Below are 121,896 nucleotides of genomic sequence, written 5' to 3'. Positions count from 1 at the left end.
AAAATGGGAGGGGCAGGAGGGCCACACACGATTAGAGCACCCTCCCTGCCTCCTGGTTTCCTCTAGGCATTGCCAGAGACGAGGGAAGCAGGCAGAGCAGAAACCCCCTTGATTTCCTATAACTGTCTTGCATATGACATTACTTGTCCTCAAAAAAACATGGAGCATTTATACATTTTTCTCTAAGGGTGCCCCTAGATTGGGTGCTAAGTTGCTTCAGTTGTGTCCAGTTCTTTGTGAGCCTGTGGACCAACAGCCCATCAGGCTCCTCTGTCCATGGGATTCTCCAGGCAAGAATACTGGAGTCGGTTGCCATATCCTCCTCCAGGGGATCTTCCCGACCCAGGGCTCAAACCCACATCTCTTAGGTCTCCTGTATCGATAGGCAGGTTCTTTACCACTAGCGCCTCCTGGGAAGCCCCAGAGATTACCCAGTAACATGTCTACCATTGTCTCAAGTGGTTCAGGAAACAATATTCTGCCAAGAAGTTGGCTAAGAGAGCGCCCTAGCAACTTTCTGCCTGAACATATATAATCGTGTGAAGCTGGACCTTAACTTTAGGGGGTCCAGTCAGCTACGGAGACAGGTCCCTGTTAAATATGCAACTTATGCTTATGCAGGACTCCAAGTTCTTGAAAAGAATGTTCATTTGCCTTTTTAAGAAATGTAAATAAATAAAAGCATTTCCTCACACTAAAACTGAACACACTGGAGGGCAGGATGGGAAATATTCTTCCCAAGCCATAGAATTTCTTAGCCAAATGCTAAGAAACGATCCTGATATAAAACCAAAAGTCTAATTTTTCTGGTTCAGATGGCAAACTGAGAAGTAAGTTCAGGCAGAATGAAGGCTCCTGGGGTTGACAGCCCCACGGAAGCTAGGCAGATCCCAGGACACCAGTTTCCCCCAGCAGGCCGCTGTAGTGCCCGGTAGAAAACACCACACTGTCTCAGTTAGTCTTATGTGTTTGTATGTAACAAGTTTCTTCTACAGATATATACCTTAGTGTAAGGGCTAAGGGCTTCTACATCTTAGTCTATGTTGCAGTATAGGTAACCTTCATAAGTATTTGAAAACCTAGTGAGACAAGTTACAGGATGCTGCCGCTGCTAAGTCACTTCAGTCGTGTCTGACTCTGTGCGACCCCATAGACGGCAGCCCACCAGGCTCCCCTGTCCCTGGGATTCTCCAGGCAAAAACACTGGAGTGTGTTGCCATTTCCTTCTCCAATGCATGAGTGAAAAGTGAAAGTGAAGTCACTCAGTCATGTCCGACTCCTAGTGACCCCATGGACTGCAGCCTACCAGGCTCCTCTGTCCATGGGATTTTCCAGGCAAGAGTAGAGGAGTGGGGTGCCATTGCTTTCTCAGGTTACAGGATGATGTCTTTATAAAGCAAAAGTTATTTTTAAAGGGATTTACTTCAGGTAGCAAAATCTCTAGAGCTCTTAAATTGCGAATTTGAATCACAAATTGAGGATCTTCATTATGGAAACCAAAATAATTTCAATTTTACTACAAACTATATACAGTATTTGAAAAAGTTATATAGTATGTCTATAATAAAATATTAAGTAGAAGAAGGAGGAAGGAAAAAATGACTTTAAAAAATGAGAATATCAATTTATTTCTGATGTATCTCTTTAATAAAAGAAGAATAAAAGATATACAAAGATGCTAATAGAAAACCTTTTAAAAACTGAGGAATGGGACTTCCCTGGACAGTGGTTAAAAATCCATCTGCCTTGCAGTGCAAGGGATGTGGGTTCAATCCCTAGTAGGGAAAGGAACTAAGATCCCACATGTCATGGAGCAACTAAGCCTCTGAGACACAATGAAAAGTCCTGCACGATGCAATGAGGGCCTGGCCTGTGGCAACTAAGACTGGATGCAGCCAAATAAGTAATTAAAAACAACACGGTAAAAGCCCTATAAAACAATCATTAATAAAAATATTTTAACATCGCAGAATGAACTTCTGGACGTAGAAACTGAAGGTATTAAGAAGTTACCCTTTATTTCTTGAACTCTGGTTTTGAAAAATTATTCAATATTTTTTTTCAAGAAAGAAAAATGGTGGAAGTTCAAATCAATGAAGTGCCACAACATAACCTGCATTTCATAGGAAAGATGGGCAGAGACAGAGAAGAGAAGTGAGTCAGTAGTAGTTACTCACCTAAATGAAAGCAATCTAATGCCCTTATACCCAGGATCACAGATGTTAGAATTACTAGGGATCTTTTAAAGGTCTTCCCTGATGGCTCAGAGAGTAAAGAATCCACCTACCATGCAGGAGACCTGGGTTCAAATCCCTGAGCTGGGAAGATTCCTCTGGAGAAGGTACTGGCTACCCACTCCAGTATTCTCTCCTAGAGAATTCCATGGACACAGGAATGGTCGCAAAGAGTCGAACACGACTGTATGACTAACACTTTTACTTAGACGCCCGGAGTCTAGCCCTTTATATGGTCGATCAGTATGCATATATCTTATATAAGTTGATGATTTTGGAGGACACACGCTGGCAGTTCTTAATCTTTCCAATGTCAGAAGCTTGCTATGAAAGAAGCTAAATCAAGAATCAGTGGGCAAGTTATTACCTGTGCAAGTTCATATCTGCTTCATTTCTAGCTCGTCCTGGATGTCCGCATGCTACACTGAATTTAATGGCGACTTCCTCACTGGATTACAGTATAGTGGTGCCACCTGATTCTCATGTTTTCTTTTCCTTCTAGTTGAAGGGGGATAAACTGTGCTTTTGTTTATCAAGGATTGGTGGTAGTTTAGTCGCTCAGTCATGTCTGATTCTGTATTACCCCAAGGACTGTAGACCGCTAGGCTCTTCCATCCATGGGATTCTCCAGGCAAGAATACTGGAGTGGGTTGCCATGTCCTTCCCCAGGGGATCTTCCTGACACAGGGATCTAACCTGGGTCTCCTGCACTGCAGGCAGATTCTTTACTGACGGAACCACCAGGGAAGCCCAAGGTCTGGCTGAGCTGAATCACATAAACATGTGCTCCATTTCAGCTGTGTTTGAAATTGGGCTTAATGCCCTCTGGCATTTCTCTAAGGACTTCTAGGTTTCTTTTTCTGCACACTTCTTGAGACTGGTGCTCTGCTAACTTTCAGGTTCCTTTCCTGCACTCAGGTTGCTGGCTTCAGTTACACCGAGGACAGATTACCACATTAAAAAACTCTCTCCTTGGAACTGATCTGCATTTGAAAAAGGTGGGGCTTGAAGTCATCTGAAAGAGTACTTTTCATTCTCATCCTTGTGCATCTTATCTACCTCAGTGGAAAACATTTTTTTCCCCCTGTATCTTTCAAGGTGACCCAAAAGCATACAAAACTGGGTCTCCAAGAATTATAGGTGTGTTGTCTAATGAACTACCCAAATTCACTCTCCTTAAAATTATCAGGACTATGGAGGCATTAAAAAGAATGAGCTCTAAGTATTCTAAGGTTTGATGTTTCTGATGAGTGGAAAAGCAATTTTGTAACAGTAAGTATGTGATTCTATTTAAAATATTTACATATATTTGCCTGTAAAAGGCATGGGATGACTGCACACAGTGGCTGATTGGAGAGTGGAATTGTGGTGTGTAGACAGGGTGAGGAAGGGGATTTACACTTTAAAAAAGATCATTTCTGAATTGTCTGGGTTTTTCACTGTGTAGTTAAGTTAGATTCTTAAACGTTAATTAGGTGACATCACACACCGTTCACCAAGAATCCTTATCAGTCTTCACTGCATTTGGAAACTGTTACATTGTTGGTTTGACTGTGTTCATGCAGAGTTCAATTTCTTCACCAGACATTCCTTCATTCCTTGAATATCAGGTTCTTCGCTGGGTACCAAGATGAATAATACCTGCTCTGCGACAGGAAGGAAATGTGCCCCAGAATGCAGATAAGAGGAATAGTGAATTTGGTAAAAATGGGCACCGTCATCACTAGGGATCCATCAGCTCCCTCACTTGGTTCATAATTGGCCTTCCGAAGGCTTCATCTTTTGGCAGCACAATTAGCAGACATCATCCTCTCATTCTTAAAAGTCACATTTAGGATTAAGACTCCAGTTAACACCACTGAGCTGGAGGTGTCCTCGGGGAAAGAGAAGTCCCCTGAATATATCCACGGTGGAACCCAGAATAGATTTTGCAGCTGCACATAGATCCTGTCTTGTCTGTTGTCTCTGCTGAGTAATGTAGATTCTGGGACAGCCAAGGGGGCAGGCAGCTGGTGACTTTGAGCCAAATTTTACCTTTCAGCTGAATCCAGGGAAAAATAGGCAACAAAGTGGCAGACGATGCAAAGTGCTATGTTGAACGCTAGATTGTGCTTTATTTTTTTCCTCCCAACTTCACGTTTCCATGCACCAAAATGTTGATGCTACAAATATTGGATACCACGCTTACCTGACAGGCTTCTTCCATCCCACCTGGGCGCGGGGGCTCACAGAGAGTGCGCGAACCGCTGCTGCAGCCCGCCTCTCGTGGCTGGAGCGGGCTCGACCGGCCGCGGGATCCCCTACTGGCCCGGGTGCCCGAGCCGCTCCGCAGCCAGGGCTCCCGCAGTCAGCCCCCGGCGCGCACGCGCGCTCCCCTCCGGCGGCCTCGGCGCCTCTGGTTTTTGGCAGGGCGGCGAGTGGAAGGCTCCGACGGGCGGGGCGGGGCGGGGCGAGGTGCGAGAGTTTGGGGCCACGTGACCGACGCCAACATGGCGGCGCACAGCGGCTTGCACCTGTTCGTCCGAAGAGGTAAGTTCCTAGAGGTGCGCGAGGGTTCTCATCGTTGCTCACTTGCTACGCAGTCGGGTTCAAAGGGATACACGTCCGCGATCAGACATCTCGGCGTACCAGATTGTGCTTTCAGTCCTGCGGACATATGCAGGCGCACGTTACCACTTGTCACAGAAACAGATCCGCGTGTGTTCGTCACTTGCTTAGATCACGTCACTGCGTGGCATCTATTTGCAGTCCCTCATTGAGATTTATGGGACATTATCTGAAGTTTTCTTCGGCCACGTCAGCTGTGTGATTGGTGCAGCAAACTTATTTATTCCGGCGGCAGAGCGATGAACCTACAGTAACGGAAATGCTCCTCGACACCTAGTTGCCGCAGAGAAAGCAACTTGTATCTATTGGCATTGTCCAACACGTCTTTGGGGCAACTTGAAAAATGTGATTATTCTCTTCCACTGTCTTAAGAAGAGGAGAAATTATGTCTGGTTAGCTTTCAATAGGTGTCATTCTATTATTCTTGTGTGGTGCTTTAGTCGCTCAGTCATGTCCGACTCTGTGAGACCCCATTGACTTAAGTGCGCCAGGCTCTTCTGTTCAAGGGATTCTCCAGGCAAGAACACTGGATTGCGTTGCCATGCCCTTCTCCAGGGGATCTTTCTGATTCAGGGATCGAACCTGGGTCTCCTGCACTGTGGGCGGATACTTTACCGAGTGAGCCCCCAGGGAAGCCCTTGTGTAAGTGGTGAAATTTTAGTAAATGTGCAAATAGTTTTACAGATGAATCTTTGTTGGATTTGAACTGGTTTCTGAATCTTTGTTGGAAAGAATTGGAAAGTTTTTTCAAAACTGGGGGAGGAAGGGAATTAAAATATTTTGAAGAACACTTTAGGTGTCAGGTATGTAGGGACAACAGTCTTGTGAGGCAAATATTACTTTCATGGCAAATAGCTACCATTTTAAAGTGCCTTTTATGTATTAATACCTGATACCGTGTTAAGCATCTTACATGTGCTAACTACTTTTTTGGGGGGAGGGGGGCGGGGTGCTGCATGTGGTATATTAGTTTCTGGACCTGCGGAGAGGAGGGGAACTCCAGTCCCTGGCATTGGGAGTCTTAACTACTGAACCACCAGGGAAGTCATGCTAATTGCCTTTTAAAACTCAATGAGTTAGGTGTTATTATGTTTGCTGATGAGAAAAGTGAGACAAAGAGGTTAAGTAATAAGACCATGATTGCAGATTGTAGGAGGCAAAACGGGCATTTGAATATGACTCTGATTTTTTTTTTAAGGGTTCATTCCTCTGCCCTGCATGGCATGGTTTCTTCACAGAAATTAGTGTGCAAAGTAGAAAATCAGAGACAGGACAAACATGATGAGTGTATGTGAAAAGTAAAGAGAAAGATGTTTTTAGAGAAGAAGGAGGTTGGTAGGAGGATATACCTGTCTTTTTTGTGTGTTAGTGAAGTGAGGAACCACGGGGAGATTTGAGGTGAGAGATGTGTAAAGGGACGGTGATGTAGGTAGTGATTTGGAGTGGTTGGATGGGAGAGTGGAAACCTATGTGAAAGTACAGCCTTGTGAAAAGAGCACCAATTTATACCTCTTAAGATCTGGGCTGCAATCCAAACTCTATTTACTAATCAAGTTACTTTTTGTTTCCTCTTTTGACAAGAACTAATGGTGTCCAGACCTTTTTTAGGAACTGCAGGTAATGGTGAAGAGGATCTTGGCAGATAGTCAAGGTAGAGGAAGAGCCAGGACACACACATGCACATGCATGTATTATATACACACATATATGTATGCATGTGTATAGAATCTTTGCGGGTTATAGAAATAAGATATTCATCGTTTTTCTCACTTATGATTTTGACAAATGATGGTTCAGACAATCTTGGAAAAAGCTCTTACAGAAAAAGCTGTAGTAATGCTTCCCACTACACCCTAAGGAAGTGGGGGATCTTCTGATTAGAAGAGGGAGGGAAAATGTGTCAGCAGGAAGAAGTCTGGTGATGGGGAAAGGCCCCTTTATGGACTGTTCATAACTAGTTTTGTATTGCAGACAGGTTGTCCTGTATCACCTACTTTCCACCCCTCAGGGTTGAAAATGAAGGATAAATTTATTGAGTCCTCTCTCCTCTTTCTCCTTTTCACCCCTTAGATTGATGTAAATTAATCCACTCTAAGTCTTTGTGCCAGAATTTATTATCTGCATCTGTGTGCACATTTCCCTCCTGGAAAATGGGAAGAAAAGACTTTTTAACTGCTTAAGACGGTCATAAGGGCCTCAAGCCCCGAGGCACGGCCATACTTGTTCTCTTCTGTCATGAGCTAAGGGATGGATTAAAACTATGAGTAGTGACATTGGAAAGGGGAAAGGACATATTAGTCTCTTGAAACAGAGAGAGAAGGTAACAAGCCCTTTAGGGATGAAACTATTCCTGGTATTAACACTGTCAATAAATCCCAGATCACAGTGCAGAATCCCTAACTGGGTCCCAGGAACTTTCTGTTTAATCTCACTCCCACCTCCCACTTATTAGAATCTTTGTTCCAGCTCCCAAAGCTTCGTAAGATTCTTACGTTGCACAGTGAGTATGGGAAGGAAAAGTGTGGGGCAGGCAAAGAAGGAGGCATATTTTCTCTTTTACAGTCATGTTTCTTTTATGAGCCAGTCTCTCCTGGCTTGCCCCTGTTTCTCTGATTTTCCTGGACTTTCACTAGGCTTTTCTTCTACTTCTAGGTTTATAAATATTAGTGTTCTCTAAGATTCTGTTCTAAGCCCTCATCCCTGTTTCCTCTCTTGGTTGTCAGCAATCATGTTTACCCACCTCAAATGACTGCCAAATCTATACAATTTTTTTTTTAAATCAGCGGAATATCCCTAGAACCGAACACCGGGCCTTAATGCCCACTCTCTGTTAGGCATCTTTTCCTGATGTCTCACAGATCCCTTAAGTTCAACAGGTTCAACATGGAAGTGAATATTTTTCCCCACGTCTTCTGCTCCTCCATATATATACTCTATCTCCATTAATGGCATCACCATCCAGGCACTACCTAAGTATAAGCATTTAAGTTCTTTTGGTCCTTGCCACCGCCTTCAGCATCTGTGTTCAGTGAGTCAGTAAATCCCATTTCTTGGATGCCTCCAGCTTTTTGCATGGTCTGGGTACAAGTCTTTACCATCCCTTGTAATTAGTTTTCACCTTAGTCTGTCTTCTTCCCTACAACTGTCTTTCTAGAATTCAGGTCTGATTATGATGCTTCCCTACTTAAAAAAACAAAAACAAACAAACAAACCCTGAGAGCTCTTCATTGCTAAAGTCTGAATCTCTTAGGATCAAAGGATAACTCCATCTCAGCCTGGCCTCAATTTATCTCTTCAGCCTCATCTCCTGCCAGTTTCCCAAAATCATATCTGCTAAGGTTTGCCATTGTGTACCTCCTTAATTGCTTTACCTGCAGTGTCCTTTATTCACCCAGCAAATCATTCATCCTTCAAGGCCACACTTAAATGTCATCTCTCCTTTGAAGCTGTCTTTGCTTCTACCCAGGCTGAACTAACCCAGTCTGCTTTAATAGCACTCAGGGCATGCCTTTATCACAACACTTATTACCCTGAATCAGAGTATATACACTTATCTGAAAAGTATTTTATACCTCCATCTCTCCTGCTAGAATGGGAGCTTCTTAGAGACAAGAATCTTATCTTCTTCATCTCTGTCTTCCCAAAATGTGGCATACAATATATGTACATAGTAAGTACTCACTTTCATAACTGAACGAAAGACCTTTCAGAATGCAACCTCCTGTAGAAATATTTGTGCGCAAAAGTTATTTAGTAGGCCTAAAGAATAATTTATCTCAAAATGTCAGTTTTTGTCATATGACTGGCATAGATAGTGACTTTGTTCCCTGCCCACCCCTTTTATGTTCCATCTCCCTCCAAGATTATTTTAAGGCAGTTTTACTTTTGTATATCTTTTTGGGCAACTGTGAGAATTTTGTTCCATGGAATTTGAGTTGTGATTCAGACTTATTAGAGATAATTAGAAAAAAGAGGCTGGGAAAGGGGAAGGGAAGACATCTGAAAGAGAAGTGCTTGAGGTGTAAGCAATGTAGTCAGAGGAGAGATGAAGAAAGCTTATGGAAGTAACCCTGGGGAGCGAACTGAAGCCAGCGAGAGGAGCGGGGACAGACTGTAAGTCCAGCAGAAAGTCTGAGAAAGGCACAGTTGGTGGGTATGTGAAATAGTTTGGCCTTTCCAGAGGGCTGTGTGGCAATGTGTATCAAGGTGTAAGGTATATATACTTTTTAGCTGACAGTTCTGCTTTTAGGAATTTATCTTGAGAGAACAATAGGATGAGTGTACCAAGATGGATGAATAAGAATGTAACTTTACAATAATAGTGATTGGGAAATATTCACCGGAATCTGAATCTGAAATGGCTTGGTAAGAGAATGACCACATAAATTATGGTTCATCCATGCAATGGGGTGCTTATGTAGTCATTAAAAGGGATGATGTAGATGTACTGTAGACTGAAGTATTCATGGGTATACATGGAGCAGAAAATCCTGGGTATAGAACAGTAAATCCTACTTACATCACGTTTGTATTTTTGCTTCCTTATATGTATACATGCCCAAAGAGATATCTAGGATGATGTTCACCCAAGTGTTCATAGCAGGTATTTCCAAATGGTGACATTGGACTGGTTTTTACTTTATGCTTGATGTGTTTGAATTTCATACATTGAAAAGATGACATTTTTATTTTCCAAAGCTTTTGTTTAAACTGTATAAAAACTGTATAAAAGAAAAAACAAACAAACAAATACAGAAGATAGCAAATGTTTGAATGGGACCAGATTCAAGGGGAAAATATCTTTTACTGTGCATATTCTCTGTAACAAAGCAAAGTGTCTATGTAAATTATAATATAGAAAAGGAACACCTTTACAATTTCCATGATCAAAGAATGGTAACTGGAAATTACTTATATATACTATAGTTTAAGATACATTTAAAGCTATTAGTATTTTATCATTCTTTTTTAAACAAATATGCAAAATAGTTACAAGTGCTTTTGTTTATTTGTGACTCTAAGGCCATAGATTTCTTTCATTGAGAATTTTCTTATGATAGTGGTTTTTCAAAAATTTAGCCTCCAGATGGCAGAGGGGTATTTTACCTCAGAAATTAGGTGCTTTAAACTTTTGTCGACGACCTGAGATCCTTGGGAAACAGTGGAAACAGTGGCTGACTTTATTTTTCTGGGCTCCAAAATCACTGCAGATGGTGATTGCAGCAATGAAATTAAAAGACATTTACTCCTTGGAAGGAAAGTTATGACCAACCTAGACAGCATATTCAAGCAGAGACATTACTTTGCCATCAAAGGTCCGTCTAGTCAAGGCTATGGTTTTTCCAGTGGTCATGTATGGATGTGAGAGTTGGACTATAAAGAAAGCTGAGCATCGAAGAATTGATGCTTTTGAACTGTGGTGTTGGAGAAGACTCTTGAGAGTTCTTTGGATTGCAAGGAGATCCAACCAGTCCATTCTGAAGGAGATCAGCCCTGAGTGTTCTTTGGAAGGAATGATGCTAAAGCTGAAACTCCAGTACTTTGGCCACCTGATACGAAGAGCTGAGTCGTTTGAAAAGACTCTGATGCTGGGAAAGATTGAGGGCAGAAGGAGAAGGGGACAACCGAGGATGAGATGGTTGGATGGCATCACCAACTCAATGGACATGGGTTTGAGTGAACTCCGGGAGTTGGTGATGGACAGGGAGGCCTGGCATGCTGCGGTTCATAGGGCCGTAAAGAGTCGGACACGACTGAGCAACTGAACTGAACTGGATGCAGCCCGTGGGTGATTTGGAAAATACTGTTAATAAGGAGCTTCCTGTGACTTAAACTCTATGTGGATAACCAGAGAATGGAGATGGATTTTTGCTATATGATGTTTTTTAACAAATAGCTTTCAACTCTGTTATGGCTTGTTACTATATAAATTAAAGCATGCTTAATTAACAATCAAATCATGGCCCCGAAGTCCCTAAAGTCAGACTTGTCCCTCAAGTCATATATGCTCTTATGTCTTCCCTCTGCCTGAGATAGCTTTCTTTCACAAAGTTCCTGTCTCCTGTTGAAACTATGAATTAAAATGCACAGTACAGGACATGTCGACTCTCAGTGATACTTACTGTGAAGTCATTAACCAGAAAAAAGATGTTGGCCTGTATTGTAGACAATAATGATGTTCATAACATATGTTATTTGGAAAATACAAGTTATAGGGTATTTTAATGCAATCTCATTTTGTGAAATCAAATACTGATATTCCTGTGTGTCAAAGTGTGTAACAGAGAGAGAGAGAGGTGGGGTGAGGGAAATGGAATTCACCTAAATAAATATTCACAGTTTTATGAAATGCTCACTTTCCCCAAGCATTGGGAGTCTTTGAAAATGCAGAGTGGATGCTATATACCTCCAGGAATTTGGCAAAGATGGGAGAAGAGTAATATATATGCAGAGTTTCATTTGAACATCATCTTTTCTGCAGTTAAAACAGTTTTTTTCTTGTAAAGATTGGTTTTCTTTTTTAGCTTTTGAATGTGCAGAATTTTAAACATACAGAAAAGTAGAAAAAGCCGTACATACCCGTCACCTAGTTACAATAGTCATCAGTTTATAGCAGCTTGTTTCATCTTTTTCCCCAACCACTTCTCTTCCCCAAGCTGGGTTGTTTTGAAGCACATTTCAGATATAAAATTTCATCTGTAGATTCTTCATTATGTAAGTCTAAAAGCCAGGAGCCTTTAGAATTTTCTTCGTATATTGTGCTTAACAGTTCTAGAATTTGCATTTGGTTCTTTGCGTATACATTTCTCTGTTGAGGTTTCCCAGCTGTTTACTCATGTCTGTCTTTTCCTTTAAGTACTTGTACATGCATATTTATAATGGCTGTTTTAAAGTCCTTATCTGTCAATCTGTCATCTGGACAAAATCAGGATCTGTTCTGTTTTATTGACTGCTTTTTTTCCTTGGCCGTGGGTCACATTTTTCTATTCTTCATGTGTTATCTAGTATATAATTATATATATGACATAATGAATAATAACCTTGTGGAGATTATGTTGCTCTTCCAGGCTTGGTTTTCTTCTTTGGTTGAGTGGATCTGTTTTGTTTTCCTCCAAGTTCTAGAGTGTGGCCCTTACTCTAGGACTTTGCAGAGTTCCACAGAGTTTTTCTATAAAGGGCCAGGTAGTAAATATCTTAGACTTTTGTGGACCCTGTGGTCTCTTATTGCAACAACTCAGGTCTGCTAATATAGTACAAAGGCAGCCTAGACAGTGTGTAAACAAATGAGCATAGCTTATGTTCCATTAAAATTTACTTACAAAAAAAGACAGTGAGTTGGGTTGGCTCACAGGTCTTAATTCACTCACATTTGCTCTGCTTCTGCGTGGTTCTTACTCCCGAGGTCTCAGCTGATCTTTCTGGTTCCAGTTGAATGCCTGTGGGCCTTAGTGAGGTCTTTCTACTCTGGTTGGGCTAAGATTTCAACTTCTTCCAGCCCTGCAACCTCGAACCTCTATTCGGCTCTCAGCCTTGCAGCAGCCTTACTGTCTGGTAGACCCTTAGTCTCTCTGTTTTCCAGAACCCTCAGTACCCTGCCTCACAAATCCCAGCTGCTTCACAACCAACCCTCTGCTCTCTAATGAAATAGCAAGGTGCTGTGCTTGGCTTGGGCTCCATCTCCCAATGAAAACTTTGGGATGGTTTCCCCAGGCAGAACACTGCAACCCAGCTGGACTCACCTTGTGCATTTGCTTACCCTCAAGGTTCTCTGTCTTACATTGATCAACAGCCAGTGCCAAAAAAATAGCTCCTTCACATTTTGTCTAGTTGTTTCAGGCAGGAAGGGATTCTAGTACCAGTTATGCCGCATGGCTTGAAGAGGATGTCAATTTGTTTTATTCAGTAAGTTTATTTTCCCTTTTTTTTTTTTTCAGGAAATTTATTTGTTGAAGCAGCTGGTTCATCTGTGTGCCCTAATGGGGCTTTCCACATTCTGTATTTTGCTGATTGTAGGAATAAATCCAGTAGGGTCATTTAAAATGTTCCTCTAGGGACTTCCCTGGTGGTCCAGTGGTTAAGACGCCACACTCGCAATGCAGAGGGCATTGGTTCAACTCCTGGTCAGGGAACTAAGATCCTGCATGCCTTGCTGTGCAGCCAAAACCAGACTGTTTCACTCAGAGTAAAAGCCACAGTCCTTATAATGTCCTGTAAGGCCCTACTCATACTGCTTAACACTTTCTAACACACTGTATGACTTACTTATTTGTCATGTTATTTTTTGCCTACCTCCTCAACTAGAACATAAGTTCAGTCAAGAGTTTTTGTTTTGAAAAAAAAAAAAAAAGAGTTTTTGTTTTGTTCTTGGTGTAGCCCAAGTACCTAGAACAATGCCTGACACATGATAAGCATTCAGGAAAGATTTATTGAATGAATCAGAGAAAAGTGGCTGATTAATAATGATACAATAAAATTATTAATAATGAATATTTGAGTCAAATAACATGTTAAAATACATAAAGCAAGAGCTGTTAAAATAAAAGGAAAAATAGATAAAAACCACAATCATAATAGGAAACTTTAGCTACTTAAATTTGACAGTTTAAGTAGACATAATAAGGTTGGATTTCAGAATGTTATTATTAGTAAATTTGATTTAATATTAAATTTGATACTTTGATTAGGATTCTTTTTACAAATATTCATGAAATAGGGCAAAGGATAGTAAGTTATGCCACTAAAAACCTTCACAAGTGCTAGAAAGAAAAATTGTACATTCTGCATTCTCTCATCATGAAGCAGTAACGCACAGACTAACGAAGAAAGAGGAGATTTGCTGCAGGTGTTGTGGAGATAGAGAAGGAGCCTAGATAGCGGGGGATATGTCATTTACAGTGTACTGGCCTTGGAATACACAGTTCTTGTCCTCCATGAGTTCACAGTCCTTGGTGGAATCAGACATGTAAATAAATTTTGCTATAGAGTAAGAAGGATACACAGATAGAGGTGAGCAAATGGTGCAATGGAGTCATCCAGCAGTGACTAAGGAACCTTCACCTTCTCAGAGGAGGCAAAGACTAGGCTGAGTCCTGCTGTGCCGGGAGGGCCTAGTCAGAGGAAGGAGCCAAGAAACAGGGAGGCCCCTGGTCCCAAGGCAGAGGTGGAGTGAGGGCCTATTTAATTATCTGGGAGCTCTGCTGCTCTAATACAGCAGGCAGGCAGGGTGAGAGCTAGCGAGCAGCCAGTTGGAGATGCTCCTTGTGATAGTAGCGTGTACAGGACTGGAGGGCCATCTGAACAGGACAGCTGAGGCATGTGTGTGAAAAGGGAGAGAGAAACCAGACTCCTGCTCCCTTAGTGTTGGAAGGATGATGGATGAACATGTAGATAGATTTTCATCTGGAAGAGGGGACAGAAAGTTGAAGAAGCTCCTTGTCCCTCAATTGCTTTAGTTTCTTTCTGTACATTTTTGCCGAGGTTAGAGATGAAATGAGGTAGGGGACTGGGAAATAGGAGGGAAAAAATGACAAGAGATAATAGAAGGATTGCCCAGCAATGTTGAGATCCAAGTGAAATTAGAGACCGTGTATCTGCAGTGGCCCCATTCATTGTCACTGTGTGATTTTCTTCAAACGGGCATCATCCTGTGTGTATAAAAGAGTGAAAGTAGATGGTTGGATTGATGGAATTTTCCAGATGGATGCACTAGAAGGAGTAGGGAATAACAGAAAAAGAGAATGGAGCATTAGCAAGAGGGGGATTGAATTAGTGAATCCTAGACTCCAGTACTCTTGCCTGGAAAATCTCATAGACGGAGGAGCCTGGTAGGCTGCAGTCCATGGGGTCTCGAAGAGTTGGACACGACTGAGCGACTTCACTTTCACTTTTCACTTTTCACTTTCATGCATTGGAGAAGGAAATGGCGACCTACTCCAGTGTTCTTGCCTGGAGAATCCCAGGGATGGGGGAGCCTGATGGGCTTCCGTCTCTGGGGTCGCACAGAGTCAGACACGACTGAAGCAACTTAGCAGCAGCAGCAGCAGCAGCAGCAGCAGCAGCAGAGTCTAGTCTAAGCTAGATATTTCCCAAGGGCAAGGACCTTGTCTGTTTTGTTTGTTTTGGGGCTCATTATTATACACTGAATAATAGAGTATAGAAGTAAAAAGGAAAGAGACTGATAACTGGGGGGGAAAGGAGTTGTCCTAAGATGAGAATTTCCTGCAAGAGCAAGGATCAGATATAGTAGGATGAGAAGTGAGGGAAAGAGAAAGTTCAGTGGCAGTGGTCTTCTGAACTGGGTCAGATAGTTTTTGATTTAATTGGAGAAGGAAGCCTAATACGTATGACAACCAAAACAGTATGATAGTTCTATTTTTCCAGTCTTTAAAAAAATTCTCTCAGTGGAAAAGATTTCAGCTCCCTGGAGTATTGTAAAGGACACCTGGAAAAGATTGCTCAAAAAGATAAAAAATCTAGGGAAGATAGAATTATGAAGTTGCCTATAAAATGGCAGAAGATAGTGGAACAAAACAGTGAATTTGTTGTTGAATGAAGTTCTTGATGAAAAAAAAAACAACGTACAAACCAATATGTTAATGCTCTGGGAATAAGAGAGAAGAAAGATAATTAAGGGCTGGAATGATCTCTTCACAGAACTGGGCCTTGAAGGGTGAGTAAGGTGGTTGGCAGAAAGGTGGAATGGTGGGAGAGGATCATTCCTACGGGGGTAAGGCAGAGCAGTGATGGAGAAAGCGTGTGAATACAGGAAAGTCAAGACCTATTCAGAGGGTTCTGGAATGGAGGGTTTGGCTGGAGCTGAGAATTTGCGTAAGAGAGTTATAGGAGAGGCAGATTAATAATGAAGTTAGGGCCAGATGATGGAGAGCCTGAAGGCCCTTGCTGCTGCTGCTGCTAAGTCGCTTCAGTCGTGTCCAACTCTGTGCGACTCCACAGATGGCAGCCCACCAGGCTCCACCATCCCTGGGATTCTTCAGGCAAGAACACTGGAGTGGGTTGCCATTGCCTTCTCCGTCTGAAGGCCAGCTTAGGGTTTATCTTACAGGCAGCAGAGACTAATGAAAGGTTTGGACAAATAAGTGAAATGGTGTCTCTGTTTTAACCTGACAGTGTTTAATCCTGTTTAACACTGTTTAATTTAAACTGACCTGTTTAATTCAGGTGGTGCCCTGAATGCACTGATGAGTGAAAACTATCACATCAGTTGGGAGATATTGGCAGAAACAAAGTGACGGGGCCTGAATTAGTGCATTGACTGCAGGCTGGAAAGGAAGAAATGGATGCCAGGGAAATGGTACAGAGAAGGAGGAATAAGGACCTGGTGGTTGGAAAGGGGACCTGAAGGAGAGGAGCTGTCAAAGCATTAAAGGAGCTGGCGCAGAGAACCTAGTGAGGGAAGGAAGCTCAGGAGCAAATTTCAGGATGACTCAGTAAGCGTCAATGAAATTGACCACTTGGAAGTCATAGTGACTTAGACCAAAATTTTAGCAGTGGAAAGATAGATGAAAAGTGATGGAAGTGGCTGCAGAGAAAGGTGGGGATTCTTGGGCTCTTTTTTAAAATAACATCTTTATCAAGGTATAATTCACAGATTTTGAAATTAAAAGACACTTGCTCCTTGGAAGGAAAGTTATGACCAACCTAGACAGCATATTCAAAAGCAGAGACATTACTTTGCCAACAAAGGTCTGTCTAGTCAAAGCTATGATTCTTCCAGTAGTCATGTATAGATGTGAGAGTTGGACTATAAGGAAAGCTGAGCACTGAAGAATTGATGCTTTTGAACTGTGGTGTTGGAGAAGACTCTTGAGAGTCCCTTGGACTGCAAGGAGATCCAACCAGTCTATCCTAAAGGAGATCAGTCCTGAATATTCATTGGAAGGACTGATGCTGAAGCTGAAACTCCAATACTCTGGCCACTTGATGCAAAGAACTGACTCATTGGGAAAGACCCTGATGCTGGGAAAGATTGAAGGCAGGAGAAGGGGATGACAGAGGATGAGATGGTTGGATGGCATCACTGACTCAATGGACATGAGTTTGAGTAAACTCTGAGAGTTGGTGATGGACAGGGAGGCTTGGCATGCTACAGTCCATGGCATGGCAAAGAGTCAGACATGACTGAGTGACTGAACTGAACTGAACTGAATTCACAGATTATACAGTTCACACCTACTTAAAGTGTACAATTCAGTGGTATTTAGTGTACTCAAAGAGTTGTGCAACCACTACCACCATCAATTTTACGTTTTCATCACCGCTGAAACAAACCTTTTGCGTGCCTGCTAAGTCGCTTCAGTTGTGTCCAACTCTTTGTGACCCTGCAGACTGTAGCCCACCAGGCTCCTCTATCTGGGATTCTCCAGGCAAGAATACCAGAGTGGGTTGCCTTGCCCTGCTCCAGGGGATCTTCCTGACCCAAGGGACCCAGGATGTCTCTGACATCTCCTGCATTGGCAGATGAGTTCTTTTCCACTAGCAACCACCTGGGCAGCCATGAAACAAACCTCTTACCCATGAACAGTTACTCCCCAGGCCCCCTGTCTTCACCAGCCCTAGGTAATGACTCATCTGCTTTCTAGCTCTATAGGTTTTCTATTCTGGACATTTCAAATAAGTGGAACCACACAATGTGTGGTCTTCTGTGACTGGCTTCTTTCACTTAGGATGATGTTTTCAAGGTTTATCCATGTTAATGTATGTATCAGTACTTCATCCCTTTTTTATTGCCAAATAATATCCCATTGAGTAGGGTATCACATTTCCTTTACTTGCTGGACATCTGGGTTACATCCGTTTTTTGACTCTTGCAAATAATGCTGCTGTGGACATCGGTGTGCAAGTTTTGTGTGGACATACATTTTGTTTTTGACATAGAAGCCCTGGCTATGTTTAGAAGCAGAGGGAAGGGCGGCAAATGGTAAGGAATAAGGACCACTGGAAATCCTGGAGAGCAGGGGGCTTCCTAGAGAGAGAGAGGACCTGAAAGAGGTGGAAAGGAATGGAAAGAAGAGAAGGGGGAAATGTCCCCTTGGAAGTGGCGAGAGTGTCTCTATTTCCACAACAGGAGTGAGGAACACATGGGGAGTGCTTTTTCTAGGAATAAAAAGACTTTGAAAATATACTTTCTGATTATAAAAGTAATACAAAGAAGGCTGTATAAACAGAGGCTAAGAACGTGGGGTGTCAAATCAGGCTCCTTAGGTTCGAATCCTGCTGCTGCTATTTACTAGTTAGCAACCATCTTGGCTACCACACAGTTCTTAATAATAAGCCCTTCATAACTACAGTTGGCTCTTGAACCACACAGATTTGAACTGCACAAGTCCACTTATACATGCATTTTGTTTTTATAGTAGGTGCCGCAGAGCTACACAGTTCGCAGATAATATTTATTCATAGATGTTCTCCTGGGAGGAGGACCAGCACCCTTAAAACCAGGTTGTTCAATGGTCAGCTGTATTCATAGTGGAAGTATTAAGCTACTATAAAAATATATAAAGAAGAGGGAATTCCCTGGCAGTTCAGTGGGGAGGACTCAGTATTTTCCCCTCAGTGGCCTGGAGTCAATCCCTGGTTGGGGAAAGATCTCACAAGCTATGTGGCATGGCCAAAACCTAAAAAGTATAAAGAAGAAAGTGAAAAGTCAATCCAGTCCACTGTTTAGTTAGAATTGGCATTTCTAAAGTGTTTTTCCCCCCTAAGGAGGGCGACTAGTAATAGAACCATGATTTCTAAAAATTCCTTCCACATCCAAGAGAAAGCTTATTAATTACTGAAATATTAATTTAGGAAAATTAACTTTTGAGGTCCTTTTGTCTCTCACATTTGGATTCTATTTATTACACTTGCTTATCCTTCTGCTCAGCCTTGTGATGATTCTGAATTTGCGGCATCACATACTCCGTCTCTGTCATCAGTAAGATTATGATTTTCCTATAAGACCAAGTAGAAGTAGGTCACGGATGAAAAGAACACCCTCGCCGCACTCCCCGCCAACTGGCTGGTGCATGCAGCTGAAAACCAGCCCCTCTAAGAATTGATGTTACAAAAGGCAGCTCCTCTCTCTCGTCTTCTGCCATTTCTCCCTGACTTTATGCTCTGTGAATAGCAGCTGTTCAGGGCATTGCCAGGCGAGCGCAGGGGTGCTGCAATCAGAAATGCGAGTGAGGGACACAGCAGGAGAAGGCTAGGGCGGAGGGAGGTGCGATCTGCTGATACAGCGAGTAAGTGGGAGACACGACAGACAGACAGCAGTACGATGGCCCATGGGGAAGCATGTGAAGGATGATCAGTTACCTTGATTTAAAAAAAAGGAAGTCTCTTTCACCGGTAGAGAAAAATCACAGCTGCCGAGGAGAGTCTTGTAAAGTCTCTTAGGTGGATTGGTACCTTGTGCTAGCTTCTTTTAGGGTCAGATTAACTTTCTAATATTGTCTTCTACTTTAATGTTATTGCTTTAATCATTAGACTACCACCAATTCCTTCAGGCAATAGGAAGTGATTGAAGATTTAATGAGATTCATATTGCTTGTCCTTAAATGTTGATGACTTCCTGCATCCATATTAATCATTGCTGACCTTGATCTTCAATTCCTTCCCAGCACAGATTCTCATCAAGCATACCTAGTGGATCCCACAGTGTTCACCAGACACCTGGTTTGTTTCCAAAAGTACGTTAACTCTGATGTTCAGTGTACATCAGATTTTTTCAGTGCCCTTGTCTGCTTTGTCTTCTAATTCTTACTATTAATATGATGATAAATCTGGAAAATTTAGGGGCAGAAAAATCAGCAACTCTGAACAGGGGATTTAGCCTAGTTTAGAAGATTGTTCTGTTCAGCAGACCTTGAACATGCCTTAATTGGTTGTCTAGGTCAGGATGTCCAACTGGCAACTCTCAGACCCCATCCAGGCCACAGAGCGTTTCTGGGTGTCTGAAGTGTGTGTGCTCCGGCTGGCGAGCAGCAGGACCCAGCCTTTGTCCCCTGTTCTGGCGGCCCCAGCCTTTAGTTCAGGCCCACCCCCTCCTGCCACGGGGGCCTGGGAAACCCTGGCTGGCCACCTGGTCTCCTCACGCCCAGCATCCGTGCGTCTGCACCCCCACCCTCGCCCCAATTATCCCCCCAGCCACCTTGGCAGATTTTCTGACCAACAGTCCTTCCCTGAACAAGGACCCAGGACAGGAGCTTGTGAGAGAGGGGAGGGCTGAGGATTCCGGCGAGAGATGCAAGTGAGCAGAGGGGTGTGGGAGAGAGGGAGAGAGGATCAGATCAACCGAGGAGAAAGTAAATATGCCAGACCTAGAGCGTGAGGTGGGTCTGTATATGCGACAATGAGCAGGAAGGAGTAGGTAAGAAGGTGAAAGCCTGAGTGTCTCCACGCCAGTCGCTGAGATGAGGAACAAAAGAGGTAAATTTGCGTGTGAAAGAGGCCACCTGTGAGAGGTTGGAAGAGAAAATGGAGAGAGCGAAACAGCTCTGCTCCGTTGAATGTGACCAGCCGCATCACTGGGAAACACAGTCTGACAAAGCATTTTTTTTCCAGCTTTGTGAATATATTTATAACAAAAATACTGTTATAAAAAAGCTAAATCTCAAATAGATGGACCCTTAGAAGCTTAGATTACATTGAGCTTCTTTTAGGATGTCCCAAATTCTGGCTGTGATGATTGTTTTAAATGTGGCTCACCCCAACCGAGAAGTTGAATAGTATCGATTTTGATGACGTGCTTACCATTTTGTAGAAACAAATAATTGGAGTACTTTTTACATACAAATGGAAGTTTTTCATCTTTTAAAATAATCTTCTGTTGATATCATTTAACTGGATGAGTAGGAAGATATCCTTTTTGTGAAGTAGGTTTTCATATTTAATGGTCAAAATCTTTATCCCTTAAAAAAACTTTTAAAAAATAGTCAGAAATTTTCATACCTATTTTTAAAAATTAAAAAAAGATTTAAAAAAATTTTTTGACTGTGCCATGTAGCACGTGGAATCTTAGTTCCCCGACCAGGAATTAAACCAGAAGCACACGGTCTTAACCACTGGTCCACCAGGGAAGTCCCTCAAATTTCATACTCAATTATTGAACTCCACTCAATTATTCAATTCCACTTTGAGAAGTCTGTATTCAGAAAATAACTAGAGATGTTGGCAAAGATTTTGTTTCAGGGATATCTAGTACGGTGTTAACCTATATTAGCAAAGTACTAGAAATTCCTTAAATGTCTAGTAAAATAGATGATTAAATTATGATACATCCATAAGATGAGAGAGACTACTATATAGTCATTAAATTACTTCTTCCATTTTATCTCCATGCTATACTCAGGTGGCATTTTAAATAGCACATCGAATCAGTTCACTCCCCCTTAAAACCTTTCCTTGGCTTTCCATTGCACTAACCATGAAAATCCTAACCTCCAAGGCTTAGTACCCAACTCTCCAGTCCTTCCACTCCTGTCTACTGGCCTTTCTTTCAGGGGCTCTCATTCCCTCAGCCCGTTCCTCCTCAGGACCTTTGCACAGGAACTGCTCCTTCCCAGTTCTTATCTGGCTAAGTCCTGCTTGTCCTTGAGGCCTTAGCTTCATCAAAGGGATTTACTGACCCTCTCTACTACCCCTGAGCATGCAGGGACAATATCCAGGACAGTTCCTCTGTACTGGCCCCCAGGGGAGTTAAGCTGTCACCACCTCCAACTGCTTCTGGACACTCACAAAGCCAATGCAGGAAGCCAACGGAGGACGCTGCTCAGAAAACCCTAGCATTTCCACATCGTGCTCACTAGCCAAAGAAAGAAAGACAGACTCAGCCGAAATGACGCCTCAGTCCATTCCCTGCTTCACATCTCCCGCGAATGTTTCCAGTTGGTAGGGTGAGATTCAGATGTAGAACCTCCATGCAGGGGAGTCTGGGAAACAGAGTTCTTAGTTCTTGAGTCTCTGCTGTACAGAAGATGAGTGAGGAGGTTGGAATGGATGCTGAGACGGTCATTTTTTCCACGATCACTTACTGTGAGCCGTGGGCTGTTACCTTGGTAATAGTTTTCACACTAACCTTGTCACGTCAGTGGATTACCAAGTCTTCTAAGGCAGGAGTATGAGTAATTCCTATACCCTGCCACAGTAAATACACAAGATTCTGTAGAGGGTAAGAACTAAATACCTATATGAGTGAAATGTAGTCATCTTGCCCAGAGTAGCATCATTATTTGGATGTAAGGGAAAACCTTTTAACCCAAAATGAGACAAGGTAGTAATTAAAAGAAAGTCTTTAAAACTCCAGGGAAAATTTCAGTTTGTTTATGTGAAAAATGGAAGTTTAATTGAGATTGTAGCTACAAATAACTTCTTTTTTCTAATGTTGAAAGGAGCATCTACACGTCTACATGATGCTAACGTCGTTGAATAATAACAGCCCCATCAGAGAGGTGCAACTGCCACTGATGTTTGAAATGAGAAAACTCAGGGTAGTCGATGGAATTGAGTCCTGTAAACTTGTGTCTGCTTATTAAGAACAGAGATAGATAACTTACTGTAATGATTAAAATAAAAAGGCAGGGAAGTTAAAAAAAAAAGTTACTGGAAAATAGATGCGTCTGGAAAATAAAGAGGACTTTCCTGCCATGAATCACTAAGGTGATCAACTTGACTTCATGGCCATTGACAAATTAATGAGAAAGTAAGGACTCTAATAAATTGCAGTCGAGATTTGAAGGATAACTTATTCTGTGGGATATAACAAATAAGATAAAACATAATTAGAAATGGTTTCTTTATCTGTGATAAGAGGCTTACTTAAGAGATATTTCCATAAGTAGTACAGAAGTTGAAACACAAGACTGAATGAGGAGTGGTAACTTCAGCTCTGGGTGTAACTTGCCATGTGACCTCAGACAGGTCCCTTAGTTGGCAGCCTGTGGCTTCAGCTGCCACTCCTTTGCTGACCCATCTATCTATTCATTCTCCAGCGCTAACTGTCCTCTAGAGTTAGATATAGGCTATCCCAGTTCTAAACTGTATTATGCATTTAGAATCACAAGTCTTTAATGTCTTCCCACAGTTTTTTACGCTCCTTATTTTAGAACACAAAGCTGTCTGTATTTTGACCCTCAGCCTGCATCTCTGTTCTTGTGATGGGCACTCTTCTCGCAAACCATGACACCTAGAGGTTTTACAAAGACTATTCTCTGTGTGAAATGCATATATCACCGCTAGTTTTCATCAGGTATTATGTTTATGCTCATTTTTTACAACCCGGTGCAAATGCACTTTGATCGAGAGTACACCATCTCTTGGTCCCAGCAGCGTGCTTTCGGTACCTCTAGTGCTATCTTGTAACTGTGGGTTGCAGGCATGTGTGTGTGCTCAGTTGCTCAGTCATGCTGGACTCTTTGTGACCGCAGTGGCTCAGTGGTAGAGAATCTGTCTGCAATGCAGGAGACTTGGGTTTGGAGCCGCATGTTCCATACCTGGGTCTGGACAGGAAGATCCCCTGGCGAAGGAAATGGCAACCCACTCCAGTGTTCTTGCCCAGAAAATCCCATGGACAGAGGAGCCTGGTGGGCTACAGTCCTTAGGATCTCAAAGAATCTGATACTGAGCAACTAAACAACCACCACCATGGGTTAATTGATTTATCTTTTTTTCCCTTCTGGGCAATAAATTGCCTGAACATTGGGATTCTGTAATCGATATGGAGCAGGGCCTGGAACTTTGTACGTTCAACAAGCTTCTTGGAGAATTCTGAGGACTCAGACCTCAGTTTTAGTTGGTTTCTAAGATCTTTCAATTCAAATGTCAAGACTTTTCCTCCTTGCATTTTAACTGGCATTGCAGAGGGGGGAAAGGCCTTTGGGTAGTTGATTAAAGACAAAGAAAAGCATTGGCAGTCTTCTTCCATGCCCACCTTTCCTTTGCTTAATCTGTTCAACTTTTTATTAATTCCAAGACTGTTTATTGAGGGCTTGCTATGAACTGCTTTTCTGGTCATTTGAAGCACATCAATGAACAAAACAAACAAAAATCCCTACACTAAAGGAGCTTACTCTGATAGGCAATAAATATATTAAATAAATTAAGGAGTATTTTAGAAGGTGATAAAAATTGAGGGGATAATGGAATAGAGAGGGATAAGTTTCTTTAATTTTGTCAAGACTTAATAATAAATTACTGGAAAGAATAGCTTATTTAATTTGAGTTGTTTAAATAAGCCATACTTTAAAAGGCAGAATTTAACCTGCACCTAGTCAGAAGAGAACCTGGGATTTGCAAAATTCAAGTCTGGTTTCCTTTTATAGAATTGACAATAACTGTCTTTCCCATTATGTTATTACATGTTAGTAGAGAAATAATTTAAGGAATTGCTCTCAAGGAGTCCTAGTAAATTATATGATATAAATTTTTTACCACTATAAAGAAAAAGGAAACAGAATTAAGCCACAAAGCAGTAAAAAGAAGTTTGTATTTTATACTGATCTGCAAAGGCTGATTTATTAATTAAAAAAACAAAAACAAAAAAACACTTCATTCCAAAGCCTCTTTCCTTCTCTCTCCACTTCCCCTTTTTAATTTTTAGTTTGGATTTTCATGTTTAGGTAAAAAGTTTGGGTCCTTTTAGAATTTATAAGGAAGCCTCATTGTATGGGTGAGAAGCATGGGCCTTTAGCTTTACCTCTTTGGGTGCCCAGGAGGAAGCTGGTTATGTGGAGAAAATCCCGTGTCCATCTTTGCTTTCAAGTAACTTCATCAAAAGATCAAATATTTCACTATAAACAGTCTTAAAAGTCAAACTGATGTTGCCTGCAGAGTCAGCTAAAAGAGTGATGAGTATTGTTTTGCACAGCAGTTGAAACTGTTTTCCGAGTCCTTCCACAATGAGGTAGAAAATGACTTTTCTCGCACTCCTTAAAAAACTACAACTCTGTGGCAGTTCTGATGACTGTCAGTTCCTGTGGGGTATTTACACAAAGATACTTTTAAATGAAGAGTCATTTTTAGAGCAATTAGAGACAGAGGCTAGACAGAGACTAGCCCAGCTCCGGGCCTGGCAGGTCGGGGTTAAGGTTTATTGACAGGACAGGGTCAGGCGTCTGCTCCGCCGCTCCTGCCCCTGGTACCTGCCCTCCGGATACACCCAAGACCCCAGCCAGCCAGCCAGCCGGCCTGGGCTCCCTGCCATAAGCACCCCCCAACCCCCACCCCCCAACCCCGTACAATGCGGGGAGGAAAGAAGAAAGGAGGAAGAATGGGCGAAGTTCTGCCGAAACAGTACAGGTCAGTCGTGAGATACAAATTTGAAAACATTCGTTTCTGTTTTTTCTGGCAGACACTGTGTCACATTAGGAAGAAAGAAATTTTAAAACATACAAAGAATCATCTGTCCCTTCAGCTTTGTAGTTTGCAGTTATTGCATCCTGTAGAAAGAAATTGCCTGGCCAAAGTAGCCTTTTAATTTCATTTTTCAGTTTTGAGTTACAGGGTTCTGGCAAGCTCTCTGACCACTACTGTTACCTGGCGGTGCCTATATTTCATTGAATTTAGAAGTACAGACTACCTGGATCCAGGCCCAAAGGAACTGTTTGCGACTGATAAACATGATACGCCCTGCCCCCATGCAGGCTCTTGCTTTTCCCTTTAAGGGAATCTAAGACTGAGTCCCAGGGTCCCCAAGGGAGTTAAAGAAAAATGTGTTCCGGTATTCTGCTCGGATAGTGAGCTTGCTCTGTGGTTTTCTGTGCTGCATCTCTGCTTGCCCAGAGGCTGGTGAACATCCCAGCCGTGCCTCTGCTTCTCCAGTGTTGGTAATTAATGCAGGGAAAAATTTTTTGTTTTTAATAAAAACAAGCAGAGACATCTATCAGTACCCACAGTCAAGGCAGAATTTGTTTGACATCTTGTGATTGCTGCTTACAAAAAGAATGACAGCAGTTATTAAACAAATAAGAAAAAAGCTGCTGTTTATGGGTCATTTGCAGATACCCTAAGAATATCCTGGGAACATTACTGCTTTTGCTTGCATGAGTAGAAAATAGTAGAAGGAACAGAATCATTAATTTTTTCGATCTGGGTTGTATGAGATTTAGAATAATAATAAAAATTCAAATATTAAGGAAATGTATTATTTTTAGCTGCGTAATATATGAGGGGCTTTTCCTTTCCTTAGAGTATATTTCAAACGTTTGTTTTTATGATTGCAGGGGGAGTATTAGCATTCAATGTAATTAAACTTAATTGCATTTCCTATGTGAATTATTTTTAGTCTCTTTTTAAAATGCATTTATGATTCTTTTCCTCTATACTAACTATTCCTGGAGGTTTGCTGTGATAAAACATTATAGACAAATTGTCTATTTTCTTGGAAATAGTCAGAAGTCACAAATCAGATTTGAATTCAATTTAGAATTTTTAAAGTGAAATTTGGAGATATAATCAAGTACAAAAAGCATAAAACTCTTCAGGGTTTGAGGGTTTGGTTCTCATGTCATGTTCATGTGATCTGAGAAAAGATTAGCCCTCGGCTGTTATTCTGTTTGAGAAGTGTTGATAATAATTTCAGTCCCTGACGGTGTGGATTTCCATTGGTACTGGGTAAGCATGGGGTTTGCTGGAAAGAGGAGAGAAAGAGCTTCTACAATGTTGGAGATAGTCTGTATCTTAATAGGTATTTGGTTACACAGGTGTATACATTTGTCAGAACTCATCAAATGATCCACTTAAGATTCGAAGTTTTGTGCATATGTATGCTTTACCTCAAAATCCAGAGAAAAAGGAACTCTGAATACATACTCCAGTTTGATTTTATACATGTTGAAATATGGGGGAGAAGGTGACTGTCTTTGAAACTTTACTTTGAAAGTTGGTAGTGGAATATTTAGAAATATGACAAAGAGCAAATAGAGTGTTCATTGTAGAATCTAGGTAATGTGTTTACTGTAAAATTCTTTGAACATTTTTTGTATGTTTGAAAATGTTCATAAAATGTTGGAGAAAAGGTGAAGGTACTGATTATGCTTATTAGAGGATTTGTGTACCTCCATTTTTAATTCTATCCCCTGTTAATTTGAAATTAAGCCACTTGGATTAATATCAGAAGTGGGGAGTGATGTGAATGTGAGCCCTTTGGGTAAATAGAAAAATGTACCCACCTCATACTCTAGTATCTTTTGAAAGGCCATTACCAAGCATGGAAGCCAAGAGTGTCTTTACAAACAAGAAGAGCTCCAAGAAACCCACATCATGCCCTCAACCAATGACCTCTCTGGGCAGATAAAAGTTGCCTCTACACCCCTACCCATGGAAAAGGACGTGACCCCTTGACACACAATCTTCACTAATGGTAAGCAGGTAAACTGCCTGCTGTATACCTTACACTAAGGCCCTATCAAATGAAAAGGGGCTTTCAGTTTTCAGCCGTATCTCAGGGGTTTGGCCACAAACACCTCTACTTTTATCCGAATGCCAAGCTATCTCTTATATCCTGATAGAGGTCTCTTTTTAAAGATATATGGTGACGCAGGATGCAGCATGCTTGGGGCTGGTGCATGGGGATGACCCAGAAAGATGTTCTGGGGAGGGAGGTGGGAGGGGGGTTCATGTTTGGGAATGCATGTAAGAATTAAAGATTTTAAAATTTAAAAAATAAAAAACTAAAAATTAAAAAAAAAAAGAAAGAAAAAAAAATAAAATAAAAAAAAATAAAATAAATAAATAAATAAATAAATAAAGATATATGGGACCCCTGTGATACTTATGTTGTATGTGTTTTAATCTCAAAGGGTTAAAAGGGTAAATTGCTTGTGGTGGAATTTGAACCAAACTTTTAAAAGCAAATGATAATGTATTTTAAATGAGGCCATGTTGCTCGGTAGCTTAAAGATAAACTGGAAAGTCACGATTTGAAAGCCTCAAAGATCTCAACTCCTTCAGCATCTCAAAGTGAACTCTGGCCAGTTAATTTATCTCTCTCCTTTGATTTTCTTACTTGGAAAATGAGAAGTGAAGCCTGACACAAAATGACCATCTGACTTTATTGTTTATAAGAATCATTTCTGTAAGAAACTTCAGTGTGTATAAAAATCATTTAGTTTGTTAAAGTAGAGATCCCAGCTTCCAACATTGAGTTTTCTGAATTAGTAGGTCTGGGGCAGAGCTCAGAAATCTGCATTTTAATAAATGGCTGGTGTGATACGGATATAATTATTGGACCACATGAGAACTGGTGTAGGTGTGTTTTGATGGTGCTATGTTAACTGATAGATTATTTTAGCTTTTTCTTAGGGAAAATCTTAAACATATGCTAATGTAGAGGGAATGGCACAATAGTCATTCCATGGACCTATCACCCAACTTGAACAATCTTGGTTCAGTCACCTCTACCCCTGTCTACTCCCTATACCCTTCTCCACAGATCATTTGCAAAACAAATCTTGGACATATTTAGTATGCAACTTTAAATGTTGAAAGTACTGTAAACAAAATACCATATTAAACATTACAAAATTTGAGCATAATTCCCTAGTATCAAATATATCTTGTGTCTAGATTTCTTTGATTCTCTCTCTCTATTTTCCAAGGTTGATTTGTTGGAATCAGGAACTAAACACAGTTTCCACATTGCATTAGATTGATGTATCCCTTTAATATTTTAGTCTAGAGGTTTCCCTTCCCTTCCTTTTTTTTTTTCCCCCTTGTGATTTATTTGTTGAAGAAACTAGGTCATTTATTCCGTAGGTTTTCTCAGTCTAGATTTTCTGATTTTATCCCCATGATGTCATTTATCATTTTTCTTTCCCCTGTGTATCCTATAAATTCCACCACTTCCATCCTGAAGTTTAATCAGATTAAAGTTCAATTTGGGGACTAAAATGCACCATTGGTAATGTCATATCCTTCCATCAGAAGGCACATGTCTGTTTATCTCTCTTTATGTCATGTTAGCAGCTGAGAGCTATTCTTACCTAGGGAGAGCCCTGTATTTTGACTTAGTAAGTAGTTCATGGAAGAACTTTCTCCTTCTCATCATGGATTTTTCCTTTTCTAGGTTAGGCTTTTAAAGCTTTCACAGTGAATCCATAGCTGCCTACTTAGACATTGTGTTTGCTACAGAAACCAGAAAAGCCTTCTTGCTTTTATGCTTAGTCTCATTTTCACAATATAGTAATCTGTAAAATTTTTCCTAGTGCCTTCAACATTTTTTTCAATTTCTGAAACATCTTAAGATGAATGAATGACCACACAATTGGGCAGAAATCGGGGGCCCTATAATGAAACTGCAGTTGCAGGCAAAGTGACCTGGCAGAAGTACTAGTGAGTCAGAGCATCCCATCCTGAGGGGAAGACGATGAGTTTTTAATACCTGTATTTATTTATTTTCTCCTAAAAGCAAACAGGCGGTTTCTGAATCGGGGGCAGACAATTCTTACTTACAGCACTAACCGCATTGGTTCTCTAGACCCCAGTTTTCTCCTTCAGTGCTGTGTGAAGGGGTCTAGAAGAATGATGCTGGATATGCCAAGATCGCTCTAGTTACCAGGAATGAATGGGTTCATTTCTTCATTCATCGGCCACATACTGCTGGTTACATGTATGTGGACAGTGAGTCCACACTGGGGAGGATGATAAATACTAGAGTACTCCCAACCTAACACATGAAACCGTAGACCTCTCTGTCTAGAACTAGCCATTGTGTCATCTTATAGGTAATCAAATTATATGTTTATATATTTATGTGTGTGTATTTGATTTTATACATGTGTGTATAATTATATGTATATATGTATAGGCACATATGTGTGTATTTACTTTTATATATGTGTATATAATTTTGTACACATATAAGCACATATAGAGGTGTTATTTGATTTTCCCCTCTGGTACATTGTAATTTCAGAAGTCATTTTCTTAAATTATATGGTGGCTCTACTTGTCTTTAGTTCTCAGCCATTTCTGCTTGAGCTATGAGAGCCACATAATCCAGCCCAGAAACTTTCTAAAGTGTGTTCTTAAGTCTTTGTTCTATCCTGAATTGTGTACTACCTGGAATTAAACCAACTCACTTGAAGTTGCAAAGAAAAAAAATACTAATTTTCCTCACTTTTAATTTATCTACAAATGTCATTTGCACTGACATTTGCATGAAGTTTTCTCATCTCTAGCTTTTCAGGTAGCAACTTACTTTATACCCACTGCAGAGTTTGCTCATGTGACTAGTTCTTTTGATAAGAAAGTGAAATCCAAATTGTGAAAATTAGACTTTGAGAAGAAAATTCCAATGCAGAGTACTAAAGATTTCCTACAGCAGGAGAGGGTAGGTGCTATGGGTTAGGCCTGGTGGAGCTGGTATCCTGCGAGGGGAGACGAGAAGACACAATTAGACACGATAACTCTGCAATGGGAAAGTGCTTGGAAGGAAATAAACAAAGTTAAGAGGGAGTGAGTAACTGGGGAGACCACTTTAGAGAGAGTGGTCCCAGAAGGCCTCTCTGATGAAGCGACATTTGAGCTGAGGCCTGAAGGATGTGAATGAGCCAGTGACGTGAGGAGCTGGTGAAAGAGCAGATGCAGAGACGAGAAAGGACTTAGTGTGTCTGAGAAGCGGAAAGGGGGCCTGGTGGCTGGCTGGCTGTGAGTGACAGGGAGAGAAGCAGGCAGGGCCAAACCACGCAGGACCTCATCAACTCTGAGAAACAAATTCTGTTCTAAAAGCAGTTGATGAACATTGAAGAATTTTAAGCAGGAAAACTTAGTCATTATCTTCACCTAGGCTTTGTTTTTCTATGCATGTGCAAACCTCTATGCATGTGTGTTTCTACTGGTAGCATGCTGTACGTGATCTTCAACTTAGTTTTTCGTTTACTAGTAACATCATTGGCATTATGAAAGGAAGATTTATAAGGAAAAATAAGTTTAATTTGCTATGATCAACATGACAAATATAGATATGTAAGAACTTGAAGCTATGACTAAAAATCAGTTTCTTAGGGGTAATAAATGAAGGACAGTGCTTGTTTTTAGTGTCCATTGTAGATATAAATTCACTTAAATAATTTAAGAACATTAGAAACATGTTCTAACTTGGTCCTTGGTTTTCTCATCAGCTTATCATGATTAGTATGCTACTTTAACCATGTATTTATTGTTAAAGCAGCCTTATACTAGTGAAAGTCACTTAGTCGTGTCCAACTCTTTGCAACCTCATGGACTATGCAATTCATGGAATTCTCCAGGCCAGAATACTAGAGTGGGTAGCCTTTCCCTTCTCCAGGGGATCTTTCCAACCCAGGGATCGAACCCAGGTCCCCCACATTGCAGGCGGATTCTTTACCAGCTGAGCCACAAGGGAAGCCCAGCCTTACCTTATAGTCTATGTAAATGTTATAGGCTTATAGGCCGTTTTTAGTCTTCTTGATATGACACAATTTGAATAAAGAAGGAAAACAGAAGAATAAGAATTCAGCAAGAAGTATGTGGTAAAACCATAACAAATGAAGAAATGATCAATAAACTCTGCAGAGAATGTGTCACCTTTCAAAGTACAGTTTACTTTTGTTAATAATTATAAATGTACTTATTTATTCACTTTTAGAATATCTCATTTTTGTGAAAAATAGACCTAAAACTCCTTGAACTGTAGAAACTCCAGCATTGTTTAGTTCTTGCCCATTTGTAAAATCTAAGCAAAAGCTTGAATAGAGGAAACTGTCTATATTACAGTGAAGCAAAAACAGGGATTATGTTTCCTGGTCTTCGAGTCCATGGTAGTATGAGCTTCATGGCAAACATTTTCCAAAATAGCAGGTGGATGAACAATTATAGTCTACAAAAGTAACTGCCTCAAACTCATGCAACCTGACTTAGCTCATTTTTAAGCCTACATTACAAAACAAAAAACAGAAAACCATATTGCAGAGGTGGAAATGAACTGAAGCAGGCAAGAAATAAGGGGGCTGAGGATGTGTGATGCAACATTGCTGTCACATTACAGGAGAGATATCCTGGACAGACCTCTGTCTGCATTCTTAACCCATGAACCCTGGCCCCAACCTTCAGTATCTGAAAGTATCTTTTAAAATTCAAAGTCTTGGTATGCTAAAGTCACAAGCAATAGTAATGCAGTCATCTGTTACCTTTCTGCCTTTTATGTCAAGTTGGAGACCCTGGAACAACATCAATTAGTTTCTTAATAAAATCTTTCATGTAATTTTCTTCTCTACTTAAAAATGGAAATATATTTAACTTCTCCAAATATTTAATTGAATGTGATGCATTTTCTAAAAGATGTCTTAATTCTATAATCTAACACTCCTACATATGTATATATGTATGAATGATACATCAAGAAATATTTCTGTTGCTTAGTTTTAAGAATTTGTTTTATGTAGTAAATACTAAATATAATTTAGAAGTATTTCATTGTAAGAGCTTCTCATTTTTAAAAACTCATAATTCAGAAATATTTCACTGTAAAGGGAGGCTAAAGACATTTATAGTTTTTTTCCCCTCACAGCTTCATGTTTATGAAACAGCTTATTAACAATTGTTAACTGAAAACATTGGAAGGGTCTGCTGGCTTCCAAACATCTCCAGTCTACAGCCTGTAAAACCAGAACTTTCCAACAGTTAGAATCATTCCTTTGGGTTAAGGGAATATCCACACAAAACCTTTGTTTAATAGGTGTTATCATTCCTGGGTTTGGCTAAGACTGGATTAGAAGAAATGAGTTGGTGTGTTTTTAATAGTCTTAGCGAAGAGGTAGAGAGGAGGATGGGCATTCTTGGACGGAGAGAAGGGAGATACTCCAGTACCAAGGGCTCCAAAAGAGGCCTTCAGGGTGTGGGAAAGGCAGAGCCTCTACTTGCTAATTATGAAATGACTGCTCATGCTGGAGCTGTGTTTATAACTGATTGTACTGTACTCATCTGAGTTGTAGAATGGGTATAAGCAGATGGACCGTGTCACTCACAAACGCTTCTGTCTCATTTTTGAGCAGAATGCCACAGGGTGTGCAGAATAACTTGGCACCTTCACTGGTTGGGGGAGAGTCTGGGGGAGAGTCCAGAAAACAGTCTAGTTGAATTGTTAGATGGGCTTTTGGCAGGCACACAAGGTTGCTTTATACAGCCTGTCTCCGATGTTTTTCCCCAAGTGTCTGAAAGAAAAGGGAGGATTTGTGGACCTGATTAAAACAAGGAAGTAACCCAGTGACTTAGAGAGGCACGCTGTGGAATTTGAATCCTAAAATACAGCCCTCCCTCGTTGACTTTTCAGCCATGGGAATAACCAGTTGCTTCATTGTGTGTTTTGTCAAAGTGCCTCGGCCATTTGGCCAGCCTGATGGTTACCTGCTGCCTCTTTTTATAGCCTCCATGTCCTTTGTTGTTGCCTGGCTGGTCAAACATATGTAACGGTGCCCTAGGGCACCAAGTGTGCCCTCGGGGAGCTAAGTGCTGCCAGATGTGGGGAGAAAGGGTTGATTCACATGGCCATAATTTCCAATAGCTAATTTTACCTGTTTTCTTTTGGTTTTGGATTTCTTTCTTAAAGAAAAATCCATTTGGAGCTGGGTTCCCCCCTCCTTTAAATTGCAGTCTTGTCTTTTTACCTCTAATCTTCTAGCCCCACCCACCTCCCCCACAAGTGAAAGTGTGAGAAGAAAAGGATGGAGAAGATATATGATATATTAAGCCCAAGTGACTAATGTTTTTACTTTATGATAAAAATTAACGAAATGTTTCTGAGTCTGACCAGTATTTTTACTTCCCAAGTGCAATTAAATTTCACTGACTCAGTCTTTCATATAGAAATCATTTACATAGAAATAAATGATATTTTAGATTAGCATCTTTTAGATACAAGTTTTATCTAATCTCTGATTAGGAACACTGAATTTGTTGTTCAAAGCTCTGCGTTTTTAACTAGGTATCCTGAAAACTGGTGAAGTAGGGAGAAAGGATCAAGGCTTTAGCTTGATTCTCTGTATGAACTGAACCTCAGGCCGACCAGACAGTAATCTGGGAAAAGAAAGAATTTCTTTACAGAGATATTCCTGCCATCAAATTAAGAAGGACTAATGAAATATTACCACTTGGCAAACCCCTAAGGAATCAATGGATCTAGGCACTGTCAGGGGCTGCTAGTATCTCAATAAGAGAGACAACTGTCAGAGCACCACCACCCCTTAAATATTCTTGCCAATAAAATAAAAGAAAAAGAACTTGAATCAGAACAAGTCACTGGGTTTAATATTAGTCCATAGGAAATATATGGAAAGGAGACACCACTAGATATAACTAGTGAATTCCAGTATAAGGGAGATGCTAAGGACAAAGAAATGCATTTCTTTAACAAATAAATTACATGGAAGAAAAAAGGAGAAGCATTGATTAAGCAGGCATAAGAGACATGTCAATCAAATGCAATGTGTAGCTCTTCTTTGGATCCTGTTTTTAAAAACCATTTGTTTAATAAATAATGTATATAATTATATATACATTGTCATATATATATTTAACAAAAGGAGAGTACCTAAAGACTACAGCTATTTGATATATTAAGGAATTACTATTAATTTTTTAGATATAATAAGGTTAGATTGTTTATTCTTTATAAAGTGTCCTTATCTTTTAGATATACATACTGAAATATTGACAGATATGGTGTCTAGGATTGGTTTCCAAATAGTTCAGTGGGAAGGGAAGATGGTTGTAGGTTAAACAAGATCAGCATGAGTGGATAATTGTTAAAGCTAGATGACGGGTACATGGGAGTTTGTTATAGTAATCTGTCTATCCTTACATATGTTTCTAATTTTCTATTTTTTAAAAGTTAAAAAAAAAATAGGTTTAGGTTGGAAACTCAGATCTGCCACGTGTAACTTTTGTGATCTTGGGGAAATCCCTTAACCCCCTTGAGTCTCAGGGGTTTTTTGCTTGTAGAACACATGCAGGAATATCTTTGCAGTTTACTTTGCACAGGTTGTTGGACCAAATTAAATAATCTGTATGAAACTGTTTTTAAAATTTCTACAAACATGTCAGTTGTTTTACCATAGTTACTATAAAGTTTCTGAAAGAATACGGTTTTCCCGCTAAGAAAGTTTGGTAGCTTTTTCTGCTTCTGCAAGCAATATCGTTGTTCCATGCATATCACAGTAGCCAAAAAGTCCTAGAATAAGAGTAGTTACATGGCCATCAAGTATATTTATTAACTAGTTTGTAGTAATAGAGTAATTATGAGAATTCATTTTAATTTTTTTCTAATACAAATTTCTCATAGCTTAGTTGATTAATTATAACATAGACTGTATGAAGGTCCCTTAGTCACGTCCAACTCTTTGCATCCCCATGGACTGTAGCCCGCCAGGCTCCTCTGTCCTTGCAATTCTCCGGGCCAGAATACTGGAGTGGGTAGCTGTTCCCTTCTCCAGGAGATCTTCCCAGCCCAGGGATAGAACCCAGGAATCCCTCATTGCAGGCAGATTCTTTACCATATGAACCATTAAGGAAGCATAATATAGATAACTATGCTAGTAATATTTTCACTGTATAGTAAGAATTGTGAATTATTTGATTTCCTATTTCCCTTGATTTTTAAAAACTGCTTGAATTTAACATATTAAGAAATATTTTGAATTACTTGCTCATTATAGTACACAGAAACCAAGTTGTTAGACTCTTTCTCATATTGTTTTGGCTTATTTTGTTTTCTAGTTCTGGCTTTATCCCTCCCTCCCTCCTTCTGTCCTTTCTTCTTTTCTTGCCTTCTCTTTCCCTCTAGCACTTTATTGTGATGTATAATATACAAAGAGAACCGGATGCAAAACAAATGAGTAATTTATATTTTTTTTCAAGTGAGTAATTTAATGAGTGATTATAAAACACATATATTCTACTGTGCCAGTTAAAAAAAAAATCAGAACATTGCCTGCACCTCAGAAGAGCGCTCATTGTCTTTCCCAGTCTACATCTCTTTATCATCTTCCAGCTAATCACAGTCTTGACTTTAATAGTATTCACTTTCTTGCTATTGTCTATAGTTTTACTCCCATGTATAGATTCCTAAAGAGTATGATGCAATTTTGCTTGTGTTTTTCCTTTTTATAAATAAAATCACAGATTCTCTTTTTCTGTTTCTGACTGATGATTTTATATTTTGAAGATCCATCCATATTATTGTCCGTAGCCACATTTGTTTTGATTCCTGTATCAGTCAGTTCCGTTCAGTCGCTCAGTCGTGTTGGACTCTTTGCGACCCCATGAATCGCAGCACACCAGGCCTCCCTGTCCATCACCAGCTCCCGGAGTTCACTCAAACTCACGTCCATCGAGTCGGTGATGCCATCCAGCAATCTCATCCTCTGTCGTCCCCTTCTCCTCCTGCCCCCAATCCCTCCCAGCATCAGGGTCTTTTCCAATGAGTCAACTCTTCGCATGAGGTGGCCAAAGTACTGGAGTTTCAGCTTTAGCATCATTCCTTCCAAAGAAATCCCAGGGCTGATCTCCTTCAGAATGGACTGGTTGGATCTCCTTGCAGTCCAAGGGACTCTCAAGAGTCTTCTCCAACACCACAGTTCAAAAGCATCAATTCTTCGGTGCTCAGCCTTCTTCACAGTCCAACTCTCACATCCACACATGACTACTGGAAAAACCATAGTCTTCCATTTTATGAATTTATCATAATTTACCCATGCTATTGTTGATGGGCATTTGGGTTATTTCCACTGTTTTCTACTACAGACATTCTTGTAGATGGCTTTTGGTGCTTCTCTGTAACCTCTATGCATGTTTGTTATCTGTATTTCTAGGAGTGAACTAGTGACTTCATTCTGACAATTTTGCAATGTGGTTGAACCAATCAACACTCTCTCCAGCAGTATCTGAGTGCCAGCTGCCATGCTAAGTACTTAATACATATGAACTTATTTTAATCCTCATAATTTTTTTATTTCCCCTTTTTTAACAGATGAGGAAACTGAGGCACAGAATGTTTATGTAACTTGCTGAAGGTTGGTAGCTAGTAAATCTTAGAGTCAGAACTGAAGTTAGACGCTCCAGCCCCACTGGCTCCACCTAAGTTATAAATGGACCTCCGACCCGTATTGGTGAACTCTGGGCAGAGTGACAGTAATCAGGGAGAACCACCATGTTTCTGTCCGGGTGGCTGTACTGGGGCTTGAAATGTTCATTCCAGTGCTAAGGGTCGGGGAGGGGGTATTGCTTGAACTTCAAAGTGGACTTGCTTCTTTTCATTTGTTCTACAAGTTGGAATAAGCTGAAGCAACATGAGGATCCTGCCTCTGGGGCTGGTACAGCTCTTAGGAGAAGGAATGAAACTTGGCTTTCTTTCCTCTGTAGTATTTTCAGGACCACTCAGCCTGCATCCCCTTTCGAGTGGGAGCTGGAGAGGAAGAGGCCATAGAGTGGACATTTCACTGTCCCTCACTGTCCAGATAGAACATCTTTTCCTCTAGAAACCACACTGTAAATGGGAGCAACATTCCCAGGCTAGCCCAGAAAACCCATAATGTAGCTGAAATATTAGGAGTTTGCAGCTGAATTGTTTCCTAGCTTTTTGTTTTCATTGCAAACATGTAGTATTTTAGTTACATTTTGGGCAAATAGGTTAGCCTAGAACGTAGCCACAGTGTTTATGTCGAAAAATGTTTTCCAGCAGCTCTGTTTTCCAGAGTCCCTTCTACTGCAAGGAGATCCAACCAGTCCATTCTAAAGGAGATCAGCCCCACATATTTACCTTGGTGTAGAACTAACTTTATCCATAGTATGGATCACTGACTACCTGAGTATTCTGCTCCAAGCAAACTGTACAGGATACATTTATTTGATAGTAAGATGAAAAACATCTCTAATAAGATAGGGAATCATTTTCTGTGGACATACTCTGACAGGGACCGAGCTTTAATTAGCTAAGATATTTAAAATTTTAGCAATACAAAAATCTATCTGCTTTTCATTTGTCATATAAGGGCTTTTATTTACCAGTCTATGTGGGACATTGAAACATTGATGTCGCCACCTGAACCACTTAAAGATCGTCAGATCTGTGTGGGAAAAGGAACAATAATTATAATCTGCTTCAGGCTAGAATAATTCAAAAGGAAATGTGCATTACTAATATGGCAGAGCTCATAAAATTTCAGTGTCAGTTTGCCACTTGTGGTTGAAAATTGGAGTCAGGCTGGTTGGCTAGAGGCAAAAAGACTAGAGTTACATAATATTTATGAGGTCTGAAGTTAGCAGTCACCAAACCCAAATATTGCCAGCTTTCAGACTGGTCAGTGAGGTCAGTATCATCTAGTCATGGCAATGTAGTTCAGAGCTGAGTAGATTTGGGAATGATGAAACATTACTTCTAAGTATAAATTCTGTCTATGTCAGTCCACCGCTATCTCCTTCATAGGGTTTATAGCCTTCCAATTTTATATATTATCCCCAAGATACTTTCCTGAGGGGCCCCACACGTTTGTGCAAAAAATCTGCTTGCTGCCTAAGGTTTTATGACACAAAGGTGGAAGTAGAACCTTCCTCGCTGCAGTATTATTTCTGCAGCACTTCCAGTGTTGAACTTCTGTGAAGACTTCCTGCCTCTCTGTACATCATCAGAGTGGTCAAGGCCCAGCCAGCACCTTATATCATCCTGTGCTCAGAAACAGTTTGATGTCCAAATCTGTTACTTACATAGTATATGTGAGTAACTCATATACTCATAGTCTATGTAAATAAGCAGCTAAAACTCAACCCCAGGATGACTCCCAAGAAGCACATGTCGTTGTGAACTGAAGATTCAAAATGTGTGGATAACTGTACAGTTTCTGCCATCAAGAAGCAATCAGCCCTGGGGCTGTTCCTAACAGGAGCAACTGCAAGTTGATGCTCATTTTAAATGCTTTGTTTTCTCACGTGTAAACAGCATCCTAGATTTAAAGTAATCTTTTGATTTCCTATACTTCTTTGAATTCATAAAAAAATTATGCTTTTCAGTGCTAAATCAAATGCTCTTTGAATGTTTTATTATTGGAAATTTCAAATGTAGGTAAAAGTAGAGAAAAGGGTGTAAGCCCCCATGCTATTACCTGTGGAAAAGATATTTATAATGGAAAAAATTAGTCTTTTTTTTTCCTGCCAAGAGTATGTCATAGGGATTTCACATACTTGCAGGTGGAGTTGGAATTAGAATTCTAAAATGCATGGAAGAGAATACATCAGGAAGGCATTTGCTCTGAGGAGAGCAAATCCTCAAAAGAGAGGATTTGGCCCCACACACCCTGGCTCCCTTTTTTACAACTTCAAGACATACTTGTCTTCCCAGGGGAAAGTCAAACTGAATACAAAAGGTTCCCGGAAACTAAAGCTATGCAGTGACCTTGTTCAGAAATCTGGCAGATTACTTTAAATTTATTTTTAATTAAAGTTCTGGATCTGCAACTTCCCTGGTGTTCCAGTGGCTAAGACTCCATGCGCCTAATGCCCAGGCCCCTGGTCGGGAAACAGGATCCCACCACAGCTAAGAGTTTGCGTTCTACAACTAAAGATCCCGTGAGCCACAGTTACAGCTGCAGAATGCAGAAGGGCTCAATGGAGACCGGAACCCAACCACTGAAAAGATTAGAGTTGTCCCAACCTACCCCAGACACATAACTCAACACAAAAGCAAGACTAAGGTGTAAAATTAGGTTCAGTTCAGTTCAGTTGCTCAGTCGTGTCTGGCGCTTTGTGACCCCATGAATCGCAGCACGCCAGGCCTCCCTGTCCATCACCATCTCCCGGAGTTCACTCAGACTCAAGTCCATCGAGTCCGTGATGCCATCCAGCCATCTCATCCTCGGTCATCCCCTTCTCCTCCTGCCCCCAATCCCTCCAGCATCAGAGTCTTTTCCAGTGAGTCAGCTCTTCTCATGAGGTGGCCAAAGTACTGGAGTTTCAGCTTTAGCATCATTCCCTCCAAAGAAATCCCAGGGCTGATCTCATTGAGAATGGACTGGTTGGATCTCCTTGCAGTCCAAGGGACCCTCAGAGTCTTCTCCAACACCACAGTTCAAAAGCATCAATTCTTCGGTGCTCAGCCTTCTTCACAGTCCAACTCTCACATCCATACATGACCAGAGGAAAAACCATAGCCTTGGCTAGACGGACCTTAGTCGGCAAAGTAATGTCACTGCTTTTGAATATACTATCTAGGTTGGTCATAACTTTCCTTCCAAGGAGTAAGCGTCTTTTAATTTCATGGCTGCAGTCACCATCTGCAGTGATTTTGGAGCCCCCCAAAATAAAGTCTGACACTGTTTCCGCTGTTTCCCCATCTATTTCCCATGAAGTGATGGGACCAGATGCCATGATCTTCGTTTTCTGAATGTTGAGCTTTAAGCCAACTTTTCACTCTCCTCTTTCACTTTCATCAAGAGGCTCCTCTTCACTTTCTGCCATAAGGGTGGTGTCATCTGCATATCTGAGGTTATTGATATTTCTCCTGGCAATCTTGATTCCAGCTTGTGTTTATCCCAGCCCGGCCTTTCTCATGATGTACTCTGCATAGAAGTTAAATAAGCAGGGTGACAATATACAGCCTTGACACACTCCTTTTCCTATTTGGAACCAGTCTGTTGTTCCAGGTCCAGTTCTAACTGTTGCTTCCTGACCTGCATGCAGATTTCTCAAGGGGCAGGTCAGGTGGTCTGGTATTCCCATCTCTTTCAGAATTTTCCACAGTTTCTTGTGATCCACACAGTCAAAGGCTTTGGCATAGTCAATAAAGCAGAAATATATGTTTTTCTGGAACTCTCTTGCTTTTTCCATGATCCAGCGGATGTTGGCAATTTGACCTCTGGTTCCTCTGCCTTTTCTAAAACCAGCTTGAACATCAGGGAGTTCACGGTTCACGTATTGCTGAAGCCTGGCTTGGAGAATTTGAGCATTACTTTCCTAGCATGTGAGATGAGTGCAATTGTGCGATAGTTTGAGCATTCTTTTGCATTGCCTTTCTTTGGGATTGGAATGAAAACTGACCTTTTCCAGTCCTGTGGCCACTGCTGAGTTTTCCAAATTTGCTGGCATATTGAGTGTAGCGCTTTCACAGCATAGGTAACTGTAGAACAATAATAAGTGTTAAAAAGTTTTAATGTCCCCCCTCAACCCCTCATAATTAGGTCATTGCTTTTGAGGGCTAATAATCTTTTAAAGTATTTTTATTTTTTAAAAATATTCTAATTTATTTAGTGGTCTGCATCAGTTTCTAGTTGCAGCAGGCAAACTCTTAGTTGTGATGTGTGATCTAGTTCTCTGACCAGGGATCAAACCCAGGCCCCCTGCATTGAGACCACAGAGTCTTAACCACTGGGCCGCTAGGAAAGTCCCAAGGGAAAATATTTTAAATATCAAACCTTTCCAAAAAATCTGTCCTTTTTTGGTGCTTTTAATTTACCGGCACTTTTAGCACCTGTTAAACCTATCGAGTTCAACACTTCATATATGAGAAGAAGGAGGGTAACACTGCGGAAAGACGAGGTAAGGGGGTAAGTTGGCAGTGATGGAAAGCAAAGTCCAATGAACCCCACTCAGCCCCAACACACTTCTTTCCATTGGAAAAAGTATGCGAGTCTGATATTAAGGCACATAAATATATGACACTGGAGTATTAAATCAACTTTTAAACTTAAGGTTTTTTGTTTTTTTCTTTTTTAAGTTATTGCCCTATGTACTGTGCTGTGCTTAGTCACTCAGTCATGACCGACTATTTAGGCAGAAGAGATAATGGAAAAATTCCATTTATAATAGCAACCCAAAGTATCAAATATCCTGGAGTAGACAAATAATAAAGAATACACAGGTCTGTGTGAAGGCATTAGATGTCTACCAAGATATATTTAAGAAGACTGCAGTAAAGAACCCACCTGCCAGTGTAGGAGATATAAGAGATGTGGGTTCAGTCCCTGGGTTGGGAAGATCCCCTGGAGAGGGACATGGCAACCTACTCCAGTATTTTTGCCCAGAGAATCCCACGGACAGAGGAGCCTGGTGGGCTACAGTCCATAGGGTCGCAAAGAGTTGGACATCACTGAAGCAACTTAGCACGCATGCGTGCAGTAAGCACAAAGACAACTCTTAAATAAAACAACTGAATATTTTAGAGAGTCATAGTCTCCCTGAGTGAGTGAAGTGAGTGAGCGAGTAAAGTCATTCAGGCGTGTCCGACTCTTTGCGACCCCATGGACTGTAGCCTAACCAGTTTCCTCTGTTCATGGGATTTTCCAGGCAAGAATACTGGAGTGGGGTGCCATTTCCTTCTCCAGGAGATCTTCCTGACCCAGGGATTGAACCCAGGTCTCCTGCATTGTAGGCAGACGCTTTACCATCTAAGTCACCAGGGAAGATCCATAGTCTCCCTAGATTAATCTATAAATTCAATATAAACCTAGTTGTATGGCTGAACACACTTTAAAACAAGGTTGAAATGCAAATGGAAAACTGAAAAAAAAATTGAAACAATATACTACACAAACATTTAATGTTTCTATTTTACAGAGCACACTTAAAAGTAAATCCAGTAAAAATCAACCTATAAGAGGCCTAAATGGGGAATTCATAAAAGTATATCAGTATATAAAGAAATCTTCAATCTCAGGAGTATCTGAAAAAAATAAGTAAAAGCGATATGCCATTTTTCATTTATCAGACTGACAAAGATTTCATCACTAATAATATTGGTGAGGGTGTAGGGAAGTTGACACCTTTGGGAATATAAATTTCTCTTTTGTGGAGAGCAGTTGTGCAGATATGTCAGAATTTTGTGTATTTTTTAGCTCAAGAATTCTACTTCTGGGAATTTAAGCTAAAGAGAATAATTACAAATACATATATTTGTATAAAGTGTATTTTGCAGGGCAAAAAACAAAAGAGCTCACCTAAATGCTCATCACTGGTTCGGTAAAGGGCTATTTTACTCATCCATATAAAGGAATACTGTGAAACCAGTAACCCAAGAGGATAAAAAGTTTCATGTAGACTGAAGCGACTTAACAGACACACACATAGAGAAATGGTCTAAAGTATGTTTGCTGAATGTTGCTGCTGCTGCTGCTAAGTCGCTTCAGTCATGTCCAACTCTGTGCAACCCCATGGACGGCAGCCCACCAGGCTCCCCCATCCCTGGGATTCTCCAGGCAAGAACACTGGAGTGGGTTGCCGTTTCCTTCTCCAATGCATGAAAGTGAAAAGTGAAAGTGAAGTCACTGAGTCATGTCCAACTCTCAGCGACCCCATGGACTGCAGCCCACCAGGCTCCTCCGTCCATGGGATTTTCCAGGCAAGAGTACTGGAGTGGGGTGCCATTGCTGAATGTTAACAGTGGTCATTTGAGGAAGCTCTTTACCCTTTTTTTCTTTATATTGTTTATGCTTTCTCAATGTTGTTATGTGTGTGTGCGTGCTAAATCGCTTCAGTCATGTCTGACTCTGCGATCCCATGGACTGTAGCCCAATAGGCTCCTCTGTCCATGGGATTTTCCCTGCAATATTACTGGAGTGGGTTGCCATTTCCTCCTCCAGGGGATCTTCCCGATCCAAGGATCAAACTCTCATCTCCTGCACTGCAGGCAGATTATTACCTGCTGAGCCATTGGGAAGTCCCCAGTATTGTCATTAAAGTGTTCAATATCATCCATATACCATTTCATAATCAGGGGGAAAAAAAGTAAGTTTCCTATGAACTCTGGCTCGTTCTGTGTGGTTTCAGGCGAGGACAGAGTGCATCTACTCAGGAAAATGACCCTTGAGAAGTGGATTCAGAAAGAAAAAGTTAATGTCAGACACTGGCTTCTTCACAGCTGCCAATGCTCAGGAGTTTCCGGTGGGCGGAAAGTGATGCGTGTGGCATCCATCCATTTATTGGAAAGGGCCTAATTCATGTAGAACAAAGTGGTGGGATGGTTCTGCAGAATCGTCTTCCAGCATGCCTAGCTGTGTAGACCAGAGCTGCATTTCTTGGTCAGGCTCGGTGCAGAGGTCAGTCATGACGAGGAAGGGGGCAGGAAAGTGGAGTTGCTGTTCAGAGCGTCACATCTGTTGATCTCCATGTTCCTTACCAGATTCTTTTTATGCAGAGCTGGAGTGAGGTGATTCGTAGCTGTATCTAAAGGCCAGTTCTGCTTTCCCTTGTTCTTCCTTTCACTTCTTAGGAGCCTTCAGTGTGTGAGGACATAATGCTGTATCCTCATCGATGGGTGCTGTCGTTTTCATCATGTCTAACTCTTGGCAGCCTTGTGGACTGTAGCCCACCAGGCTCCTCTGTCCACGGGAATCTCCAAGTGAGAATACTAGAGTGGATTGCCATGCCCTCCTCTACGGAATCTTCCCAACCTGGGGTCAAACCCGCGTCTCTTTTGTGTCCTGCATTGGCGGGCGGGTTCTTTTACCACTAGCACAACCTGGGAAGCCCGTGTCCTCATCTGTACTGCTGTATATTTGTATAATATGGGTCTGATTGTGTCCTTGGGGCCTCGGCCCGTTTGCAGCTGGCTTCCGCAAATTTTTTTCTTTCTTCTCTAATGGAAAACTTTTCATAGATTTCCATCTGATGCTTTTTTTTTTTTAAACTACAGTTTGGTATCTCAGAAATCTGTCCCTGTGGGTGTTCACTTGTATTCTGAAAATAGAGCTAGGGTCTTGAAATGGTTTCTGAACAAATAATGAAACATGTGTTCAAAGTCTGTACCTCTTCCTTCTCCTTAACCACATCCTAGATAACCTGCCATGGTAAGTGTCATTTGTGTGAATAGATTCTCTAGTTTTAGTTTTCAAGGCCTTCTTTTTTAATTCTAGCTGTCTGGATGATTAATGTGACTAGGAAAATACTGTTGACCCATTTAAATCATGTCAAACAACATCTATTGCTCATCTACATAATGAAATACACACTGAACATTACATCTTAAGTGTAGGAACCAGTGAACTACAAAATAATGTTTTACTCCTGTAGCTTATGAAATAAAATAAAAGACATTAGGACTAACTGTAGCATTAAATATTAAACCATTCAAATGGTAATTGTCAGTGAAAATCACCTGTAAACTGAAACAGCTAATGCCATTTCTGCTTTAGTAGCTAATTAGAAGAAGTGGGGTGGTTACATGCAACAGGGTGAGTTTTAGATAAATCTTTATGTCAAAGCATGTTTTAATATTACTTGACTACTATGGGATTTATTGTATATAGTTGAATTTTTTTCAGTTGTTAATCAGTGGTTGTGAAAATAACAGTTCACTGAAAAATTAGAAAAAATTGTTAGACATTTTTATCATGGTTTCATTAAATTGGTCCCTGAATACCTTTAAAGACACTGATTTATAGTTGAAACTATTTTGATCTGTGATCAGTTAACAAGGATAAGCTTTGACTACTTTTGAAATATTTAAATTTTATAAAGACATCAGTTGGCATAGTATTTAAATAAATGCAAATGTTAAAGGCACTCAATTTAGGCTATCAGGTTACCATGGTTACACCTTTCCATGTTATTTTGTGTATCTCGTGTAAATAGATCTGTGAGTCACTGATAATTATTTGTTTTTTTGTTTGTTCTGTTGGTAATTCTGTGTTTAGCTGAATTTAATACAGTTCACACAGCTTGCTTCGGTTTATGTATATTTTAGTGTTTGTGATTGACAGTGATTGGGCATTTCTTATGGAGTGCTTGCCTTTTTTGTCGTAAATGATGTATGTTGGTAGTGCTTGAAATGTAAATAAGTTCTTCTTGTATTACTGTTTAATAAACAGGAATTTTTATGCAAAGAAGACTTTTTTAGTACGTTTAAACAATAAGGTTCGGTGAGCTCTAGAATATTTCTATTAAATAGTCTCATGCCAAAAAAAAATATGTTTAAGCTCTTGCAGACTTTGAGGTACTGAAGTTACCAAGGACAACGTAACAGTTTATGGGTAAGCAAAACATTGACTAAACATCAATTAGTAACAGACTAAAAATAGCAACATTCTGATATCTCAAAATTATTTGTGATAGGCAACTTTACAGAAAATGTCTTCATAACTGAGTAGAATATTTCTAGAACACAATTTCTTTCAGTCCACCCCTTGCACAAATATAAAGTCTATTCAATATGCTAATGTGTTTGGAAGGATATGATTCTTGAAAAAGCTAGAATCTTTTATGCTTCTAAATGGAAGAAGATATTTTCCTGAGACTTTACTATCAGCTTTCTAGCAAGGCCCCACCAAGAACTCTCAGAAAAACATCAAAATTAGGAAAACTAGGCTGTGCATAATTCATCCTCCTGAGTTTAAGTGTTCTCTTAATATGCTGCAGTCAGAGGCTGTCCAGTTTGTATTTATACATCTGCAGTCTCATTTGATGGTCAGAGTATTCCTGTGATAAAGGCAGGAGAGGACCAGTGCTTTGGGTAGAGTGGTTTTTAAGTGGCAGTTCTGGAACCCAACCTAGGATCTCCTGACTGTTTTGTGAGTCACTTACTTTATAGTTATCCAAAACACATTTCAGCATTCAGTCTGGTTTCTGCCTACTGATTAATTCATTATAGAGTGGCCTTCTCCCACAGCCAGGGAGCCAGTGATCATGATGACCTTTTATGTGCTTATCTTGTGCCCCTTCCACACCTTGTGTCATACAGTTGTCAAAGCAACCCTGTGAGGAAGGTATTACTATTCCTGTTAACATTTGAGCAAACTAAGGCTTAGGAGAACTTGCCGAAGTAAACCAACTAATGCTTGGGGAAGAGAAACCAACTTAAACAGCGACTCAAGTAAGTATAATTAGGAAGGCACACCTTTGGGGGGGGAGGGGAATCTGTGTCGCACTCACAAACAAAATGTAAAGTGTTTGAAATTCCATTGTTTCTTCCTTTTTACCTCCAATTGGACTATATTTTATTGAGGCATTTTGGGGGTTGGTATCTCTTTCGTAACACTCTCATGGAAATATAGTTAAAAAAATGTTCACATTAGACAATAGCATGCTTCAAATATTGTATCCATTAAATATTTCAGAACTGTGGCTCTATTGAAGACTTTAATCTAAAAATGAGATGATGAGTTTGTCGTTCTATCAAGTGTGAATGATCTCTGTCAGCTAAGGTTTTTAAGTAATATTATATTTTCAAATATGAGAGGCAGTCTGCTTTATACAGATAAAGAGAACACATTTGGGTAGTGGTGATGGTTTTCATTTTTAATCTTTCTGTACAGAAAATAATGATTTTATAGCTGAGCATCTATATCTGAAAAAGAAAAAAAAATGAGAGAGTTTATAAGCAATCTTTTAAACATGTTGTAGTTTAATACATTGTACTTTTTGCATTAATTCTGAAAGCAATGGAGTGGTTATTTAGTCATATGGTCAACTAAACCTACACAGTTGAATTGAATATAAAGTTATTTGCGGCAACATAACTATATAACTTCAAAAAGCTGCCTTCAGATAATTTGGAACCTTTTCTTTTGCTAAAAGGGTGGCTGTGTATTTTCTCTCTCTGTCTCTCTCTTTTTTTTTTCATGAAAAGGACTCCTTGATGAGTGATCTTGGCTTCTATTGTCTTGAATCTGTGCAGTCTCAACTGCAGAAGGCTGAAAATACATTGTTTTCCTAGAGTTTAGCTTTCTCATTTTCAGTTGTGATTATTGACCTACCTACCTACCTACCTACCACTTCTATTGCCTGGTTACAGGGCAGAGACAAAGCTCCCATAATTGTCAAAATACCGCTGTAGTATCTATATTCAAATGGTTTCTTTTTATTTCATGCCTTTCACTTGTAGTTGTACATTGAAAACATTCTCAGGAAAATATTAAGATGTAGTTTTATGGGGTTTTGGGGGGGGTCACTCAGTCGTGTCTAACTCTTTGTGACCCCGTGGACTGTAGCCTGCCGGGTTCTTCTGTCCATGGGGATTCTCCAGGCAAGAATACTGGAGTGGATTGCCATGCCCTCCTCCAGGGGATCTTCCCAACCCAGGGTTCAAACCCAGGTCTCCTGCATTGCAGGCAGATTCTTTACTGTCTGCGCCACCAGGGAAGCTAATGATACTGAAGTCTGGGTGAAAGCTCTGAACTATTTTATATCAGTTGCTTGCATAAGTAACTTTAAAGGGCTCATAGAAAGAAAGAAAGGAAAAGAGGAAAAGAAATGCATCCAACAATATAACTATATCATGTTGCATGTAGAATTCAGTTGACCTTGTGAGAGACTAAAATTGTACTTTTCAATGCTTTAATACAATTGAAAATATTCATACTAAAGCTGTACCTTTGATCATAAAAGTTCCAGTGTCTTCTGTTACTTGATATTTTTATCCAAATAGCTAATATTTTGAGCAGTATTTTACATGACAGTAGTACTTAAGAACAGTCTTTTTTAAAGAATTAAAGAACTTGCTTAGTATGTGAATTCTTAAGCTGATTATATTTTTTATATAGACTTTCTCTAAAATTGAATTCCATGTGTCATTTCTGTGAAATTGCTCTTTCTAATGCTTTCTTGTGTTCTCTAATATAATTTTTTTTTTTATTTTTTCCTCTGCTTTAACCCAAGTATGTGAGGTAACAGGAATTTTTTTTTTGAGAGACGTTGGAAAGTTGAAGCTTGCCAGATGTTCTGTGCTAACCTAGAAGTGTGCATTTTCTGGGTCTCAGGACTGTGTGAAATTCTTTCCTGTTACTTTGACAGAATGAATGTTTGCTTTTGGGTCATTTTGGTGTCGTACTTCTACTCTGATCAGAGCTTGTCTTTTATTCTGTATTTAAATGATATCACGGCATGCAGAAAATCTGGCAAAGAAAATGATATTTTGATGACATTTTTCACAGGGCTCAACTAGAATGAATTATTACATTTTAACCACAGCCCTAATAAACAGCTCCTTTATTTCCCATGAAAGGATACAATATTTCTTTGTCCAAGAAGTTGCCTGAGTATATGTATTGTTGAAGTGTTAAAAAGCTGCTTTTCTCTAAACTTTAGCTGAGACACAATGGGATTTTCTAAGCATATACTATTTCAGTGTGACTCAATGTTTTATGATTATAAAAATGAATTTAAATTCAAATTTTAAACTAAATGTTTTTCACCTTAAATGGAGAAATTTCATATAATAGCCTTAGTTCCTTTTACAGATCAATCATTTCTATGTAACTTCCACTTATCCACTTAAATGATCTGATTTTAGTTTTAGATTTTGTATTTTACTATAATCTTTGACATTCTTCCCCAGGCTAGAGTTGGGCCGGCCTAAAGGAACTTTTTTCTAGTTTCACAAATATGACTCTACTTTATTAAATAGGTGTACTTATTGATCTGTGTTTCCAGAATAGGTTGGGTTGTTTTTGTGGCCCCAAAAGAGAGGAATGCTTTTTGTTTAAATAACAGATCCCTAGTTGCTGGTGGTGTAAATTAATGAATAATCACATATTACCCAGTTTGCTCTTGTCAAGAAACAAAAAATATTTTTCCTCTACGCATTTCTGAACTTGTCATTGACATTATACTCTATCAGTTAGTACTGATACATTTTTTAAAAGGAAAAGGGCCAACTTCCTGATGGAGCTGCCGGGAAGGTCACGTTTTGCCTTGACCCAGGCATCTTTCCTGAATGTTTTTATTATTGGTGGAGGGTGCCCTTAGGCGCTGCCCGTTCCTCTTCCCAGAAGTGCTCTGTGGCTGACTTTCCAGCTCATCTTCTCTAGAACCAGGATTCCCAGGCTTTGGTTTGGGGGCTTGATGATGAGTTCTGACTTCCATAGCCTCGTATGTGTGATAAGGACTACTATCTCACCTTCATTTGACTATTTAGTTGGTTTTTTATTACTATTATATTTATTTGTGTATAGCTGCTCTGAGTCTTTGTGGCTGCGCAGGCTTTGCTCTAGTTGTGGCCGGCGGGGGCTACTCTTCATTGCAGCGTGTGGGCTTCTAATTGCAGTCACCTCTCTTGTTGTGCAGTTTGGGCTCTCGGGCGTGAGGGCTTCAGCAGTTGCAGCACATGGGGTCAGTAGTTGTGGCTCCAGGCTCTAGAGCACAGACTCAATAGTTGTGGTACACGGGCTTAGTTGCTCCCCAGCATGTGGGATCTTCCTGGGTCAGGGATCGAACCTATGTCTCCTGCATAGACAGGCAGGTTCTTTACCACTGAGCCACCAGGGAAGCCCTGGCTAGTTAGTTTTATTTGTTGTAGTGGCTCAATTCTATTTTAATATGAGAATGATAAAGTCTCATAAAATTTGCAAACTTAGACCTTTAAGCAACTAGGACAAATTTTTATGTTTTAGCATAAAAGTGACTTGTGACTTTTTTTTCCATCACTTGAAATACTTTGCATATTTCTTTTTTTATTTCCGTGGAATCTTTGTTGCTGTTTTAGCAGTCTTAGCTATAAATAACTTCAAGGACAACACTGTTGGATATCAAGCAGAACCTTTATTTCAGACAAGTATTTATGCTAGTATACTCTAGACTGTGTGCTTTATTTTGAGCATTAAAGAAAGTGATCTGTTTTCCAGTACCTGCATAACAATTGGCCTGTATCCTCTTGAGAAATGTTGTTTAATAAACACTGGAGCTTTATCGTCCAGAGGCTGTTGCCAAATGCTGTTAATTAAGCAAAAAAAAAAAAAAAAAATTTTTTTTTTACAGGTTTGTGAAACAGATCCACTCTTCTCCTTGTGATGGCATCTTAGGTTGAAATCCAGGAAGTAATGGTGTATGGTGTCCATATCCATGATTTCCTGAGTTGAAGAAAAAGTGTGGAACGCATCTGGGGAAAAGGAGGCTCTTTACCAGCTTGTTTCCTGTAAGCTCAATTGGAAGACCTTGTCTGTGCAAATAGATTTCAAAATAGAGCCTGCCCTTTGACTGTCTCCGTAATTACATGGCTTGCTCTGTATTTTATTTGGCAGCCAGAGCAGTTAACCCCTGGAAGGAAGGGGCTGATAGTATGGCCAGCTTAGCTCTCCAGACATGTCCATGGGAATGAATAAAGCACTGTTTGGAGAAGGCCATGGCTAAAAACACACTAGAACTCAACTGAAACTTTTAAAAAACAAGTTTAATAATGTTTGCTATGATTAGGTTAAAACTGTACTTTATCCTTATTGTGTAGATTGTAGAGAGGTATTAATTGTTTTAAAAAAAAATTATGAGTTGGGGGGAGTTCCTTGTTGCTTTGATGTAATCAACATCTGTCAACAGAATGAATTTGCTTTTGTTTAGTTCCAAGGGCCCTTGTCCTTTAGCTTTGCCCAATCAGTATCTGCTTCAGCCTGGGGCATTCCCCTAGCTGTTTGGATTCCCGCTCCCCCCCTCCACCCGGCCACCAGCTTCTTCTTCTTCAACAGATGCACAGGTTATTTCTTGTGAAATGTGAGCTTCTCTCCTCTGTAGTCTCCTTGAAATGGGAAGAAACTTTCAATCTTTCTCATTTACTTTTGAAGCATGTACCTCTTAGTACTGGATTATAAAAATCAATGGGAGCTACAGCGAGTGAGACAGACTATTTAATTTTCCTTTCACGACTTTTGTGCAAGTTATCAAACCCATCAAGTGGACAATCAGTATTTTAGGTCAGGAAATATGCATGGCTGAGTTCCCCGTGCTATGAGAGCCTGCGCTTCTTCCCTGGGTAATTGGTTGGTGTTCATGAAGTGCGATCTTTCTGTGGTTCTAAATCAGCACCTTGAAAATGTCTTTCTGTGGGACATTCCCTCCTGAGCCTACTGTAGTAACCAACATTTCTAAACAGTTCAAAATATCTCAGATTGCTGTCACAAAGTTGCTTTTTTTTAAACATTAATATATTATTTTAGGAAATAATTTGATTTAAAATTAAAATCATCAGTGAGTGTAAGAGCCATATTTGAAAATGAATTAGTGAAACATTGTTGTTTTTTCTCTTAGTAATCATAAATCATTTAAATCTGGCAGGCATTCCTCCCTCCATCCAAAATAATTGCCTCCATTTGTAAAATCAATTAGATGTTGATACGATATAAATAATAGTTTTGTTACTAGACTTTGGCATTTGCTCATCATTATGAACAAATACATTCAGCAAGACATTTTACAGGGTGTCTTTTAAATTGCATATTATCTCTGGTTGACATTGTTGGCTAGTGTAAAGTTACACAGGCCACTTAATTGTGTTGTTTTCTGCCCAGATCCTTGAAGCCTCTGAAATATCCCGTAACTTCGAATTGATGGCACTGTGCAGGGTAAAAGTGCTGTCCTGGAAATGTATAATGAAACAGAGGTATTGGTAGCCCACACTTGAGTACAATGTACTTTGTTCAGTTTTACAACCGCTTAAGATAATAAGCATTTTAAATGTCTCTTTGAAAGTTCATTCAGAACGCTCCCTTAAAAATACTTGTTGAGCAAAAGAAAACTTGCATTTCCAAGAGTAAAATCGGTTTAATTAAGGGTCATTAGTAGAGGTGCAGATAAAAACCCAGGGCTCAGTGGGTGAAATGGAAGCATTTCATTATGTGGTACAGAATGCATGCGCAGATAACAATTAAAACAGACCCTGAGTAAGAGGCCAGTGAATATAGGGCATGTAGTGTGCAGCAATGTTAGTTATTTTGAATGCATTCCTCCCCCATCATACTTGAATTCAGCGGTCTCACCTTTCAGACTTAATTGGTAAAGGGAAATAAAATGCAGCTTTTAGAAATTGATGTTATTACTGAACATGAAAATATTTAAAACCATAATGTAGATTTACATTGCAAATGCAAATTTAGGATATGAAAAATGTGCCGCAGGATCCAAAGGACATACAGCAATTTCAGGAGACATTCAGGCCACACTGTATGTTCCTCTGTGGAGGGAAAGAGGCCTGTTGTTTTCAACATTCAGCTTAAACTCAGAGCTGATAGAGTTTTTATGACACTGAGAATAAATTCTTATTATTACCTGTGATAACTAAATATTCTAGTATTCATAACAAATAACGTATAGATTTACTGCCTGAGGAAACTATATAGAGTTTCTGTTACATAATTGATAGTGACAACACTCACTATGATCATGTGTTTTAAGATCAAATTAGTCCAAAGCAGCTCCTTGCTGATCAGGGCTCTCTTCTCCTGCGGTTTCTGATGATTTCCTACTAGCGTGTCCTAAACTTCAGATTAGTCAATGTGCCTCTTCTTTCCTGAAAATAACTTTTAACAAAAGAGGATTTGCTGTGTGTCTTGAGTGAATGATGGTTTCCAGAAGACCAAGGAGCCAGTGCTGTGGCTGATGGAAAACCTACTTGGTGTTCCTGCCTCTGATGATGGACCTCCATGCATCAAATTGACTGTAACATTGACAGTAGCAAGTTGGAAATTAGATATAGTTATAAAAAGTTCTTCTTATAACTGTATCTGTTCTTCTTATATTGTATTGTTCTTCCAATATTGTATTATTCTTACATTGTTCTTCTTATAACTGTATTAGCTGTTCTTCTATTTAATTATCTTTTAAAATTGACATATAGCGGACGTGTCTCATATGTATTCATTTTGGATGTACGAAGCAGTGCTTTTTCAAAGAAAGGAAATATATAGGAAATTCGACAAACCTTTTCTAGAATAATCTCTAATAGATAGTGTAGTTTGTGACCCTGAATGTAATTGGGATAGGAGATTTTAATGTTGGTCACTCTGCATTTAGAAAACTGGCTAATTGCTGTTTATGTACTTTTTAAAATTTATGGCTGTGCTGTATCTTTGTTGCAGTGTGGGGTTTTCTCCAGATGCGGCGAGTGGGGGTTACTCTCTAGTTGTGGCGCCAGGGCTTTTCGTCGTGGTGGCTTCCCCTGCAGCAGAGCACAGACTCAAGGGCAAGCAGGCTTCAGCAGTTGTGGCCCAAGGGCTTCCTCGCTCCCCGGCCTGTGGGATCTTCCCGGATCAGGGATTGAACCTGCGCCTCCTGCATTGGCAGGTGGATTCTTTACCGCTGAGTCACCAGGGAAGCCCAGTTGCCATTTATTAATTACACTATAATAAGCAAAGTTAAGGATCTCCCCCCCACCTCATTTTTATGCCACATTAATTGGAGAGCCATTATCTTCTAAAGGCACATATTGATGTAAGACCATTTCTTCATTTCACCTGTAAAAACACTAAATTGGTATTTTTTCTGGTTTGTAATGAATAGTTAGTGGAATAAACACAGTATGGTACCTTATTATCCTGTTACTTTGTGACAACATTTATAGGGTATCTTTTATCAGATTGAAAGAAGAGATTTTGCTTCCAATAAAAAATATCTTATGAAAGTAGAGTTGCTGAGTACTTTGCAAAACCGTAATTGTCAACAGATTGGATATGTTCAGGCTATGTTCCCAATGTTTAAGTCATTTGTGTATGTGTGTGTGGGGGGGGTGCCTGCCTCTTATTTGGCAGCGAGCTCATTATTTAGCAGAACAGGTATGTTGGCAACGCTGTTCATTTTAGAAATGAATGTCTCAAAAGCCTCATTCAGATATCCTAGTAGAGGCCTGATGACTTCATGCCTTCAGTTTAAGGACACAGGAAAGATTCCCCCTATAATGACTGTCTACTTGAACTTGATAATACTGATACAGGTGCTCCCTCTTTCATGTTATCACCTGCATTAAAAAAAAACCTTCATGAGTCACAAAATTGATCAGATTCCACATCATCCCACGGCCTGGGATGTAGCATGACAGAAGTCAGTAGCCGCCGAATGAAGGCACGACTGTCAGAGCTGAAAGAGACCGCAAAGATTATGCAGTTCAGCTCCCTCCCTGTAATGTCTTCTGCGCATGCATGCTCAATGCTCAGTCATGTTCGCCTTTTTGCGACTGTGTGGACTGTAGCCTGCCAGGCTCGTCTATCCATGGGATTTCCCAAGCAAGAGTACTGGAGTGGGTTGCCATTTCTTTCTCCAGGGGATCTTGTCCACCCAGAGATCAAACTGCGTCTCTGACGTCTCCTGCATTGGCAGGCAGATTCTTTACCGATGAGCTATCTGGGAAGCTCGAGTCTTCTGTAGCAGTGGGTAGTGTCTGTGAAGTGCTCAGCACAGAGCTTGGCATGAGCTCTCAGCCAGTGTCCCCTGTGGTTGCTGCTCAAGGTCACACACTTAGTTCCTGGCAGGTCCGGGAGCAGAATCTCTAGCTCCAATGCTGTGTCACTTGGGCCGATTTTTCATCAAGAATATCACCATCTGATGCAATTGAACGTCTTGCCCGTGTCTCACCACGGAATGTGAGCACCCAGAGAGGGACTTTGTCACTTCCTTTACCTCCTGTCTAAAGCATGACATATAGGAGGAGCTCAGTAGTGAAAGCCGCTTAGTCGTGTCTGACCCTTTGCGACCCCCATGGACTATATAGTCCATGGAATTCTCCAGCCCAGAATACTGGAGTGGGAAGCCTTTCCCTTCTCCAGGGGATCTTCCCAACCCAGGGATGGAAGCCAAGTCTCCCTCACTATAGGCAGATTCTTTACCAGCTGAGCCACCAGGGAAGCCCAGAAGAAGCTCAATAAGTAATTGTCAAATAAAAGAATAAACACATTTTGAGGCCCGAGGTAAACATGTTGAATGTTGAGAGGGGAAAGGAAGAGACATAAACATTTATGGAGCACCTCCTTTTTTTTTTTTTTTTGGCCATGCTATATGGCTTGTGGGATCTCAGTTCCCCGACCAGGGGTTGAACCCAGGCCACAGCAGTGAAAGCCTAGAATTCTAACTACTACATCATCAGGGAATTCCCCCACAGAGCACCTACTTTTTAAAGATGGTTTGAGGATAATGTTATTTCTGCTAATTCTCACAACAGCCTTGTGGTGAGGAAAGCACTACTGTTCCCATTTAGTGGTGAAGAAAGTGAGGCTTAGAAGTTTTGGTAACTCAAGATCTGTCTGACTTCAAAGCTCGTATTATTCTCACTCCTGCAGTGCCTCCCGGTTAGATTAATTCTAAGACTTTTCATGAAAAATACATTCTTTCTGAATGTTGGCTGGTCTCATGATGTTTATTTTTTTCATGATTAAAAAAAATATTTCTTTGAAATTGAATCCCTGAAAAAACACACTTTCTAGCCAAGCATGCCAGCTATTAGAACCTGTGCACACTGTTGAAAGGCAGCTTGGAGCAGCAGAGCCAGCCCTGGATTGGGACTTCCAGGACTCTAGCTGGGGGCGCCAGAGGTGTGTCTTGGTTCCTCATCCATAAAGTAGTGACATCAACAGCTGTCCCCCTCTCTAACAGCATTGGCAAGACCTAGTGTGTGTGGAGCACCCAGCTAAGTCACTTCAGTCGTGTCCGACTCTGTGTGACCCCATGGACGGCAGCCCACCAGGCTACCCCATCCCTGGGATTCTCCAGACAAGAACACTGGAGTGGGTTGCCATTTCCTTCTCAGAACTCTGCTTAATTACAGAAACTGGCTATGAAGTGTTAACCACTATCACTGTTACTATTTTTATTAGTCTTACCACCATTAATAGTCATCATAATACATGCTTTTCTCAGAAGGGAAACATTTGGGAGCTTAACTTTGGTCCTACCTAGGGATGCAGTTAGGGAGCCCAGAATCATGGATCGATTCCACCTGAGCCTTTCCTTGGTGATAGCTGGGATCCAGATTTTCCATTCTGTATCCACAGACTAAAGAGCCTTTTGATGAAAGTGAAAGAAGAGAGTGACAAAAATGGCTTAAAGCTCAACATCAAAAAACAAAGATCTTGGCATCTGGTCCCATCACTTCATGGCAAATAGATGGGGAAACAATAGAAATAGTGACAGACTTTGTTTTCTTGGGCTCCAGAATCACTGCAGATGGTGACTGCAGCCATGAAATTAAGACGCTTGCTCCTTGGAAGAAAAGCTATGACCAACCTAGACAGCATATTAAAAAGCAGAGACATTACTTTGCTGGCAAAGATCAGTATAGTCAAACTATTTTTTTTCAGTAGTCATGTACTGATGTGAGAGTTGGACCATAAAGAAGGCCGAGTGCTGAAGAACTGATGCTTTTGAACTGTGGTGTTGGAGAAGACTCTTGAGAGTCCGTTGGACTGCAAGGAGATCCAACCAGTCAATCCTAAAAGAAATCAACCCTGAATATTCATTAGAAGGACTGATGCTGAAGCTGAAGCTGCAATACTTTGGCCACCTGATGGGAAGAGCTGACTCACTGGAAAAGACCCTGATGCTGGGAAAGATTGAAGGCAGGAGGAGAAGCAGATGACAGAGGATGAGATGGTTGGATGGCATCACTGACTCAATGCACATGAGTTTGAATAAGTTCTGGGAGATGGCAAAGGACAGGGAAGCCTGGGATGCTGCAGTCCATGGGGTTGCAAAAATCGGACATGATTGAGCAATTGAACAACAACAGCAGTTCACAGACTGTCCAGCCAAACCTCTGTCAGTCACCTCCCTGCAGCATGTATCTAGTCAACAAAGGGAGTTTGGCTTGAGAAAGACAATGGATTAGACCAACCCATCGCCACTTTTGGAAAAAAAAATAGTAACTTTTAATAGTTTTCAGATGACTTTTACATTTTCAGAGTGTTCCCTTGTGTGTTGTTAGCTCATGTCTCTTATGTGTGGAAGAGGAATATACTTTATGAAGGCAAATTGACCTGGGTCCCCTCAGCTTTGCACTCTGGGGGGAGTTATTTACCTTTGTGTACCTCCGCATCTTCAACTATGGAGCGCAGTGATAACAGGTCACAACTTGCATGGTTCTCATGAAGGTTAATGAGCTAACATATGTAAAGGGCCTAGTGCAGTAATTGATGCATAAGAAGTTCTCAGTGAAAAAGCTATGACAAACCTAGACGGCATGTTAAAAAGCACAGACATCTCTTTGCTCTCAAAGGTCCGTCTAGTCAAAGCTATGGTTTTTCCAGTAGTCATGTATGGATGTAAGAATTGGACCATAAAGAAAGCTGAGCACCGAAGAATTGATACTTTTGAACTGTGGTGTTGGAGAAGACTCTTACAGCAAAGAGATCAAACCAGTCCATCCTAAAGGAAATCAACCCTGAATATTCTTTAGAAAGACTGATAGTGAAGCTGAAGCTCCAATACTTTGGCCACCTGATGTGAAGAGCATTGGAGGGGACCCCGATGCTGGGAATGATTGAGGAAGCATATGAGGGTGGCAGAGGGTGAGATGGTTGGATGGCATCGCTGACTCAATGGATATGAATTTGAGCCAACTCTGGGAATAGTGAAGTACAGGGAAGCCTGGCATGCTGTGGTTCGTGGGGTCGAAAACACTCATTTCAGACACCACTTAGCAACTGAACAACAACCATTAAGTTCTCAGTACCGGAAGCTATAGTGAAGCCCATAGTTTCTTTCTCATTTTGCTTTTTAAGTATTCTTGAAGGAACTACTGTTTTTTGAGCATCTACTAAATGTAAGGCACTTTCACATACTTTATTCCAGTTAATTCTCACTTGAGACTGAAAACAAGATTCTTGCTCAAGGCCCACACAGCTGAGAAGTAGTAGAGCTGAGACAAAAGTCCAGGCTTCTGATTTCTAGCTATCTGCTTTTACTAGGAAACTGCCCTGCCCGCTCTTAGACCAGTTAACACCTCTGGGGATGATGTGGTATCTTGAGGGAAATATTGTACTTCACAAACTTTAGGGAATATGTATCTGCCTCTATCAAACAAAGGTGATATTCCTGGCAGTATTTTGTCTGGTATTTGGAATTGTTTAAAATATTGTTTAAAATATACCTGAAACAGCTCTGTAAGTTTTATTCAACAATATTTTATTCAGCTTTCTGGAAGAACATAATTGAGTGAAACTTACGGCACTGACAGTCTTGCCTGGTGGCTCAGATGATGGTAGAGAATCTTCCTGCAATACAGGAGACCTGGGTTCAATCCCTGGGTGGGGAAGACCCCCTAGAGAAGGAAATGGCTACCCATTCCAGTAATCTTCCCTAGAGAACTCCATGGACAGAGGAGCCTGGTGGGCTGCAGTTCAAGGGGTCACAAAAGAGTGAGACATCACTGAGTGACTAACTTTCTACTCTGATACTGAATCAATGACCACTGGAGTCTGTTTGCATCTGTGCCTTTTTTTCCAATTCACTTAGAGATCTTGAGTTTTGGGGCCAATACTCACCTGCAATTTGTGTTTCCATTACTCTAGGCCAGTAATTCTGAAACTTTAGTGTGCATCAGAATCACCCTGGGTGAGAGTTTGTTAAACACAGATTGCTGAATTCATCCCATAGTTTGGGTCAGTAAATTGAGGAGGGGCCCAAGAATTTGCATCTTTTCCCCATGTGATACTCAGATGCTGGTCTGGGTATCACATTTTGAGAACCAGTTCTCCAGATCAGGAGTTGACAAACTTCTTCTCTAAGGGGCAGGTAGTAAAAATGTTAGGCTTTGTGAACCACTTGTTCTGTGTCACAGCTATTCAACTCTGCTGCTGTTGTGCAAAAGCAGTCATGATTAATTATAAGCGAATGAGTATAACTATGTTCCAATAAATCTTTATTTATGGATTTATGGGCACTGAAGTTTGAATTTTGCATAACTTCATGTTATAAAATGGGATTTTTCTTATGATTTTTTTCAACCATTCATAAACATAAAAATCATTTTCAAGTTGTTGGCTCTATGAAAACAGGAAGCAGGCTGGATTCACCCTTTGGGTTGTAGTTTGCCAGCCCCTGACATGCAATTATGGCATGTAAGGGAGATTTAAATAACTGTTTTAATTATAAAAATAATACAAGTGAATGTTCCTGAAAGTCTATTGGTTTAGAGAAAATAGAATGAATCAGGAAGTCTTCCTTCCCACCCCAGCCCCAATCAGATGCCCCAGAAATAACCACTATTGATGAATATCAATCTTCAGAAATTTTATAGGCATATGCAAACTTATATAAATGCATAAGCTCTTTTTACCTTAGTGAGTTTTTCATACGTACTGCTCAGCATTTCCGAGCAATATATTGTGACCTCTTCCCATATCAATATGCAGAGATGAGTTAGCGTTTTCTCTTTAATACCTCTCTACTTTTCTGTCTTCTGTTGTGTAGATTTACCATAATATATTTAACCAGTCCCCTGTGGATGGACATCTGGATTATTGCTCATTTTTTTCCTACCACAAACAGTGCTGCAGTTCATCGCCACACTTCCATCACTGCATACGGCAGAGCCCTAGGAGAGGAGACACGGAGTCAGAGGATATGTGCATTTGAAATTTTGATAGATGTTTCTAAATTCCTATCGTGGGTACTTTTGGAGCCTACATTCATTTTCTTTCAGGGTTGCACCCTACATTTTTACTATTTAGTCTTTATCTGACTTGAGCATTCATTACAATGAATTTCAGTATAATGCCTCGCTGCACATGAACTTAACACAGAGTAGTAATCCTATCGAGGGCAAAAAAGTGCAGCTGGCAATTTGTCCAGGATTCGTGAAAGGAAAACGACCTTAAAGAATATAAAGCCACCCAAACAGTGCCCTGAATCTAGGGTCATCCTGGACATGGCTGCATTTAAGGTACCACAACACAAATTGCTCTTTTTATAGACCTGGTGTTTAGCAGATGTTTCTATATGTTTGTTTCCCACTAGGATAGAGTTTTCCATTGTCAAACATTTAAGTAAACATAGCATTAGCTAATAAATATGCTGTACTACTATTGTAGTAGAACTCAGAATGTCACTGCTGTCCTTTCTGTTTGGAGCTTTTCCGTTTTTGAACCAATAAAGGATTATTATAATGATTTAATAGACAACGACGCAACAACTGAAAATGTAGCACTAAGTTGGTTTTTTTTTTTTTTTGACTTAACATACGTCTATTTCTGCTCCCAGGTTGTCATAGGATTTTCTCGTCACCACTCAATCATATCTACTTACACACGCAGTCAACCAGTCAACAAAGAAGAAATTTCTTTTTCCGGAGACAAAGAGAGATTTCCCACAGTATAGTTTTGCCGGCTGCAGTTTCTTCAGCTCATCCAGTCCCTAAGGTACTGCATTGCCTATTATCTGTTGCTTTTTCCAGCCAAGATAAAGGTTAACTGCAGAAGCGATGGAGTGTTTTTGCACCTTTGATTTCTGGGCCGTCTGAATTATAATTTTTAAACTTGGTCTGTGATATAAAACTGTGATTTGGGAAGTGTTAACATCCTGCAGTTCTATAATATTCACTTTTTAAGGCACTGAGCTTCTAACTGCTTAATTCTTTAGAATTTAAATTTCTATCATGAAATTTTCCATATTAAATTTCTACCATGAAGATAAGATTCTATGTATGTAGTTTCTTAACTTAAAAAAAATTTTTCTTTGACAACAGTTGGAATCACTTAAGAAAGATTCCTTGAAACCAATACACTAGGCGTTTTTTTCCTAAAGCTTGCTGTTACATTTTCCGTGTTACTATTAATGCTGTCTTTCAATTGCCCTTTAGAGTAAATTAAATAAAACATCTTGTCTCAAAGCATTCTTGATTTTTTTCAGAGAGTATAATTCTGTGAAAGACAATCTATCCATTTTTCCAGATGCAATGTAAAGGAAGTGTGGGGATCATTTAGGAAGAGCGAGAATAGCTGAAAGAAATAAAGATTTGCCACGAAAATCACCTGCTTTCCCTCTTTCTATGACTCTTTTTGTGGGGTTGCAAATCCACATTAAGTATATCATACTCCCTGAAGGCGAGTGGCCCATTTTTGTGACAAGGGCTGACAAGACAGGCCACCAGAGCCCAGAGTATGTTTCTGGTATTTCCTTAGTGGAAAACAAAAAAGAAGTCTCCAGAGAGGTGAATGTATTGTTTTAGAATTTCAGTGACAAGCCAACAGCCCTTCTGCCTGTGGTTGTAACCTGGCCAGATTGCAAAGCCGGGAGGAGGCGGGGCCGTGGAGACGGGATGCTTCGTGGGCACTGGCACCAAAGCCGTAGGAGGGAAGATGCTCACCCCACGCTTGGCTGTGGCAGCCCAAGCGGTGGTGTTACCTGTGTCAGAAAGGCCCATCTGAACACAGGAATAAGTGAAGGTCCTTAAAGCCTGTGTGATGCAGTTCACAAAGCACGGTGCCCTAACCCTAGCCCTTCCAGAGTTGCTGTGATGTTCACTGAATAGTGTTATCTCCCTCAGCTTCCTGTCCCCAAAGTCTGTGTAGCCCTGCTGGGTGCTGTTCAGCAAAACTCATGTAGCAGTTGCCATAAATAGTTGGTAAAGAGCTGTGCAAAACCTGGGTCTGAAAGGAGCTCTATGTGTGAGACAGTATTTATTTGCTGAATGCTGCCCATGGATTTAAGTTAGTGGGGGAGAAGGTTCTCCAAGGGTGGTCAGAGTTGAACATTTTGAGTTTCAGAGGAGGGAGGAGTTTGTTTTTGACAAATTATGAAAGTGTCCAAAAGTATTTTTCACATACTTGGGGGAAAAGAACGGAAAAGGCAAAAGAGCTGTTTTGTTTTGTCCTCTAGTCCCTTCTTAGTTTGGGTACAATGGCAACATGTAGGGGAAGTGTGTATTTGATAGGCATCCGTGAACTTGACAGTCTGCCTTTTACATACATTCCTTGGGAGAGGGTGTTGTGGGCTACCCTTTGCATAAATTTTATCTTTGTGTTGAGGAGATGAAAGCACTCTTAATTAACCATTTGGCGGTTGGGGAACTGGGTGCTATTTGTCATCAATAGCAATTCTAACAGGGTTGGAGGAGAAGAAAAGAAAACTCCTGTTTGTTTTGACCCGAAGTCTCCTTCAGTCCAGTGTGACTCAAAGCACCAGTAAGGTTAACAGACCATCCAGAGGCAGCACTAACAGGCCACGTTAAGTTCAAAAGGGCAGGGGAAGGAACCGGGGGCAGCCTGGAGGGTCTGTTGTGCTGGCTTCGGAGGTCGGTGCTCCGGCAGGAAGGGCAGAGCTCCATGAAGCAGGAGGCTGTGTGCGAAAAAATGATCCCATTGTCGTGCGCTGGGTTCTGATCTTCGTTTTCAATCCTTTTTCCTCAAGCACATAAAGAAGCCAGACTATGTGACGACAGGAATTGTACCCGACTGGGGAGACAGCATAGAAGTTAAGAATGAAGATCAGATTCAAGGGCTTCGCCAGGCTTGTCAGCTGGCCCGACATGTCCTCCTCTTGGCCGGGAAGAGTTTAAAGGTGGCGTCTCATGAAGCCTCTCAAGACTTGCATAAAGGGCAGCAGACCTTCCCTGCTTTTCCCTATTTCCTCTAACTCTTCTTTTTGTACACATCTAATTTGTTAAAAATTAAGTAAAACCTTGGGATAGGGGACAGGAATTGTATATTTTCTGTTTATTCAAAAGATAATTTAAAATCCAAAGTCAGTGTTAAGTAGCAGAATTCTGAAGATAGCTTGGGCTCAGTCAGCCTATCCAAATTGCTCCATGACAGCCAGCTTTGACTTCTGCCCTCTTATTCCTGCCTGTAATTTCTGCTTTTATCCCCCACATTATTTCATGTGCCTGAAGAGTTGCTTTGCCTCATACTTTGTCTCCTATTTTCTTGCATTGGTTCTGCAAAGAAAGATCAGACCAGACACACCAAGCTGTAGGTAATTCAGCAATGTAATTGTATGCAACTATCTTACTATAAGATTTAGGTCTTTCAGAATAATCTGAAACTGAATCTGAATCCTGCTATGTAAGGATCATAAAAGGAAATACCGGCCTATAGTTTCCAAAAGGTGGGCAGCATTTAGGAAATGAGACTCAAATATGAAACACTTAGTGTAACATCTGTGTGATAGACTTGTTATCAATGAACCATAATGTGAATATAAAATAACATAAAGAAAACAGTTGAAGGAATGTTAATTTTCAATGAAAGATCTTGTTTTAGACTTTTACTTATGATATTTGAGTTTATGGAGACAGTCTTTTTGTGCCCACAAAACTTGATTTTAGTTTTCTTTTAGTTTGAGAGCAATTGGATATCTTCTAGTAAGGGAAAAATATTTTTAAAAACACACTGATTTGTTTTGGTATGAAAGAAATCAAGATTAGTGAACCAGAATCTCTACAAAATGTATCAAACTAATCTTTTCAGATGATGATCCATAACCTCCATGCCATCACTGCAAAACCCACGTAATGTTTTGCTGGGATAAAAAGGCATGGGTTGACCTACTTTTCAAGCTTTGTCACCTGAACTGAAGATCCTTTTGAGAATTCATACGCTTTGATCAGCCGAGGCCACTAACCATTGAGGAAGAGGAAGGAATTGCCTCAGAACGTGCTTTTGAAATCTCCAGGCTAAAAAGGAATCCTGTCATTTAATGATTCACAAATGATTGAAAGGATCTTAGAGTTTAAAATGGCCATTTCCTAATAGCCCCTTACACCACCATATACCCAAACAGTTGTCAGAAAGGCACAGTTTAGGATTTCAGTGTTAATCATAATTAATTAAAATGTATCAGGTTTATCACAGTAAATTTGTACAGTCTCATCTGGAAGGGCTGTAGCTATAGGCATAGTCAGTAAATACAGGAGCTCTCTCCAACTGCCACTCCACAGTCTCTTTATTTAATATTTCAGGTTGACATGACAACTGAAGAGATAGATGCTCTTGTTCATCAGGAAATAATCAGTCATGATGCCTACCCCTCACCTCTAGGCTATGGAGGTTTTCCAAAATCTGTTTGTACCTCTGTAAACAACGTGCTTTGTCATGGTATCCCTGACAGGTATTCATTGCTTAATAACATATTGTTCCTTTGGAAACTGAAACGTGAAACTAAGATCTATAATGTATGTTGAAAGACACTATAGTTTAATTGAAACCTGCCTGCAAACTTTTGAAACCGATTATGGTAAAGCAACAATTTTTAAGTATTTTGTTTCTAAATGGACATAATACCTCCATTTAATGTTTGTTAAAGCAATATGTAATCTGAAAAAGTGGTTGTACATTAAATATTTCTTTTACCATCTCAGATTTTTAACCATCTGCTATTGTTTTGGCTCTTTGCAAAATTAAGGTATATTTTGTTGAGAATAAGTAGATTTTTAAACAGTGATGCTGCATGTTATACTATGTATTTCTAGTAAAAATGATATGACTAATATAAAGATTAGATACAGGTATTCCACTCAGTCCTCCTCCACTCTGAATTAGCATCACTACTCATTGGGCTTTTCTGATTGCAGTCATTAGGTATTTATTTTTATATTCCTTTTATTGGGATCTATCACCTTTTTTTTTTTTTTCTGTTTATGTTTCAGTCGACCTCTTCAGGATGGAGATATTATCAACATTGATGTCACGGTGAGTAAATCATATGAAAAACAGTCTTTGATCAACTTCAGAATTGCTGGTAGCAACAGGAAGAAGACTGGATTGAAAACGTGAACTGCGCCCATGGAAGTGCTGTTTACTTCTAGACCCAGACGCAAGCAGCTGGTTTCCTTTTTTGTCTTTAACGCTGTGTTTATTCCAAGTAAACCCAGGCCTGACTTGAATTTAGGGCTGGAATCAGATGCACTGAGATCAATGTTGGCCTAAGTGAAATGTCAACCCAATCCTGCTATGTGTCATGTTTTTGAGAAGGTGTAATTGTTATTGATCCACTGTGTAGTTAATGCAGAGCCCTACAGCACTGGGCAGCTGCTGAAGCTAGATATATATGAGATGAGCTAAGGCGAAGAAAGCCAGCATTTTTCCTTCACTCTGCCAAGATTGATCTTCCTCTTCCTGCTGATTTTGAGTGGGGCCTGTCATTATCTTACTCTGTCATTAGGGGCTACATTGGCCTGTGTGTGTCAGTCTATTTGGACAGAAACTCTTTTGCTAGCAGTGTTCCTTAGATTTATTAAAATCCCTGAAGGTAACGTTGTGTTCCATTTCTGGTATAGACAGCCTTGAACTCGAAGCGTACACGCAGAGTGCTTTTCTCTCTTGAACTTAAGTTTTCACCAAATGGTTAACAGCCTTTCTTTCAAATAACAGCCCCAGGTAATTTAACACAGGAACTTCAAACTGTACAAGCTCTAACCTTTTCTAATTTTCTTAGCCTTTCACAGTTCCCAGACTTAGGTTATTTGTGCTTTGGCAGTTCGTTTTACTAAAAAATTATGTAATGATACCTTAGGATAGTGGAGATTGCAAATAAATTCTATACATCTGATGATTAATAAGTATATTCTAAATGAATAAATATAAAGTAAACATCTGCTGAGAACTAGTTGAGACAGACAGCATTCAAGGAGTATTTTCTCTGTTAGTAAAAAAAATATTCTTAATAATATGATTTCATATCCAGGTCATGAAACTTGGATGGGAGTGGGAATGTGGTAGAAGTTGGCATCCAGTAGTTTAGTTCAGTCTGATTTGTAGTTGTTTAAATTAATTCAACCTTTTCTCTTCATATCAATTTGTCTTAGTATATAGCCAAAAATTCTTTTATGTTATTCTATAATTTTGTCCTAGTTACTTAGAATACTTGAACATTTGCTCCACATATATTGTTGCTCTCTCTCCAGCTCAGAATATGTAGGAGGTATTTTATAAAGTATACATGAAATAAAGTATTTTTCATTATGCACTTTTCTTTTAGATTATACCTGACTTAGAGGCTGTCCATTCATTACCTCACCTAATCATGCCTAATAAAATATTGCTGCTTTCAATGAAATCAGCACGCCTTTCCTACCTGTTTCCAGTGTGCCCAGACAGAATAGTCTCTGCCTTTCCTAAGTTTCCTGAAGACTTTCAGTAAACAATTTCATTTTTAACATTCAAATGATCAAAGTGAAATGTTTTTGAGTGTCTTGAAATGTGAGGACTTTTCACATGGCACAGTGGTAAAGAATCTGCCTGCCAATGCAGGAGACACAAGAGATGTGGGTTCGATCCTGGGTCAGGAAGATCCGCTGGAGAAGGGAGTGACAGCCCACTCCAGTGTTCTTGCCTGGGAAATTCCATGGACAGAGGAGCCTGGCAGGCTACAGTCCATGGCGTTGCAAAGAGCTGGACACAACTAAACACACGCACAGAGCAATGTAAAGGGACCAAGGAAACATACAGGTCAGTAACTGAAATTATATTTCTTATGAAATATTTTATTAAATGAAAGCCTTCATCACTTACCAGAAAATACTCATTACATTTTATAATTGTTTACATCTAAGTATATATCACAAGAAAATAGACATCCCCTTGAAAGTTGAATGTTTAAAAAAAAAGACAATGTGATATCCCATAATAGTTGCTCAATAAACATTTTAAATGCTATTAAGTTATTAATAAATGATAAATGAAGAATTAAATAAATGAAGTATAAAACAAGAATAGTTTGTGGATAAAACCAGTAATTATAGATAACTGCCACAGACTTTCAAAAGTATTATTTCCATATATATTGAATCTTTCAAGTAGTCATTTTCAGACTAGTGAAAAGTAATATGAAAAGGCAAATAATGATTTTTTAAATACATTTTTACTTAAATAGCAACTATAGAAACAGAGTTACAATTTTGTCTTAATAATTACTCTTATTAATAAATGTTATATTCTCATGTATAAAGTAAAAATTTGTACTCTCTTGGGTTACAAATGGGAATAAATATATAAAACACTGTTGTATTGCAAGGTGACTTGATATAGTAGTAAAAACACTTGATTAGAAGTCAAGAATCCATCATATTGACCTGGATCTGCCTCTTGTTTTCTGCCGCTAACTTTAGACAAGTCACTTGTCTGTGCTTCCGTTTCCTGACTTGAAAAGTGAAGATAAAGATTTCTCCTGCCTCCCTTACAGAGCATACAAGAGTATCTTTATTGAAGACGAGTATATAGATTAATTCCATATTAAAACAGAAAGCTCAGATAAACATCTTTTTAATTACAGTTCCTGCATTCTACTTCATGAGAAAGAGAAATGTGAAAAATAATTATATAGGACAAATTTATGCAAAATAGCAAATCCCATGCTATATCAAAGGATCAATATTCAACCAGTCTCCTCTACCTTCTGTATTTATTACAGTGTTTGGTGATTATTGATTTTTATAGTGAATATGGTGTCATTGAAGACAGATAAAATGCTATTTTCTGTAATTTTATTCTTAAACCTGTTTTGTTATATTCTGATTCTTTAAAAATCCATGTATAGTGTTTTCTGTTAACATTCTGCTATCTGGAATATTTGATTAGGATTTCACTTCCAGACAGGATTTTTCTATAACTTACGTCATTCCGATATTGAGCCACTTCAGTTCTTGGAACTGAATTCTTCTTCTGTCTGTTATAACACTGACATATCTATCTTATTTCTTCTTGTCATTATCTATCACTTCCAAGGGTGGGACTGGTAAACAAAAGATAAGTATCTTTATGACACTTTAGGAAACTCTTCACTGTGTTAAATACTTCTGAATTCTCTGACCCTCTTGTAGTAATCATGGGTCAGTGTCTTTGATCACTATTTTTGCATATATACTTTTGCCTCAGAAATAAAATGAGAACTCAAAATGTTAAAGAATGTTGATAATCATAGTGCTGAAAGACCCGTGCTAGTCATGTATTTATTTAAACTTTTGTAATATCATTGTGTGTCTTTTTCATGTTCCTGTAGGATCATTTCCTCTTTTTTTGTAGGTGAACTTAATAATTCTGGAAGGGTGAAACACATGAATTTACTAAATATATAAAGGAATGCAATGTAGGCTGTAGGAGAATAGATTTTTAAACAAGGACATATTTGTACATTTCTGCCTGTGTTTAGGTTTACTACAATGGCTACCACGGAGACACCTCTGAAACATTTTTGGTGGGCAATGTGGATGAATGTGGTAAAAAGTTAGTGGAGGTTGCCAGGAGGTGTAGAGATGAAGCAATTGCAGCTTGCAGAGCCGGGGCTCCCTTCTCTGTCATTGGAAACACAATCAGGTAAGCCTTACAGTGACGAATAAAGGGAGGGTTGGCAGATGGTACAAAGGTTATTGGTGGCTTGGAGTAAAGTTGATGACATGTTTTATGATTCAGAACCATCATTTCAGTCTGATATCAGTATGTGAATTGCCAGGGTGCAGTGCTGTTCCCTGAGTTTAAAAAAAAAGAGAACGACTTCAAAAAAGTGAATTATATCAGGTCAACAAAGAAACTTATAGAAGCAGCAGTATAGAAGCAATATTCATATGACTGCTTTAGTTTCAGCTTGACGTGTTGGTCTGTAGTGTTCCTATATTCAAACTCATACCAAACATGGAAGAGTAGCTAAGAAACAGTGAGTATCTCAAATCTTGAATAGGAGACAGGAGAAAAGCTAGATTTTATAAAGGCATGAAGTGAAATTATTCCTGTGACAGAAAGATAAAAAGTATTAGCTCAAGCAAGGCTTACCTTTCAAATTAGTGGATTAGCAAACAGCCTGAAAGGGTGATCTTGTTTTTTGGTTTTTTTTTGGTCTGGTTCATTTTTCCCGTAAACCACTGTTTACTTTCCACACAGCCTTCTCTGCTTGCTTTTTGAGAATATGTGTATTTTCTGAATTCAAGACTTTTCTTTGTAATCTGTTACCTATTTTAGATCTCTTTTTTTTTCCCCTAACTGTTTTGAAGTAGATGTGCAGAATATGTGTTTTCATTTAAAAGTAACATATTTTCTTAAAGATGGTTACATGAGTACCTTTTACAGCACTGCTCTCATTAATATGAACCATTGACTACTTCCCATTTGTCTGAAGGGTGGAAGGCTTAGTCACCTTGAAAAGATGCTGCCTTTTTTCTTCGTAAGCCTTCGAATACTCTAAGAAAAAAGGCAGTAAAATATCAGTTAAATGTATTTATGGCTTTAAAAATATTGTAACAGTGTCTGAATCAAACTTTAGTAAAATCTCTTTGGGTTATATCGGAGAAGCTTTTATTGAAGACTTTGAACAAAATTGTGTTTTTGACAGTTTTAAATTATAGGCTAACTAGCCTGGGAAAAAAGGATAGTGTCTCTCTGTTCTTTCATAGGAAATGTTGAATCAGACCCCTACTGGGAAAAGAAATTTAATGCATATCTCACTATCTTACTGTCCATGAATATAATAGAAATGAATTCAAAATGCAGTTTTATTTTTGCAAATGGGATGAGTCGATAGATGTACCTCATATTTTTGAACACCTAGGGTTCAACAAATTTACTGGTGGTGCTCTTGCATTTTAACAAAATTTATTCTTCAGTAGAAGGGGGCAGAGAACACTAGATTCTTATTCAAGCATTCTATCGCGCTCTGCATTCATGGCTGTGTCTAAAGGGCATGTCAGCCTTTGATTCTCTCTGAGAGGTAATTATCCTTTTCCTGTCACGGAACAACAAATGATAGCTAACTACAGAGGCACATTTGCAGTAGTCACATTCATCAACTGCAGAAAAAAAAATTCAATTTAATTGTGCAACACAGCTGCACATGGGCTTTTGAGCATTTCTGTTGTTCTCCCTGTCTCGCTATTCCTCCCTCCAGATCTATTTTTTAAACTTTTTTTTTCCTTTTTTTTTTCCCCCTTTTTTTGTCTCTTCTTCCATTTTTACTCTCTGTACTTTCTTGTTAAAGTAATTTTCCTTTGTGGCTCTCATTCTTTTTTCCCCATTGAAGGCTATGAATGTAGAAAATTATCACAATTACTCATATAATTGAGCCTCTTTGTAGCAAGTGCAACTCCAGTAGCCTTTCTCCATCATGAAAATGGTTTCATTATAGGGTTTTTCATATTCTCTGACACCATCTACACAGAGGAACAGGCGTGCAGATGAGACGTACTAGGAACAGGCTAGATCAGTAAGGTCACAGTAGGAATAATTAGCTCTGCTATGGAAAGAGCATCTAGGCCTTTTACTGCTACATAAATGTACTGTCCGTGGCTTTTAGTCACAAAAAAACTTACTAACAAATGGAGCTCCCGCCTACTACTTTGAAAAAAAGATTTGTATCAACACTACAATTTTCCATCATTAAGACTAATAACACAGAGCCTAGTATACATCAAGGGGAATAAAAAGAAAAATCTCACATTCAAGTGGCGGCTGGGTGCTGACCTTTGTTCCCCTTTTTTGTGTACGACTTAACTCTTTACAAAAAAGAGCCACACGCCCCACCAACATGCAGGTGAACTCCAGCTAGCACTAGCGAAGCATAGCATTCAGTCGGAAAATCTGATAAATCTCCATGCAGGATAATGCACTTCATTACATATTCACTACATTAATTCTAGCTACATAAAAAAAAAGAAGAAGAGTAAAATTGAAAGTGACATTGAATTTTAGCTATCTGGATGCAAAGGTCAGTTTTCGCAGGGAATGAATTTGCATGTACAAGCTCCTTTGAAAACCAGATCAGTCCCGACAACTTCACTTACAAAACTATGTGAAAAATAACATAGACAATGAACTTTTTCCGTTACTCTAATGCATTTCATTATTTAGATGGTTTGTGTCTGCCTCTGAGGAGGAAACTGGCCCCGAGTCTAACAAATATTTGTTCTGATGTGTTAAGGCAGTGTTTCTGGACATCTGTTATTTCGCCTTTTCCTATTCAGGCAAACCCTCAAGGGAGTAAATAAACAGTCTCCACCTTTAAGCCAGAAGTACTCGGAATCATTATAGACCAAAGGTTTACAAACATCTTTCGACTCAGCCTCGATTAAGATATTCACCATCGTTTGCATAGCCTCTCTCTACTGATACACCATTGAAAGAACATTCAAGCATCTTTCAGTAGGATCATGTTAAAACCTGGTGATCTTTATAGGAAATTCTGAAATTCTCTGAAACCTAAAGAATAGGATGATATCTCAGAAGAAGTGTTGGCTAAAAGAGTTCTCCCTGTGCCCTTCTTTTTTATGAGGGATGTCTAGTGATCTTTAGGTTACTGCGTTATTATGCTCACTGTACCTCCATTTGCATTAAAATATTTCTAAATCTGTATTTTTGTAATTATCCTTCGATGATATGAGCTGTACATATTAGGATACTGTGAATGTGTAGATTCATGCATCACAAATATGTGACAGTTCAATCAAAAATAATTTAAACTTATCCTTGTAAATGTCATGGTGAAAGTATCAATGAATGGTTTTTAATGTTTAATTCATAAGTATATGTTTTGATATTAATTTAGAAGAATATAAAGCAGATTTTTAAAAATAATCTCTTTCTATTAGATTATGCACATTTAAACAATAAGTGGCTCAGGCAAAATAAGTCATTTTAATGTCATCTGTGATGGATTTTTTCTTGACAGCTACTGTAAATTACAATTACACTGCTTCTCTCTGCACATGAAAGTAAGCATTGCAATAAATTATCTTTTATTTCAATCCATCATGTCTGCTTTTCAGAAACAGAAAACCTCAAATAAAAGTTCAGCACTATTGTAAGAAAAATACAGTAATTTGTAATCCAGTTTGAAACAAAAAAAAAAGTGTACTCCTCTTTTGGAAAACAGTTGTTGGCTTTCAAAAATATTACTAATTGTACTTAAACATTCCTTTTCAATTAGAAGGAATCCTTGAATTTGTGCATTCCTGCATCCAAAGACTTGGAGAAGGAAATGGCAACCCACTCCAGTGTTCTTGCCTGGAGAATCCCAGGGACGGGGGAGCCTGGTGGGCTGCTGTCTATGGGGTCGCACAGAGTCGGATACGACTGAAGCAACTTAGCAGCAGCAGCAGCAGCATCCAAAGACTACTGCTTAAAATAAAAATCTGAAAAAAATTAAGTAAATTCCATGACTTAGAAAACCAGGTGCCATTTGAGATCCTTTAATTAGAGATGTGACCATTTGGAAATCAGTTCTGTTGATAGAATTCATGTAGAAATAGTAATAAAACTATTTCCATGTGCATTTTTATTCCTTTAGAAGAGTGTGTACTTTAAAATAGTACTCCTCTGCCCTCTTGGGGAATGTATTCTTAGTTATGAAATCTAGTTTAAACGTATCAAGAATTTTAATTTATCTAGACAAAACTTTTGTTGGGAAAACTATCTCATGGAAGGGGATTCAATTAAGAGAACAGTCACAGGATGAAATTCCTTAAGAGAGATCTCTCTCTTAACTCTAAACCACACCTGAAACATGAACTGTAACACAGAATAAATTTCAAGTAAGTTCATAAACTACTTTTATACATCTCTCTCCTCCTCCCCAAATATTCCTTCCATATGAAAGGCTTCAAATCCCAAATGTGCTCAGACTTAAATAAGTGAGCTGCTGTCTTAGAGAGGTTTTAGTTAGAAAAAATCAGACCAGAAGAGCTAATCCTCAGAGAGTTCCTTTTAGCAGATTTCAACAGAAAGAAGGCAGATTTCATCTGTGTAATATCCAAGGCAAGAAGACCTTCATGCTCAGAAATAGGTCACAGGCCGTGATGGCTGGTGTTAAGGAGTAACCGGATGCTTTGTGGGCACCCCTGCCCACCCAACACTTCCACTTTCCCCAGCACACTAGTCAGGAGAAGCAGGCATGCTCCACTTTCCTGTGCCACAACTAGAGTTTCTAGTACTTGATTTCACTTTAGAGCAGACATTTGCTCCTACAGATCACTTGGATTGTCTCCACGAAGTTAGATGTAAATCTTAGAATCACGTAAATTAATCTTGGGCTTCCCTTATATTCCAAAATAGAAGAACAGTACACAGTACAATAGTAGAAGGGACACGCTTTTCGTCAGTAGTTAGAAACATTAATGAGATTTTATTCCATTCAGTCCCAGGAAGTATGTGTTAAAACAGCTAACTACCAATAAGACCCTAAAAAGCAGACAGGAGGTTTTATTTAGTTCCTGAGAATCAACCACTGAGACAGGTACTCCACCAAGGAACTGAGGGAAATTTGTCCTGATCTTTTCCTCTTTCCTCATGGCTGTGAAATCCTCTGACCTTTGCATCCATGACATATACATTCTATGATCTTCCTATAACCAAAAGTTTCAGCAGGATCCAGGCAGTAAATTGTAGAATGCACTCAGATATCTTTAGCCACCTAGTAATTGCACAGCTTCTTTTATGAAGAGGAATGAGAGATATGAGGGGGGAGGGACCCCAAGTGTTTTTTCATAGTGGGCTTTCTTCCTATCCTCTCATCAGAAATTAAAATGAAGATTGCCACATTCACAGTGTAGCTGTGATGCTTGCCAATCAGTTAGAGTCTTTTTTTTTTTAAGAAAAGAAAATAGAAGAACAGTTTATAGTGATTCCTCTTAGAATTATTAAGGTTTGTTGGAACATAGATAACATAATGGGTAGATGGGTAGATAAGACCTATTCTTACTTAAAAAAAAAATCTAGATTAGCATATTTTACTGAATAATCTCTCTTCCAGCCTCTATCTACTCTCCATCCTGAGTTTTTATTCAGGAATTGTGTGGTACAAATAGAAGCAACTTGGAAAAGTTGTTATACCTCCTGTCCAGAGTGAAAAGACACACAGAAATAAGTATAACCATAAAGAACAAATTAAGAGAGAAAAGCATTCACTTACCGTTCCTCTCCTCGGCACATGTATAGCTCACCTATTTCTGTTACATGGAAATTAAATCTGAATGAGAGACTGCCCATCTGATATTTATGGTGACATCCTGGCCTAAGTGAAGACATTTTACAGGTCTGGAGATGAAGGTTAAAAATGTCTAGAGAAAAGTATTTTGACAGGAATGCTCATAAAGATGCTGGCTAAATGCCTTTGAGTTTGTGGTAAACCAAACCAAAGGGCTGCTGAAAACTAGCTTGGGATTCAAGAACTTTGGTTTGGTTAAGAATTTAAATAGTAGTCCTATAAATCCCAATCCATTATTATGGTTAGGGTTAAGGCACTTTGCTCTTCATCCGCATGAAAATATAAATTGTTCATGGTATGTATCCACCTGATTTCAAAAACAACTCCTAAAAAAAAAACAAAAAAACCTCCTTAATCTTGTAGGTGAAGATTTTAGGGTTGGATTCTAAGATTTCACTTATATGGAATAAATGGAATGCAAAATGTTTGCATGTAGAAGTAACTAATGTAGCATTAAGAATTAAGAATCACAATACTAGCTACTCTTAAGCATCATAGCAATTAAAAAGCATATTTTATAAATTCTGTTAATGGTATAGGTCTTGAGTAGAAATCTCAAATAATCACAAAGTTTTGAAGTGCTTCAAGAATATGGACAAAGCAGATGTGACCTTTTGTATAAATGTGTCTATAAAATGTTTGATGTTCTGAAATAGACCAGAATAAGCAATTATAGAAGTCACATTTCAGATTGTAATTTTTTGTTGTTTGGTTCCCAAGTCAGTAATAATTTGTATGGTCTTTTAGTGAAACTCCATACAAATCAGGCAGGTTTGTGTGACCTCCATTACCTGAACATATATCTTGGCTATATTGCACTGTATATATGTGCATAAACAGGTCTAAAAGTGACCTTGTTTGAATGCTGTACTAAAGTAATTGAAGCAAACTATTGTGTTAGCTACATATCTTTTTTCTTCATGTATCCAAAGGGAGTTGTTGCAAGCTGTGACAAAATATAAAATTTTTCCAGAATAATGAAAACAAATTGTTACCATATGACTCTAAATAGAACTGATTTTTTTTTTCTTTTTCAGAGAATACTTTGAAGGGACTTTGTCTTACCTATATATGCACTTAAAATGATCCAATTTAATTCAGTATTTTGTTTGGTCACTTTTAAAGCCAGATAACTCATCAGAATGGTTTGCAAGTCTGTCCACACTTTGTGGGACATGGGATAGGATCTTACTTTCATGGACATCCAGAAATTTGGCATCATGGTAAGAAAGTTAGTTTGGGAGCTGCTTATTGAAAGGAATCAAGATAAAGCAGTTTTGCTCCTGAATCTTTTGCTGCAATGTGGAATTCACATTGTCATCCTTCCCTATGAGGGTGTGTGTGTATGTTGGGAGAGGATCCTATTTAATCCTAACCAGCTTGTTACTGTGTTACTGAATTAGAGCCCAGCCATTTCAATCCCCAAATAAGCTTTGTTTTGCTGTTTGTCTTCTCCTGAAGGGTGATGGCTGGAAGGCACGAGGGCTATTTGTCTAGAAAAAGTTACTGAAAACAAAACACCACTGCATCAATGTCCCAGCAGCATGCACATAGGACTGTTTTCTGTTTTTCTTTTTCTACTCCCTTCTCTAACTGCTGACTGTTGTGGTTAAACTTCATTACGTCTTACACAGCGTTGACAGCTGATGTATTTAGCAGCATGTACTCTTCAGTGATTCCTAGATTATACCCAGAGTCTCCCGTTTTTCACTGCCTGGATGTTCTCCTTATGATGGGAAGGCAAGGGTGGGCCAGAAGGCGTGGGGGATTTGGGTTAGACTATGAAGCACTTCTGTGGAATGTCCCCAAGAGGCAGCATACCTGGACAAGCACCAAAGCAAAGTTGATCCTGGGGCTTTGACCTGTGTGCTTGGGGGTGGGAACAGCCCCATAGAGGAACTACTAGCTGGAATCCACCCGCTGAAAGATCCTAGACACTCAGCAGGTCAGAACTTCCTTTAGGCCAAAGAACTTCATCTGAGGCAGCTGTAAGAGGCCCAGGCTGGAGTGCAGAAAGGGCCTCTCAGGTGAGTGCCCACCCAGTGCCAAACCCTGGAAATATTTCAGGTCACCCCTGTTCTTCCCTCCTACCAACCTGCCTTCCCTTTGTCTCAGTTCCCAAGATGTCTTCCCCTTTCCCTTGGGAGGTGGAAGCCAGCAAACCTCAGAGCAAGTGGCCAGAGCAAGGGGACAATAGAGAGGGGAGCCCAAAAAGTGTCTCAAGTACCTGGGCTGCTCAGCCTTGGTGCACCCTTCCTAGGAGCCCTGACCTCAAGCTCAGAAAATGCAAAGGCTGAGGGCCCAGGAGCCCTGTGCTTAACCCCTAGGTAGCCACCACTCAAGATTCTAGCAACCTCTTCCTAAAAGAAAAATAAAATGACCACTTTTTTTGTGCAGGCTAACCCTTCTAATCCATTTCTCTCTGTTCTCACCATATCCCATCCCCACACCCCACACTCATATTTTTGTCTTACAGCGAATGACAACGATCTACTCATGGAGGAGGGCATGGCGTTCACCATAGGTTAGTGCTAAGTTCCTCTTCAGAGAGCAGGGGCTCCCTGGCTTGGCGCAGCAGCGCTGGCCTAGGCCAGGCAGTCCGGTGAAGGACTAATAAAGCCAATCAGTATAATGAAATAATTCAGATGCATAGTAAACCTGATTAAATAATATCCTCGAGCCCCATCTTCCTAAATCAGATACTTACCGACACATTTAGGAGACGGCAGCCGTCCAACCTTTAATTCTGTTACCAACATAATGTGGTGTTTGGTTTTTTGTGTTGCTTTTTTGTGGGTTTTTTTTTTCTTCTTTCATTAACACCTTTTTCTTCTTTTCATTAACTAGAGGTGATTAAGTCCCTTGCTCCCTGTCAGCAAGTGGCATACACTCTCTGTCGACCCATTCCTGGCTGATCATGTGATTGGTGTCACCACCAAATTCCAATCACCTAAAGCCCCGAAGGCATCATATTTCTGACTGTGGGGCTTAATGGAGAAGCAATTAGAGTGAAATAAGAAAATTGTTATTTGCTGATTAATGAACATTTTGAGCATGTTTTAAAAATTCAAATATTTTAAAAAACCGACTGATATTTATAAGAGGGACTGGTGTTTGGGTGGTTATTATCCACAGGGTCCTAATTAAGTCTTGATTAAAATGCCCTTTTTTCTCTAAAAAAAATTACGAAGTAGGCAACTTCATACATTTTTGAATGCCATAGCGTTTCCTCTTCCTACTGTTTAGTTTGTAGCATACTATGTAAGCAGCATCAATTAGGGCTTGCGAGATGACAACATGAACTCGTGGGGGGAAGCACTGGGAGGGAGGGGGGAGAAGCTTCTTATTCTTTTTTTTTTTTTTTAATAATCAGTTGAAACAATGTTTGACAAGAATTTGATTAGATCACTGCAGTAAATATTTTCCTTCTTACAGAGCCAATTGTAACCGAGGGATCCCCTGAATTTAAAGTGCTGGAGGACTCGTGGACTGTGGTCTCCTTGGACAACCAAAGGTGTTTGCTTTCTGCCCCGTTGCTTTTAAATTGTATTGAAAAGGCAGGTTCGTCCCACCACGCGGGCGAGCTGCTGATCCCTGCCCCGCCGGCGCTTGAGCTCGCTGATCCCTGTCTTGTGTTTTTTAGGTCTGCCCAGTTCGAGCACACAGTTCTCATCACGTCCAGGGGCGCGCAGATCCTGACCAAACTGCCCCACGAGGCCTGAGGAGCAATACGAAGGTCGCAAGAGACCTTTTTCTTAAATTGATGAAATCCAGCTGGAGAACTGTTAGAAGAAATTGGCTAACGGCACGTCCCAGAGTAACCTACCTAGCAGCGCCGGCTAGGGAAAATGCGATAGGGCTTGGGAGCCGTTCCGAACACAAATCCGAAGCCCCGAAGTGGCCGTGCGCATTCGGAGAGACGGATCCTGGCGCGTCTGTTTCCCAACGCGGGAAACGCATCTGGAAAGGAACGGGGACGCCCTCATTTGGAAGACTAGGAAGTCTTAGAAATGCATACTTTTCTCTTTTCCTAGCCTTGACTCTGCCCGAATAGAAAGCTTTCACTCCTTAAAACCACAGTGTCTTGCGGTTAATTTTTGAGTCTCTGAACTTTTCACTCGCGCGCGCGCAGGAAGAAAACCCGAGCCTAGCTATTACGATTTTGTTGTTGTTGTCTCTTTTTCCACCCCCTTTGTGGGTTCCACATTGGCCGGCCCCGAGGGCGCTGGCCGGGCCAGCTGCCCCTCAGCCCTTCCGGTTCTTTCCCCTTCATAGCTGCTTTGCGATGAAAAGATTAGCCGGCGAATGGAGGAGCTAGTTACAAACATTTCCTTGCCTCTAGACCCTGGGCCTGGGGTTATCAGTCCAAAAATTTGCCTTTTCTGGTCCCCTGTGGTTCCTTCTCCCCGCCCTCAAACTGCTCCGCCGGGCCATCCCAAAGGTTACTTCTGAGAGACCCTCTCACCAACAACATACAGATGCAAGCTAAGGATTTTTCTGCTCTGGGAGTTGGAGGATCAGTCCCACCTGCCCAGATGTGAGCAGTGTCAGGCGGGTATCCTCCCTAAATCGATCTCTCCCAACACTGGCTTTCTTCAGATCCGCACTAATGCACTGGAGACCCAGCACATCCCTGACAGAGGAGACACGGGTATTTTTTTAGGGCAAGGGCCTAATTAGTCAGGATTGGAGCTGACGAGTTTAATTCAGCCTGCCAGCAACTCCTCCTGCTTTAGAAGCGGGAAATCCAAGGGTCCACACTGTGAGTCTCCCAAGGCTCATCCCCACCCTGGTACTCTGTCTTCCCTTACCTGAGCTCCTGGGGACCTCTTCACACCTGGGCTCAGAGGTGGAGAGGGTTGGATTCCTAGCAAGCCACGTACAAAGTAGTGACCCTCTGGCCATGATTTTGGGGTGTTCCACCAGTCAGTGGTTGTGCCAATTCTTGTTTCTACTGAAACGGGTTATACAAAGCTGCCGTCCACTAAATAGAGATTGGGCTTAGCTCCAGAGCACCAAGGGAATGTGGCCACCTGCTGCTGCCATGACAGGTGGCCTCTGTGATAGGTCTGGAGAGCCAGTCCATCTTTGTGACCCTCAGAGTGTGGGGAAAGTCATAGGAAACTGAGGCCAAAGAGCGAACTTGGAAAAGTGACTAGTTTGAGCCTTTCCCTGAATTCGGGATTCTCTTGGGCTTTTTTCCTCTCATTCAAGCAGAACTTGGACAGAGGTAATTCCAATTCTAGCAGATCTGAGAGCTGGAAAAGATGAGGGAGGGGTTGCAGATTTACAAGATCCACGGAAAAACTTTAGGGGTGCTGAAGATTTGGCCAAGTAAAGGCCTAGAGACTGAGGCTGCTGTCCCCAGAACAACCGGAATTTTCTAGAGAGGAACAAGGCCCAGATCACCTTAGGAGTTTTGCCAGAGATTGATTTCACTTCTTTCCTAGATTAGGCAGATTGCAATGAGTAGCCAATATCTTATCCACAGGTCCGTTTACCCCAAGATTCTCCAAGAATAATTTCATTAGGAATACAGAATTTTACCAGCCACTGGGATAACTCGCTGCTTATGCAGTAATTTTTCCGAGGTGGAGGTATTTGTGAGACAGATTTATAATCCTACTTATGAAAGAGTAAAGTTTAAATATTATATATGCATATATACTAGCACCAGCCAATAGTCAGCAGCTCTGTAGGAAACAAACTTGAATTAGATCGAATTCCATTAAACACGCTTTGAAGTTGAAGTTAAGAAACAGATTTTAGAATATCTTGTCCAAGACCCCAACCTCAACTCGGACAACTGAACTGGCCCCAAACGTCACCCCTGGTTGCAGGGTTTCCAGCCATGCGTGACTACTGCTAACACCACCAGGCGCCCGGTCCGTGGAGTCTCCAATAGGTTCTACTCGGAATCTGGGGCGCTCAGGATAAATGGGAGAGTTTTGTTACCTCTCCGACATGGGACAGGCGAAGATCTAAGTAAACCGGCGTTTCAGAACAGGTTTCGCCTTAAGAGGTGGGGGTTGGAAGGGAGGCACCCTGGGCTCTTAGGCGTAAGATCACACACTGAGAAGCTAGTCAAGGCCGGGCGTCTCGGAGCCCGAGGGCCCGAGTTCAGCCACCCTTCCCCGAACCTGCTTCTCTGGGGCTAAGAAATAATTCCGGAGTGTAGACACTCCTTCGCCCAGATATAATCGATTTTTTAAAATAAGCCAGGCTCTGAAGCCGTTTCCCGTGCGGGTCCTATGTTCCCCGGATCCAACCCGGTCCCGTGCGCTGCGACACTTGGATGTCTCCTCCAGATGTGAACCAGACAGCCCTAGAGACCGTCGCAACCTGCGGCCGCCTCTCTCCCCTTCCCCCACCCTTCAGTTCTCTGGAAGAAGCTGGCCAGAGTCAGACCAGCCGTCGGGTTTCCTCGCCCGTCGCCCAGAGTACCTGGAATCGCAAACCCTGCTTCCCTCCGTCCCAATCCCGACCTCGCGCCAGCCGCGGAGATCACTTACGTGGGCAGGGCCCGCGAGGCGCGCAGGAGACAAGGGGCCAGGGCGGGATCCGCTGCTGTTCAGGGCGTACCTCACTCCACACCCCAAAACAGGCACTAGGAAAGAGCAATTAAAATCACAAGTGCAACACGGAAATCAAGAGGAGTGTAACGGCTCCGGGAGTTGTCTGGTGGCGGAGTCATTAGCTGGTTGTTGCTTCAAAGCCTCGCCGTGTGCTTCGATGATTAAGGGAGAAAAAAAAAGGGGGGGGGGGAGGGTGGAGAAAGTAAGAAAGAAAAAGAAAAAAAGAAAGAAAAATCTTTTTAAACGCTGGCAAACCGTTATTGGTTTGGAGGATTGGTTGTGTTGTTTTGCTTGGGTTTTGTTTTTCTTTTTGCTCCAACCACGCTGCCTGGAATATCTCTACCCCCAACATCGCACCCTTAAACCAAAGGGGAGGAATTCCGCGGGCAGCAGCTGCTGCTACAGAAGTTAAAAAAGAGAAGCCCCTTCCGCTAATATCTGTAACGACAGCACCGATGTAATTTGTTTTGAATGTTCATTTTTATTGGTGTTCCCTCTGCCAAAATGTGCTTGATTACAGAGGTTTGTCCTGTGATCATTGCGCACTCTAGACAGGGGAAGGTGCATCGGCGAAGGTTCAGCTCAGGCCAGATCAAATCCCGGGCTGTTTAACGCTGAAAGGCTGCATGTTGCTATTAGTGTTAAATATATGGCTAATTATGCGTATGAAAATTAAACATCAGTGTTATGCTAATGGGGCGCCTTCAGCTGCGGATCCGAGCACTTGAGACTACCATTTAATCAAATGAATCAGTAACTAATACATCTGCACGTGTGAACTTTCACAAGATCATTTCCCCGTTCCCGTCACACCGCTAAATTATGAAAGAAATAATTATCAACACTTTCTAATTACCTAACAAAGTAATTTGGGATTCACCGTAGGGTTGGCGGGATAGGAAACCAACAGCCCCTTCGCAGCCAGCGTGGTGCGCACCACGCCTCACGGGGGGTGGTGGCTGCGAAGGGGGTGGGGGGGAGCTTTTGTGCGCTTTTCTGTACCTAGCGCTCCAGAAGATAGAAGGCGCCTTGGCAGCTTTTGCCCCCACTAGCCCTGCCCTGAGCTCGGTGGCGCCCGCTTTGACCCTGGAGATGAGAATCCTGGGCGAACATGAGAGACGTGTCCACAGAGAGACACGCGAGCCTGCGACTGGCTTGGTTTTGCCGCGGGTTTTGGTGTCCCTCAGGACTCCTGCACCTCGGATACTATCGCCAGACCCCAGGAGGCCGGAAAATGACCACCTAGCACCCGCGGCTCAAGCCGAACGGAGCCCGCCAGCTCCTAGGCTTCACTCTGTGCCGCGCCCTTGGGGCGAATGAGCCGGGGCGCTCCGCGCAGAGGGAATGGAGAGGGGAGGGGGAGGCGGAGGAAGGTTGGGAGGGAAAGAGGAGGTGGGTGTTGGGGGAAGGGGGGCGGTGCGGCAGCCTTTCCTGGGAGGAGAAGCGCGGGTTCCTGGCTCTCTGCTCGCACTGTTTTAATCAGACCGGTGCAGCCTCGAGCTGGAGTGGCCAGCTTGGCCTGGAGCAATGCGAGCGGGCCCCAGAGAGCGGCGGCGGCGCGGCGGCCGAGTGAGTGAGTTCGCCCAGAGAGCCCCAAACCCGCCCCCAGGGATGTGGCAGAGGGGACCCAGGCCAGGGAGGCGCGGCCAGGAGAGCGCTGCGTTAGGCACAAGACTCTCTGGAGGATAGCGCTCGGTTGCCCTCCTCCAGCGCCCGGATTGCGCGACTCAGCGTACGGGAGGCCGTGGCCGGGCTCCAGAGCCGCCCTAGTTCTGCACCGGACGAGTAGCGATGGTTAGAAGAAGAGGTGCCCTGGGCCCCGGTGTTGGGGGCGGGCGGAGGGTGGGAACTGTAGGAGGTGGTGGGCGGCGGTGCCAACCCGCTAGTTAGTTTCTGGGAAGCAAAGCGCGCCGGAGAGAAGGGAGGCTGAAGAGCCGCGGGCCGCGGAGGGCCCGGCGCGGGCGCCGCAGCCCATTGTGCGCCTCACGCTGCGCGCTCTGTTGCAGAGGAGCCCCGGCCTAGAAGCGTGGATGCGTCTCTCCGGAGGCCCGGCAGCCTCGCCCGCTCTAGTCCAGCGGAGCCGGAGCGCCTCGGACCAATCCCCGGTGATTATGCAAGACAGCGGACCAATCAGCTCCTCCAGCTCATGAATATTTATGACCTTGGCTGAGTCAAAGCTTTGAAGCGAGTTTGGGGAGCTCGGCAGCATCATGCTTAGACTTTTCAAAGAGACAAACTCCATTTTCTTATGAATGGAAAGTGAAAACCCCTGTTCCGCTTAAATTGGGTTCCTTCTTGTCCTGAGAAACACAGAGACCCCTAAAAGGGAAGCAGAGGAGAGAGAGAGACCCACACCCAGACCCCGCGAGAAGAGATGACCATGACCACCATGCCAGAAAGTCTCAACAGCCCCGTGTCGGGCAAGGCGGTGTTCATGGAGTTTGGGCCGCCCAACCAGCAAATGTCTCCTTCTCCCATGTCCCACGGGCACTACTCCATGCACTGTTTACACTCGGCGGGCCATTCGCAGCCCGACGGCGCTTACAGCTCGGCCTCGTCCTTCTCCCGACCGCTGGGCTACCCCTACGTCAACTCGGTCAGCAGCCACGCGTCCAGCCCCTACATCAGTTCGGTGCAGTCCTACCCGGGCAGCGCCAGCCTCACCCAGAGCCGCCTGGAGGACCCAGGTACGTGCGCCTGCCAGGGAAAGGAAGAGGTACGGAGGGAGGGAGAGAGGGAGGGGGAGAGAGACAGAGAAAGGAGGGAGACGAGAGGAGGAGAGAGAGGTGGGATGGGGGTGGGGAGGGCGCCGGAGCAGTGAAAGGTTTCGGGTATCAATCTCTGCATCCCTGTCATAGGAAAGAAATTTAAAAAAAATATATCCACCCAATTTGCAACTATCCAGCAAAGGATAAATCCAAGAGCGTCCCCTGGCATTGGCTGGGCCTCTGGGCGGCTCCGTGCGCCAAGCACACAATGCCCTGCTGGAAAACAGAAACCCACATGTGCACGTATTAGTCTCGGTAATTATTTATTGCGTAGCGCTATAAACAATGTATGCAATTAAGGGTAATTAAACCTCAACTACCGCCTGCAAAAATAGCAAACTTTCCCTGCAAAGGCAGGAGCGCGCGCCTGCAAACTGCCCCAGTCCGCCTGCAGCTCCCGGGGTCGGGCCCTTTGGACTTGGCCGGACCCTTCCCGGCTTTCGGAGTTTCTTGAGTGATCTCCCTCGCTCCTGCTCCTTCCTCTGCCACCCCTCAGTGGTTACTTGCTCTCGGCTCCCTACACTCAAGGCAGTCCTTCGCCTTAACAACGGGCCCCACTTCTGCTGTCCCTCCAGGGGCTGACTCGGAGAAGAGCACGGTGGTGGAAGGCGGTGAAGTGCGCTTCAATGGCAAGGGGAAAAAGATTCGCAAACCCAGGACGATTTATTCCAGTTTGCAGTTGCAGGCTTTGAACCGGAGGTTCCAGCAAACTCAGTACCTAGCTCTGCCCGAGAGGGCGGAGCTCGCGGCCTCTTTGGGACTCACGCAGACGCAGGTACCTCGCCGCTGCCCCACCGTGGCGCCGCGCAGGCTTCCCGCGGCCCAGTTGCCCCCAGGAGCTTCATTTCTTGCTCTCTGGGCCTCGGGGGTCGGTATGCGTGTGTGTTTGTGTGTCCTATCCCTCGCTCTCACAACATTTCTCCTTCCTCCGTAGTTTCCTCTGCCCTGGCTCTGTCGCTGCACTCTGTACTCCGGGCTGCCAGCCGCGCGGCCCTCCGTCCCTGGACAATATGATTAGGGGCGCAAGAAGGATTTCCCTAGGCGTTTTGTTTGGGGACTCTGAGGTCACACGTGCCCGAACAACTGGAACAATAGACTCGGGGGTTAATCCCTTCTTTGCCTTTAAAGTGTATGACTAATCACTCGGGGCCTGGGCCCAAGCCTCTATCTCCCTCCTCCTTCTCACTGAGTTTGGTTGGGGGTGGGGGGATATCCTTTCCTCCGTCCTCTCACCTCCCAAGTCCCAGAGCCTGGAGGAGAAACGGACCCTTCCTTCCCTGTTTTCTCTAAGATTCTGGGGACCCCTTGGACGTTCTGATCACGACTGCCGCGGGTTTCCAACGTCGAGGCCGGGATTAGGAGCAGAACTGGGAGATGCTAACTAAGGAAAGGTTGATTTGAGTCCAAACGAAAAGTTTAACAAAACCCGGTGGTCTCCTCAGCTCACTCAAGGGCAGAGATGATGGAGCAAAGAGAAGGCGGGTAACATTGCAAATAAATTTCCTCCACTTCTTTTCTCCACTCTTTTATTGATGTTCACACTGGAATTGAAGGCTCGGTGTTTCGTGGGCTCTGTGTCTTACCCAAACGATTGCCGGCCTCGGGCTGAAGGCCTGGATCCCGGCGCTGCTCACCGCCACGCCCCCTGGCTCTCAGAGAGCGGCTCCAGCCGGCCTCCGGGGCGGGCGATGAGGCCTCCCAGCCTTTGGTTCTTAGGCGGGAAGGACGACGTGTATGCTTCTCCAAGCAGGGAGCCGCCGGGTTCCGCAGAGCAGGGGGCCGGTGTGTGAGTGTGGGGGGTGGTATCCGCGTATCCTCTCACGCTGTCCCAGGGCTCCCTTATCTCCCCAGGACCAAGGTAGGCGCAGTGGACCTAGACCGAGTCATCTTGTTGTCCGCTCTTGCAGGTCAAGATCTGGTTCCAGAACAAGCGCTCCAAGTTCAAGAAGCTGATGAAGCAGGGCGGGGCGGCTCTGGAGGGTAGTGCGCTGGCCAACGGCCGGGCGCTGTCTGCCGGTTCCCCGCCGGTGCCGCCCGGCTGGAACCCCAACTCCTCTTCGGGCAAGGGCTCGGGCGGCAGCGCGGGCTCCTACATCCCCAGTTACACGTCGTGGTACCCCTCGGCGCACCAAGAAGCTCTGCAGCAACCCCAACTCATGTGAGGTTGCGCGCCCGCACCCGCCCGCCTCCTTCCCGTCTCCCACGGCCCGGGCCCCTCCCGCCTCCCGGTCCATCCACCCCGTCCGCGTGCCCTGGGTCTGGAGAAGAAGGGCCCAGTGGGGAAGAAGGAACAATGAAGGCAGGACGCCCGCCGCCTCCTCCGAGTCTCGCGCGCTCTGGCCCGGCGACTTCCCCGGTGCCCACGCCCGACCTCGGCCGCGCAGTGACCGCAGAAAGCGGCCTGGAAGCGCAGGTACAGCGGTCCGAGCCAGCGGGCCAGGCAGCCAGAGCCCGCCGGACCCGACCGCCAACCCTCAGCTGTATGGGACTATCAGGAAAACAAAACCATGTAGAAAAAGCAGAAGCTCTTTTCTGTCCTGTCCGTCTCTTGTCTCCTTTCGCTCTGTATCTGTGCGCTGACGAAGTCGAGGTTCTCGTCCGTCCGCTGTCTAGTTCTTCGGCCTCTGAAAAAAGTCATCAGGTCGGAGGAGCCTTGGTCCACCGGGCCACCCAGTTCCGGATACTGGATCGTTTTGTCTTTTCGGACCTTTTCCTGGACCTGCCTAACCATCGACGTGGCTCGTTCGGGGATTGGGGGAAACGAGGGAGGGGGTTTTTATTTATTGAGAAATGGACTTCTCCTGAGGCTGAAGGAAGGTTCGGCCCATTCGCGATTTTGCGGGGCGCGAGGAGAGCAGGGTCCAAATGTACGCATTCCTTTAAACGCACTCGGAAAAACGAATAAGGAGGACCTGGTGATTTTTAACTTATACAGTAACTTTTGTACTTCGCTGGTATGGAGAGGTTGGAGCCGAATGGTTTGCATTTTTTACATGTCCCGTATTATTTTAAAAAAAGAAGAAAATAGAGAAATGAAGCCAACAAAGTTTCCTTATCTCCGGAAAACGCTTGATCACTTTGCCTAGTTAAGAAGAAAGATCCTAATTCTTTCCTTGTGGGGAGAGAGCTAGCGAACTGAGGGGCAGGGAGAGAAAAAAATTAGGCAAAAATGCCCCAATGCCAGGGGTAAATAAGACAAAAGCAGCTTTACAACAATCCCCAGAGGCTCGGCCACAGAGCACCACCTTGAATGCACAGTCTCTGGTGCAGGATCTATTTGCTGTACATATTATTATTGTTATTATTATTGTTCTGTAAACATGTTGCACAAACTTAGCTTTTTTCCGTTTTGTTGTGTGTGGCTGTAAAACCCAATGCTTTGTGAAATGAGAATCTTGACATTTTACTTGTGAAATTTGGAAAATGTGATCAATTGAAATCAACCGTGTTTTGTGTTCTCTATGTCAAAGTTTAGTTTTATATTGAGAATGTTAACTTATTGCTTTGTATGGGGGGGGGGAAGAACTTTGTAAATAAGTTATAAAGTTTCTTTGAGACAGTAAAATTATGGTTTCAAGAAAGAGTTGGCTGTCTGGTGTGCTGTGTGAGGGGGTGCTGGGGCTGCACCAGCAGGCTCCCACCTCTGGGGAGAGAGGAGACAGGCAGCCCCTCCTGGCTCCAGACATAGCAGGATAAGAGTGGAGGCCTGTGAAGCCCCTGCTAGGACCATTCTTCAAGCTGAGCTCCTTCCCATCAAGGGTCTGATCCCTGCCTGAGTGAGAGGGTAGTGGCAAGGGTCCCTGGGAAGGGGAATCAGGAAGAGGTGCGGCCTCGCAGAGCCAGGGCTCAGGAACCAAAGGGACTGTGAAGGCCGTCTGAGGTGAGATGGAAGCGGAGCTCACAAGTAGCCACCCTGTGAGTCGTGTGTGTCCCCTGTGCCCAGCCACCCCGTGAGGCCTGGAAGCCTGAAAGTGGAGACACCCGACTTTGCCCCTTGCCTCTGCTGGGATCTGACCTCCCAGCTTTTTCAGGCCCGCAGGGCACTGGAACTCGACCAGACGCCGGAAAGGGGCCGGAAGGACACGTCTGTCATGCTACCCCCCAATCAATCAGCGAGCTCCGGGGGACAGTCCCAAGGCACCACTGGGCCCCTCCAGAGCCACTCCTACCCACCCAGGCCCATCCATAACGAGAGGCCCCTGGCTGTCTAATGACCCTGGGCTTTTCTCTTAGGCTAGGAGATGCTGAGGTGCCAAGGGAGGGGCAGGTGGGCTCCGGTGACTCGTTGGAACCTGAGAGCTTGTCAAGTCAAACCCTTATCCCACTACCATCCCCAAAGTCCCAAGGCCAGGCGGTTAAAGGGCACCTCCAGTGGACCATTTTGATCAGTTCACTCCTGAAGAAGGTGGGCTCTGAGCCTCTAGTATCAGTCTAGCACCCTCCTCCTGGGCCTCAGACCAACCTCCGCCCCAGACTCCACAGCAACCTGAAAGAGCTCGGGGAAGCTGCGGGCCCCGACGGGCTGCTTTGAACGATTCCCGCTTCCCTCAAACTCGCCTTTCGACATTGCTTCGCGTGGGGGCTGGCCCTCTGCCCTTGGGGGGCCTTTTGCAGCACTCGGTGGGGAGCAGAGAGAGGAAGGCAGTGATCTGTGTTGTGACAAGCACCCATTTTTCAATTGGTGCTGGTGAAAGATCAGATGCGCCAGGGTTTTCCGACACCCTTTAGGAGAGGGAGGGGAAGTTGGGGGGTGGTTAGTGATGGAGGGAGCAGGGAGGTAGTAGGGGATGGAGCCCGTTACCTCGAGGCTCCTTCAGGGCCTGAGATTGGAGCTTTTCCTCTTCTACAGGCCCCCAGAACCTGGAGCACTAATGGCTGTGATGGGACCTCGGAGACCTGGATGCTGCCTGGGCAGTCAATGGCAGAAGCTAAGGAGAGAGAACTGGTTTCCCCGGGTGGGATCCCGTGGGGAGGCAGGGACCTTCCCAGATTTGGTTTCCCTTGCAAGATGTGACTTTGCTAGAGGGGAGGTTTTGGCAGATTTCCCCCATGCATCCAACTCTGGTGCCTCAGACAACAGACAGGGCCCAATGCCTGAAGCCACAGACAAAATCTGTTTGGTCAAGCAGATTTTAATACTTTGAGATATTAGCTTATACTAATTTAATAATCTCTTGCTAACAGTTCAAATAGAGAAATTATTAGTTTTAGCTCAACGAAGGCGGTCTTTAGTTAGGCTCTATTATAATTATAAGCGGTTGTACTTTTAAAAAATGTTAATCTCAATATAGGCCTAATTAATGCTGCCTTGTTACTGACAAGCAGTTCATCAAATATCTGATTCAAAAATTTTCATAATGAGTACATTAATTAAACTATGAATAATCTAAAGGTGGTTATATTTAAACAATACCTCATTATAATGATTAAATACTGATTTTGAATATTATGTCTTAACAATTGTCACTTACAAAACACAACCTTTCCTTATGTATGAGTCTGTAATGGCAAAATGCAATTTTGGGATTTTTTTTCCCCTTGTTAAAAAAAATGTGAACCTCATTTTAAAACACTTCTGAAATAGGTTACACACAGCTTAATGATTATCAAAATGACTCTTTTCTGCAAAAAAAGACCCCAAAGTGCGCGTACAGCTGCAAACCCAAGAGGGTCAGCATCATTTCACTGTATTCTCTTCTTGATTACAAGCCGGGCCCATCAAACACAACATAATTACAGTAATTTCAGGTTTATTTATTCTAATGCAGTTTCCCCATCTCTCTGGTAATTATGAGCAATTTTTTCGCCCAGGGAATCTTTTTGCATTAACAAAAGAGATAACACACTGAAAGCCAAATTTGCTGTGCATTGAGAAAAGGGAAAAAAAAAAAAATCAAATAGGTGCGAGCTGCCATCTCTGCAATTCTCCGGTACCGGAGCCGGCAAATTGCTTGCAGGTGTATGGAACAAGCTTGTCAATGGCCGGGCCTCCAAATTAGCAAATGCACAGCATCGAAGTAATGAAGACAGACTTAGCAAAAATGCCAAACAACAGATACCTCTTTAATATCTTCTCTCACACACTCTCTCTAAAATGGGTAAGGGTAGGGGTAGAGGGGCAGAAGCAACAATCTCCAGCCCCCTCCTCACTGGTCTTGGGTTTCATAAGCCTGGGACTTTGTGGTCCCGCAAGTTGTGGTCTAATTGTGGAAGAACCATTCTCCTAAATCTAGGCAATATAATACAAAATTGGAAATATGTTTATAATTCACAACTTTCCTTCCTTGCTAATTGTGTTTTATTTTTCTTTCTTTGTTTCTTTTTGAGCCCTGCAGCAGACTGGGTCAGCTGGCGCTCCATCGTTCCCTACCCTGCCATAGTTTTAAGAGCCACAAAAAAGTTTTAGAATCCCCCCACCTGCATGAACAGAAGTATGAGTTTATTCTTAGAGTCACTTGGTGTAGAAATAACCAGATCTCTCCCTTTGAAGAAATCATCCATTTCTGTCACCTAAGGAAAGGTAGATCTGGGAGCTGGATGTAAAACCTGAGATACGCGATTCCAAGAAAAAGTGGGAGGAAAGAAGCAACCCCGGCCCCTCGTTATATATTTTCATCTTGCTACCCATGACTGGCATTCTGGATCTTAAAAAAAAAAAATGATTTCAAAATTCTCCAGCTTTTGTCATCTCACTGCCTGGGTTAAACATCCTTAAATCAGAGGCTAAAGCGAACTTTTCTGCTCCTCATCCCTCATGGCCATAGAAATCTCTATCAAATGCAGAGAGTAAGGGTCTCTCCCTCCCATGGCTCGAAGAAACCCTTCTTCCGTCCCAGCTCCACAACAAACCCCAATTCCGTGTTGGCTGGCAAACGGTTCTAAAGGGTATTTTACCCAGGCTCAAGAAACTGTCACCCCCACCCACTCCTTTCCTTACCCCCGCCCTCATTCCCCAACCTTCAGGGATTAACACTTCCTGAAACATCAAGTGTTTTTATAAAAAGGAAAAAAAATAATCCTGACATAGCTGACAAGAAGTTTTGATGGAAGAATTAGCTGGTGCATACATAATCACTCCCCCACCCTCCTACTCCCGGAGCGGGAGCCGCTGCGGCGGGTGCAGCTCAGCCTTCCAACCCTCTGAAAAATGAAACCGGTTTCCACCCTTACCTTCTTCAGTGTCAATTTCAGACAATCTGGACACAATCTTTGCTACATCAAATCAAAAGGGTCGAAGGCGGCTTTTGGCTGGGAGAAAGACAGGAAAGAAAAGGCAAAAAAGAAAAAAAAAACAACAAAAAAGAAAAATAGGAAATACAAAACCGACCAAAGTGTGCAAAACAAAACCAGAAAACCAAAAAGAATCCCCCAGCCCCATCCTCCTATCCTGAGGTAAAGAGTGGAAAGAGGTCCCCAGGACCAGGAGCCTGCGAGCGCCGGAGGCTTTTTGCAGCGCTGCGCTTGCAGAATAGGACTGAAAATTTCGGCTATATAGCCTCTGTCTTTATAGCTGATGAAAAAAATTGCAGATTATTAGCATAAATGTTTACTCTTCATTACGCTGATGACATTGTGCACTCGAGATCTTGGTAATCTTTGGGAAAATTATGAGTAATTTTTAAAAATTTTAAAGCAGCAGCAGTTACCATGCAATTCAGGCTAATTCTGCGTAGGCTCCGAACGGATATAATTATCGAGGAGTCAAGATGTTATGCTAAAAACTATGCATTGATATTCCCATTTATTATGTACATACAACTTTGACAATGTTGATGCTTGAAATAGCAGGAAATTGTCTTGCGAAAAAATTACAGTCCATATTAGGACATCTGAAATTGCGAAGAATTATATAGTAATTGCAGGCTTTCAGATGGGAGAGCCAGAATGCTCAAACTAGTGCAAATGTGGATAAAATTACAGATCAGAGCAAAAATTAGGGAAAAAGGGGGTCTGGGATTTTTCAGGTTGGCTATAGGATTCCGGAAGTGTCTAATGCCACATGATTGCTGCAGCTTTAGGGGAAACATTCATGCCTCAAATAGCGCCTTGGCCAGGGTGGCTTTAATTGAATTTCTTGGGCTTTTTCTTTTAATAGGGGCAAATGAGAAAATTGGCCACCCAAGGCAAAATTTCACTCTTCTCCCCTGAACGTGTCGGGAAGAGAATCCCTTTTCCCGCGTGCCTGCTGGCCCTAGCTGAGATACCCGTGAGGCCGGGGCCCCTGACCCTAAATGTGGTAACTGGGCAAGAAAGTGCCTGAGCCGGATGCCCACCTCCTCCCAACACCTATTCTTTTTTTTTTTTTTCTTTCCAGTTCTCTCTTCTTTCCTTAGGCCCCTTTCCCAGATTCTTGCAAATCCCCTCCAGAGCGCAGCCAGGTAGGGCCCTGGCAATCTGCAGGCCGAGTCCAGGGGGCGGAAGGTGGGGTGCGGGGGTAGCTGGCTGAGGAACTGATGTGAGGCGATCATCACACCAGGACAGAGTGCCGCTAGGTGCCTGCGGGCACGAGCCTGTTTTGGAAGCTCTGGGGCAGGGCCAGGGAAGGATCTGAAGATCCTCGGGGCCCGCCCCGCGACCTCCTCGGCGTTCCTTTGATCTCCACCGCGGAGAGATAGACCCCCCACCCCCACCCCCACCCCCATTCCCGCTCGGGCGGCGCTGCTCTGGGGCACTGAGACGGCCTGCGACTTTAAGAAGCCAAGGGCAGTGCTGCCGGGAGACTGGGCGGGGCGGGGGCGGGGGTTGCGGCGGCTCCCGGCGGGAGAGAGGCCACCCGGGAACCCGGCCGCCGCTCGGAGCAGCCCGGACTCCGTCGGGTTCGGGGCCAGAAATCGCCATTGTTCCGTGAGCGACGATTTCATGTCTAGGGTATCTGAGCCTCCTGGACGACAAAAGGAGGGTAGGAGCGCGAGTAGGCAAAGCCCGCCATGTTTGTTCCGTGCGGGCCCCGGTCGGCCCGCTGCGATCCCCCTGGCGCGCTCCGGCTTCACTCCCGCCCTCTCCCTCGCCTTTTCTGCTTCCCGGGAGTTTTAACCCTTTGGCCCGCAGCCCTGGCCCGCCACGGGGAGCCTTTCTCCACCTTCTCGGGCTCCGCGCCCAGCCTTCAATCCCCCTGCTTCCGCCCTCCAGCTCTCAGCGCTGGCGGGACCCGACCCGGGACGCAGACAGTGGCACCAGGACTCCTGAGGATTCCCCCCCCCCCCCCCCCCCCAAATAAAAAGGCCTCGGGAGACTCCTGGGAGCGCTGCGCAGCCCGCCCACCGCTAGGATGCTGCAGTGTTGGCGGTCTGGCCCGACCCGGAGGACGGAGAGGAGTCCAGGCGGCCGGGGAAAGAAAGGTCTATTGAGAGATTCTGCCTGCGTTCTCACGTGCAGGCGGAGTGGCTGCTGCTCCAAGACCTGCCTGCCTGCTCCTTTCTTTTCGAGAAACACAGCTTCTCCCCCGCCCCGCCCGGGCCCAGGCCCCGGGGTGGAATGTAGTATCTTGTAATGTGGCAATCACTGCCAAACCCGTCCCCTCCAGGGGAACTCCCGGCAGGGGGGCCTTGGAGAGTTGTGGGGCCTTTGCATCCGCCCGCGCAGTTGAGTTTGCGGGGGGCGGATGGGAGGCTGGGCAGCGGGTTAGGCTTGTGTGGGGGCGGCGGGGGCAGATCCCAGAAGGGGAAGGAGGCTTCCCTGGGGCGGTTTTGGGTATCTCGACCCTGTGAGAGCCACAGGCTCGGGCGATCCTGGTCAGACCCCGCCAGGGGCCCGGGTAATCAAGACTGCAGTATCGGGCTTCCTTGCTGGTTCAGTGGCTAAGACTCCCGGCTCCGAACGCAGGGGACCGGGTTCGACCCCTGGTCAGGGACTGCAATGAAGAGTTAATTAAAAAAAAAAAAAAAAAAGACTGCAGGATCGCATCCCACCCACCGGCTTACCGGGACACCAAAGTCAAATGCAAAGGGACCACCATTTAAGGAAGAAGAACCTGTGGTTTCATGCTTGAAGAGGTCTCTGACCCCAAACAGGCTCGAGGCACTGGTGGTCGCTGTCCCCTAACGGGAGAAGACCCGGCGTGTGAAGCTTTTCAGGGAGTGCGTGGGACGGGGACAGGGAAGGGGGTGTTTTGAGGAGGGCTGAGTTGTTTCTGGGTTTTACATAAGGACGTCCGTGAGGACGTCTCTGTGAGGGGGCTTTCTGCTCCTGGACATCATTCTCCTTCCCGGGACCTTTTAACTGGGGAAACCATCGGACCACTTCCTAATTCCTTTCTTTACCCCTTCTTTTCCGCCGGCTCCCCTTCTACCAAAGAACTGTTGGTAAACAAAACTCCGGTCTTCCAGCACTCTCTCCGCCCCCGCCAAACCTGATACTTCCCCCAAACTCGCCCCACAAGTCTCGGAAATCCTTACACAGGACGGATATTCATAATTTTCACAAGTAATCCTGAAAGAAGGCGGAGGGGAAGCCTCCTAAACGATCCCACATTGCAGCCGCGCTGATTAGGCCTGGGATCCGTTCCCTTTCTCTCCTCCCCCTCCCACCCCCCAACACCAGCCTGGGAGCGGCGGGAATTTGGGGCAGCGGGTGGGGTGTGTGTCTACACCCGAGAAACACCCAGGGCAGGGTGGCCCGCGGCGGGGCGCGTGCAGGGCACGGGTTGGGGGAGGGTGTTGGCGGAGGTGGCGGGGGGATGCGCGGAGCAGGGGGCTCAGGAGCTCCCGGAGTGCCTGCAGTGGGAGGTGGAACTCAGTGCTCTGCCGGAGTTCCAAGCGACCCTGCCGGGTGTGTGTGTGCAGCGGAAGGCGTCGGGCACTCCTCACTCTTCGGCTTCCCTCCCCCTGCTTACCAGCGCTTGTCATATCCTGTCTCTCGCCTGATATTTCACGAGAGCAAATGGAAGGGGATTACAATGAAGATTTATGTGTGTTTCGAGCGGGGCTGGTTTCCCAGTATAGGGAGCCGGGATCGCCGCTTCCCATTTCCATTTTTCATTCGCGCTTTGGGGAGCGCAGTCTGGCGCGGGGGGGAGCCTGTCTGCGCGGCGGCGGGCTGATCACAGGGCTCTGCGTCTCCCGGCGGGCTGCGAGACTGGGAGAAGGCCTCGCCAGCGCGTCGCCCCCGGCGGGGCTGGAGCCGGCCTCCACCTCCCCCAACCCGGCTTTGTTTCTCCCTCCGCTCACCCCTCCCCCTCCCCGCCCCCTTACTTCTGGGACCCCCGTGCATCCTTTGCCTTCCTTTCTCTTTGCCCTTCTCCTGGTCTGCGGAAACGCCCCCCTTCCTCTGGCCCTTGCACCCTTCTGCTCTCTGCTTCAAGGGCTTCCCGGGGAAAGGCACGCCGTGGCCCGGCCCGACCCCGCCGCCGCCAGGTGCCAGGTTCGGTGACTCCGGCGAGTCTGCGGAGCCGCGGCCCACCCCGGAGCTGGGGCCGCCCGCCCTCCCGGCTCCCAGGCTCGCTCATGCCAAGGCCTGTTGCGTGATTCCAACTTGGGCTGACATTCCCTGCCCCGGGCGCTCCGGCGTAGGCCTCTTAATCATCTTGTCTGCTGCAGATCCTCGACACCAGCCAATTTACTGCCCCGTCTCTCCTCGCTGGTTTCAGGAGGGGGAGGGGAGTGCTCGCAAAGGAGGGGAGGGCATAGTCAACCGCAGAAAGAAGGCTGGCACCAGCTACTGGCACTCAAAGAAAACCACAGAATGTGGCGGTGGGAGGCGGGGGGAGGAAGGGTAGCAGGAATGGGGGTCTGCTAGGCGCCGACTGCTTAGGGAAGTCAGAATCGTGGGGTCAATGAGCTTCATCCCAGGCCTTCCCAGCCCGGAAAAACAATGCAGGAATGCAAACGGACACTTGACTGAGCAGCCTGCCCGCCTTCCCCAGAGCCCCAGCTCCGTGGACCATGCTCTGTTGTAAATCAGATTTGATCCAGGCCTCAAATCAATCTGGTCAGAAAAGTCAAGATTCTTCTCAGGGATGCCTAGAAGGTCACCCTTGTCCCACGTCTGTTTTTTGGCAGGGATTAGTTGAGGACACACAGCAAGATGGCCTGGCAGAGAGGAGGCCTGAATCTGGCAAGGAGGGCTGTCTGACTTGCCCCCAGCCTCCTCGCCAGTTGACACTGACCGCTTCAGAGGGGATGGCTAAGGTTCAGGTTCTCATATAGGAAGGGGCCAGAGCTCTTGCAGCCCTAGAATGCTGTTCTCCCACACAAGGTGAAGTTGGAAAGGACTCGGTAAAACTCTGGACCTCATAATTGCAGACAAAAGTAAAACCTCACTATTTGGAGGCATTGGGGTAACACTATGCTGTGCTGTGCTAAGTTGGTTCAGCCGTGTCCGACTCTGTGCAACCCTATAGGACTGTAGCCTGCCAGACTCCTCTCTCCATGGGATTCTCCAGGCAAGAATACTGGAGTGGGTTGCCATGCCCTCCTCCAGGGGATCTTCCCAACCCAGGGATTGAACTCACCTCTCTTAAGTCTCCTGCAATGGCAGGTGGATTCTTTACCACTGGTGCCACCTGGGAAGCCCATATACTACTATACTGCTAAGCAAAATTTTATTGAGCATTGACCATGTGCCACACACTGGGTTACATTATTGCCTGGTTAAATGCTCACAACTCTGACATAGCTATTATTATCTATTCCATTTTATAGGTCTGCAAAAAGCACAGAAAGTTTAAGTGGGTAGCCTAAAGTCACCCAGTGATTGAAGTCAAGAAGTTTCCAAGTGTAGGCCTTAGTGCTTTCAAGGAAAAACAAAACAAACTTTTAGTTCTGCAGACTTTTAGGTCTACATTACACACCTACCCCAGGCCTTTGAAGGAAATGCCAGAAATTAGGGTCACTTCCAAAGCTGGACACTAGCTGTGTGGGACCCAAGGTAGAAAGCAGAGCTGAATCATTTGAACCTTTCCCCACCGAGATGGTGAGGTGGAGCATCTGCGGATGGTGCCGATGCCGCAGCAATCTGCATCGGCCTCCGTGGGAACGCGCATGAATTTGTGTCAGTGTGATTCGTATGTGATAGTATGGATGTGCTTGTGAGAGTCACAAGTGACTGCGAGTGCTGCGTGTGTGCTAGTGCAGCCCTGTGTGCCCGTGGTGGCCCCGCATTCCCAGTCTCCTGAGAGCCTGGGTGACTCACTGAGTTCTCCACTCGGTCAGCCCCAGAAGAGCTGCAGGGCAAACGGAGGGGAGGGTCTGAGGTAGGGGTCTGACCCGGCTGCGGCAGGTTCCCCGCGGCGGCGGCCTGAGTGTACTGCCCGGCCAGCACCGCGGGCGCGGGGGCGGCTGAGACCGCCCGGACGCGGGGCTGTGGCGCTGGCGCCGGCGCCGCAGGGGCCGGGCGGGTGGAGGCTGGAGCCACCCGGCGCTGAGTGACTCACCGCGTCGAGCGCTGGCGAACCTCGAGCCGGGACTCGCATGCGGGCAGAGCGGGAACCCTCGCGGCGGCTCTGCGCTGAGTGCGCCTGTCCTCGCCTCGCCGCACCTCACTGCAGCTCGCAGCCTGTCACTCTTGACAGACCCAGGTCCCCCCTGGGCAGCAGGTCGAGCTTCCAGGTTGTGACACCAAGGAAAAAGTGCACACATCCAATGAAAACAATAATTTATTTAAATAATCTCTTCATATTGTAAAATCAACATTAAGAGCATGTTGTTTTCATAATAAATAACCCCAAAATACCTTTCATTTCAAGAACAAAGACTTTAGGAATAAGATAAATCCAAATCAGTAGCTTAAACTGAGAAAATCTTTCAAGGGAAAAAGAAAACGGAGGGGTGCTGAGGTCACTGCTAAACCGCAGTTTTCATAAGTGGGGGTTTACAAAAAAAATGTCTGAAAAGATGAGTATGTTTATACAAATAAATCAGTGGGAAAATCTGCACAGACACGTTTATTTACAAACGCTATGTCCAAGTCCAGGCTAATAATCCTGAATTAGTTTTAAAAAAGATAATTTAAACACATTTTTTTTTGCAGTGTCCACATATTAAAAAATCGTTGTTCCCCAACATCAAAATGAGGTCATCCGCAAAGGCACCTAAACTTTTAAAAAAATAAAAATAAAAAAACTCCACTGGTGAAGGATGAGGAGAGAGCTAAGGAAGGGAGGGGAGCGTTCCTGTGAGGAGAGCTAAGTCGGGGGAGGGACGCGGGCTCCAAGTGTTGGCAACAGCCGGGCAGAAAAAAAAGCGGCGAGCCGTCGGGGTCACGGGGGCGTGTGGGGGGATTGGGCAGGCAGGCAGGACCCGGGAGGTCAATAACCCCAGAGGACAGGAGCTGAGCCTGGGGGCGGGCGAGGAGAAAGGAGCCTCAGAGGGCCCGGGCAGCCTCTCGGGCGGGGGAGGCGTCCCTCTCCGGGACTCAGCTCGCGGCCCGCGGCGAAAACGGCGCCGGGCTGCCTCGCCGGGCGGGGAGGGGAGGGGAAGCTAGTCTGAGGCGGGGCTCGGGTCGGCAAGGCCGCCGTGGCAGGGTTTCTCCCGCGGATGCCGGGTGTCTCGGAGAGGAGCCCGGCGCGCGAGAACACGCCTTCCAGTCCCCGAGGGTAGCAGGGCCTGGGGGCAGGCCATCTCGGGCAGCCACCTCCGCGAGCGGCGGGTGGCATCCTCGGGCCGGACGGAGGGGCCCTCTGGCTCTGGGGACGAGCAGTGAGGATAACTGGTCTCTGCACTCTCAGTCTCTGGCGCGGTCTCCGGGGGTTAGAAGATCGTCCCGGCGCTCACCGGGGCGCCCCCGCCGCCACCGTGGTGGTGATGATGTTGGTGGTGCGGCTGCGGGGTTTGCGTCGGGTGCAGCAGCGGCGCGGCGGCCTGCAGGTGCGAAGCGGAGCCGGAGGCCTGGTGGTACCACGGGTAGTTGCCCAGGAACGCCGAGGCCGCGCTGCTTGGGCTGGAGCCGGAGCTGCCCGCCCCGCTGCCGCCGCTGCCCGGGCCGCCGCCGCCGCCCCCCATCCTCTGCGGCGCGCCGAAGTCCCAGGAGGCCGGCGCCGAGGCTGGCGGCGAAGCACAAGGCGGCGAGGCGCTGGCCCCCGGGTGCTGCTCCGAAGGGATCTCACCGCTTTTCCACATCTTCTTGAACTTGGATCGGCGGTTCTGGAACCAGATTTTGACCTTTGTGGAAAAGGGACCTGAGCATTAGTGGAGGAAACGGCCTGGGATAGGGGAAGGGAGGAAACTTAGGAAGACTGCCGCTAAGGGGCGCGGGTGGGAGTGGGGTGGGTTGTCAGCCTGGGCAGGTAACCGGATCACGTGCTGCGGCCTTGGCGGCTGTGTCTGTTCCTAGGAGCGGTATTCTCAAAACGACAACAGTAACAACAAACCAAGACAGCCGATGTGTGTGCGCCGAGACTGATGGTGACCGCGGAGGGGGTCAGGAGGGCCAACTGTTGTACCCGCCTAATCGGCAGTGCGCAGAAGGATTGGCACGGGATTTCTGCCCACACTGGCACTTCCCTTCCATCACATCACCTGGAGGATGTCAGCTTCCGGTGCAAAAGGTTCAAGGCGCGGCCTCGAAATCCTTAAAATTACTTAAGAAAAATACAGTCCTCAACCTGCCTGCTTCCCGGCCATCCCAGGCCAGTGCCCTCCTCATGCCTCCCAGGCCGTGAACCCTCACCTGAGTCTGGGTGAGGCCCAGAGACGCCGCCAGCTCAGCTCGCTCGGGAAGTGCCAGGTATTGAGTCTTTTGGAAACGCCGCTGAAGAGCCGCCAGCTGGAAACTGGAGTAGATGGTTCGAGGTTTCCGGACTTTCTTTGGCTTCCCGTTTACTATCCGGATTTCAGGCTCGAGGTCTTCCTTCTCTGCAATGAAATGGAATCGTGAGAAACACGCAACGTGGGAGCCCACGAGTGCCCGCCCGCAGGGAGGGTAAAGTGGAACTTTGCCTAAGCTGGGAGGCGGGTTATTGGAGACGCTGCTTTGCTCTCTGGCTCAACTTTGCAACGCGCCGACCCATGCCGCCAACGAACCCGGGAGCTGGTCCCTCCTGGGAAGGGGAAGACCGGCGCAAACCTTGGAGAGAGGAGCAGCAGCAGGTAGGGAAATGAGGCTACCGTGAGGCATGTACCTCGGCTGACGAGAGGCCGCCTGGTGCCACCACCTGAGGTCCCACCACCTGAGGGATATCCGGTGACCCTCGGCCGATTGAAGATTTAGGAGGGTAAAGGGCGCGAGGCGAGCAGGGAGCAAGCAATGTGAAAGGCCAGGGCTCCAGATAGATCCCGCCCCAAACATTTTTATCCGCCCCCCACCTCCCAGTAACTAGACCCGATTTGGCACCCGTGGTGCCAACTTTAAGCATACCAGGTTCGTTGTTGGCCGGGGACGAACTGGTCCCGTAGGGCGCGTAAGAGGTGTAGGCGGCGGTGTAGCCCAGATCGTAGCCGCTCTTGGCTGAATACGGGACGTTGTTGAGGCCGCTGGCGTGGTACTGGTAGGAGCCCATGTGCGCGTAGGGCGAGCCGCCGCCGCCGCCGCCAGCCGGGTGTTGCTGGTTGGTGTAGTAGCTGCTGTCGGTAGCTGTGGACACCGGGAGAGTGGGCGACTCCTGAGGCTTGTGGAGGCTGCTGCCGTTGCTGCCGCCCGGGCCAGCGCCGCCGCCGCTCGGGGGCTGCTGGTGCTGGTGGTACGTGCTGGAGGCCGTGATCTGGGTCGAGTGCATATCAGCCACCAGACTGTCAAAGACTCCAGTCATCCTGGCCCGGGACAGGAAAGAGCAGGGGTGGCGGGCGCGAGGGGGGTAGCGAGGCGCCTCCTCCGTCTCTCGCTGTCCCCTCCAGCAGCCAATGTAATTACAGAGGGGGAGGGGGGAGGAAAACAAGAAATGTAGCAACGGTCTAGGCAACTCCTCCTCCGGGGGAGGCGATCACGGTGCACTGCTCGGGACAGCTGCCGCCGGCCGCATCCTCTCTCCGCCTCTCGGGCTGCTCGGCTCCTTGCCCAGCGCGGGCTCGGGCGGGGGGCGGAAAGCGGAGGGGTCAGGGGTGGTGGGGCCTGGCCTGGGCTCCCGGAGGAGGTGGGAGCAGGTGAGCAGCCCTGAGCGGCTTTACGATTGTCTGTGGGGCGGGCTCCTGCAGGGTGGGCATTTAACACTCATCACGTGAGCTCAGGCGACGTCACCTAGCAACGGCCAATCCGAGGCTCCCGGCCACACGGCTCCTGGCGCCCTGGAACGCCGGACCGGGGCGGGGGGTGGGGGGAGCGGTGGCATGGGGCGGGCGCTGCGGCTGCTGCGGTCGTGGGTGCAGACAGGCTGCTGCCTAATGTGAGCCGAGAGGCTGGAGGGCGGGGGACGGTGGGAAGTCAAGGTGGCCGATGGCAGGAAAACAGAAGGCGTGAAGACGGAGGCGATCATTTCGCCTCTGAGGAAGAAGAAATGGGGTCTTCCATCCCATTCTGTGTACAAGTGTCGGCCGATGCCAATGATTCCTACTTTCATGTCCGAGTTCAGCATTCAGATATTAATCGAAATAAAGCGATCCCGAGACCGCGGCCAGTTCCAGCTCCGCTTTTCCTGGAAGGGTCTGACATTTGCGGTTGTCAGCCCCTAGACACTAGACGTAGCCAACTGATTTAACTTAACCATAATACCTGCTTCCTAACCAACCCAGAGGGATATTAAAACAATTAATACTGTAATATTTAAACTATTTTCTTTGTTCCTTGAGAGAAGAGCTATATAAATTCAAAGATATTATTGCTAATGATATATTTGAAACCATTTTCCCTTTATACTTTGAGACTCTGAGTAATTACGTGTATTTGATACCTAATTGACAACCACCAGAACATGATCCTGGTGATTTCCTCTCTAGGTTGGAAAGCTAGACCAGACTGATCACATGGACTTTCAAGTTCATTCTAACTCTAAATTCCATATTTTTACGAAAAAAGAAATGGGATAATACTTTGGTGAGAGTGTTGTCTTGATATTACAAATCTTGGTAAACTTACAGAAGCAAATAGAAAAGTTTTATCTCATGTACTTGAGACTTTTTAAAGTTATTTTCATCTCAGGATCCTATTTGACCCTATCGCTGCAATTTATTTTTCTTTTAAATCTGGTAGCGACTCCTGTATCTGTTTCCTCGCGGTTGGAACCATGGCCCGCTGTTGAGGGACACTCGCCTGTACTGGACTCCGCAGTTCCTGCCTTGTGGCGCCACCTGGTGGACGTGTTCGTGATTGCGGTGGACCCAGTAGACAGTCTAATGACGCCGAGGCGCCAGCCTCTGAAACCCCCCAAAAGAACAAAATAGTAATTAAAAGCCACAAAATTGTGCTAGTGCGTGCCATCTGAAGCACCCCGTCCTAAAGACATAACAGGTCGCTGAAAGAACTTGTTACAACAACTGCCTAATGGAAAACAAGTTGATACTTTGAAAAATATCTTTGGTTTTCTTGCTCAGAAAAAGCAAGTGTGTAATTAAAACTCCAGCATCCACAGAGCTCACTCTCCGTGGAATAGTGAGGAAGGTACTCCGCCTTCAAATCTGCCTGGATTTAATTCCCAGCCGTCCTTTTGGTTACAAAAGGCCCCTAGATGGAGAAGGATGAGCAGGTTTAGAAAGCCTTGGGAGGTGGGGCTCAGCACTGGGGTGCAGCTTGCTGCTTTGGGGGCTCCAGTCACAAACTTAACCTCTTGATAAGTAACGAAGATTGCTTTTTGGTGTCTTCACACCACACATCTTTCTGTCATCACAGTGGTAGCTATTTTGACCTAAGGTAGAAACTTGTTTTCCTATTGAAAATGAAACATAAAAGATCCAATTTCCATAGTCTTGACTCTCTGTTCCTTTGTTCCCACCAGACTTTTTCATGGTGGCAAGTGTGTTGAATTTTGTTAACCGTGAGAACCTGCATTAATGGCATGAAGTCTAGGTCAGCTGAGATCTGGAAAATGACATCTTCCTGTAAGGAAATATGACCCCAGTTCCCCCTTAACTGGAAAACAAGGGACTTGTGTGTGTGGGAGAAAAGACCAGAGGCAATGAGCAAAGAGAGAGAGGGAGAGTGACGCAGAATTTAAAACTGCATTTGGAGAATCAAGTAAAGACCTGAGATGTTGATTCTGATAATCCAGGCACAAATCTGGGTTTACCTAAATTATCTGATCGCTGCATCACAATATCCAGATGATTTCCTCCCTTTGGTCTAAAGTCAAGGAGGCAGTACTGTAGAGAACTGATAGGCTCTTCAGCAGTTCAGAGTAGGGGCATGCCTCTCTCCATAATGATTGGAGAGGAGTTTAGCGGGGCTCAGACCGAGTTTGGGGTAATTAGACATGTCTTCTTGCGGCCAAAATTCCTCCTCCACCTCAAGGCACCCTCCTTCCCGTTTTCTGCTTTCAGTTTTCTAGAGAAGGATGGGGGAAGGAGGGGCTCAGTGTCTGCGCTCTCGTCTTGTACGTTCCACATCATCGCGGAGACCTTCCTGCTTTGGATTCCAGGCCCACCAGGGTGTCCCCACGGCACTTTATCTGGTCGAGGAGTCTCACCGTCTCCTTCCTTGGGAGCCTTGTGACAACCCTTGCAGACAAGGACGTAATCATCGTTCCCATTGTACACAGGAACACTGAGGCTCCAGGGTAGAAACGACTTCCTTTGAGTTAAGTACACCTCCTTTCTCTGTTGCCATAGTGTAAACCGCAGGGTATTTACTGCAAGCCTCCGTTGAACAGCTGCCGATCTCCGGAAGACAGCGAGCGGCTCTTTGAACAGGTCTGCTGCGCCTAGCTTTCAGTTCCTGCCCCACCGCTGGCCTGGGTCAGGAGTCCAGGGCGTCCTCTGGCTGCGCGCATCGCGTCTGCGGGACCACTGGGCGCCCTCCATTACACAGAAAGCCAACTCCGAGGGGTGCCCTGGGGGAGAGGATGCCCCCTGCCGGCAGAGGGTGGGCGCCCGCACAGCCAGACAGTCTCATTCTCATTCACCTACTTCCCTCGGTTGCGAGACCTACACGCGCTGTTGCTAGAGTGCCTCTGTCCCCACTCTGCCGTCGAGGGTACCAGGGACACGGATTTCCGGGCCATTGGTCCGAGAGGCGTTCTTTCGTGTTTTTGTCCCCAAAGTATTACCTCTAGGGTCTTGCAGTTTCAGGTCTTTTGGGAATTCGTTCTAGAAGTCACAGACCTCGGGAGAGGGTTTGGTTTATGCTGCTGCTGCTGCTAAGTCACTTCAGTCGCGTCCGACTCTGAGTGACCCCATAGACGGCAGCCCACCAGGCTCCCCCGTCCCTGGGATTCTCCAGGCAAGAACACTGGAGTGGGTTGCCATTTCCTTTTCCAGTGCAGAAAAGTGAAAGGGATGTTGCTCAGTCGCGTCCGACTCTTCGCGACCCCATGGACTGCAGCCCACCAGGCTCCTCCGTCCGCGGGATTTTCCAGGCAAGAGCACTAGAGTGGGGTGCCTTCGCTTGGTTTATGGGAACCTCTCATCTCCATCTTTCCAGGAGCAGCCTGGCCGTGCACTGGCCGTGGCATCTTCTGGGGCCCAACTCTCGCTCAGTCTTTTCGCTGAGAAAAGTGTCCTCAACCTGGTTCCACCCCCCACCCCCGACCCCAGCCCATAAAGAGGCCTCGAGGGACTCGTGGTGTGGCCAGCCCCTCCCAGCCCCTCTGGTCTGTAGGCAGCTGGGATCAATGTTCTTGAATCCCACACATTTTTCGTCTCCCTTGCGTGGACTCGAGAGGACATAGTAGACACACTCTGACTGGAAGGAAAAAACCCTCTGGAAAATTCTTCGGGGACTGCGCCTGGGGCCCAGGGTCCGTGCAGAGAGTAGATGGCCTTAGGGTCGCCTGCCCTGTGCAGCCCTGGCAGCCCCCAGCCGCATCCTCACTTCACCTCTCCAGTCTTGACTCACAGACTCTGGCGTTTCCACACCTTTGGCGGCCCCTCGCCTCATCTCTCCTCCCCCGGCCTTCCCCATGAGCTTGAGTGTCTCAGCCAGCCAGTGCCGCTGACAGCTTACCATGCCGGGTACCTTGCCAGCTATTGGGGGTGCCTGTCTCCCGGTACCTTACAGTCTCGTGGAAAAAAAACACGTATTGCCATGGCTAATAGTGATGGCCAGCATTTATTTCTTGAGCGTTTCAGGATCGCCAGGAGTTCTGCCAACGACTGAGCCCTGGAAACCGTCTTATGTGGTCGGGACACAATTATCCACATCGCGGAACCAAGGCTTAGAGAGACTTTTTTCCTTTTTTTTTTTTTTTTTTTGCTTCAGGAAACGTAGCGGCGTCGGGAACTGCAGGTCCGGGCCACAGAGTCGAGGCCGCTGTCACCCGAGGCCGAGTTTCAGGCCTGGGGGTCCCGGGCAGGGGCTCCGAGGCAGCGGTGCCAGAGGTGGACTGGACGGAGCTTCTCCGGGAGACTAGCCTGCGCCGGCCCTGCCCGGAGGGGCCCCAGCGGACTAGGGAGACCCCCGGAACACAATCGAGGGTCCCTGTAGGGGGCGCGAGGGGAAGGCGGGCGCACCCTGCCGCCCCAGCTCCTTGACCCGCGTTCTGTCCCCGTCGAGTTTGCAAACCGGAGCCCCCTGCTCTAGTGGGTAAACCCGGAGGGCCTGGCGAGAGCGAGCGGACGGTTGGCGTGCAGGGCCGCGACCCGCTGCGTCCTGGCGCTGGGTGCTCAGTTCAGCGTGCTTCTTTCTAGAACTTTCAGACCAATTTCCTGGACTACCTTCTAGGTCTTCCTGAACCAGATCCAAGCCCCTGTCGCTTTATCGCCTAGTCCGCGGGTAAAGCAAAGAGAGAGAAAGCGGGGTTTCCGGACCCGACCAGGGCGCCCACAATGGGCGAAGGGTTCCCCGGGCTCGGGGGCGCTGCCAGGGGCGGACACTAGGCAAGGCGGGCAAATGTCAGTGGGCGAGAGGGACGCCTCCTCCTTCCGCGGCTACAAGCTTCAGATCTCACGCTGCCGGGCCGTGCGCGCTGATGGAGTAAGTTACCCCCTCATCCCCACCCCCCTCGCCAACTCCGATCCGCAGCTCAGAACACTGGGACCTTCACTTTCAGCTGCAGCCACGTGGCATAAGAGCTGTGCAAACAGATGGCCCTCAACAAGGTTTATTCTTGAAGCTGAAAGGAAAACAGTCTCTGACATGCCCTGCCCTCTGCCCGGGGCTCGGTACCGGGGACGCCTGAGGGAATGTTAGAGGCGGGCGAGCTCAGGTGCGGGCGCTCGCGGGCTGCATGCGGGGCTGGCCGGGGAGAGCTACTTTCATTCTAGAACTTTCTGCCCTCTGCTGTGCCCAGCCACGGCTGGCTGCTGCCCGTCTGGTTGAAAGGGCAACTCTTCCCATAAGAGGGGCGGAAGTGAACCCCGCCCTTTGCGCGCGTCCAAACTCGACGGTCACCTCCCGAAGCTCATGCGGGGATTGTCAGTTATAGCTTGCTTCAGAAACTTTCAGAGCCAATTTCGCCTTCTGCCTTTCTGATCTTAGACTTTAATTCAGGTTCGATTCACTTTATTGTCTACTCAGTGGTTAAGGCGTCCCCTTCTTTCCCCACCAGCACCAAACGGGAAAACAACTTGGAACGGACCTTTGAAACTTAAAGTACCCTTTCGGGTACTCGGATTCCTTTTTCTCCACCCCCGCCCACGCCCACCGCTCATCGCACACTCAAAGATGAGCCATCTCCTGCAGACGCAGAGAGGATGTGCTTGCAGACTCCTTGTCTCTGGAGCCAGACTTTGCTGGGCTGAACCGCTGCTGTTACTGTGTGACCTTGGGGCAAGGACTTCATTTTTCTGGGCTTCACTGTTTGCATCTGTAGAATGCGAGTAATAATACCTTCCGAGGGTGAGGGGCAAAACAGGTGTAGAGGGTTAAGTGGTATAAAATAAGTTACAGGGATATAATGTATAGCACAGGGAATACAGCCAATGTTTTATGATAAGTATACGGGGAACATAATCTATAAAAATGCTGAGTCATTTGTTGTAAACCTGAAACTAACATAATATTGTAAGGCAACTATACTTAAATAAAAAAAGCAAACAAAAAACCCAATACCTTCCTCCTAGGATTATTGCCTGGGAATAATGCATGTTTTCTTGTCTGCTGCCCATGCATCTGAAGAACTGGGCATTCTCTGGTTTAGGCACTGCAGGTTCTAAGAGGCCAAGGCAAGGGTGTTGCCCGGTTTTCTTCTCCAGTGCAAAAGGACTCCTTCTCCAGGCAGAGGGCTGAGAGCAGAGGAGGCCTGCTGACTCCAGTGGACCAGAGCAGTCTGGGGATATAGGCATGTGCCTCCCAATCCGCAGTGCATGGCCCGTGTGTCTTAAGGGGCGGTCAGGAGTGCAGGGCTGCCTGCAGCACCGAATTTAGGAGAGGCTCTGAAGGCTGTTCCTAACCCATGTGGCATTGCACTACCCTTATTCAGTCCCCTGGGCAGAGCCTGACCGTGCAGAGCCTTAAGTACTTTCCTTGTGTGGCATATCCAGGCTGCTTCTACACCTCTTGGAAACTAAAGAGGGGGATGAAGAGGAGCCTTGCAATTTGTTCATAAGAAGCCCTCTATAGCTATGCCCAGCTCCTTGCATCCTTTTGAAATAAGAGGAAACATTGTTGTTTAAAAAATTACAAAGTAATTTGTAAGAGAAGCAAACAGTGTTAGGAATATATTGGAGTGGTTTAAAGTATAGACTCTGGGCTCCATTTCTTTCTTTTTTTTAAAGACCATATCCCTGGCCTATCTTTCTTTCTTTAAAAAAAATTTTTTTTCTTTATTTGGCTGCTCTGGGTCTTAGTTGTGGCATATGGGATCTATTTCCCTGACCAGGGATAGGATTCAGGTCTCCTGCGTTGGGACCTCAGAATCTCAGCTGCTGGACCACTAAGGAAGTCCCCTGGGCTCAGTTTCTAACTTGGCCATTTGTTAGTCATGTGACCTTGGGAAAATTGCTGTGCCTCAATTTAGTGTTTAATCAGAATAAAACCTCATCATTTGGGATAGTGATGGAAAATTGTGGAATAGACCAAGTGCTGTCTCCCCAAATCTGACTTTTTTGGGGAACACAGCTAGACCACCATTTCCACATGACCCTTGCAGTCAGATTAAAGATGTAATTCAATTCTAGGCAATCAATGGACCAGAGTCACGCGTACCGCTCCTAGGATGCAACACTGAAGACAGAGTTGAGACTCTACCCTGCTCCTCTTCTACTGGTTGGAACCAGCATCAGCGATGTAGATGACATGGCCCTAGAGTAATCACTCAGAGGAATCTCTCCTAAGGAATCTTCAATACTTGCCTTGAATGGTTACCTGGCCAAGAAATAAACTTCTCATATTTTAAGCTACTGACTTTCGGGATTTAAAAAATATATTTATAGCAGCCTAACTACTGTAACTAATATGACCTTGGAGTCAGGATAGGATGACTTTGTCAGCAAGTTACAGAAAGGAAAACAAAAACAAAAACAACCCAGCACGTATTTTATCTGTGAAAGCTAGAGATGGAATTAGAAGCTAAGTGTAGAACTCAAACCATTTGATTCCGCAGTGTATTCAGTCCATGAATAGAAATAGGTCAGCGCAGCTCGTTGTTCTCATTAGGAACTTAAGTCTTAAGATGATCGTTGTTGAGGTTCTGGCAAGTCTACGTCTAAATCATAGGTGTTTCTTTTTAAAGGTGACAGGTTGCAGAAGTTTTGTCACCCTGCTATGTGTGGCCCTCCTCTTCATGTCATTGTCAGTCTTGCTTTCGGCACATGCTTATTACTCCTAGGAGTTGTCATGAGGCAATAAGCCCACTTCCTATTGCAGTCTATTTTGGATCCACAGTATTGCATTCTCTTGTCAGAATTCAGTTAGCCTTTGCCCTGCTTCATTTTGTCTACAAGGCCAAATTTGCCTGTTACTCCAGGTATCTCTTGGCTTCCTACTTTTGCATTCCAATACCCAGCGATGAATAGAAGATCTTTTTTTTTTTTTTTTGATGTTAGTTCTAGGTCTCCTAGGTCTTTGTAGAACTGATCAACTTCAGCACCTTTGGCATAGATGATAGGGATATAGACTTGGATTACTGTGATGTTGAATGGGTTGCCTTGGAAATGAAGTGAGATCATTCTGTCATTTTTGAGGTTGTGCAGAGTACTGCCTTTTGGACTCTTTTGTTGATTATGAGGGTTATTCCATTTCATCTATGGGATTCTTGCCCACAGTAGTAGATATAATGGTCATCTGAATTAAATTCGCCCATTCTGGTCCATTTAGTTCACTGATTCCTAAGATGTCGATGTTTATTCTTACCATCTCCTGCTTGACCACATCCAGTTTACTTTGATTCATGGACCTAAGATTCCAGGTTCTTGTGCAAAACTGTTCTTTGCAGCATCAGATTTTACTTTCATCACCAGACACATCCACAACTGAGCATCGTTTCCACTTTGGCCCAGCCGCTCCATTCTCTCTGAGGCTATTAGTAGTTCTCCCCTGCTCTTCCCCAGTAGCATATTGGACACCTTCAGACCTGGGGGACTCATCTTTCAGTGTCGTATCTTTTTGTCCTTGTATACAGTTCCTGAGGTCTCACGACAAGTATACTGAGGTGGTTTGCCAGTTCCTCCACCAGTGAATCCCATTTTGCCAGAACTCCCTGCTGTGACCCATCTGTCTTGGGTCATACACAACAGCACAGCATGGCTATGTAGCTACATGGCTCATAGCTTCGTCGAGTTATGCAAGTCCCTTCACCACAGTTAGGCAGTGATCTGTGAAGCTAATGGGATGGGTCTAAGCTAATGGGATGGGCCAGAATAAAGGCAGTACAAGGGCAAGAGGTACTGATAATGAAATAACTTAAAATAGGAAACTCATGTTGATGCATGGCAAAACCCACCACATATTGTAAAGTAATTATCCTCCAATTAAATATATATATAAATAAATTTTAAAAAAGAAAGGAAGCATGGCAGGAAACGTCCCACTAAAAGGGCCCTAAAGGCTTTCCTTTAAGGAGAGTATATACAAATCTAAGTGAAAGGACTTTGAGATGTTTTAGACCATTTCAAGATAGTAGTTTTGCTTATTGCCTGGTTCTCAGTAGTGTTCTCCTTGCCTATGTCAGACTACATAGTTAAGTTTTAGATGGAGAATATGCTTTGATTCCATCCAGAACTGAGCAAAATTTATTTCCTCCAGAAAAGTTTGACCACTAAGGAGTCACATGGACTGCTGCCACACCTAAGACTTTGATGACACCCAGAGATCATTTAACATAGTGTTTTCCTCTACATCAGCCCAATTAGTAATAGAACCAACAAACTGTATGTTTTACTATAAGGAAAGTGCTATTTGCTTTTTAAAAACAAAACAAAACAAAACAAAATGTAATCATTTACCCATAACATCAGTAACCCCCCAGACCCTTCACATCTTGTGAAGGAAGTGGCAGCTGAACTTTGCAGCCCCAATTGTGGGGCATGTAGGATCTTAGTTCTCTGACCAGGGATGAAACCCATGGCCCCTGCAAAGTCCTAACCACTGGACCATCAGGGAAGACCCAAGCCCTGACTCTTGTACCCTAATAGTTTCTCCTTGGGTGTGTCTCACTATATGGAGGATTCCATAACACTCTTTTTCCATTACACTTTTGATACTCTGACCGTCTGGCCTTCTTATCCTAATCCAAAGCATAGCTCAGGGAATCCTGAGATGTTTAAACAAGATTTTACTTAAGTCTTGGGATAATAGGGGAAAATAAACACCAAAAGTATCCTGGACCCAGATGGCCAAATGCTGTAAACTCTTTGTCGGTTTGGACCATCTGTGTCTTATATGCAGGATCCCATCACCTCTTGAGTGACTGAATGAGAAAAGTGTCTCATCAGAGACCTGAAGGGTAAATTAGACTTAGCAAGGTAAAAAGTTGAGAAGGAGATTATAGGAAGAAAGAATAACATGTGCAAATTTCAGAGTCTTAAAGGGATATTTGCAGACATGGAAGAAGATCAGTTAGGTTGGACCACGGAGCCTGAGAAGAGTGTGCAAGAAGAAGCTGGCAAGGTAGGAAGGAGCTCGATCATATAGGACCTAATAGATTTTTGACCTAGGAACAATGGGAAAGCTAAAGATTCAAAGGACTTAAAAAATTAAACTTATTTTGATTTAATTATAGATTCCCATGCAGTTGTAAGAAATAATAGACATCTTTTGTACTCTTTACTCAGTTTTCTTCCAATGGCAAGGTCTTACACGGTTATAGTATAAATCACAACCACTCCCACCTGCTTCTTGACCCCTCATAATGACTAAATCTGTTCTCATTGCTATAATCTTTGTCATTTCAATAATGTTGTATAAATGCAATCATATGAAACCTTTGGGTTTGGCTTTTTTTTATCAGCATAATTCTCTGGAGAGAATTCATCCAGATTGTATGTATCAATATTTTATAATTTTAAAAACTTGTTTAGTAACGCGGTGTACTACTAGTTTAACCATTCACCCCCTTTAAGACACCTGATTGTTTTCAGATTTGGTTATTATGAATGAAGCTGCTATGAATATGTGTGCATATGTTTTTGTGTTAACAAGGTCTTTGGTCCTCTGATATATATGGTCAGGGGTACTAATCCAATATGATTGTGTCTTTGTGAAAAGAAGAGATTAGGACACAGACACACACACAGAGGGAAGGCCATGTTGAAGACACAGGGAGAAGACAGCTGCTATAAGCCAAGGGGAGAGGCCTCAGAAGAAAGCAACCCTCTGTGGGAGATGTTAGCAAGAGCAGAGTGACAGCCATTTTGCAGCATGCAAGTGTATCCGATGAAATTGTACATCTTAAACTTACACAACATTATATGTGAAATATATCTCAGTAAACCTGGAATGAAAAAGAGAAGCAGCTGACACTACTGACACTTTGATCTGTGACTCCTGGCCTCTGGAATTATAAGAAAACAAATGCCTGTTGTTTAAAGTGCTCTTTAAAAAAGAGAAGACAAGAAAAACTCTGCAACAGAGACTATTAAGAGGATGATAAGACACGCTACATGGTGGAAAAAAATAACTGCAAATAACATATCCAACAAAGACTGGGATACATAACCAATCTCTGATTCTTGGTTATGGTGGCCCTACAAATTGATATACTGCTGAACTGTTGAACAAAACGCTGCAACAGAGCCTATTAAGAGGATGATAAGACAAGCTACAGGATGGGGGAAAAAAAAAAAACAACAACAACCCTGCAAATAACGTATCCAACAAAGACTGGGATACATAACCAATCTCTGGTTCTTGGTTATGGTGGCCCTACAAATTAATACACTGCTGAATTGTTGAACAGAGTGGCTGTACCATTTCATATTCTCAGTAGCACTGTATGAATCTAGTTTCTCATCTTTGACCTCACCAAATTCCATTAATTCTACTTCCTAAATATTTCTGGAATTCACTCATTTCTAACATTTTCTCTCTGTCCACTTAGTTTAGCAACTAAATTACAGGGGAAAAAATACTTGATTGCCATTGTAGTGATCATTAGCACTTCTATCACATTACATAATTGTCAGCTCTGAGTTTAGTTTTAAACATAATAAGTTTGAGGTATCTCCATCAGTTACCTATTGCTGTGTCATAACCTACCCCCAGACTCAGTAGCTTCAAGCAAATCCTGTACCAGTGGTCTCCATGACCTCAGTCTGCTTGTGAGTTGGTTTATTTCCAAAGCCTAGGAACTCCATTTCCTCACTGGGATATTTTGAGGATTTGTATCTTAAAATACATCAAACATTTCAAGTGAAAAGTGTTGTAGAAGGAGGGCAAAGAATCATTTATCTAATTTTCATGTTTACATAGCATTTGTTTTAAAGTAGTAAGAATCTAAATTCCAAATGTGGTTACAAAATCAGCCTCCACTTAAACTAGTAAGTGCATTTTAATGAAGCTTAATTTAAAAGCATGCATTTGCATATTGAAATTTGCTTGAACCAATTTGTAGCGTGTGATCTCCAGAGCATGGGTTTTCCTGTTTTCTGAAAATGTCGCAGTTCTTTCAAATTACTTTTCATGGCCTGGAAATCTTAGCTCAGTTGGTATAAGGGTTAGTAAAATGGAGAAGGTACAAATTAAATTGTGGTATTAGTTATAATACTTTTCCAAGTCATTCTTAGAATGGTCTTGGGATTGTTTAGAAGTCAAATGTCGTGTTTTGGAATAGTGTGTTAAACGTGTGTGTGCGCACGCTTAGTCACTTGCTTGTGTCCTGTTCTTTGTGATCCCGTGGATTGTAGTTTTCGGGGCTCTTCTGTCCGTGGGATTCTCTTGGCAAGAGTACTGGAGTGAGTTGCCGTTTCCTCCTCCAGGGGATCCTCCTGACCTAGGGAGTGAACTCTTCTCTTCTGCATTGGCAGGCTGATTCTTTACCCCTGAGCCACCTGGGAAGCCATGTTAAATGTACTTGTATGTTTACAGCGTTAATTCTACGACTCATCTATATTTAAATCAACAGGCATGAGAACTTAGCATATGGGAATTTATCAAGTCAGAAAGAGCTGGCTTCCACTTTGCATACCTTCATCCAAACATCAAGGTGTATTAATACACTTGTTAAAATCTAATAATTTCAAAGGGACTTCTCTAGTTATATAAAGTGAGGTTGATTGATTTATCCTAAACCTTTATTAATTGTGTAAGATAACACACATAGAGGTGCATAAAAACACAAAGTATGATAGAAAATTATGAAGTAGATACAATTAGGAAAAAACACAAAATGCCACCCAGATTTTAAAAAATAGAACGTTGCTGCTGCTGCCTGAACTACTTCCTATGTTTCCCATCTGGACCACCTCTCTCGCAACCTTCATCGTCTCTCCAGGTGACCATTAGCCTGACTTTTATGGTGACTACTTCCTTGGTTTTTAAAATTTTGCTTGTTTTTGAATTTTATACGTAGATGGACTAATACTAAGAAACACTGACTGGGACTTCCCTGGAAGTCCAGTGGTTAAGACTGAATTTCCAATGCAGGCAGCATGGGTTTGATCCCTAATCAGGAGCTGAGATCCCACACGCTGTGTGGCATGGCCAAATAAATAAATGAAAAAAGAAACCCTGACTTGGCTACCTAGCCTGCCCATAGCAGATGTGAGCCTGGCTAGGTAACCCAAAGCCACAACTAATTAGCCTCTCTGTGTGGCTTGTGAGGCTTTGTTCTCCTAGTATCTATCCAAGAAAAGTCTTGGTCTTTTTGGGTTTAAGTGACCCACCTAACTTCTTGTCCCCCCCGTTTCATCTTCCAGAGTCTAGACTCTGTGCTTGACTAAGTTCTGCAGTTTGGCTTTTTTTCTGTTCTATACTTAGTCTTTACCAAGAGATTAAATTGCTGTTTTTTATTTAACACTATGGAAAGTTTTCTTTTGTACATGTCTCTTTTGCTCAACTTTATAAGATTCATCCATGTTGTAGGTGTAGCTGTTGTTTGCTCATGTTCACTGCTGTGTAATATTCCAACATATTTAATATATAATAATTTATCCGTTCTATTATTGATGGCTTTGGATTGACTTTATTACTGTTAAGAATTTCTTGTGTTTGTCTCCTGGTGCAAATATATATGCATTTATGTTGGATATGTACCATGGAATGGACTAGAGGGAGGATATGTATATCCTATACTTTACTAAATAATTCTAAACTGTTTTTCAAAGTTGTTGTGATAAGCATTTGTGTGATATACTTTTAAAATATAAAAAAATATAGAATTTTTGTTGTCAATATAGAAATATATTGACAACAATGTATTTTTATATCAACATACAAATATATTGTTGTCAATATAGAAAAATAAAAGATAAAATAAGTTATTCTTTAGTATGCATCTCTTACATTTTGTCATTAAAAATGTCTGCTCTAAGAGATCAGTGTAAGTGAGCTCAGGCTTGAGTAAAGTGGTCCACTTTCCTGATAGTTCCTGTTCCAGGCATTTCTGGATACCCCTGATAACATGGTGACTCTTCAAGGGAGACTAGTATACTTGCAGATTAGGACACTGGTAGATACCCAGGTGAGGATCTTGGAGTAGGTAGGACAAGATCTAAGTGTTCTTTTCACAGGTCCTGTGTTCCCTGTGTTTCACCCAAAGCAAGAGTCCTTTTGAAGGCAGCTTTTTTTTTTTTTTACAGAGACTTTCTGTAGAGTTGCAGTCCCTCCTGCAATATGTTCCTTGCTCTAAGTGTGTTTTCTTAACCATCTGATGTTCCGGTTACAAGGCAGGGCCACGTTTAAATTCCCTGCCCCAAATTATGTGGCTTGTTGATTTGCAAATGGCTAAATTAAGAACAGAGGATGAGATGGTTGGATGGCATCACCAACTCGATGGACATGAGTCTGAGTAAGCTCTGAGAGTTGGTGATGGACAGGGAAGCCTTGTGTGCTGCAGTCTCTGGGGTCACAAAGAGTTGGACACGACTGAGCGACTGAACTGAACTGATTGAAATCAAGAATGAGTTAGGGAAGTAGTTTTTCACTTTTTTTTTTTAAGCATGACAACCTATTAATTTTTTTATTGTAGACTTTTCTAAACATACACAAATGTATAAGGAATGGTATCTCATCTATCCACCTCTGAGATTTGATAATTATCAATTTATGGCCAATCTTGTTTATGAATCTCTTGCTTCCCTTCCCACTGGATTGTTTGGAAGGAAATCCAATATATCAAATGATTTTATCCATAAATCTCAGCATGTGTCCCTAAAAGGTAAGGATTGTTTAAAAAAATACAACCACAATACATTATTGCACAAATAAAACTAACGATTCTTTAATATCATTGAATATTTTCTGAGGGTCCAAGTTTTCTCCATTGTCTCATGAGTGCTTTGTTATGATTGGTTTGTTAGAATCAGGGTCTTATGAGGTAGGCATATTGCATTTGGTTTCTAGATCTTCTTATTACCTGTTTTCCTCACCCTCTTTCTTTTCTTGTCATTGATTTGTTGATTAAACTGTATGATTTGTCCAGTAGAGTTTTTCTGTCTTAGATATTTATAATTTTATTCCTGTGGTGATGTGAATTTTATTTCTGTGGTGATAAGCACCATTTTAAACCATATGATAGTAGTTATAATTTTAGTATCTTTTAAGAAAATGCACAATGATAAAAGGCTACCAAAAATTCAGTAGTAGTGAATGTGCGCTCAGTCATGTCCGTCTCTTTGCAACCCCATGGACTGTAGCCTGCCAGGCTCCCCTGTCCATGAGATTTCCCAGGCAAGAAAATTGGAGTGAGATTTCCCAGGCAAGAAAATTGGAGTGAGTTGCCATTTCCTACTCCAGGGGGTCTTCTTGACCCAGGAATCCAACCCGAGTCTCTTGCATCTCCTGTACTAGCAGATGGATTCTTTACCACTGCGCCACCTGGGAAGCCAAAAATTCAGTAACACTTTCAAATTAATTTTTGTATGTGTGTGTGTGTGTGTGTGTGAGAGAGAGAGAGAGAGGAAAATAGCCAAAAAATTGTAAGTCAATGAGTTCTCAAATTTTGTGGTCAGGACTCATTTACTATTGAGGAGTTATAATCAAATAAAAGTTACTTGTTTGTTTATTGATATCTATTGTATTAGAAATTAAAACAGCAATTAAAATACTTATTTGTTGATTCATTTTAAAAACAATAGTGAATCCATTAGATTTTAACAAATAATACACTTGTGAGAAAAGTGACCGTGTTTTCCAAAACAAAAAAATTTAGCAAGTATGATATTGCTTTCTTTGCAGATCTCTTTAATGTTTTGCTTGATAGAAACCAGTTAGATTTTTATATCTAGTTTGGCATTCAGTCTGTTACAATTTTACAGACTGAGTTGCCTCTGAATATTTTGCTGTACATTTTTTTGTGTGTCTATGTGGCCAGGTCACTTGGCATACAGGATCTTAGTTCCCTAACCAGGGGTTAAACCATTGCCCCCTGCAGTTGGAAGCATAGTCTTAACCACTGGACTGCCAGAGATGTCCCTGCGGTACATTTTTGAGAGACTGACAGTGAAAAAAGCAAATAAAGTTTTTGTTTTATTGTGAAAACAATTTTGACCTCTTGGAGCCTCTGAAAGTGTCTGATGAATGGAAGATGTTATTATTATTAGTAGTAATATGTAGAGAATGCTTAGTAAAGGTATGTATTTGAGCGGCCCTTGCAAAAGTATTTCTCAGCTTCCCTTCCCTGGAGCTCCACGATTTCTTCCTCCTTGCCCCAAGTTTGGGACCGGCAATACAAAAATATTCTGTAGATGTGGTGATGGCATTTTAATGATATTGCATATCTTTTAAAAAGTGCTTATAATTTCTCCACACATTATTCATCCTCTGCCCCCTCATCCAGCTTCAATTCCTTAACGAGCTTCATAATTTTTTCCTGAGAGAGCTTCCCGATTTTTTCATAATTTGGAAGCATGAATTCTAGTCCCAGGCCTGTTTCCAGAGAGCTGGGTGACTTTGGGCAAGCCAGTTACTCTCTCCAAGCTTCTGTTTCTTTAGCTATAAAATATGAGCTCGATCAGGTTATTTTGATGCCTTTTCTGGGTCCCAAATCCAAGAAATGCTCTTATGGCTCATAAATAAGTCCATCCTGATGTTTCCTTTAGCTCAGGAATTTAACATTGGCCTAACACACAGAGGGGCCCACAGCAACCTGAGAAGAGGGGATTAGGACCCTGTCCGGTGAGTCAGAGGGTGAGCAAGGATTGAATACACCAAGACAGATTCACAATGGAAGTAGGAGTTCCTTGCTGAGGAGTTTTGCAAGATTTCCCACACCAACAAATATCCTCAGAGAAAGAACAAAAGCCCAGCACTTTTTTTTCCTCCTAAGATCTTTTTAGCCTTCTAAACTTCATTCCCTAAGGAAAGTGTCATTAAACTATAGCCTGGAAATTAAGACTGGTTTTTACACTTTCAAGTGGTTGAAAAAAAATCAAAAGATGGATACTATTTTTTACACGAGAAAATTGTGTAAAATCCAGATTTCAGTGCCCATCAATGAGGTTTTTTTGGACCCAGTCACACTCATTCATTTATCTAGTCTGGGGCTGCTTTTGTGCTTAAAGGCAGGGCTGGGGTGATGGGACAAATACAGTAGGGCTTGCAAATATTTACTATCTGACCATTTCCAAGAATTTACAGATCCCTGCCCTAGTGCAGACCTATAATTTGCATTTTATAGCTGTCCTTTCAAAGGCTGATCAGAGTCAGCAAACACTCTAAACACTCATTCACACGCCTTCTCTGACTTAGACTTCTGAACGCCCGTTCAGGCACCTTCTCTGACTTACATTTGGTTTGACTTGAAGATTCTCTTAGGTCTCTAATGGCTTCTGTGTCAAATCTTTCTTTTATATAAAAACTCTACTCTGACACCTTTAATGAGACATCTCAGTGCCTGTTCTAGGGAAGTCTGTGGGCTGAAACAGATGCTTTTCCGTGATCCACCCCTCTTCAGATCTAACTGAAGCCCCCTATCCTGGCTTCACCTACAAAATTCCTCAAATTCAACGCCACCTGCACCGTTCAGCTGTCCATTTCCAAGGCCTCCTTCCCTATAGCAGTGATTGAGAGTGGCAGGAGGAAGAGGTGATTTTACGTTTTTGTTTTTGACTAACGTACAGTCTGCTCAGCTAAGTCCCATTTGTGGTTTTGTCACTTCATGGTTTTCAGTGACCTTTTCCGTTTTTCAAGGACATAGGCTGAAGTTTGAATGAGCTGGATAAAGTTAATTCAGCAATGAAGACACAGTGGTCCCTTTTCCTCTCTTGGAAATCCTTGGAATTTCTAAAGAAACATAGCTAACTGTTCTAAAACTGTTCCTAGGATCTAATTTATAGAGGTTTGAGGTTTGTAAGATGTCAGTGCTGTTGAATGAAGATTTTACACTGCATCACATAAGGCCCCCGGGGAAAGGATGGGCAGCAGAGGGGAGGGGAGGGATCATTAAGAGCCTTTCTTGGTGAAAGGCAAGGTAGGACAGAGTGAGTGGTTAAAACTGGCTGGCTTGAATAACTGCCTTAGGCCTTGGGACATAGGGGCTGTCCCTTGTTGCTTGGTAACTGGCCCTCAATTTGATTTTGGGTGGGGGAAATATTGGCTAGGTTGTGTGAGAGTTAGATAAAGAGATCACTGGGGGTGTAGATGGGAGATTGATTGGTTTGCATATGAAAGGTGTGTTCCTTGGCAAGTTGTTATTACCTTTAGGAATTCGTCAAGCCTGGAAGGGGCAGTCTATCTCTGGGTCTGCAAGGGCCCCAGAGTATCAAGAATACAGAAAATAACGAGAATATTGTTAACGTAATTGGCTCTATGATGAATGGATGCCAGGTAGACAAATATGTAATCTAAGAAAACACAGACCATTAAAAAAGTAGCAAATTAATTGAATTTATATATTGATTGGAATGATGATTTTTACCATTAAAAATAGAAATGTTGAGTTTGAACTGGTTTAAAAATTAATAACAAGAGGCATAGAAACTCAAAAAAATTTAAAACCTGTGTAAAAATGTATAATGTGAAAATTAAAAAGATTTTTTCCACACCTCTTACTAATCCCATTTCTCACTTGACCGTTATTAATGTTTTTTTTTCCTAATATGCTTTTCAGTGGTGAAGAATCCACCTGCAATGCAGGAGACCCAGGTTCAATCCTTGGGTCGGGAAGATCCTCTGGAGAAGAAAATAGCAACCCAGTCCAGTACTCTTGCCTGGAGAAATCCATGGACAGAGGAGACTTGTGAGCTACCGTCCACGGGGTTGCAGACTCAAACATGACTTAGTGACTAACGTACGCACCCCATCTCATTCAGGGTGAAAGCAGTGTCCTCACAAGTCTACAAGGCCCCGTTAGCCCTGACTGTGCTCCTGCTTGCTCAGCCCCTCCTTCCCCACCAGCTGGAACCCTCTAGGCATGCTCCTGCCTGAGAGCTTCTGCTTCTAGTTAATTCCCAGGCTCCTCCTCGGGACAGCAGCCTGACAATCTCCCTCACTTCCTTCCATTTTTTACTCAAATATACTTCCTAGTGGTCTAGACTAGACATTTCTATCCCCCTTCCCTGATTTTTTAAAAAAATTCCTTAGCTCTTTGTACGTATACCTTTTGCTTTTTCTCTAATTTATTATCCATCTTTCCCACTGGAATGTAAATTCTGTATGCTGCTGCTGCTGCTAAGTCGCTTCAGTCATGTCCGACTCTGTGCGACCCCAGAGACGGCAGCCCACCAGGCTCTCCCATGCCTGGGATTCTCCAGGCAAGAACACTGGAGTGGGTTGCCATTTCCTTCTCCAATGCATGAAAGTGAAAAGTGAAAGTGAAGACGCTCAGTCCTCAGACTGTTAGCGACCCTGTGGACTGCAGCCTACCAGGCGCCTCCGTCCATGGGATTTTCCAGGCAAGAGTACTGGAGTGGGTTGCCATTGCCTTCTCCGAAATTCTGTATAGGCAGAGATTTTTGTGTAGTGCCTGGTACACAGAAGATGCTCAATAAATATTTCTTGATTGAATGAATATCAAGCACATTTATATGATATATATTTGTTTGTATAATTTTCTTTATTGAGTGGGATCACATTATACATGTGATCTCCAACTTTTTTTTTTTTTCAATCCATAAAGGAATCTTGGCTGTTTTTCCATGTGAGTACATCTGGATCTGGATGCAGTTTATTCTTTAAAGTAGTACATAGTATTCTGGAGTATAAATAAATTCTAATTTATTTAACCAGTCATTTTCTAATAGTCATTAGGATGTTGAGAATTTCACCGTTTCCTACAATAACAACCAATCAAGGAAAAGACTGCACACCAGATTCAGGGTATAAGACTTGTTCTAGAATGACTTGGAGACTATTGGTTATTTTCTGACTTTCTTGTGCTGTAATTTATATTTTTCTTTAATCTTTGCTACTCAGGTGGGAAAAAGGTTGCTCCGACGAGGTATAGGCAGAGATGGACGTTGAGACCATCACAAGTACTTACAGTAATTCTACATTAATAGCTGGGTCCTCGAGCTGAGGGCAGACCTCCTTGCAGGCAGGCTACAGGCATGTGGTGGGAGGCCTGTCACCCGCAGAAGTAGGGAAAGGAAGGGGAGGACCCCTCCATTTCCTTTGACCTAAGGCACCCCACTTATCCACACCTGCGTCTGGTCCTATATGCCTCTTGTTGACTTGTCCCTTCATCTACCATGTGCCTTCAAAATTAATACCTGACTACATGTGCTGGCCTATTTCTCTTCTCTGCAGTCATATCTTTCTTCTGTCTTCTATTCGTTTAGACCTCGCTTCTCAATCTCTTCCTCTGTAGAACATAGTCACGTAGTCTATTTCCCCATTGAAATCTGCCCAGTCTCTGACATCTTCCATACAAAAGTTCAGGCTTCATCTCTCAGTGATGCTTAATGATATGGCCTTCATCTTGCCTTTCATTTCCTCCCTGGCCCTGGACCAGACCATCTGTTCCTTCCTAGCCTCTCTGTTGCTTTAATCTGCTGCTGCCTCTGATCTGTGCTTGTTACACCTGCAAGCCCAGCCCATATAATATGCTCTTTCTCCCTAACCTTCAGAAACCTCATCTGCTTCCTTGACTGATTGCAGTCATCCAGGCTTCCCTGAGCCATTCTGCAGGCGACTTGAGCGGTGTTCTCTTGGGGACTGGGTGTTTACTCTCCATGCTATATCCCTTATAGCACTTTTGAATGTTCCCAGTTTGGCTTAATTAGGGTGCTACGGGCTTGCATTGCAGAGGAGACTAAGCCGGGGCACAGGAATGATGGGAAGGGCTGGTGAGGTGGCTGCCAAACCTGGTGTCACTGAGTTCCTGGTGCCCCCAGCTCCTCTAAGGTGCCATTAAGGGAGAGGTCACTGTTTCAGGAGGGCGGGGCAATTGGGTTTTAGAAAATACTGCTGGATTATAGAAAATATTATTTTTACTAAAAGTTAGTAGAGTGTGTGCTTGCTAAGTCACCTCAGTCATGTCCGACTCTTTGTGTCTCTACGGACTGTAGCTCGCCAGGCTCCTCTGTCCCTGGGATTCTCCAGGCAAGAGTACTGGAGTGGGTTGCCATGCCTCCCTCCAGGGGATCGTCCCACCCTGGGATGGAACCTGTGTCTCTTAGGTCTCCTGCAAGTGGGTTCTTTATCACTAGTGCT

The 121,896-nt window shown here is 43.4% G+C and overlaps 3 protein-coding genes across 7 annotated transcripts; 2 read left to right on the top strand and 1 right to left on the bottom strand.

Annotated features, from left to right (window-relative positions):
- The first annotated feature begins 4,631 nt into the window (after positions 1–4,631).
- On the top strand, positions 4,632–78,488 carry METAP1D (methionyl aminopeptidase type 1D, mitochondrial). Of its 4 annotated transcripts, XM_069577213.1 has the most exons (11): positions 4,686–4,763; positions 50,526–50,682; positions 60,717–60,874; positions 62,865–63,014; positions 64,414–64,562; positions 65,101–65,143; positions 68,601–68,764; positions 75,540–75,637; positions 76,891–76,938; positions 77,850–77,928; positions 78,058–78,488. In XM_069577213.1, the coding sequence occupies exons 5-11, from the start codon at positions 64,420–64,422 to the stop codon at positions 78,134–78,136; spliced, it is 654 nt and encodes a 217-aa protein (XP_069433314.1). In that variant the 5' UTR covers positions 4,686–4,763; positions 50,526–50,682; positions 60,717–60,874; positions 62,865–63,014; positions 64,414–64,419; the 3' UTR covers positions 78,137–78,488. The 4 variants fall into 4 exon arrangements, with proteins under 4 accessions (XP_069433313.1, XP_069433314.1, XP_069433316.1 ...); XM_069577212.1 differs by lacking the exon at positions 50,526–50,682 and having other exon boundaries at positions 4,632–4,763; XM_069577215.1 differs by lacking the exons at positions 4,686–4,763; positions 50,526–50,682 and adding an exon at positions 19,462–19,531.
- Positions 78,489–83,363: 4,875 nt separating this feature from the next.
- DLX1 (distal-less homeobox 1) lies at positions 83,364–85,919 on the top strand. Of its 2 annotated transcripts, XM_069579453.1 has the most exons (3): positions 83,364–83,676; positions 84,333–84,532; positions 85,665–85,919. In XM_069579453.1, exons 1-3 carry the CDS (start codon positions 83,364–83,366, stop codon positions 85,917–85,919), a joined length of 768 nt encoding a protein of 255 aa, XP_069435554.1. The 2 variants fall into 2 exon arrangements, with proteins under 2 accessions (XP_069435554.1, XP_069435555.1); XM_069579454.1 differs by lacking the exon at positions 84,333–84,532 and having other exon boundaries at positions 85,665–85,741.
- An 11,411-nt stretch (positions 85,920–97,330) lies between these two features.
- DLX2 (distal-less homeobox 2) lies at positions 97,331–100,803 on the bottom strand. Its single transcript, XM_069579452.1, has 3 exons — positions 100,048–100,803; positions 99,361–99,545; positions 97,331–98,852 (listed from the first exon to the last, which is right to left on the bottom strand). Exons 1-3 carry the CDS (start codon positions 100,436–100,438, stop codon positions 98,442–98,444), a joined length of 987 nt encoding a protein of 328 aa, XP_069435553.1. The 5' UTR covers positions 100,439–100,803; the 3' UTR covers positions 97,331–98,441.
- Between the last annotated feature and the right edge of the window lie 21,093 nt (positions 100,804–121,896).

This window comes from Ovis canadensis, chromosome 2 (genome assembly GCF_042477335.2).
Source record: "Ovis canadensis isolate MfBH-ARS-UI-01 breed Bighorn chromosome 2, ARS-UI_OviCan_v2, whole genome shotgun sequence".
Lineage (NCBI taxonomy): Eukaryota > Metazoa > Chordata > Mammalia > Artiodactyla > Bovidae > Ovis > Ovis canadensis.
The sequence above is the reverse complement of the archived record's forward strand: the minus strand, read 5'-3'. Positions and strand labels throughout refer to the sequence as shown.

Coding starts and splice junctions, on each gene's coding strand:
- DLX2 (XM_069579452.1), bottom strand. CDS start 100,438: ATGACTGGAGTCTTTGACAGTCTGGTGGCTGATATGCACTCGACCCAG. Junction 99,546..100,047: donor CCCGGCCAACAACGAACCTG/GTATGCTTAAAG, acceptor ATTTCATTGCAG/AGAAGGAAGACCTCGAGCCT. Junction 98,853..99,360: donor TGGGCCTCACCCAGACTCAG/GTGAGGGTTCAC, acceptor TTTTCCACAAAG/GTCAAAATCTGGTTCCAGAA.
- METAP1D (XM_069577212.1), top strand. CDS start 4,724: ATGGCGGCGCACAGCGGCTTGCACCTGTTCGTCCGAAGAG. Junction 4,764..60,716: donor GCACCTGTTCGTCCGAAGAG/GTAAGTTCCTAG, acceptor TTCTGCTCCCAG/GTTGTCATAGGATTTTCTCG. Junction 68,765..75,539: donor GTCATTGGAAACACAATCAG/GTAAGCCTTACA, acceptor TCACTTTTAAAG/CCAGATAACTCATCAGAATG.
- DLX1 (XM_069579453.1), top strand. CDS start 83,364: ATGACCATGACCACCATGCCAGAAAGTCTCAACAGCCCCGTGTCGGGC. Junction 83,677..84,332: donor GAGCCGCCTGGAGGACCCAG/GTACGTGCGCCT, acceptor CTGTCCCTCCAG/GGGCTGACTCGGAGAAGAGC. Junction 84,533..85,664: donor TGGGACTCACGCAGACGCAG/GTACCTCGCCGC, acceptor CCGCTCTTGCAG/GTCAAGATCTGGTTCCAGAA.